We start from the raw sequence: 139,226 nt of genomic DNA on the forward strand, positions 1-139,226 counted from the left end.
ATCCTTGTCTATTTGGCACTCATTCGGGCCCTTCTAGCCAGTGTGCCCAGGTGTGTCATCCACCCCTCACACTCCTGTGCCAAGACAAGCTCAGTGGAGGGCCACCCAGGCCAGGGCTGGAGCACGTGTCCTGCAAGGACAGGCTGAGGGAGCTGAACTTGTCAGACCTGGAAGAACGGAGGGCTCGCCACCATGTGAGGGAGGATGAGCGAACAGGAGACGTTCAGCCTTTGGGTATAAGGAGACCGGTTCCACTGCGGCGAGCACCGAGGCAGAGCCCTCCCCGGCCTGAGGCGCAGGGGAAGCGCGCAGAGCTGCAGCAGGGGGAGCGCTGGGGCTGGGGTGAGGACCGAGGCTAGCAGCGGCCGAGACCCTTGCAGCCCCGGCCGGCGGGCGGAGCGATCTCCCTCCGGGCCGGGTTGGAGCAGCGGGCGGGAAGTGCCGCCGCCGCCGCCCGTGTCCTGCCTCGCTGCGGCTCTAGCGGGGCGCGGGGCTCGGCCCCACAGCTCGGAGGAAGAGGAAGTGGCCGCGGGGCCCGGGCGGCCTCGGCTGTGCTCGGCGCGGGGCTGCCCCTCGGTGTCACCGCCCCTGCCTGCGCCGCGCAAACTTTGTGCCGGGCAGCGGGGCCGGGCGGAGCTGCCCCGGCACCTCCCTGTCGCGGAGCCGGGCCGTTGGGGGGAAGAGCGGCCCCGGAGCGTGGCGGGCGGGCACGGGCGGCAGCCGGAGGAGGAGGCGGAGGAAGCGCTGTCAGCGGGGCCGGCCGTCCCCGCCCGCCGGGCATCCTTCAGTACCGCCGGGCTGAGCTTCGCCCGCCGCCTGTCTGAGGTACCGCCCGCCGGGCAAACTTGGCGAGGGGGCAGGAGGGGGTCCGGGGGTGCCCTGGGGAGGGTCGGGGCAGCAGAGCGGGGAAAGCCGCTCCTGGGCTCGGACTCGTACTGATCCGCCGGCTCCTGAAGTTGGGGGGGACCGGCCGGTCCCGTCCTGCCTTTCTCTAGGGGCCGTTAGGCCCGGGCCCGCGGCGGGAGGCGCGGTCCTGTCAGACGGTGAGGAGACCCCCGGGGGGCCGGAGGGGGCGCGGCCGAGACCCGCTTCCAGCCAGCGCGGTCGGTGCGGTCTGTCCACCGCCGCCGTGAGGCAGAGCCGGGCCGGGGCAGAGCTCCGGGAGCAGCCGGGTGGGTGCTCCTGCCCAGCCGCGCTCCGCTCCTCACACGGCGGGCACCTGGAAGCGGCGGTACCGCTACGTGCCATCGTGCGACTATCGGGGGTCTGTGGTTCTACAGCTGCTATTTTCAAAGGCTGCGCTGTATATTGCCTTTATAAGTCCGCGATACTGCTCCAGCACGTTTTGGTTCCAATGTGAGGAGAGGCGGCATGACCGTGGGTCAGCAGCTGTATATCTGGGCATGAAACCCATCTGCCTCCTCTCTGGTTTATCTAGATTCTTGTCAGAGCGGCAACTTTTCATAGCCTGTGTATTTCTGGAAAGGGGAATTTAGTTGGATGGACTTTCAGAGCGCTTCAGCGGTGCTTCCAACTCGGTCAGATAATTAATGGGAGACATTTGTTCTCCATTCCGAGGGAGCGTGCTTGGCTCCGGCTCGGACCAGCGGAACAAGCTGTGGCAGAGGCTGCTGTGTGGCAGGACGGGAGCAGTGCTGGAGCCGTCCCGTGGTCTTGGTGCAGGGGTGGCGGGTGTGCTAGAGCAGTTCTTGCGTGTATAATAACAACAATACAGGACAAAATGCTCCTCAGTGTTTTCAGCCAAAGTTTGGAAGCTGATTATATCCTGCTTCTGGTTTTATGCTGTAAAAAACAAATCATGTTTGGTTTCAATTATTATTATTTATCTGAATAAGTAACGTCAAGATGTAGCTGATCTTTAGTTTGTAAGGGGAAATCTTTCTATACATCTGCTTTTATATTTTATGTTTAATGAATCCAGTCCATTTCAGCTCCTGGTATTGAATAACATGCTACTGGCAGTAACCCTCTTTTTCACAATACTAGTGGTCACATTAGTGTATTTAATGTCGATTTTTTTTCTAAGAAAAAAAAAAGGCTCAGAATGAAGGGTTATTTTAAGAATCTAACTTAACCTCAAGTTAGTTACATTAGACAAGGGGCTTTCCACTGTTTGAATGCTGGCATTCCCCTGGTCTGAGATAGAGAATGTGGTACAAAATGAGTATATACAGCTGTGATTAAATACCTAGGGGAGTTCTGAGCTGTGGTGCTGGGAAATGCAGATACCATACCGGGTATAATGAGGTGTCCTTATAATCTGTGGTGAAAAAGCTGAAAAGCTGGAGCCACAGCCTTTGGAAGGACAAAAATCAAACTTAAAGTCTGTATTTAAAGTAAATAAAAAGTAAATCACGCAACTATTATTCCATTTCCCAACTTCATGTGAGATCCCACAGCTTCACATCTGGCTCTAGTGATCAAGTTTACCTTTTTGCCCCAAATTTGCTGGCCAGGGTTTTACTCCATAGCAAACTAACAACAGAGAGTAAGCATAGGGCTGTCAAGCCTGTCTAGCTTTGTGTTTTACCATGGTTTTACTCGCTGTCCTTGAAACTACTGTGCATACATTGCATCATGCATCTGTTTTCCATGTCTCCTTTCTGTGGGTTTAGAGTGGTATGGGATTAACTTTAAAGGAAGGCTGGATTCATATCTCACATTCCTTTGCATGCTTCTGTCGGGTCCAGTCAGTCTTTAATTTGCTAGACAAGTAAATGTTGGCTGTTACAGTTTCCCCTTAAGTTCTTGAGAGCAGCTCTCTACACCTTGTTAGCATCTCAGAAGTCTTGTGTCTTCATGTGGAGGCATCTTGCTTGAACATTTGCAGCTGCAATATTTCATGAGAAATTTCACCTGTGCTTTGTATACCTTGACCAGAAATAGCGTACTTGGTCTAGTGCAAGGTGTACCTGCTGGTGGCAGGGGGTTGGAACTAGGTGATCATCAAGGTCCCTTCCAACACAAACCCTTCTCTGATTCTATGAAATGTGTGGTACCATCTGAATCTTTAGCTGTACTGAAAGACAGCTTCATGGTATCATCAAGTATTGTATCTTTCGGATGAGCGTCACAGGGTAGGGTGGGTGGGTTGGTGGGGTAAGAAGCAAGGTTCTCCCACCAGCCTGCTGTTCCTCAGGGTGCTCCCGAACACCAGCACACTGGCCTTACTCCTCCACCAGTGCTCTCTTGATGCTGTTTGCTTTCCTTCCTCCCACACTCTCACCCCCACACACACATGCTCAGACCAGCTTTGTTTCCCTAGGGAGGATTGAGTGCAGCTGGTGGCAGCCACTGGTGATAGACCGGGAGCCTGCAGAGGTGGCCCACCTACCTGCAGGCACAGGACAGTGCAGAGGAAAGTTAAGTGTGTGTTATTCAGGGCAGCAGAGTTGAGCCCAGGCCTGGTGTTGTGAACACTGCAATAAAAACCATAGCACCTCATAATGTTTTGTTGAAATCACGTTATCACGGTGGCGTGTTATTTGACATGCTGCATGCTAGAGCTGTGCTTTCTTGTGACTTGTATATATAAGACCCATCAGGGTAGCCTGTTCTAATTCCACTGAACCCATATTGTATTCATCCATGTATTACTTTATTGTCTTCCTAAAGCTTAACAAACTCTTGACGTGAGACTAGCAATTGTCTTAATTGGCCATATTATGCTTTCCTCATTGTTTTGTGTAGGCGGTACATTTTCTTGTCTCCCGGGGAGATGGTACCAAGCCCGGTGCAATAGTTTGTCTTTAATTGTAGCAATCAGATCTGCAGTTCATCATGACAGGTCTTCCAGAGTGCTTGGTAGGAGTCCAAATTAGTCCTCCTGATTTGTGTTCTGCTTCCGTTTAGTTTTGGTATCTTTGGCCTCTCTAACCGGACTTGACTTCTGGCACATTTCACTTTATGCTGGTGTTTCTTGATCTGAGACAGTAGTTTCCTCTGCTGAGCCTTTTTTCCTGTCCCCTGAAATCTCTCTGCTTATTCTACCTTTCCTTCTTTATTAGGTAATTCATCTTGCTGTGTCTGGAAACCTTCGTATGAATTCTCTTGTCACTTCCTTGGGTTCCACATTCTGCAGATACTCATATTGTAGTTTAAACATGTTCCAGACCTCCCCTGTGCTCACATCCTCTGACTTTTCATTCCTGTTCATCTCACTAATGAGTTCCTGTAGTTTTTGAGATTTGCCTTTTGAAATTGAAAACCTTAATTGCAGATTTACTTGTGTTGCCCTGCCATTTAATCTAAACCAAATCAATCACATAGAATAAATCTGGGATTATTCTTTCACCAACCTTTCTATAAGATGAGATTAAGTTATCAGCTGCAATTCTAAAATCCTCATAGTGCTGGTCAGGATATGGTGAAAAAAACCTGTTCAGCTGTGACATCCAGCAAGAGGTAGGACTGATTTATGGTAATTCTTCTTTGTATTGCAAAATAAGTATTTCAGAATTTTTCACATAATTTGTTAAACATTAGATATTAAACCACCCATCCCTCCCCACAAAGAAAAATTAGTGTGGTGTTTATTTAATATAAGCTTACATAGTTACCTGTATGGTAATACATCTGAAAAGAGACCAAGTAGGTATCTCTTGATAAGGAATTTCCTTTCTGGTGGTGTAATCTCACAGAAAGCCTGTGCAGTGGTAAGTCTGGGATATATCAGGAGCATGGCTTTATTCTGGAACCCTGTAGAGGGTCTTGCTGTCATCCTAGCATAGTATTCCCATTTCTTCGTACACCCAGTTTGTCAGGTCTGGTGTTTTTAACGCTCTGCTTGGTTATGCTTCTGCGCCTGATGGTTTGTTGCTTTGTGGGTTTTGTTGTTGTTGTTTTTCCTCGTTATTCCTCCTCTGATTCATTGCTTTAACTATGCAAGGAAGGGGATGTGACCATAATTTGCAAGCTCTCTCAGGGTTTGTTTAGAGCTGAATGGGGAACTAAACACTGGTGTTTTGTAGAGTGGGAAGGATGCAAGGATTAAGTGACCACATGCCAGCAAGTGACTGAGCATGAACTGCTTTTTATTTTGAAAATGGAAAGGTCAGGATTGCAGGAGTGAGGGTTTAAGGAAATAAGTGTGTCTCATTACTGCACAACAAATGTGAAGTCCTGTCATTATTTGTAAAAGCCTTCTAGCATCCCTGTGAGGTAGCTAAGCATTACCCATGGGAGGAAGAACCAGGATGAAAGGACTTAACTAAAATCAAGAGAGAAAACCTATTAATACCTTGCAGTTATCTTGTTTCCCAGCTGCCACACTCCTCAGTCAGAGCATTGTGTTCCATAATTTTGTGAAAAGAACTTGAGCAGTAACTTATGATACTTAAAAAAACCATATTAATTCATGATAAAGCTTACAAAATGAAATTACTAGTTCTGGACAATAAACATCTTAAACGTGTTAATGCAAGCAACCTTGTTCTCACTGATTGAATTTAAAACCAAGCTGGTAATAGCATAATTTGGCTGTACAGCACATTGTCTTTGGATGCCATTGTAAATATTAGAATTACCTTGTTTCTGTTTCAGGTGTTAGTGTATTGTGCTTACACCTGTATTAGAATATTCAGTCTTATGCTATGTACTTAGCAGTTAATTCAAAAATTATAAATATTTAAAAGAACTGTTTAGGTATTCTTTTCAAATCATCCCAGTAAGTAGCCATTGGCATAATGCTTCCCATAATATTGATATAGCTAAAATAAACTGTTTAGCCAACAAATACTTAGTTGATAAATATTCCTTGAATTACTTATTCTGGTAATCTATTCAAGTTCCATTAGCCGTGTGGTTCTGTTATGTGTCAGTGTAATTTTCAGCATTACTTCTTGGAGATAAATTGTTGTGGAGTTCCATGAGGGGAGGGGGTGATAACAGAGAAAATTGGCTCAATTTCTTCTCCAAAAAAACCCAAACAGAAAAGCAGATAGAAGGCAAAGGTTTTGTTTTCTTCTCTTCATTGTGCTCTTTTCCTGCTGAAAAAGAATCCTGGGGACTGAACCACTATTAACAAGAAAATAAGTTGCTAGCCATGGTATTATTTTGTGCTTGTTGCTCTTTGCTAATTCTGACTCTTGTTGTATTTCACCTGTTTTGAACACAAGCTAGTAAATTGAGAAGGCAAACCCAGGCTGCAGAGGGTATTTTAACAAAGCTTAGGTTCAGACATAATGAGTTAAAAACTTGGCAGGTCTCTAAAAAAGTGACACAAATTCCTATATTCTATCCAAGATACACTTATTTTCCTGGGCTACAGAGGCGCTTCAAATGAGAAGTACTGTTTGATTGGGTTTTTCTTACCTCTTGCTGAGTACAATTTGTTGTAATTGTACAAACTTGCATTTGAGAAGGAGTGTTGAGGGACAGGTCATTTGCCATGCTGGGGTGGGTTTCTGTCCTGTTCCTTCAGACACACCCTAGAGCTCCTCTGTGCCTAAAATACACGACAAAGGACAGTAACAGGGATAAGGAGGTGGTAGCAACAGACTCATTCTCTGGCTTGCAAGTTGGACATTTGCTCGTGATGCACAAATCTCAGTTAAATTTTTTAACTCAGTTTTCAGAAGCAGGATGCTCATTTCCTAACCACTGGGAGCCTTTGCTTTCATTCACAAGACAAACTTGGGAATTAACAGACTATAGGCTTTGCTGTTGTTCTGCAACTCATCGTAGCTTCCATTTTTGATGTTTTGCAAAATTAATATGAGATCTAGACTAAAAAACCCACCCAGTTTGTTGTTAGATCTGGGTTTCAGTTCTAGTTGTATCAGCACATGGCTAAACACAAGAACAGTTTTGGATATTATCAAGATCATGCAGCATGTGTAAGATTAATTTGCAGTCTCAAGTGAGTTTGTGGACAGAATTAGTTTTCCGGCATGTGTAGTTGAAAGATCCCATAGCTAAATCTTAATTTTAATGGTTAATACACCTAATTAGATGTTAATTCTTCTCTCACTCAAGGTATTTCTTTTAAGTATGGAAGTAGTGAGTTGATAATTAATTTTTACATTAATGAAATGAACCTACTGCAGAGCAAAAAATATTTGAAAATTTGGCAGTGTTTTTGAAGGATTGTTTTTTTAATTTACTAAACCCTGACTGTTAGTGATAGTAAACACTGAGTAAAAAATGTAGGATTAACATGTACGTGTAAAAACCCAGATGTGTATGTAGTACACCTTAAGCATCCCTTATAGCAAAACAATATACCTGCTGAAAAAGGGGATTGAAGTGGGTTTAGATGACTTCAAATGCATCAGTGATGAATATTTCTTATAGCACTCTGATAGCTTCATTGTAGAAAACTAAGAAGGTGAATAATGTCCTGTTGACAGCTAGATTTGTAACTGAAAAGCAAGGAGTTATTTTCAGATGAGGGTGGAAAGACTGAACAGCACTAACTTTGCAGCAAAGGACAGGAAGGAAGAGGGTAATAACTGGTGTTAAAGGTCTCTGGAAGGTTATAAAGCAAGCTGTCCCAGTAGGAAGTTTGTGGGTTAACACTGAGGAGAATTTGGTGATTCAGTGATATACGAATCATAGAATAGTTAGAGTTGGAAAGGACCTTAAAATCATCTAGCTCCAACCCCCCTGCCATGGGCAGGGACACCTCACACTAAACCATGTCACCCAAGGCTCTGTCCAACCTGGCCTTGAACACTGCCAGGGATAGAGCATTCACAGCCTCCCTGGGAACCCATTCCAGTACCTCACCAGCCTAACAGTAAAGAATTTCTTCCTTATATCCAATCTAAACTTCCCCTGTTTAAGTTTTAACCTATTACCCCTTGTCCTGTCCCTAATGAATAGTCCCTCCCCAGCATCCCTGTAGCCCCCCTTCAGATACTGGAAGGCTGCTATGAGGTCTCCACGCAGCCTTCTCTTCTCCAGGCTGAACAGCCCCATCATTAGTATCTTTAAGACAACTTCAAGTATTCATATATCTCATATTCATAGTTCTCATTGTTTTTTTAGTACTTGGACTCCTGTATTAAAGTAGGAACATTATTTCTTAAAATTCATCTTTTATTGCTGCAGCACTTGCATCCTAATTACCATGGAAGAGTTGTGATGCTGTGAATAGTATTTTTTTTTCTACCGATCTCTCATTTTTATTCGAGTGAAAACATTCTTTGCTATATATGTGCTTTAGTAACATAAATATAATTGTCTATACTTAACAGAATGGGGGAAAGAGTTTCTCTTCAAAGATAAGAATTGAAGTTTTAGTCGAGCAGAAGGAAGGTGAAAATCAGTCTTGTGGTAAGCAATCACATACACAAAAGAAGTATGTTCCATTTCAGCCCCAGGTGGCAGGTATGTCCATGCTGAGTGACTTGTGGTTGGCACTCTTTGCAGAGATTGTTACTCGCATGGGCAGGGAGGATGTATTGTTTTTCTCAGAAGGGCCGAGGAAATGTTTGCTAGACAAGCACAGGAGAGCATCTGTGGCTGCTGCTGGAGGATCAGACTTCTATTTTCTGGTACTTTAACCCCAATTTAAGAAAGAATGCAAAACTCTGTGATGTGAAATACGGTGTCCCTAAGGCCTCCTTCTGCAGCCATCGCTGTCTGAAGAGTCCTGTGGATTTGAGACTCTTTGTGTAACTAAGGGTTGCAGGCATTGTGGCTTGATGACCTCTGAAATGGAATTCTTTTCCTTACGAAATGCTGTACTGTGTACTTATGAAGTGTAAGAATTACTGGGTCAGCACTGAAACAGGAAATTTGATACACTTTCTAGAACTTACTGCTATCTTAATTCCTTACTCTACAATGTATTAAATAAAGCACAGGCATACTGCTAGATGTGTTCCATTACAGTCCGTGGAAATGCACATCATATCTTGTTAGGCATGTTATTATACAATAGAGATCTATATATTAAAATGAGTAACATTTTAGACTTAAGTTAATCATATTGCACATGCAAAAGAAGGAAGCTGCTGCATATAAGAGAGAATAATCCTTTGCTTAATGTAGTAGTTGTCATTAAAAAAAGGCAGAAAGTGTAATTTTGAGAACAGAAAATGATCTGAGGATTTATAACCCTAAATGCCAAAAGAGAAAAAAAATCATCCCAAACTTTAGCTTTTGTTTATAGAAATTGTTAAAGTAGTCTTTACTTTTCTCTCAAAATAAGCAGGGCAGGTTGTTTTCAGTATTTGCTGGATTCACAGTTCAGTAACACACTGAATTTTGGTTGGGTTTTTTTTTCTGCTTCCAGTTACTGTGCAATCAGATATTTACCGTGGTGTTTTTGTAAGGTTTGATGTGTTGGTCAGTCCTATCTAATGTATTTATTAGTGACTTTGCAATAAGGTGTAGGCGTACCCTTACAGACTCTGCAGACAATGTGAAGGTGGGTAGCATTGCTGAGCCTAGAAAGATTTTCCAGCTCTTCCAGGGGTGAGATTATTAATGAGTGGTAGAAATGCAAAAGGATAGAGAAGAGTTATGGGGGATGAGTTGCAAACTTGTCAATTACCTGTGCTGGATAAAAACCAAAAGGAAATGGATTTGTCTTCTGGGAAGCTGACGGTAAACTGTGAATGTGATTCAGGCTGTGAATGATGATTTTAGGTGCAGTAGGCATGCTATTTGCAGTAGAGACATTGAAGCATCAAGTTATTTTAATAGCCCTTGTTAGGATTTCATTTGAGCATATGGTCACCTGTGTTCATATAGAGAAATGAAAACAGTAGTGATGCAAATGAGAGTGAGTGGGGTGTTGGAGGAAGCAGAGCTTCTGTCTTGTAAGCGACAGGAAAGGAACAGAGCACATTTATCCTAGCAAAGGGATTTGGTAAGTAATCATAAAAATGATTTCAGAAGGAAATATGAGGGAGAGACAAAAATGACAAAAGTTAAAGCACAATATATGTTAAACAAATTTCTGTGAATAGATCTTAAGTACATTGGGGCTGGAAATTTTACTCACTTTCTAACTATTTGGGGGGGATGTAGCTTACAGGGCATAAACTTACAAGAACCTCTTTGGAGGCAGGGAACCTGAACTGTTTTTTTATTCTCTGCTTTAGGTTTAATAACTCTTGAGATAAAGGCAGCCCTATTCTGTGGCTGAAGTTTTTCAGGTGCTTGCAGGGAGGCTGAAATGCAATCTTGGTGATGCTGAATGGATCCCATGCCTCTAAGTGTCCAGGTTGGAGTGTGGGAGCTCCTTTTTGTCACTGAGTGCATTTTCCTTACCATTCCCAAAGCATGAGTTTCTTCACGGTGGAGGAGGCAGGATGTTGAGGAAAAGCCTCAGGTGCTTGGCTGGTGTGTCTTCATCTTTTCATGATGGTGTGTTTTCATCTCTTCAACTCACTGCTGGTTGAATAGTTTGCCTCAGTCCGAGCAGCATCGTTGAAAAGGAGCGAGAGGATTTAATAGATTCATAGAATAATTTGGTCTGGAGAGGACCTTGTGATCATCCAGTTCCAACCTCCCTGCCATGAGCAGGGACACCTTCCAATAGTCCGGGTTGCTCAAAGCCCCATCCAACCTGGCCTTAAACACTGCCAGGGATGGATTTGTATGATTTCAGTATTTTCACCAACCGATTATTCCATTCTTTCATACTTAGATGAGCCATGATGTGCAGGATGCTGAGAAGCATTTACTGTGTAGCAGAAATGGCTGTCAGGAGTAATCCTTTAAGATGTTGTGGACTGGCAGCAGTTCTCTAAGAGAACTAGATTTGTCTAGTCCAATTCTGTGGCCATCTGCCTTTTCTGGTGTGAAGATGGCTTCTATAAAGTGCCATTATTTCCTGTGGTTTATCTGAGAAAATAAGATGGAAGGAAGTGAGGTAGTTTTTTTTAATGCTGGTAGTTCTCTTCAAACCTGTCTTTTCCACTGAATTACAGGTGTAGATACTCATTTGAATGTTACAGAGGTTTCTGTTAATACTGTCTGCTCTCATAGTCACTGCATACATAGAAATTGTTATTAATTTGTCAACCCTTATATTAGCAAGTTATTTTGCATTTTCAGCCACTTTTTATAATGGTGTATGCGTCTTCCAGAGTTTACTATTGAATACATGTGAAAGATGCAAAATACGTGCATTAAACTGTCAATTTTCCAATAAAATAATAGCATGCCTGAGGGTTGCTATGAGTAGTTTGTACTTCAGTTACTGTATGAGAATTCATTACTTCTACTATTTCATATAGTTTGTAATTTAGTTTTTTAGTTTGTATTTAAAACCTAAAAGTCCCCGTAATGTGCTAGTGTGGCGCATGGAACTGGAAAGAAAAAGCCTAAATTAATGATGTTTATGCATTTTTCCTTTTCCCTTTCCCTGCCTCAGGAGCTGCTGAAATGGGTTGTGGATTGAACAAACTAGAGAAGCATGATGAAAAACGACCTGGTAATATCTATTCAACTTTGAAGAGGCCCCAGGTAGAAACCAAGATAGATGTCTGCTATGAATATCGATTCCTGGACTTCACAACACTAAATGATAGTAAGTTCACAATATTTTTTTCTTTAAATTTTTTTTCCTACTCAAATGAGCACATTAACTCCATAATGTTTTTGAATAGTAGTTAAGTTTTTACAATGTTTTTGGTTTCTTTAAGTAAATGTCTTCAGTCATAATGCTGATGGGCAAAAATGTGATTGAGAATTTTCTGTATGTTTTTAACCATAGGGCTATTTATAGATTGTCAGATTTTAGGTTCTTTTAAACTCTTTCCTCTCCCTGCCCCCCTTTTTTAAATTTTGTTACTCTAATTTAGATGTTTGTTTCCTTAATTTGCATTTTATACAAGTTTCATATGGTAAAGCAATTCAGGTCTGCTAGGTTATGTACTTTACTGCTCTTTTTTATTCCTCCCCGTCTGCTCCCTCAGGAGTATTTTGGGACCTTGAAGTTAGTGTTTTCAGTTTTGCTAACTTATAAATAACTTATAAATAACTCTTATGTGGGTACAAATACAAATGCACCCGTGTATATAGAAATGAATATAGAAATGGGATAGTGAGAGACGCTGAAGGTGTAAAGCACCAAAAGGTTGAAGGTCCAGTTTCATGCAAGTTTTACCTTTACCTTCTTCTCCTGTCTGAAGTAGTCTTGTTTTAATCCACATGACAATCCACAGATACTCCATTTCTTTCCTTCCTGATTGACATCAAGCATCTCTGCCAGTATTGTTCACACCATCGCCTGTGCCCTCTTTCACTTCAAAATTAGCCTGTTCTACAAGCAATTACTCCTCACACCGTTTAGAAATCCGAAGCTTGAGCAGAAGGCTGGGACCTGCTTCTTGCTATATATATAAAACAACACAGCACCAAAATCTGTTACAGCTCGTTGGCAGGATGCCAGGTAGAGCCTCTATGCTTTTGCCCTGCAGTGTTCTGCTAGCTCTCTTGATTTTGCAAGTTGGGTCAAAGGAAAAGCCAAAGCAGTACGTCTCTCACTCTGTGAGACAGTGCTGCATATGACACCTCTAGTGCAGTTCAGTATGTTCAGCCCAGGGTAACAGGAATTGTTTTTTAAAACTTGCTGTGAGTGAACTTGGATCTGGAGCAAGGTGGAGGTTTGGAATAGGTGGTTGGACAGGAGCATGCTTTTGTAGGCAGTGTGGGAGCTGAGAAATCTGTCTTCACAGGCTTTGCCTATCTCCCACACTCATGGATTCTTGTGGGTTTTGTTACTCTAATGGGGGGTACTGCAGTTATTGAGAGCACCAAACAAATGGGAGAGGGTTTTTTTATGTTTATGTTTATGTATTGCAGTTGTTTCTTTGCTTATGTATTTATATTTCAAACTGAACTGTTCATGTCCTTTGATAGTTTGACAACTTTTACTGAGCTGTACTGTGCTTTGTGTCATTAGTGAAAATGAATTAATATTGAGAACATGTTTGTGTGGGCTTTTCTGAGATGCTCATCGCTGTTCTGATTGCTTCACAAGCTTCAGCATTCTCCTGATACCTCATGAAGTCTCATCTTTGTTACTGTATGGAGGAAGAATCAGTACAAGTGATAGCAATGTGACTTGCCTCAGGCACAGAGGATGTCTGGCACAAAGCAAAAAATGAAACCCAGACTTTCCAAGTCTGATTAAATGGATAGGTTTGTTGTAAAGCATACTTGTATGTTTTTCTTACTCATCAGAGATTGTTTTATTATGGTTTTAGGAGGCATGGTTTTAAAGAGACTATAAGTAGAAGTACTCCTGTCAAATGCTCACCAAAGCTATCAAGCCCCCATTGAATTGTGCTTTGGCATGTTGTATCCCCATCACTCCAGTCTCTGAAACATGGCAACGGACAAGCAAATGATGAGGGGTTGTAGCTGTTGTTCTTGCTCTTTTTCCTTAAGATCACCCGTAACTGTGTGCTCTCAGAATTGCCAGGGCAGCAGCCTGTGGTTATGCAGCTCCCTCCCTATTCATGTTGTTGGCTCAAGTCGCACTGTGTAGTGTTATAGCATTCCAGGTTTTTCTCAATGGTGACAGCATCACTGGTTCATTTATATTTTTACTCAGAAATAATCTTTGCAGATAAGAAGAGTTAATGATGAAAGGTTCACCCATGTCTATGTGGATTCAGGGCTTCTGAAAATGAAATGCTCACAGCTGTGTAAAAAGAACATTTGGATTGTGAAGTCTGTCTTCTGTGAACCTACTTTAGCCCTTTCACTGTGTGTATATATATACTGACATCATTTTTTCCACAGGTTTTCTGCTTCGTTAGGCTTTTAGAATAAGCCATGCTAAATTATGAGTGGCTGCGGAGTCTTTTATTACATCCTTATTCTAGCCCTTATTTAGAACACTGGTGAGGCTGGCTCTAAAGACAAGTACTCATTTTTCTCTGGGGTGTTTCTATAACATTTACTGCTCTGATAACTGTGTCTCTCACAGGCGTTTAATCTTGATGGTGAGAAGGATGTGATTATCTCCATGTTACAAGTGGGATCTAATACACAGATTAATGCCATAAGTTTTCCAAGTCCTTAGCATTTCTTCATGTGTTTAAAGCAGCTGTTGTTAAGCATAAGTTTTCTGCAGCTATGCATGGGGAGATACTGCTACCCTCTCTTGCCTCCTGTCAGCTCTGTGAATTGATTTAACTCATGGATCTGGCAGAAGGCTATGCAGTCTTTTTGTTTGGTTATCCTCTGCCAGATCAGCATCTTGTGGAAGGGTCTGAAGAATGCTGGAGCTGGTAGAAGTGGTGGGAGTAGGCAGTCAGGAAAAGAAACAGGACCTTCTTTGAGTCAGCTCACACTGTTACAAACTCATTCCCTTAGCATGGCTCTGTTGAAAACAGGGCTAAAATAATGTTCTGCTGGTCATTTCTCTATGTTAGCCAGAAACTTAACTTTGCTTGCTTGCTCCCTGGTTATTGTTTAGCTTCTGCCATACACAGCTGAAGGAACATAAGGAAATATGCTCCTTTATTATACTTTTAATTTTTTTTTTCAGACTTGAGCCTTGCTCAGCACTGATGCAGATGTCCAGTGGAAAATAGTGTTTGATCACTTACTTAAATACTGTATTAATAATGCATAGATGCAAAAGACACAATTAAGGTTGCAAGTGTAAACCTCATTCTGACATTTCCCAGTGTTACAAGATTGACATACTAGTGTCTAGAGAAAGATTTTCCAAGCTTTCAAGAAAAGCATGCTATGAAGAACCCATCAGTTTCCATTGTGTGCCACAACACTGATAATTTGCGTAGCTCTTCGGAATTAAATGGTTAGATTTGCCACTGTCCTTCTTGAGCAAGTGTAATGATTGATAGTAGCAAAAGGTTATCATCTAGTGTAGATTGGCACTTGAAGAAAAAAAGAGCACTTTGCTAAGGCATTTCAAAACCTTGAGGTGGGTATGCTTGTTTTGAGTTGTTGGCATTGTAATGCCTGCTTATGATCCTTACCTTTCTTACTACTGCAGAGGTGGCCTCTTCCAAGAAATCACTGTCTCTTTCATGTTGTCCCTTGACAACATCATCCTGTGATCTATTCTTTAGTCACTGTCTTTGGTACTGTCCAAAGTTTGTGGGCTGCCACTGTCCCTCAGGTGAAATCACATCAGCTTTCACCCAAATTAAATGGATAAATTTCATCACATATTTTACTCAGCAAGAAGCCATTAATAGGTTTGTAAAATGGATGGCTTATTGCTGGGTCAGCAAAATACTAGAGGAGGTTCTCCCTGTGGGCACCAGTGAGCTACTAGGCTCCTGTCTCTGTAACATGTAGCTTGGTGTGTTTTCCTGGTGTGCTTATCCAGCTCAACTTTACCCACCTCACTGTCATCTTGAAAGGCTCATTCCTTCAGAGTCAGGCTCATCCATCACTGTACAGTCTAGTCCTGTGTCATCTCCATGTTCAGCTGGTTTACCTGACAGCTTTCAACCCCCAGTCATTTATTCTGCTGTTTGTCCAAGTCATTCTATCCCAGAGACCCAACGCTCCCAAAGGTGGCATGCAAGGGTTGCAGGGTAATGCCTTGAAGAGGGTGTACACTACCTTTTTCTGCTATTTGAATGTTCTAGTTCTCTGCTGGCTAATCCTCACTTCAGAGTTCCTCAGTTTGTTGCCTTTTTATTGACTTTGAGACAATACTAATGCTAAGCAGGAATTATTGAATTTTATAACATTAAAAAAACTGAGGCAAGTCAAAGGTGGCAGCATTAGATTAATGTTCCAGCAAACCTTTTGGTACAAAGCTGCAAAAGGTTAATTATGGCCTTTACTGGAAGAAAACAACCCAAAAGATTATATCACCTGCCCCAAAGTAAACTGTTGTTTATTTTGCATCCCTCTTCGTATAAATGAAAAGAGCTGAATAATGATTTTACTGTAGCTTTTTATATCCAAGCTTTATTGGAAATTAGAAGCAAATAATGAGCGAACTTGAAGAAATGTGCTGACAAATGAAATCGCCGTTTAAAGCAACTCCATTTTCAGCAGTGACTCTGTGGGGCAAGCTGTTTTGTTTCATTGTTTTGCTTGAAAGAGAAGTATTTACATAATGTGCATTCCTTCCCTGCTCTTATCTGATGGACTTACTTTGGAAAAATTAACTGGCTGTGACAGGACGTACTGAAACTCTCCCTCTTCATCCTTTATTTCTTTACTTCCACCTCTTTTCAGTTATGATGACCTCCTGAGAGAAGCCAGGAATCTGATTGTTATTTATCTCTTCCCTTCTCCTCAGACTAGTGTAGAGCTTTTGGTATTTAGGGTTTGTTTTTTGTTGGGATTTTTTTTTTTTTCGTACTGATTTGATTGTATCTTTTTGCTTTGCTTTACATTCCTGTAATAATTCATTGGCCTGATGAGTTATGACAGGTTTTGCCCTTGAAAAGAGTTGGCATGAAACATATGCTGGCCATGTGATGAGAGTGAAATGAGGGTATAAATTTTTTTAAATGGGGAAAGGCTATACTCTGAACAAGCCATTTGTGCTCTAAAACCACTAAAATCCAGATGTTTTGACTGACAGAATGAAAAATAGCAATACTTCACATGTCCCAGAGAAGTTCCAAAGTTATAATGTGAATAAAAGGGAGTGTGGTTTCTGTGCTTATTGGCAAGAATCAGTGTCTTTAGCAAAAAGAAAAAAATCAGACCAAAGGAAATTATTTGAAAAGTTATTAGTTACATTCAAATGTTTCTATCCTACTTTTACTTGAGTGTTTTAAGTGTTATGGCCTAAGTACATATATTTTACAAGGACACTACTCCTAGTATTATAAGTTTACTACGCACATAAAACCTGTTTTGACCCATCTTCTATATACGTATGTGTATATATATATTTATATGCATGCATCTATGTATAAAATTTGAAAGTGTATCTATATTTCAAGTTCTGACAAGATTCTGGATACTACACAATAATGTTTTGGAACCAGTTCTACTGCTCAAAAATTATTTGTTACAGTCTTATAAGCGCTGTGGCTGGGCTTGTGATTGAATTTTATTGCTTTTTTCTAATACAAAACACAAATAATGTGTTAACCTTTATAAAAGACATTATATTATGATAAGTAGTTAAAGAAATACTTCCATATGCACATACTCTGAATTTTGGATTACATTTCAGTTGTATGTAGGCTTAAATGAAGAAAAAAACACCCCAGTTTTCCTCTCAAAGGGGGAAAAGAAGTCGTCTGATAGGAACTTGGAAGCATCATGCCCTGGAAAATGTCTGAGTTAAGGATAGAGAAGGCATTTTTCCTATAGCATATGTATGCATTTCTTTTAATCAGGAAATTCTGTTTGCTCCAGAACATATTTGTTGTTGACTTCAGTGATTACTGTCTCTTCCTATTGGTAATTTTTATATTTCATTAAGCAGTTATTTGTGCCTGGCTTCTGCTTTCTGTTTCTCTTCAGCATTCACTTATAAAACCCCACCATGAAAACCACACAGAACCCTTCCACTTCTCCAAGCAAGTGACTGTACAACTGAAAAAAGAAGAAACCCTGCATTTGCAGGTGTTATTATTTAAGACTATAAAAGCGGTTGTTTCCCCATTGGTGAAGTTATTTAATTTCCTGTTTTCATTTCTGCAAGCAAAAGAACATAAATGAAATTAACATTCCATTTTGTGTTTCAGGTTGACCAGGTCTATTACCACCATCTTGTCCTCAGGAGTGATGAAATAAAATTAGCACAGCCAAACATTGTTAGGGTATTAATTTGGTATGATAGCTTGAGCCAGACTCTGTATAGATTGTCTACAACAGACTAGAACATTGCTTCAGATGAGATTCGTGTGTAACAGGTTCAGTGTAACAGGTTCAGAGCAGTAAGATGATGAGCAGAAGAGGCCAGTGGCTTACTTCTGTGCAGCCTAGGTTCTGCTAATGCTTCCCCTTCATTTAAGCTTTGTCTGTGTGCATGTCCCATTCAACTTGGTTTGACTGTATGCACTTGATGAAAAGAATCAGCATAAAGAAGTTGCTGGATCTGGGCTTCAGCCCTCTCTATTAATGCAAACACGAAGAAATGAAATTTTTTGGCTTCTCTTGGTATTCTGTTTCAAATGAATTGCCTGTAGTAATACGTAACCCTTCAGGACTTGCCACTGGAAGTCACAGCAAAATGGAATGTTCATGTTATAGCAGTTTATAAGACTTATTTGTGTGTCTTGGGAAACTTGCAGTTTGACATAAAAGGAGCATTCCATATGTTAGTAGTTTAATAAATGCAGTAAATTACATCATAAATGTAATTGCTTTAAAGAATTGTTGGGAAATAATTTGAACTTCTTTACCATGGTTGCCTTTTTAGTAAGGCTGCATAACTCAAGTAGAATCTGTTGGAAATATTCTAGTTTCCAAATGCAAGCTTTGCTTGCCATAATTACAGTCTCTGGTTCATTGTTAATGGTACCCTGTATGCACACATTCTCTCTTTATATGAATAAGCATCTCTTTATCTGTACATCAGTAGTGTGTGTAATACACATGTATTGGATATACATTTCTATTATTGAGGGGGTATTCGCGAGGATATGAACATTCAATCTTTTCCATTTTGCTTTGTGGCTACACTTAACTGTACTGCAACAGAAAGTACAAAGAGCTTTAGATAAAGTCTTGTGGTGACTGTGACAGAAAAGGGAATAGGTCCCTGGAAGTCCAGTGCTCTGGCAGCTAGATCATGGCCTTTAAAGCACCCTTCTCACTTAATCTCAAGCAAGGGCTAGTCAATATTATGAATTAAATTTCCTAGCCATATTATAACAGTTATATACGTGTAAAAAGGCTGTACTTTTCACATACCTTCAGATGGAAAAAAAAGTAATTTTCTGGCATTGCCTGTCTCAAAATTCAGCTGAACTGTGGCATTGCTATTTTGTGTTGGAATGGTACATTATAGGCTAGATGAAGGCTTAGATACAAGATGCTATGTGTATTAGAAGTCTCAAATATGTTAAAGAGCATGCTTTTTCGCAATGTATTTTCAAACTGTGATTGGAAACATGGTTATATGGGGTTTCTTTTGATGCTTTTATGGACTCTCACCCCCAGTACATCTAGCAGTGGAACAGCCACTTTTCCCCATGGATTGTGCATGCATGTGTAGTTGGGCAATGGGTATGTGCCAATGAAAAATAGGTTATGGAAGGAAGGAACATCTGCAGGATGTTTTCTATTTATGCATGTTCCACATTGTGAAAAATATGGCTGCTGCAAAAGTCTCATTTGTGCTAACTTTCCTATTCTGTACCCATTCTTAGACTGATGAAGGGGTAGCTACAATACTCTGTTCTTACCCTGCAGTCTTTTATTGTATCTACTGTGTTAGCTGAAGCTTCTTCTTAATGTAGTTAGTTAATTATTACAAGAGATGCATACCATACATCACACTTACATGAATGTTGTAGTTCACTCACATCATGGAAAAATAGTTTTGGATCTGTCTGAAAAGATCTCTGAACTTCCATGTCTTTTTCTCAGGAACTGCTCATGATCCAAGTGGTCCTGTCTTTTCTTTTGCCTCTGGCTTTGTACATTTTTCTAATCTGCATGTGGTTTTCATTCTTGTGATGCTGTTCAAGAGCCAAGGACCTGGACTTGGCAGTCTGCAAGGCTGATAGACAGGCATTTCTGATGGAAGGGTGAGATTCTTCAAGTCACAGGGGCCCAATCCTGTTTTCCCAGAAACAAAACTTCCCCTTTGTGTAACTGGAACAGGAGATCACACAGTGGCTTGTAACTTTGAGTAATAAATGCCTTATGGTTTTATTATGGCAGAGAAGTGATTTGAAGCCATCTCTGTAGTAATCTGCTTAGCCTTTCCAGTACTTGTTACTACAGTTTCCTTGACATCAGCCAGATAAAAGATGATATATAAAATCTGTGGAATATTTTAATTTTTATGGAATTCTTAATAATTTACTTTGTCAATAAGTGTTGTTGTTTGGCTGAAATCTCATGCAAATGAAAGACATAGAATTGGTTAATCCTAAGTGGAGGATACCATACCCCCTTTGGGAGAAAATGGGAATTGCTGGTGTCAGCTGCTCTTGAAGAAGTGACAAGTCACTTTTGATTGTACTGAAAAGAAAATGCTGAGGAGATGTACCTAGATTGAGTGGGATTATTTCTGTTTGCATTTATTTTTCTGATCTTCGTTTATGAAGAATGAAGAGTCTCTATTGTGATGGAAACAGTGTGGACATCTAGCTATTTCACATAACCTATAACAGACTTTTGGTGTCAGACCCAAAGGCACTGGCTGGTATCAGGCTGTGTGCATCTCAAGCCAGCAGTGTGGTGCAAGAGGGATAGACAGCCAGCCTGGAGCAGTTGCTTCTGGGGAGTTCACACTGCATTGAATGTATTTTGAAGGTTTTACTTTGGACAGAATTTAGTGTTCTCCTGTATACTGAACATCCCACTGCACGTGCTTCAAAGCAGCCTGAGGGAAAGGTAGCTGAACCGTGTTTGGTTTCTGGCTTGCAAGCCCTTCTGGGAGCCACTCTAGGACGTGCTATTTTGTCCCAGTGTCTGTGTGACACAGATGACTACAGCTTGTCATTGCCTCTGCCAGTGACACTTGTCAAGAGATTTCACATGCAGAAGCAAGTCTGATTTACGTTCTACTTCTGCTCTGGGTTTGTTTTCTGTTCCTGATTTTCCCATACATGCTACCATTGCACATACTGCCTTATGACTTCTGACTTTTTTGTCAGTGGCAAAAATGATGAGCATCCTCCTACAGCTGTGGCAGCTGCTGTATGAGCACACTGCAGATGAGCTGACTCTCTCCTGCTCCCTCCCTGTTTTTGTCTGATAATGAAGACATGAACTGTCCTTTACTTTCTTGAGCTTTCACTCTTTGTGCTCTGCTCTACATCCACTGCAGGGTACCATGGATGTGTGACATAACGTTGGACTGGCTGGGCTAGTGTTTGCCTCTCTGTACTAATGATGGTGTGGTGGCTCAGAACTTGCTGCTGTTACAAGCTACTGACAGACTTTGCCGTTAGTCTTCAAAATTCTGGGAGTCCAAACCTGCTCTCACAGGTCTGGCTGTCATCCTATGGCATCCTGTGATTGCAGGACCTGTTGGTCAGTGGCTAACCAGTTTGGAGAGGGAGGGCAAATTGCAGTGCACAAAGTCATGATCAGGGTATGCAATCCCATCTTCCAAACAGTGTTTCAAACACTGCCCTTGCCAGAGAGGCATAGCAGAGCTGCGTGTCTAGAAGTGAAGAGGTTCACCCTTTTCCTGGTGGCATTTGACCATTTATCCCTTTCAGGTGGGCATAAATACCTTGTCTCTTCCCTGACTGTCAATGTGTGCTTTGACTTTTTCTTCCTGTTGGCAAATGCCTTTGTCTGCTGGCTTAGTGACCCTCAGGAAACGCAGTAGACTTGGGACAAGTTGTTTGCTAGGGAAAAGCACAGCCAAAAAGTAGCAGCAGCACAGCATGCAGGAAAAGGGAGGAGTGAGAGTGAATCCTGTGCCCTGCTCTTCTGGGAAGTGACAAAGGAAGGAGAACTGACAAAGGGAAGAGTGATAAAGTCTGTGCTGCTCCCCTGGCTCGGAGAGGAGAGACTTGTAAGGACAAGGGAGATAGTACAGGCTGATTAAGTCCTGCTGTGTGGAGATCAACTCTTCCCTGTTCTCCACAAGGAAACATGCATCTCTCCCTGGGAAGCATCCATTCCTTCCCTGCTTTCCTTTTAGCTTGCAGAGGAAATGGCCTGCCAGTCCTGTTCCTAGGCTTTTGGCTGAAGCACCCTGTTGAGAGCGTAGGACCGTGTCCTGTCAGCTGCTCTATAGGCTGTCAACACTCAGCTGACATGTCAGCTCATACGAAGCTCTGAAGGGTCTTCATAGCCAGAATCCTTCAATCCTAAATACTGCCTCTACGCTATTTCCCACCAAAAAAATGCAGCAATCAAGATGTCTGTCAGCTTTGTGATGAGCTGTAACATCCCTAGACCAGGCTCTCTGCCACAGCTTTCCTGCTGCTGAACCCCAGAAAATGTGTGCACTTCAGGCTTCTGTGCTGATAAAGTGGAAGGCACAGCTGCAGCTAAACAGCAATGGATCTGAAAAAGTTCGTGCAATGCTTTTGCCAGCTTTATTCCCTGAGAAGACCAGCGTGGCCCAAAAGGGAGTGAAATGCAAAGGAGCGAAAGAGACATCTGGAACTTCTGGAGCAGGGACAAAAATAGGGAAAAAAGGGTGATGGAGTGCTGATATGGCCCACACCAGAAACATTCCCCAGTGGACTAGCATGTCCAGAGATTAACTGGAACAAAATCTAAATGGCAGAGCCCAACTTGGGCATCTGCCACTGTGCTGACAGTCATGGGGAGAGCATGGGAGGTATGCGCCCTGTCTGCAAGCTGCATGCTGAAATCCTCTCGGTACAGGATCTCTCATTCAGCTGAGAGGAGTTCAGGAGCAGGACTGTTCTGCTGCTGCTGCTCCTCTAAGACAGTGTGTGACCAGGTGCAGAAGGGAAGGGCACCTATTGCTATGTCTTCCAGAGAGGCAGAACCACCCTGGCATGGACCCATGCTGTTGTAGGTCATGGGCATGAAGACCCCAAACAGTGTATAGTGCCATTGTTGCAGTGTTGGTCACTGTGTTCCCCTGTGTTTGGATAGGGAAGGGGTTTCACAGCAGCATCTCTCTGTGTCTGGAAGCCTGAGAGGACTGTGTTAGTGTGACACTCCATATGCTCTGCACACTTGGTTGCCAGGATAGATGTGGGCACTCATACATGGTGGGAAGAGAGAAAAGGTCTTCAGAAAGGAAGGGGTATTAAGAAATAGTAGAGCAGATAAAATAGGGAAAGAATATCAAGGGCCAGGAGGTGCTGAACATACAAACTGAAGAACCTTGGTAGTGATGGTAGATAGTAAAAATGGAGGGACATGTATCATTTGGGTTGTTAATAGGAAGAGAAGACATGGCATTACATGACTTTTTAGTATTTTGGGAGCTTTCTGGTGCCAGAGGGATGCATTTTTGTTGCGTTGATACCAATGAAGCCCAGCAGGGTCTGCGGCTGTCATTCTGACAAGATTTGCTGTTGAGTTCTTCCTGCATAAAACGCATGGTATCACACATGGGCAGGCACATGGTCTTGTACTGAAGAAGACAACTTACATTTCTGGGTTCAGATTGCTTTTGGGTCTTCCATGACAGCTTCTTTTGTTCTTTGAAACTGAACATGGCACGGAAAGCCTCTCCTGAGTGTGTTAGACTTTATTCATTACTGAACAGGGAGTGGCTACTTTAAACCTTAAATGCTGTCATTCCTAAGATCAACATCTGATTTAAATTTTATCTGAAGGATAACCTGAGAACATACAGGTAGTTTAAATCTATCATTTCTGTTGTGCATGGAAATCGCAGGCTTTCTTGTTTTCTTTGCCCAGTTCTGTAAATAGGTAGAATTGTTGCTTTAGCAACAAGCATAATTGTGACTGCAATTTAAATAAGATTATGAATATTGTGCTCAGCAAAGTAATGTAATTTGCAAACCCTAATGGTTGTGTATCAAATGCTAACTGTTCTTCAGGTTAGTTTTCTTACAGTATTTGCATGGGTTTTGTTGTGAATGCGTGACCTACTTTTTCTGTACCTTGACTTAGTCCTGAGAGAGGCATTGATCCTTTATCTGTGATACTGCATTATCGACATGAGACCTTTGTTTCTGTTTTTTTCAGTGCCTGTGTGTATGTGCACAGGTGATAGATAGCCTAACACGTGGTCTGTCTGTACAAGATGTAAATGTAGTGCCAAGCAAATATCTCATACTGGGCCTGGTGTAATGTGCTTTTTTGCATTAGGTTAGTTTAGGGCTGCTTTTCAGGTGCTTCTGACACCTGCCTTCTGGTTCATGGTCAATCTGCAGCAATTTCAGAACTCTGCAATGTGTGATTCCTTGGTGCAACACTGTTTGAACATCACTGTCTTACAGCTATTACATATTACAAAGCTGATAAAGATTGATCTGGGATTCCAGGTTGTGGCTTTCTCTTTAAGTGATGAGGCAGCCTGGAAAAATGTTCATGTGGAGGACAAGAACTTACTAGCATTTGCTGAGTACTGTGCTAGTTTTGCTTCCAGTTCCCAACCCAGCTCCTTTGGCACTCAGTCACATACCTTGGCAAAACCTTGACATGTGATGATTATTTTTGGCCTTTATCTTAAACACTAAACCAAGTTTCAGTGGCTTGGTTTCATCTTATTGCAGTCATACAAGTATGTGATATCCTGGACATAGTTACTGTATGAAATCGCAGCTTGCTTTCTGTGATATAACTTGCACATCCAGCAAGCTCTTGGTTTGTGTGCAGTTATGCTTTTGCAAGTGATTTCATACCTGTGACACACTGTGCTATATGATAAATTTAGGATGAGCAGCAAGTTAGGGGATTTCCCAGGTATGAAGTGGCATATGAGAAATTTCAGCTCTGTCTGATGCTTACTCAGGAGCTGTAGGTACTTGGTATGGCTCTTACTGGTAAATGATAACCCATGCATTGTGATAAGGTCTTGTACAGGAATTTCATGTTTAAGCTTTTCCAGCCAATTGTTTTTTTGCAAACCCTGCTTATTTCATACCAATGGAGCTCTGTTTAGTTGAAATTGTAAAGAAGTCTCTCCTTTCCTTCTCTGCCCAAATAATGTCCACTAAAGACTTGCAGTGATTAGCTATAGATCTTCTTGAAAGAAACAGCCTTTTCAAGGGGAAGCGAATCTCATTAAGCCTTTGCTGTGAGCTGCAGCTCTTGATCAACACACATAAGACAAGCTTGACAGTCATCAGGTGAGTTAAGAACTGGAAAAATATTACCTGTCTCTGTTAAACAGTCGTCAGTTGAAAGAGTTCATCTCAGTCTGAGAATACAGAGGCTTCTGCTACTATGTGTCACATGAAAAATTAAAGACATCAGGGATGTGAGAAGTCCTAAAGATGCCATGCATTTCCAAATGAATTGATAAAAGGCCTTAAATCTTAAAGAGAATGAGGTATGAGGTTTACAGGTAAATAGATGGAATTCTGAGAAAGTTAGACGTAAGCCAAGACATGGTTACTAGTGAAATATAAATAAACAGCAGTCTTACTGCCGTAGTTCACTAGTTGCTAAGCCCTGTATTGGTGTTCTTTCATTTTAACAATTGTTTCCTTGAATTTCTTAATAACAACTGATACAAGAATTGACAAATAGTGCTAAGTTGCATGGGTTAATTCACTAGCAATTACTGTACAGATTATTAGTAAGCAAAAGAAATGAGCATCTACTTTTATCTCAAATCACAAAACAAAAGAACGAAAAGAGAGTGACAGAATAAGTGGTCTTTTGTTAAGGTATTGTCTCAAAGTTTGGAACTGTGTCAGAATCACTTCTTTGTTTTGTTTTGGTTTGTTGTTTATTTACTTAGGAATGCTCAGCTCAAATGCAGCATCTGTCTTTCTCCTCAGTCCTTATTCTACTAGATTTTTCCAGCTGGGTTGAATGCCTTGATGAAGCCTTTCAAATGATCAAATAGATAAAATTGTACATATTCTGTGGGATTATTTTCATTGTTCTTCACCACATGTTCACTGAATAAAATACTTTATAATTGCAGGACTTTGTTTTCAAGCTGCACTCTTGCACTGCTTGTGGGCTTTATTGTTTGTTTAGTTTTTTCATTATAGTAAATTTTGGAGCAAAATTGGTTTGCTCATCAATATATACTTCCAGGGAGCCCTTCCAGAATGACTGGTGAAAACTCAGACTGTTTTATCACTGATATTTCTTTATGAGCTAGTAGCAGGTCTGGCTCTTCTTGACCTAAAAAGACGTAGAAATGATTCTCTGTTTTGCAGAATATTTAGGAATGGAGAGAAATGAAAGTGTCTTTAACATGGACTGTCATATGATTAGAAGTTAGAGCCACATGAGACTGCTTGTGACTTTCTCAGGCGTTATTAGGAACTCTGATAAAGCAGTGTTAGCCAAGGCATAGAGGCATTGTGCTTTGCACACATTCACAGGTTTGGTCCTGAGGTATTGTCTGTGTTAGCAGTGGCTGACTAGAACAATAGCAAACAGTTCTGCTATTGTATGCTGTCTCTGAATATGCATCCTCATGCACCACTGTGCCACCTAGAAGGATCATTTTCTATTCCTTGCAAAGCAGAGAAACTGACCTGTTTATTTGCTTCTGTATTTTATTATTTAATCAGTAAGAATGTGCACTTATGAAAGTAATTTTTTGATGTCACTAATCTGAAGGGGATCCTATCCAGGGGTAAGGAAAGTCTTAAATCTGAAGATCGTCTACATAATGCTTTTTAATTACCACCTTCTTACCATGAAGGAATTCTGTCCCTGTTGGACAGGACATCTGTTACATCTTTATTGCATATACTTATTACTTTGGGATTAGATTATAATAACTTCATTAACTCATTCTTTGGCAGCTTTGAAGATAAGGTATCTCTGCTGCTTATCTTCTAATTCACAATAAATGTTTTAGATGCAACACTTTTTCTGACACAACTACACTGAGTAATTAAGGTAAAATTATGCCTTCTCATAAACATTTGGAGAAATACTCTGTTACCTTTTGCAAACAATTGCAACAACATCCATTTTATTGCAAAATTTAAATATATATGTATATATTTTGTCTTTGGTTGTTCCATTCTAATGATGCTTGAATTTGTGGCTGTTTTCCCATGAGCCATATTAAACAATAGATTTGCTTGCTATCAGTATTACTGTGTGGGAATTCTTCACTGGAAAATAGAAACTGGACACATTTTTTTTGAAACAAGGGAGTAGGAGTTCAAATTCTGGCGAATGACAGGAAAATTTGCTCTGAGGAAAAAAAGCAGGGTTTTTTTGCCAAGGAAAACTTTTTTCTTTAGTAAATCCATCACCCATGCTCTAGCAGACTTGCTTAAAAAAACAAAGCAGTACTTTTGGGAAGTGCTTTGTTAACTTTTAACAGCCTTTTCCACTACTCTTTGGCTTTCTATCAAGTGTTCTTTCCAAGTTGAAGTGCTGTGGTGTGTTTGGCAGTGACATACTACTTTTAGGTGCCAGTGGTGAACTATTGCTTGCTAGTAGTTTTCAGTATTCTGTGAAAGCTTTATCACTGTTAAATACACCGTTAGAGGTGTTACAGAAGGCAATATCCCATAATACCTTTAGCAGGATTTTCTTTCCAGACCCTTATTTGTGAAGGGTATTTTTTCAGAGGGTTTGAGGGTGGTAGTGTGATGGCTTTTTCTGTTTTGTTTCTGAACCGGTTTCCTAGGGAAACGAGAGTTAAAAAAGGCTCACAGTCTGTCTGTCTCATTCCTCCAAATAATTATAACCACACAATTTCAAAGCAATTTGCTCAAAATTTTTCAGGATTAGGCTGCCCCTACTTTTGTGGAAGCTGTCTGTTGGGTAGAGGACAGACATCTGTATCGATAAGGGAAAGATGAGGAGAACCAAGCCATGCACGCTTGTCTTGGTGACAGCTCACTGGCCAGCAAGCAAGTGCATTGCTCCAGCAGAACCACAAATCACTGTTGCTCTTCAGCTGAGGAATCCAAGGGGTGGGAAGAAAGGAGGAGTGTGCGGCTGCAGTGAGGTTGGAGAACAAAAGCCTCTTCAGTGGGAATCACTCTTGATTAACTATGCTAATGAAAAAAACTTGAGGGGGGATTTGTATGATAGCACTGTATATAGTGACAAAGATAGGAAAAAGTGTTTAGTACTGGTTTTAATCAGATCATTAATCACCTTTGTGTACCAATAGAGTCAGCAAGTCCAATAAGTATTGACTGTAAAGTAGGTCCTCTTTGCTCTAGCTGTAACTCACCCTTACCTCATTTCGAAAGCACACCATTGCCTAATTTGTTGCAAAGTAACTGATTGATTTGGTGACTCTAGCTTTATACCTTCTATAATTAGTTTATGTGGTCATGCTAAAAATCGCAGATGGGGTAATATACGGCTCTTGCATATGCCAAATTAATTTGGGACCACTGGAGACATTACTTGATAGGGATTACTGCCACCTTGTATTTTCATACATTCACACACAAATCTTCACACATTGTGTCATTGGAGAGAGGGTTTCCTGTGACAGTTTTAAACAGTGAGGATTTGGATCACAAGTTCTTCCTCTTCAGGCCTGTTTTGCTGCGAATTCCAGAAAAGGCTGTAGTTCTAACTGGGTTGCTCCCTTTGATGTTATGGTGTAGCTGAGATCTCCAAGCTCCAAGTATGGCTCAGTGGTGTTACTGAGAGCAAGTCCTGTGAGGCTGATATGAGGTCTGCTGCAACAGTTAAATTTAAATCTCTGTCTGTACAAACACAGACTCTTCACATTAAATTCACATATGCTAACAGAGGTACTCTCACAATTTCCAGTGATGGGTGTATATTGTTATCAATACAGCTGAACAAAAAGTAGAGGTGTGGGCAGGAGGGCTGAGAGGAATGATAAATACTTTCTGGAGAATGTATTGCATTTGCCTTTTCATTGCAGTTCCCCATCATGCCTAACGACTGGAAATGAAGACAGATCTAATTTACTTTTTATTCCTTTTTAAAATTCGGAGTTTTCCTGGAAAGTTCAACAGATCAGTTTTTTTCTCTGTTCATAATCTAACAGCTGTTGTGTGTTCTGGGTCTTGTATAGGTGCCCACAGAAGTGTTTGTGTTAGAATCACTACAGGGTAAAGTGTTTAAAAACAATCCAAAAGTATTGTATCTCCCTTTCCTCTGAATTTAATTTACCTGCACCTGAATATCTTCTGTTTATACTGAATTTCATCATGTAGCATTCTCTTGCCCAACTTTCTTTTTCAAACATAACCAAACCTGGGGCCAGAATCTAATTGAGAATATAGTTTCAGGTAACACTGCTTGCTTAGTTATACAATGTATGTTACATTTTTGGCTGTGTTGACATTTATTCAGTTTTGCCAGTAAAGCTGAAAACAATTTAACAGATATTTGTGAAAAATTACAGGATTTCCCAAATAGGAGAATTTGATTTAAAGGAGCACCAAAAGAGCACTGAGAAGTTACATTTCATGTTATTTATCTTCCAAATGCAAAACATGCATAATTTGGACATGTCTTTTCTTTATCTAAAAAATAAAATATCTTGAGCCAGGAAAGAGATAAAAAGATGAAAGTCACTATGATACTTATTCCAATTTAAAATTTAAGTGCTTGGTGTGTACCACCGCCTTTTGAAGAAAAGGAATGTTGCTGGTTGATGTAGTCAAGAAATAAGAACATTTGAAATAGGGTAATATATAGACTTAAGTGACAGGATTGGAAAAAATCCATTTCTAGCTTTAAAATAAAAAACAAATCAAACAAACTTGGCACACAGTATCATCCTAAATAAGATTTTACAAGAAAGACTAAAAACACCTATTATAACAGAAGGGGAAAATGCATGTGAAACACGAGATTTGAAGTGGAGAGAAATAGAAACCAGCAGGTAACTTCTGAATAAAGCCTTAAAGAGTTTCTAAAGCTGTGTGTCCTTTTCTGTATATATAACGCAAAGTGTTATGTATAAAATGCATACAGGCATGACCTACCGAGAAGATTTTGGTTTCCCTGGAGACTATCAGTTCTCTGTTGCACAGGTTGGCTTGGAAATAAGAGCTATCTTGATAAATCCAAATGTTTCTTCCCAAGATTATGAGATATGTCAGTAAATTTAGATATTTGTGATGAATGCTGAATTTAAAGAATGCAGACTTTTAGATGTTCTTATTTCCATGTCCATATGATATTCAGCAATTATCTTGTGAGTTGGGGAAAACCACCATGCTTTATCATAATACTTTGATGGCAGTTTTATCTTCTTGTTTGTCTGAGTTGTGCCAAGTATTTGATTTTAATCTCGATGTTCAGTGTATCATGAAAAATGTGCATCCTATCATAGTGGATGTATTCAGCCACAGTAATTACTGATGACTTTTCTCCTCCCTTTTTCTTCAATGTTTTGATATTTTCTTGTCATTTGTCATTGTGGAAACTAGGTTTCAATCAGATTTACAGTTCTTAACTATCTCATGAGTATGGGAAAAAAATCCCTAATACAGTGCATGCAGTCTACTTTGTTCATCTGTGCTTGGTTAAAAATAAAACCAGTAATCTGGAGGTTGATCCCAGTTGTTTTGGATGGAAAAACGTAGATTGATATATGAACCTTCCTCCTTTTTAACTCCTTGAGGATTCAACACATGCAGCGTTCTATTGTCAATAGGATATAGTGATTTGGAAAGCTTAGGAAAACTTACAAATTCCATTTCAGAGGAGGTTTCTCTCACCTAGGAAAGTGTACTATAAAATGAATAAATTCTGCATAATTTGGAACTTAATGAAGTAGGTGTTTTTTTTGTACTCTTCTGAGGATATTATGTGTGCTTTTTACAGTTCTTTTACTACAATCTGAGTTTGGCCATTGTAAAATTTGCAAAGAATCCGCTGTTACTTCTTTGTCATATTCTGCAGTTCTAAAATCTGAAATGAAAATTTGCCAGAAATATGGAAAGAATATCAAAGTGAAGCATAAAACAGAGAAAAGAAGAAAGGGAAAAGAAGTGGGCCAGGAGGAAAAGGCATATATGCATTAAAAAGTATTGGAGGAGAGAATGAGAAGATTCTGTAGGATGTACTTTAGCTGTGAAACTCTCTAGCACTCATTAGTATTACTGCTAAGAAAACCAGTGGGCACATTAGCTGGAGAGTGGTCAAAGCAAAAAAGGTACATCAACCCCCCCCACCCAATTTTATAATGCCATCAACTTCTAAGATATCAGAAGATCTCTTCAGTGAGTTTTACTTTGTCTCCCCTTGAGTAGCTCCTCCTTCCCTCTGTTTTCAAGTGTTTGATTACTGTCTCATTGCTGTGAGAGGACATAACTTGCTGCACCATCAGTTCCACCTGAATTGTTGGTAAGTCCTGGCTCACTGCTTAAGCTGTTAAAATCAGTGGCATGCAGTGTTTGACTTTGACAGCTAAAGTATTGCCATCAGGAGATTAACATGGTGTCTAAAGGCTTTAGGACAAGGAACCAGTACTTTTTTTGGGGGTTGAAAAATAGATGTGAATTAACATGCTGGCCCTTCCTGTAGCTCAGAATTAACCCCTTCTCTCCTGTAATTCAGTGTAATTCTTGCATTTTTTGAGCCTAGGTAGATAACAAGTCTGTATGAATAAAATACTGCAACTTCGAACACTTCCTCTTTTTTGGTTAGACATAATTGGAGTTTTCTTGGATTTGTGAAATGTAAATGATCTGTCTATGTTGTCTCTGTGTTTGGTCTGCACCAATTTAGGAAAATGGAACCAAGCAGAGACAAGTAAAAAAATACCATTTCAAAATGCTGCTGAAGCACAGAAGGGATGGGACTTGGTTCTTTGTTCTATGCACAGTTTAAATGAGAAGTCATCCCTCCCCCCTCACTTTTTAATCATTTATTTTACTTTTTGCACAGTCATTAACCTTTCTTTTGTGTAGTAGGTGGTCTTAATTTTGTCAATTTTCCATAATGCTGCCACAAGCTAATGTGTGTAAGCTGTGAGTCATTTAAGAAGTGCTTGTCAGTTTATTTAAGTAACTAAACTTCTGTTTAGTATTGTTTTTTCACTTAGTGGAGGTGGTAGCCTGACTGTTTCCTTTTTCTAAAACACCAAAGATGAAATCATCTCATATATAACCACACAGTGTTTGTGGCAAATGTACCCAGTTCTTAAGATATTTATCTTCTGGTTGCAAGATACAGAAATGAAACTTGGCCTGGAGAACAAACAAGATAACTCACAGATACAATGCGATTAGACAACACAATTTATTAGACAAAGTTGCAGGCAATCTCATTGCATCTGTGAATTATCTGAGTACTTTCTCAATTTGACTAATGCATATATCTACCATTTCCTAAAGAAAAGGAAAGAATGTTGGCGTATGTCTGTATTTGTGTGTACATATACATGAATGCACAAATACATGCATACATATATATATGCACATATCTATGTAAATACATACTTTCAAAGGGCATGCATGTAGTTTCACGGTATTTCTTTGGTTTTCCCTCTATCTACCCTCTTAAGATACAGTGCTTTGCTTTTGAATATCTATAGGTTCCATTATTACATTTTCACTAAAAGTAAACAGTAGGAGCTTATTGAACAGTCATCCTTCATTTAAAGTCCTGATTCCTTCTGCATATTTATTCTTACTTTCTTTAATGAGGACATTTATTGTATTTGCCTTGAAGACTGAAAGAAAAATCACTGCTGTGTCATGTAGTGTAACTAAAAAAGCAAAATGATGCATTAACATCAGGTATCTTGCCTCTTCCAACAGCCTGAACACACAGTAGCACACTCAGACTGTGTGCCTTGACTTCAAAATTAAGGGATCTCTGTATACATTTCATGGAAGCTCAGGCTCTATCAGAAAAGAGACTGTAATATAGCTTGTATAGTTGTTACTCCAAAAGCTTGAGCTTTGAACTCATTAAATGCTACCATTAGTGTATTTCAGGTAATTAAAGCTGTGTGACCGTGTCAAAAGCACTATATATTTTCTGCTAGGTTTCTCATACTGCTTTAGCATTTGTTGGGTAGGTTTTAGTTCAGAATAATTATTTGGAGTTCCTCATGAAACTCACCAGATATCTTTTTATTGCTTTGTGTTCTTTAAGTTACATTATTAGTGGGTTTTCCTTTATTTTGTTTGGATGTACTCTGATTCTATGATAGATTTTTTGTTATTGTTGACAAGAAACTATTTGTGGGTTGAATGAGGAAAGAATAGTTACAGTTATGTAAAGTACAATGACTGTTGTTTTGCCATGCAAACAATTTGTGCTACATAAAAAAGAGTTCCATAGTGTTTGTAACAAAGAATGAAATTTTGCAATAGATGTTTTGAGATCAACACTGCTTGGAAATAACTCTGTTCTCCCAGGATCAATCAATCAGTGTTTTGATAATATTCAAGTAACAGTTTGCTTTCTGTTCTCTAGAGTAACAAATTGGCCTTCCCAAGTCTTAATAGTTGGAAAGGACGATGATCTTCATCTGTTCCCAACCAACTGCTAAATAACTCAGTGAAAAGCGCCTTAAAAACATTCTTATTTATAGTGCAGAGGAGGTCCTTTCCAATCTGTGCTGCATCCTTAGAAGAAAGCTCACAATAGATTCTTACCCTGCACCTTCCTCCAGGTGAATTCTGATGTTCACCCACCTCTCTGCAGGGAGCTGGGCTACCATTCAGCCCTCAGAGCCTGTATAGATAAATGTGAGGACTTTGGCAAACCAGAAAGAGACCTGACAGGATGGTCCTTCATTTAGCAGTCAGTGTTCAGCCTGTAGAAACAAGCTGCTCAGAGCGGCACTGGTTTGTTTGTGTATCCTAGATGTTGAGAGTATGCCCCTTTTGTCACTGCAGTTGTAACTTCCAACAAAAAAATCACATTTCCAGTGATACAGGTAATTCCATAATTTGAAGTGGAGTGGAAATTCACAGAACCACTGAAAAAGTGCTTTTCTAAACACTTTGATAATGCAAAACACCGATATATTACTTTTTAAAAAACTCACAAGTATTATCCAAATTAAAAACTATGCTGCATTTGGCATGTTCCTATGAAATGTTTTAATGTAGATGAAACTGTATCTTTTAACAGTAAACTTTCTAGTTAATTTTTTTTACTGACCTTACTGCAAAGACAATCTTTTGCTCTACTAGAACTTAGTCTGCTGTAGATTTGATTTATTTAAATTAAATTAAAGTTGCTGGAAATGAATTAATATTAAATTCAGAAACAGCAATTCTCATACTCAATAGAGGAAGTGTGCTTGCTTTCCTGTTCTGCAAAATCATCAGGGCTGGTATAAACAATCATAAACATGCTCGGGAAGGTCCTTGTGTGAAAGCATGGGAAATTTTGTGGACGTGGGCCAGATTTATGTGTCTGCTCACACACGTGCTTGGTGATATGCTCTCTTGCCACATTATTGTCTCCATTTGTTGTTGCTATTTAGTTTCCTGCCAGCGGACATGCAATTACAACCACCTTGGTGGGATATATGAGGCACAGCAGAGTGAGCTAATGCTGCTTTCCATGGGGTGGTCACTAAAGGCAGGAGGTAAATAGCCAGATCTATTATAAAGCCCTGCAGGGCATCAGTGGATGGTGTTGGGGTAATGACTGTATTACTGTATTACCATATGACCATAATTTTGCTTGTAGCTTGTTTTCATCTTACACGCCCATTGCTAGGTCTGTCAAGGACTGTGGACACTAATGCCTGGCACTACCCAGATTCTTTCATGTGGTCTCCTATGTGCTTTGCATGATGGAGGAGGAAGATTTAGCTGCTTTAGAAGGACAGCAGCAAAATAATCATGCTGGGCAGGGAGATGTGTGGAAGTAGTGAGTAGGAATGACTAAGTAGCGTGTCTGAATGTTTGCTCCCTTCTAGCTCACAGGCAGAGCCTTGCTCTGGGGTCGCTACCTGCCTTTGAGCCTGCAGGGGGGAGAGGAAGAGCTGCACTGCAGTTGCCCTTGTGGCCCTTCTGTCAGACACGTTCCTCTTCCGACAATTGCTCTGACATCTCCTGGGGAGGAGACACAAGGACATGGTCATTTCCATGAGTAACCTGGAGCAGCCATAGCTTTGCACAGGGGCCTGGAAGGTTTGTGGTGCTGGAAGGAAGAGGAGGTGTGAACAGGAGCACAAGTGACTCCATAGATTACTGGCTCTGGGTGCTTTGTGCTTTGAAGAGAAGTAGCTTGCAACAACTGTGGGATTGCGAAGAGCCTCATCCTGTGCTTTGAAAAAGAAAGGTTGTGACTGCATTACTTGAAGGGTCTGAGCCTGTTGATATGTGTTAGGCCTGATCAAATAACATAGCAAGTTTGCAGACAACACCAAGCTGAGTGGTGTGGTTGACACATGAGGGATGGGATGCTATCCAGAGGAACCTGGACAAGCTCAAGAAGTGGGCCCTTGTGAACCTCATGAGGTTCAACAAGGGCACGTGCAAGATCCTGCTCCTAGGTCAGGGCAATGCCCAGTATCAATAGGTGATACGGATTGAAAGCAGCCCTGCCAAAGAGAGCCCGGGGCTACTGGTGCGTGGAAGACTGGACATAAGCTGCCAGTGTGCTCTTACAGCACAGAAAGCCCACTGTATCCTGGCATGTGTCAAAAGAAGGGTGCCCAGCAGGTCAAAGGAGGTGATTCTGCCCCTCTGCTCTTCTCTCATGAGATCCCACCTGCAGTACTGCATCCAGCTCTGGGGTCCTCGACACAAGAGGGGTGTGGATTTGTTAGAGTGAGTCCAGAGAAGGGCCACAGAGATTATCAGAGTGCTGGAGCATCTCTCATATGAGGAAAAGCTGAGAGGGTTGAGAGGAGAAAGCTCTGGGGATACCTTATTGTGGCCTTCCAGTACTTAAAGAGAGCTTATAAGAGATGGACAAACTTTTTGGGAGGGCCTGTTGCAATAGGGTAAGGGGTAATAGTTTTAAACTAAAAGAGGGGAGATTAGACTGGGTAAAAGGAAGAAATGTTTTATGATGAGTGTGGTGAGACACTGGAGTGGGTTGTCAGAGAGGTGGTAGATGCCCCATCCCTGGAAACATTCAAAGTCCAGTTCGATGGGCCTCTGAGCAACCTGGTCTAGTTGAAGATGTCCCTGCTCGCTGCAGGGAGTGTGGGCTAGGTGACCTGTGAAGGTCCCTTCCAACCCAAACTGTTCTGTGGTTCAGTGAAGTAGGAGCATTGTGCTTGCAGTTACCAGGGAAGAGTTGCTGCATCACGTAATAATGTGGCTCTGTTGAGTTTGACAGTCTGATTTCTGTGTCAGACCCCCTTATATACCATGTGTGGGGCATGTATTGGTGCAGAGTGATTTCTCATGTACCCACTACAGACAGAGAATGTGTACGTGAGGGGAGAGGAGGGGCGGCCATGAAGGGACGTTGTGAGGGGAGAGGAGGGGTGCCTGTGAGGGGTGAGAGATCATGAGGGGAAAGAAGGGGTGGCCATGAGGGGAGATCATGAGGGGAAAGAAGGGGTGGCCATGAGGGGAGATCATGAGGGAAAAGAAGGGGTGGCCATGAGGGGAAATCATGACAGGAGAGAGGGGGTGGCCATGAGGAAAGATCGTGAGGGGAGAGAAGGGCTGGCCATGAGGGGAGATTGTGATGGGAAAGAAGGGGCAGCTGTGAGGGGAGATTGTGAGGGGAAAGAAGCGTCAGCCATGAGAGTAAGGAAAGATCATGACAGGAGAGGAGGGGCAGCGTGAGGGGAGATCATGAGGGGGAAGAAGGGGTGACCATGAGGGGAAAGTGTGAGGGGAAAGGATGGGCAGCCATTGAGGGGAGATGATGAGGAGAAAGGAGGGCAGCCATTAGGAGAGATCATGAATTGGGAGCAGGGGCAGCCATGAGGTCACGATGAGGGAAAAGTAGGGACAGCCTTGGGGTGTGAGAGGTGGCCATGAGGGGTAGGGGCAGCACCTATACAGTGTGGGCCACTCTGGGGAGCAGATGAGAGGTGGCTGTGAGTGGAGATTATGAGAGGCAGCCATGAGGGGAGATCTCAAGGGGAGATCAGTTTTCTCTTAGTGACATGGTTTAGGGCTGGGCTTAGCAATCATCGGGTAATGATTGGACTTGATGATCTTAAAGGTCTTTTTCAGCCTATTTGATTCTATAAACTGTGTACATATCAACTTGATCTTTGGTTGTTTTAATGCAAAAGGAAGAGACTTATTTAATGTTTCATAATAAAATGAGGAACATTAATTTGAAAATGCAGATGAACCTGAAAAAAGTAGAGGGGAACAGAAAGTAATTAAAAGGAATCCAGTATTTTTGTTGAGCATTTTCATGTGTAATGTGAACTGTCATTAAGGGCTTCATCAGTCTATAACAGCTGTGACTAGAATAAAAACATGAAAGCTTAATCAGGAAAGCATGTTAAAAAATTAAGACCAAAAAATTCTCAATACTTCGTTTGTTCCATTGGAGGAAGCAAGCTAAGTAAACACCTAACACAGGTAATAGAAATACAGAACAGTGTGCTTGTCCTTTTAAATGAAGTATTGAGGATAAGCCAAGAGAAACCAAGACCTAAACTGGACTCAGACTTCGACCATTTCAGTAATGAGAAATTAAGTAAATGCCATTTGGCATTGAACATACTATTTTTCCTTGAGCATAGTGATCATTTAAATAGAAAGAAATTAAAAACCAATAAAGTTTGGGTTAGCTTTGTTGTTATAAATGTAACTAGCAGGAAGGGAAAATTGCTGCTTATCAAATAGAGTTAAAAGCATCTGATGCTGTTGTACTGTAGTTGATGATTGCTGTTATTAAGCATGGGCTAATGGGTGAATCCATGCTTTATTTTACAAAGCATAATAATGCTTTTCTTATTTGAAAGTGTTGGGTTACAGGATCTGAAAGATACCCAAATCTATTGTTTTAATATAGAAAAAAATTACCCTACTTACTGTAAACAGTTGCTGTAGCTGTCTTTCCTCATAATGTTTGATCAGGATACATCTGCCTCTAGCATGGACCGTAGCACAGTTGTTGGATATCAGTTTGAAGCTGGTTGGTGGCTGATCTTTGTGGTAGCAGCCTTGGATAATCCACCAGGAGGAACAGAGTTGCTCCTTAACATAGGAGGAATGAGTTCTCCTCGATACCAGTCTCCCCAACCATTTTTTTCAGCCTGTTCTCAGTCTCTCAGGGTCCTTGTGGCAGACTGCATCACCTTCTTCTGTTTTCCGTAAATTGCTTCTTGGAGCTGCAGACATGACCCCTTTCAGATATACATGACTCAACCTGGAGTTTTTTATGTCAACTCAATCTTTTTATTGATTTTTCTGTGGCAAGATGGGGATAGTGTGAGTGTTTAGTCAGGTTTTTCCATTAGCAACAAAGAATGCATGAGTCCCTAGACCCAGGAAAGTCACCTTATGAGTATCAGTTGTGTAACACAAACTTTCTCTTCTTTCTGAAGGATCTCCGAGCTGTAGTGTTCTGTATGTATTCGGGCATTGCTGGACGTGCTTTCAGCTTCAATTATCAGTCAGGCAACAAACTAATTTGCCTGATAATCAATTCCAGAAACACCCAGCATTTCCATTTCCACTTTCAGTCTTAGGAAGATTGAAAAACACAACATTTGTCATTTGCAAGTTTCTTACACACTGGTGTAAATGTAGACAGAATAGACAAAGGAATCTTTTGAGGTCAGATTGTGAAGTGTAACAATAAATACAGAAATGTGGAGCAGAATACGAAATGTAGAGCTAACTGCATTTGAAGAGCAACATGAAGGCTGCTAAAAGAATTCAGCTTTATCTTTCGGCAAGTTAGAGTTTTTTCATTTGCTCTTTTACCTTACACAAGTCCCTGTTGTACACAATTTGGATTTTCCTTTTTCTTTCAAAAGTGGCATGATTACATATCTTTTTAGCAACTAAAAAGTTTTATTGAACTTTATTGAAAGTTGTATAAAGTTTTCTGAAAATATTAGCATTTTTCTAAGGTAAAGTAAGCTGGTTTCATAAATCAGGCATTTTCAAGTAAGTTAAACCTACAGATATGCACCTTAGAGGAATTATCTGAAGAAATAATTGAAATCTTGCCGTTTAAATTCAAAGACTGTTGAAGAATGAATGTGACTCTCCAGGAAACTGTGATGTCCTTTTTCAACCTCCTTTGAAAGAGGACTGTATGATTATTAGCCTAACTTAATGCTCAGAAAGATTCTGGAACAAATAACTTATACAATATCCAGAGCATAATGAGTGGCAGGGATTCTGGGGGAGGAATCTGCATCACATGAACCAGTCTGTCTGTGGGAGCACAGATCTGCAGACCCAGGAAACTCGTCTTGGCCTTCTGGGCATCAGTTGTGTAACAAGAGCTGTTGTCTTCTTTAAGGATCTCTAGTCCAAGGGTAGAGCAGTAGTTTAGCACCAAACCAATACATAAAGATGTATTACCTGTAAGGCTTAAATAGTTCTATCCAGAGTCTGTTAAAATTCATGACTTTCATTAACTATTCTAGCAAGAGACCACTGAGTATGTTTATTGAGGTTTGCCAATGTGAGAAGTGCTGTTCATGCTGTGGAGCTCAGAATCCAGAATGACTCTGGAACACTGAAAGAAAAAAGCCCTAAAAATCACTAAGGGCAGGGACATTTGGCCACTGTTAGTCATGGGGAAAAGAATTTCTTTTTTTTTTTTTTTTCCCAAATGATGTGAACTGATGTATAATCGTGAAAAAGGTTTTCCATTCCACAAAACCGTGAAGAGGCTTGTGCTGGGTCACTGTGGTGAGACGTAGGTACTATACTTGAAGAGAGATGTTGAACAATGGAAAGGGATCAGGAGAGAACCATCAAAGATTACTTAGAAATCTAGAAAACACAAGCAAACAGGAAACCTGGAAAGAACCGAGTTTGGACAGTCTAAAGAAGGTAAGGTTAAGGCATGGCAGGTAGTACGAATTATAAAATGCTGATGCAGAAGGCAAATACTCTAGCGAGGAAGTAGCAGTCTTGAATTTCAGAGAGGGAAATTTAGGCCACATACTAGGAAAAGGTTTTGAATAGTAGAAATAGAGAAGTACTGAAACATGACTTGTGGGGCTTGCGGAATCTCCATTACTAAAGGTTTTTAAAAATAGATGAGAAAAACTGTGATAAATAGCTAAACTAGAACTGATCCTGCCTCTAGGTAATAGGATGGACTAGCTGGATGATCCTTCACATTTTTATTTTCTATTACCTTTCTTTTTTGATCTCAAAGTGTATATCCCAAGGCTCCAATTACATGTTTTCACACTTTCCCTTAGTGTTTAGCTTTCAGGAAGAAGCAATGTTCTCCCATGTTAATGAGTAATCTTTCTATTAGTTTTACCAAGGCATCCTCCAAAGAATCCAGGTCCTAGGTACATATGCAAGGCAAGCATCAGTTTTCACAGATGCTGGTTAAAAATTGGAGCATCATTACCAGAATTAACATTACTGAATATGGGTTATTCATTCCATTGTGTTCATTTAAAACGCTCATTCAGAAAGGTATTCCAGCTTTCGTAGTCTTTAAATTAATTGCATTATTTGCAGGGTAGTCTACAGTTTTGTTGGAGTGTCTGACCCACAAGAGGGAAGAAGTGCTTCTAACATCTGGGTTTCCCCATTTTGATCCTCAGTAAAAAAAACCAAAAACAACAAAACCAGTTGATTTTATTATTTATTATGCATTATTCATCATTATTCATTCATGCCATCTCTTTTTATGACTGAAGTGATTTATTTGCTGTTGTAAAAGGTAGAGCCCTATTTTCTGTCAATGTACGCATTGCTTGGATTTCTCATTTTATTGGAAAAGATAATAAAAATTCTGCATCTTTGAGTTCTTGGTCAAAAAACTTCCGTTATCCTCTTCTGGAACATGGTCTTATATGAAGCAAAATCATACCAAGCACATCTATTATTATTTAAATTATTCTTCTGTATTATTGGTTTTGAATATTTATTAGGCTTTTGAGAACCTCTTTCATTATTCATAAAGGGTAGCCACGCAGTTTGATGAAAAAAGCAGTACAATGAAACCTTATTTTGCATTGCTGGTGTCTTTCATACAAACTGTTCTCCAGTGCTTTTTTTTAACGAAGGCCTGCAAGGTGCTGGGAACCTCTGTCATGTTTCTTGCAACATCTCCTCCCTGTTGGTTTCAGTGGGAGGGGAAGTCATCCAGCACCTTGCCACTCTATATAGCTAGGAATGAAATAAGAAATATCCCCCTAGAGAGATGGCAATGAAGGTACAAAGGTCATAAAGGAAGGATGTCTTTTCACATAAGATATGAAAAACATGAAGAATTACCAATGTAGAGAGAAAGAGAATGGAAGGTTGGTTTAGGTGATTTATGGAGTTTTCTTTTGAAGCCCACAAGACCCCAAAGAAATAAGGGCAGTTGCTTTACCAACTGTAGTATCTGTGTGTATGTTGCGTGTGACAAGAGTCAGCATTAAATGCTTCACAGGAAGGCATGAAACCCCACAGTAAGCAGATTGGGGAAAGATTATTTTCATGCACTAAGTCTCATCCTTATCTCTAATATGTATTGGTTTGCTTAAACCCTGAGGTATAAGGTTTAGTGTCTGTTTTAAAAGGTTTCTCATCACTACAGATATGCATTGCTCTTGTTATCAATATACCTATAAAGCTCTCTTTAGTCATATTTGTAGATATTTGATCTCAACAGCATTTTGTATCAGTGATCTCTTAGTCTGATAAAGCAGCTTCAGTGTAGATGGATGCTTCTGTTTATTGCTTTTGAATTTGTTGTATTCTACATTTTTTGACACCCCCTTTCTCTTACATTTTTGAGTCATGGCTCACTCTCCTCAAATTGCCTTACTATGATGACTACTAAAACTTAGAATATCTTTTGACTTGTTTTTTTTTAAATCCTCCACTTAATCTCTGCGAGACTATGTAGTGAATTTGGCATTTTAATGTATCTCACCTATTGTTTAATTGCACCAGTCTCTTGTGTGATGCAAGTCCTTTGCTAAGACAGCCTGCTTAAAATCTGAAATGCAAAATGGGTCTCAGGAAAGGTCAATTTTGTGTTAATATTGTAGATTAGTGTGAAGCTTGTTTGACTCTCAAGAGCCTGGATTTTAAAAACCAGGGTAGTCTGGTGAAGGATTATTGACCGATTTCTTTTTGTTTCCAGCTGAGCTGCCAGGATCATCTGCAATCAAGCTCTCCTCCTTGTGTGATCTCCCAGCTCAGCTGCAAGAATTGTACCAGCAGGGCTTTGTCTTGGCTGCTGTCCACCCTTTCGTGCAACCAACTGATGAAAAAGAGAAAACTCCCCAGGAACAAATCTTCAGGGCTGTGCTTATCAAGAAAACAGAAAGGTAAAGCACTTCCAGTGAACTGGGATAAAAATAGACAATGTGATTTCCTGCTGAGTTTTGACCTACATCAGGAAATTATAGCAGAGTTTACTGAGCAAGACTTGATTTTTTTAATATTTCCCCCCCCCCCTTTTTTTTTGGTGGGCTTGAATAGGCTTAACATGTTTTTCATGTTTACAATTCATTTGCAGTTTGGCAGATGACTTGGAGAATAGCAAGTTGAAATATGCTCTGTATTTTAGGATGTGTTGTCATGAGAGGCAAACAAACAAGCCCTATGCCTGACAATTTGTGAGGATGGTCCCGTTGATACCCTTTAAGAATGTATTAGATTAAATTGAGGCAGAAGAAATGTTTGCTTAGGAAAGGCTTGTTTTGCATTTAGACAGTTACAGTTAATGCAGTTAATTGGAGAACTGCAGTACTAATGCATACTTTTAAAATTTATTTGGCTACTTCAGGCCCTTCTTTTCTCTAAACAGCACAAGTTCTTGTAATTTTTCAGTCAGTGCAGGCTCCTTAAATAAAAAGATTATTCTCCTGCTTTGTTCAGTCCCTTCAAATGCATTAAGAATATTTTACATAATCAAAGTCTGAAGATGAATAAACAAACAGGAATATTGTTCTTTTATGGTTTACTCTGATATAAATAATCACTACAATGTGGTGTTAAATAGAAGAAAATTAAAATATGACTATTTATAAGCGCATATTTATAATTTTTAATGATTTAAAACATAATATGACCTTATCTGGCCACCTACAACTCTGCAGCTACCTGGGTCGTTGCAGCAATTCTGTTACACTTTTCCTAGGTTATTTGCATTCCTCAGTCCACCCCTTCTGAAAGCGACCAGTACTGAAGGTTGGGGGATATTTAAACCAACATTTGGCTATCCTAGTCCCTCTCTTTGTGCTGATACTTGCAGGAAAGGATGTAGCTGCTTTAGACACCTCTTTAAAAAACTAAAGTAAAACCACCATTCAGTTTGCTACAGCCTGGTAATCAATCGGTAACAGTTACAGATGGGGTCAAGTAGGAAAAAGATTTGCATTTCAGTAGGGAATAAATGTAGGCATTAGATGTCAAAGGCACTTGTAGCTTCTAAAATAGCCCTCAATTTACCTTGACTTGCTTTTACTTTTATTACTACAGAACTTCATGCTGGCTTTGTCCAGTAGTATTGTTTAAAGGCTTTCCAGTTTTATGGTCAAAACATAAAATATTTGGCTAAACAGTGGACTTCATGAGTAATATTGGGTTGAGCTTGCCTAGTTTTGGAGCCTTGCTTCCCCTACTTACAAAATACCCTGCTGCAAATAATGGAAGTACTTACATACATGAATTTGCAATATTAAGTAAGCACTTAATCACTTTTGATGGATTGGGGTCCAAGGGTTCAGCATCTTTCAGGAATGAACTGCAAAGACATGTCAGGGAAAAGCAGCATCCTTCCCAGTGCAGAGGTGCCATCTTCAAGACAGAGCACTCAGTGTGTCACTGCTGTCTTGTGCCATATCCAGTAGTTTACATCTGTGAAGAATGATTGTCCAAGAGTACAAAATCTTAATTGCCTACTCACTCACTTGGGTGCCAGTGTTTCACACACTTGAGACAGCTGTAAATGACTACAAAATTGAAGACAGTAGAGAGTCTTGAACCAATTATATTTCTTTTTTACATTCACAATCTACTTCTTTGCATTCTCTTATCTGTCATTTCTGACTGCATGGGGAAGCAGAAGAGACTTGGGGCAGTGGGCAAAAACAGACAAGCACCAGAAAGGGATGTTACATGAGTTTGGTGTTTCATGTAGTTTAAATGTTCCTGAGTTTGGCAGAGAGTATGGGAGAAGAGTGTGGGTACAACAAATGCATTACCAAGTGCAAGGGAGAGCTGGGTGTTGCACAGATTTTGCATGACTGTGGCCTGCATAGAGACCAGCTATATTGGAACTGTTGAGTTTATCCCATTCTTGGTTAGGAAATAAAAGCCATACTGTTAATCTTTTAAAATAAACCTTTCTTACTACGCTGCTGCTGAAGAATAAATTATGCTTTTTGTTACTGAAGGCTCTCAGGTGTCTGGCATCTGTAGACTGTCTCTGTATAAAACAGTTGAACTCTTGGGCAGAAGTTAAGGCCTGCTTAGGATATTTGTTGATCAGGTGAATGCTTATTTCTGTCATAAGATTTTAAAAGTACAAATGGACTGGCTACAGTTGTAGGATCACTAGTAACGTCATTTATGCTCTGAACTACAAAGTGGTCTTCATCTGCTTTGTGATGCCAGGTGTTCATGGGGAGCCAAGGAGCCACAGAAAGCTCTGTACATTGGGGTGGGGCCCACCCTTGAGCTTCCCAGGAACCTTCCGCAAAACACCTGAGGCTGTAGTTCCTATCTTACTGCAGATGCTTCAGCACAGGTGTCTCCAGTGCTATACAAATACAACTCAAATACTACATGTGGATTTTCACCTTGCTATTTTTGTTGCCTGAATGGAACAAAAATCAAGTAGTTGTATTTTAGTGCCTTTTTGGTACCGTATACACAGTCAGTTCTGTGTATGCAGAGAGAGCTGAACACTTGGACTAGTCTTTAATCAGTGTTGCACCTTTTTATGTCAGTTTTGCATTTTAAAATGGATACTATTGACTCACCGTTTGAGAACACAGTTTTATAGCACTGACTCTCCAAAGCTAGGAAGAGTCTGTACTAGCTGCAGCAGATGATGCAGATCAAGAACTGTGTGCTGCTGCTATCACTGAGATTTGTTAAAAGATAAAATGGAAAAGATAGTCCCTAGCTATGCATTAGTGTTATGCACTAAAACTTGAGGGAAAAGTACCTGTTACTATTATTTCTCCTATTTTGCTGTTGTCCTGGAGTTTTGAAAACCCAGTGTGAAATTGCAACATCATTGTACATTTGAGTTTTAGAGCCATTACGATAGCTTTGTGTTTAATCTCTCCTGGTGTTTCTGTGGCTTCATTATCTTAGCTGTGTAATAATTTCTGGTAAATAAGGAAGTAGGAGGCATTCCTGCTGTAGGACATTTGGGGAAACATATCCCTAACATAGATAGAAGCTATAAAAGTTGAAAAGGAAGGTTTGTCCCTTGGAATATTAGGGAGAATATGAAAGTAAAGGACAGATTTACTTTTTTTTAAATCAACAATACAGTTGTTTGCACTGCAAAAAGTGTCATGTTCAATTAAAGTAAATGAAGTAAATAAGTGTTTAATTCTTTAGCAGCAGCACTGGGCATGAAGGTACCCTGCCACATAGCTGAAGGACTCTGCCATTGCCCTCATTAAATTTAATGTAATAAATTGAATATTTCTCTAGCACCTAATTGCTCTGTGCACCCTAACCAGTGATTAGAAGGCAAATTGATTAGTGTCAGACAACTTCAGTGCTGCTGTGAACACTTTTTCTCTCTTGAAATTTCAATTGACTTCTTCACTCAAAAGCAGCTGACTGTTTTACTGTCTGTGCTGAGTTCTGGGATACTTGGGTTTCTCAGAGAAGGCATCTTGTAAAAGAAAAAATAGACAAAGAAAAATCTTCAAGCTCAGCTTTGTACAGGTTTTTTTTTGCTGAATGTAGGGAAGATTCTGGGTGTCAAGAGAGTCCTGGCCTGCGGGTTCACGTTGATTCACACTTGAGAAAAGTTGATTTGCGCTGATTTACACTTCAAGACAAGAATCTCAGGGAAAGGGAAACCCTGGAAAGTGTGAAGGTGTGACAGTGAATCTCTCCTGGAGGAAGGGACGGGGGAAGGTCTATTCATTTGGGAGGTTCTGGCTGACTCAGGTAAGGAGAGTAGCACACATGTCACTTATATTCCCTCTGAGTAACAGAGATAGTTCTTTGTGTGTGTAATGATCTTTCTGTCTTTGCCCATTTATTTCCATGCTCAATATTTTTTAATATAACAGTCTCTGTTAGGAAGAGGCATGGAATGGGGCTTAGAACTGTCTGCTTACAATAGTTTTGATGTGTTTGCAGATGCTCCATTTCACCACAGCAGAGTGAAGCATGGGATGTACATCAAATTCAGAGAGGTCTTTCTCTTCGCTGTTCTATGTCTTAGGACATGCCCTTCTACAGATTTTGTCTCCAATCAATAGAGCATTCAGCCTGAAAATATTGCCATGCAGAAGTAAACGAAGTAGTATAATTTAAGAATAATTTTTATTTTAGAGTAAACTTCTATGTTTACCTCAAACAGCATTGCAGATGATTTCCCTTTCTGTAAAATACTGAGGTGTCAGGTGTTCAGTGATTCACTTGATGAAATGATTCTGATTCTATTATGATAATTTCCCTATATCCATTAATCCTGATGGAATGCAAACTTTTCATCACTCGTCCAAAAATAAGTCTTATTTATCTGCAAAGGAATTTGATGGACTGAGTTCAAACATTTAATAGCAAAACAGGATATTTATGTTTTTTTTTTTTTTTCCCCATTAATTCCAAGTGGTTTCAATTAGTGGCATCCTCTGAGATATACCTATTTTTTTGTCTTCTGTGTCATTTAAAGTCTGGATTTCGGGGGTTGGACTAGATGATCTTTTGAGGTCCCTTCCAACCCTTGGGATTCTGTGATTCTGTAATTGAAGATTATTATAGATAGATTCACCATTGGTTACAATGATGGAAATAACTGATTTACAGAAAATGTGGAAAATGGATTTATAGAAAATGTAAAGTAGCTTTTATACTCTGTATTTTTCCAGTCAAACTAAGCTCCCCATTTAATAGTAGTGAACTGCCCACCCCATGAAAGAAGGGAGAACTGTATTATGCCAAGAAACTGATGAAGTGCAAAAAGACATAATTATGTTGGGAAGAAGCAGGAACCCCCAGAAGATATTCTGCAGAAAGTAGGAACTCCGATTGAAGGCGTTCCACTATGATACAGTCTGACAAAGAAACTCCAGTGATCTCCAATGCTGATGTGCTTGCTTGAGTTGGTGGAAGTAGACACTTTGCATTGGTACAATATAATTTTAATTTCAGCATGATTACATGTGTATCTGTTTAGTTTTTGTGTAGGATTTAGGCTTGAAGATGGCAAATGTCCGACTTTGTCTTCATTAGGATCAACTGTGTTTTGTGTGCAAATGCAGTATGTGTTGTTGCTCTCAGCAGGCTGATTTCAGCTTGGCGGGAAAGATAATATTTATTCCATATTCAGAGGTCAACAGATACCTTCCTTTAGCTCAGGGGACAATGGCTTGAGTTTTTAAAGTTTGCTATTTGTTTCAACTTCAAAGAAATACATATTTCCTCACAACTTTTAACATTGACCCAAAATAAATGTTCTTTCATCCGTGTTCTCAAAATGATAAACACTGCACATTAAAGATGTGCATGTATGCATACATGCCTCAACTTTTCTCAAGAAACTATATATGCTGTCATTAAAAAAGTTTATACAAAAGCCTATGGGTTTGTAATTGCTGCCACCTTGGTTTTCAAATACTCTAGTTTTGCTAGATTTTTAACCCAGAGTTCTACAGATACCAACTGCTCATGTTAATCACCCTGATGTGGTTTTAATAATTTTGTAATGTAGATCAGTTTGTTATAAATGTACAGTTATATTTTGAACTGTGGAACTATCCCTATGCAGTCAAAAGATTTCAAAACTGCACTTACATTCCTAGCATCATCTTCATTAAATAGCAATTTTAGTGTCTGTGCAGCTTACAAGTGTGTCAGATTGCTTACAAGTGGCTTGCCAAATTTATGGGCATGGAGAACTAAAGGGGGATGAGGACCAAATATTGGGTTGCTTGTTTCCTACTTGTGTCTGAAGAGGACTGGAAATCCAGTTTGTAACAGACACTGAGTGGTCAGCTTTAATAGTCACTGTGTAAGTTACTGGTACTCTACAGCTGGTTGTGGTTTATCTACCATGAAATGGTGCTTAACTCCAAACAGCTGTGCAGGAAATGGCAGCCTACTGAAACAACCATCATGAAATAGTTTTGCCCAGTGAACTCCCAATTATAGCTGAAAATCTTTTTATTCTATGTATTTCTTCTTTAGTGGCACTAGAGGTCCTATTTAGGATTCAAGATGACACTCTTCTTAAATCTGTGAGCCTTAGCCTTTTCGGCATCAATGACACTTGTGGGTAACCTCTATGAGTGCTGTCCCTCTGCACAGCACCAGTAGCCTGAAATTCCGTCAGCTCATTGCCACCCCATGTTTAAGTTTGTCCATGGTCGTCACCGAGGTTACCCATAGTGACAGAAAAATCCCTTCTTAGGGAAAATAGATAAACAAGCAGGGAGATACATAACGAAGGAAGAAAAACAAATAAAAGCCTAGGGTGTACAAGACAGTGGAATTTTCTGGCCGTCTTCATGATTAACCAGTGGTTGTTCTCTCTTGGGGTGGTGCCAGGAGACTGCCCTTCCCTGCTGCAGACGAAGTGTTGGTGTTGTTTGTACTGTCCCTTCTGTTCCCTCTCAGGTATCACAAAATACCACACTCATTATAGAGAGTACTAATTAGTAATGTAATGAGTCGGGGTGTACCAGCTTCTCCAGTTTATCTTAGCTGCCAACAAGAGTACAGCACTACTGTATCAGGATGTGCTTCTTTCAGGGTTATTTCTCAGATGACTGACATCAGTCCTTCTTCAGAAGAGAACAGGGGGGTGTACTCCCCAGGACAAGACTAAAGTCTGGAGGCTTGAGCTCTGCTTTTGACTTTTCCTCTGACTTCTGTGATGTTGGTGGATGCGCTTATTTTGGGGCTCCTAATTCATAGTCTAATGAAAGTGATCCTAAAAGTAGTCCCATTACATTAATAAAACTGAAAGTATAATAATTACGGTTCAGTACAAGATTTACCTGTCCTATATTTAGCTACTGCTCTATGGCTATACTAATAATATTCAAAGAGCATAATGAGAGTCTTTTTTGATAGTTATTGAGTACTTTGTGATTCCTAGAAGAAATGCATTGTTTATTTTAAAAAGGCTGGGAAGAATTTCTTGCCCACCTGGATTTGCTCAGGAAATTATTTCTGTGGTCTGTGAAAGCCACAGCTATTTATTATTTTCATGTAAGAAACTATGGCTTTTGTTTTGTTTGTCTATGACAGAATAATAGGTTTGTAAATTTTGCCTGAGAAGTTACAGTCAAAGACTCACTTTTAACATCTATGCACATACTTTACTTGAAAGCATGGAAAAATGCTTGTTGGTAGCATAGAGTATTTCTGTTGGAAGATTTTAACTAAAGATTTTATGGCCTTCAGTAAGTTCTGTTATGTGTGTTCTGTAAAATAATGTTCCTAACAGAGTGCAGTGGTATTTGATACAGTTTCTTTCATGAGTCTTAGAGCAGAGACAGCCCCCAGACTGTTAGAGGAAGAATTCACTGCCTCCTGTTCACTTAAATATTTACAAGCAGCAAATGTATTTCAAAATAAGTGCTTGTTAAAGTGGGAAAAATAAGCGGGTCATTTTAAGCAGTAAGAATCACTATATTTTTATGGATATAATCTGCATCTCAGATAACACATACTCTTTTCAAAGAACTTGGAAGTAGGTCGTCCAGAAACTGCACAAAATCAGAGTCCAGGGAGCTGTTGAGGGGGATGAGAGGAAATAGGCAAGGGTGGTTCAAGAGTGAACTTCTCTCCTCCTTATACCTGTGTATAAACCTCACCAGTATAGGTTGAAAATAATTTGTTTTACAGATAGCCAGTGGTTTAAACATTATAACTCCTCATTCTTTTGGCACAATTGGAATTGTGAGTTTTCACATTTGTCACAGCAAGCATCACTGTTACAGCAGTGCCACAGTTTGCATGGAGACCTGATCACAGTGTAAGGAACAGGCTTTGGGAAAAACAGTGGACACAGAAGTAGCATGGCACATACTTAATTTCTAGGGTTTGATAACTTAGCTTTGAATTTGAGCTGTATGGCTTCCTCAGCTGGGCTGGAAGTGGGCTGTGATGAGTGCAATGGGTTGTCCCAGCAAGTGAAATGGGGGAGGCATTTGGTCCTCATGTTTGTAGAGGTTTGGTGTTGTTCCCCCTAGTTGGGATTGGTTGTCTAAAAAGGGCTTAGTTCATTGCTGCCTGTACCTGGTAACCCACTTCTGGTTTGGAATTATACAACCACTAAAGCACTGGAGAATTTGATGTTGTATGGACTTCGCATTACAATATCCAGTGGCAGTTTTGATGTTGTATTGACTGCTAGAGCATTAGAGAGCCCCAGTTCATACTTCTTTCTTTCTGTCTTTCCATCATTCTATCGTGGCTAGATAACATCGGGGCGACATTTCCAGTTGGTCATATGCAGATTTTAGAAAAAAATGTAGGTAGAGCAGTAAGTACTTTATCAGGGAGACTTTGAAATATATTATTATGTTCTTGAATTCATGGGGTTCATCTGTGGCAGAAAATCTGCACAGAATAAATTATCTAGACTTACCTAGTCTTGTTCTAGACTATCTAGAACAGCAAAAATGGTTGTCTGCAGTTCATGTGTTCCCCTCACAAAAGTTGGGGATTTTTTTGTTGTTTTGTATGTTTGCTTTCTTGACAAAGTTGTTCTTTGCTGCTTCAATTAATTTTTCTATGGGTGTTTCAGAGGAGTAGTGATGGAAAACTTTCAAGTCCCCCTGTAATGATTTTTGTAAATCCTTTGAAGATGTTTTGAGAGTTTTCATGGATGTCCTGGTTTGAGCAGTAGCAGTAATTTTTCTCCTTCTTGGTAGCTGGTGCAGTGCTGTGTTTTGACTTTCGGGCTGAGAACAGTTGCTGATAGCAAGTATGTTTTGAGTTACTGCTCAAATGTTTGGTTTGTTCAAGGCCTTTTTCTGAGCTCATGCTCTGCCAGGGAGGAAGGGAAGCTGGGAGGAAGGAGAGACAGGACACCTGACCCAGGCTAGCCACAGAGGTATTCCATACCATAGCACATCATACCCAGATGTGACTGGGAGAGACCCGGAAGGGCTGGAGCTCTGGGGGGATGGAGGAGGTATCGGTCGGTGCTCAGTCGGGCAGGGTGGGGTGTGTTATGGGTCGGTGGCTGGTGAGGTGTTGTATTCTCTTCACTTGTTATTGGCTTTATCATTATTATTTGTAGTAGTAATGGCAGTAGTGATTTGTGTTGTGCCTTAGCTATTAAACCGTTCTTATCTCAATCCGTGGGGGCTACATTCTTTGGATTCTCCTTCCTAACTCTCCGGGAGTTGGGGGAGCGAAGGGGGGGAGTGAATGAACGAGCTGTGTGTGGACTTAATTTAAACCACGACAACGGACAACAGTGTTTTGTTATATTTTCTGTCAAGAATCAAGAGCAGAACAGGACCACAAGCTGTGAGAACCACTCCTCATGAGGAAGGAGGGAAAAAACAAATAGGGAAAAGACTTGAGTGTTCCCAAACAATTCACAGTCTGGTACTGCCTGTCCTATGTGTAAGTGAGATAAGAGAAGGGAAGTGAGAGTGCAGCCCGTGTGAAAGTGGGAGGATCAAGTACAAAATACCATATCATGTGGTATGTCAGAAAGTTTCTGCAGCATTGCCTAGGAAACACCCTGCCAGTTTGCATTCAGCAGCCTACGCATCTTGTGGCTCTGAGGAACTGTTAGCATCTCAGGAAAGCCCCTGGGACCATCTGTAGCTGAAGCATGCTTTACGTGTCACCCAGTCTCAATCCCCAGAACAGGGCTTCTACACAGACTTGCTTTTGCTAGCATGGCAAGGCTGCAAAGCCCTTTTGTTATTTTAGGAAGCCTTGCTTCCTCAACACTCTTGGCTCAAGCTTCTGCACCTTTCTTCCTGTCCAGTAGGTACCCAGTGCATCACATGAGTGCTGGCCAGGATTGGTTCTGTCCTTCAAACTAGATCTTTGGATTCTCCATATGGGATGTTAAGATAACTACTTTGTAGCTAATCTCAATAATTATATGCTAGCTTTTATTTTTGTACATTCCTCCATGTGTTCTCCTAAAGAACTGATAAAACAAATGATTTCTCTAGATTTCCTCTGTTGATCAAGGCATGTAAGTTTTCTTTCAAAAAATATGAGATAAAGGAGATAAAAACTGCCTTCAGTAGCACTGCCTTACAGTACATGCCTATGGACAGTTTCTTAAGATCATTCAGGATAACTTCCAAACTTCCACTTGGCATATTTTGACTGATACCATATTTTCACAGTACTGCTTTGTTCTGCACTGTCTATCCCTATATATGTATCTATTCTGCATTGTATATCTGTATATATGTATATACAATTGCAAATTGTATATTGCAGATGCCATACACTTTGAATTATTTTAGGAGTTAGTGTCTTCTGAAAGAGACATAGCTTTACCTTTGTCAACAACAAAGTGTAAGGTATGACTGAAGAATAGATTACTTTGATTAGCTGATGGTTTTTAAATGTTGACTTGGAATAGTGGCAGATAAGAGCAGGGATTCCTTTAATTACTGTCTGTGAAACACATCCTACATCAGGTTGCCCTGTGGGGTCCAGAGCATCTGTCAGCCTGTTGCATTGAAGCCTGCTTTCTGACTATCCTGAGTTACCTCACCTGGACATTTCCTTGGCATTGGCCATAGATGCCAGGCTGACAAGAGTGTTTCTTGGACAGATTAAGAAACTTGGAAGTCCCCAAGGCATTCCACCATCCACAGTTACTAGCATGATTTCCTTCCCTAGCAAGCAGATGAGATGCTGTAGCTGCCACTTGTCAGAACTGTGTGGAGCTGAATGGAGTGAATGAATTGGAACTGAAGTTTTGTCTGAAGGTTAGCTCTCCATAAGAAATACTTAAAAAGGGAATGTCTGGGTGTCCGATCCTTACAACAGAAACTGATTCTTTTTTTTCTATCTGCCTCTCTAGGTCTTCAAAAGGTGACATCCATAGTGAAGGATATATCCTGGAGGTGGAGTGCTGCTCTACTTTAAACCAGCTTGCAGACAAAAAGGAGATTCCTGATTTTATTAAGAAAGTGAGTAAAAAAAAAAACAACAAATGGGGGGAGAGAGGAGGAAGAGGGGCGACCCCTAAACCAGAGTATCTTTCTATTTGCAATGTAATTACTGCTGCTAGTTCTGTCAGTTTGACAAGAGGAGTATGTGTCCACTTTGTGCAGTGGTTTGTAATTTTAAGTATCTTAAGGGTAATTATACTTACTGAGAGAAACAAGTCTGATTGTTATGAGAAAATGATTTGTAGTAGGACAGTGACCTCTCACAGATATCAGCTAAGACAGTAGAAGATAGTCCTATAATGGATAACATTTTAAGTAGAAACAATATATATTATTTCTATTTTAGTGTAAAAATATCCTGTTGGATGGTACTGTAGCTAAAAGGCCTGTTAACACCTAAAATCCCCCCGATTAGTTTTGTTTCAGTGTCACATGCTGTTAGCAGTCAGAGATGGTAACTTAGATCCCTTTGTCATCCCTTTGTTGTTTTCAAGAAACTTTTGTGTATACTGGAGAGTTTGAAGAGAACCCTGCAATTCTTTATTTGGTTCCTTCTTTTTACAATTATTTTTAATGCTATGATATTCTGCCAGACTGGAAATTAGCAGGTTATGTCCATTTTACTGAAGACAGATTCATTGGGCATCTTTCAAATACTGCAGCATCTGTTGTGTCTTTTTGCATGTTACAAAAACTATCATTAAATACCATATTTACTTAGCCATGTAGTGTAAGAATACTGTGAGTAGGCATACTCCCCTGGCTTTAATCCGTCTTGCAGTGATAACTAATAGTTAAGAAAATTTTGTAGAACAAATTGCAGCACAGGCTGTATGAGCTTGAGAGGGACTCAGCTTGACAGACTACACTCCTGTTCAGTGTTTTGTTTTTACTATGAATCGTAAACAATGGATTAAAAATAATGCAGCTATGACTATCTGATCATTGTCATCATAAGTAAAGATACATGGATTTTGGTATCAGAACAAACTGAAGTTTTCTGAACACTTAATAATATGTAGAAGTTTGAGTCTGAATTTAATTTCAGGATTCATTCATGTGTTCTTGCACTACTAATCTGATGTGATCTTGGATTATTTCTGTGTATTCACATTTAGGCAAGACTGGTGTAGTTATTGTGTATCATTTCCAACATGTTTGGTTTTGTTCTTCAGTTCTTTGAGTGAGACTATTAATGTAGGCTTATCTGTCACAACTGGTAGCAAAATTCTACATCACTGCAACAGAAAATTTCTTTGCACTTGTAACTTCAGAAAGAGTGTGCCTAGCAAGAAAACAAAATGACAATCCAGGAGTCATCTTATTTCCATAAATATCCAATTCTGAGGCTTTTTAGAATGCTTTTCTAGACATGGAAATGTTTCTGTTGGTCGGAGCCATTTGATTATGGTGTTATGAAGATGCCTTTTTGAAAGATAATAATTTAAATTTTAATAGCTAAAATGTATATTTACTGTTTCTCTGTAGGCTGAGTATGTCGCTCATCCTCAGATGTTATTTGATGTAGAGGAATTTGAAGGTCTTTGAAGTTGTTGCTGTCAAGTGTCTGTTGTGTCACTGTCTATATCTGATTAAACACATTGTGAAAGTCTCAACACTTTTATGTAAATCTAACTCAGAAAACAGGACTTGTTTCAGAGTAGGAATTAATTGTCATATTAACTAATTTGAGCAACAAAAATGTCCATTGCTTTTGACAGCATATAAACCAGATGTTTGCAAACAAAAGAAATTAAAAATAAAGGATGTTTTTCACAGAAAGTAGTAACAGAAAGCTGTTAGAGGGGGCAATTGCTCTCTTTCAAAAAAGAGCAACCCTCTAATTCTTCTCAAACTGTGGAGTACAATTGAAGTTAATAGAGTGTTGTAATTGAACAGGCAAATCTGTGATCACAGAGCTTTTCATAGCAGAGGTGTTTAGCACAGGTTTATTGTCCTTCTGCATTGCAAATTACTATACTTAAAAAATAGATATCAAATAGAATAGCCAGAGTTTCAAAACAAAATTTCAAGTCAAAATTATCTCCAACTGTGAATTTACTAGAAAAAAAATTCGTCCACCCTGAGAAAATTAATTGCATTTTTTATTATGCACTGCTGAGCAAGTATTGTTTACATGGAGTTCGAACAGTGTGCAATTTTAGTAACTTCTCTATTGACTTTCTGTTGCATTGAAAATGTATATCATATTGAAAATTAACTGCTTGTTCCTGGCAAACACAAATTTTTCAGTGACATAAAGTGTAGGTAATGTATTTTTTCTTGTTCTGTAATGCCATATAAATGTTTAAGAGTAATGAATTAGAAATTAGGAAGTTATTTCACCTGGAGAATGGTTCTTGCTCACTGAAGCTAAGTGTCTCAGTACAATGTTGACCATAAAACACTGAAGAAATGCCAAAGATTCTCTGGGAAAACCTATGTTTTATTGCTGAGGTCCCTCTGCGCTTTGAGGTACTGATCTCATTCTATACTTTCTTCTGTATGTTCTGCCACTACTGGAGTTTCTGACCATGGTAAGAGCCAGGAGACAAATACTGGGGACATAGTGTTGCATAGGTACCAAAAATCATATTGACATCACCACATTCTCTTTGTTTTCTCATATGAATGTGGATCTAGTGCAGTTCCACCTGTCTTAAAGAGCTCTAACAGGCCTGTGGTGTCTTTATCATGTAATTCCTGGGCAATGAAAGAAGTAGCTGTTGTGTATGTACTGCTGTATTAGCACTCCTATCTTTAGCTCTCAGGCAAAACAGAGATTAAATATTTTCTCATCTGCTTTTTAATGTGCAAAGCTAACTTCTGAAATTCTGATCGCTGTGGCTCAGATCATTCTGAAGTTGTTGCAAATCAGAGATGTTACTGTTAAGGTACGATATTTTGTAGTAATTTGACTTGTCTTGTAAAATGGGGTTTGCTTTAATTACTTCCTTAGTTTTTCTTCTGTGTATCCTGTTCCTGTTTTTTTCATCTGCTCAGACAAGGGAAGAAGCTAGGCTGACATCCCAAGAAAAGGGTTATTTTGGATACACAGTCATATATGAATGCTGAGTGTGTTTCTCATGACCTTTCTTTTCCACATTAGCCTGAGTTACGTGCTCTAGAAGAACTGTAACAGCAGAAGTTTGTACGCCAGTGTTCATATCTTGGTGGTGTTGATGAAAGGTTAGGAAATAGAAGATAATTCCTCTACCATTTCTTCCTATTTCTGACTTCTTAAAATTTAGGAAGCATGTCTTTGTATCCTTGGTTGCCTGCTTAACAATGTCTATTAACAATGTCAGTGTCTATTAACAATGTTCCCTGTCAGAAGGAAACTTTTATGTTAACTCTTTTTCCAGTTTGACCCATTGCAGAGTTCATATTCCTTGCCCCTGTGGATGTCATACATCCCTTGGGGATGTATGATAAGCACGGGAAAACACAGTTTAAAAATGCTGCAGCTTAACTGGAACCCAAACACAGGCAATCCTTCTGTGATTTTGACTAGACAAGGACCTCTCCCTGCTGCTGTGTCCTCGCTTGACTCAGAAATGAGTCTAATTTCTTGCAACAAACCTTAGGCTATACAGATGAATAATTGGTTTTGCATTTTCAGAAGCAGAACTGTTCTGCTTGAAACGTGACTGTTATCTTGAAACACCTGTGTCACACTTATCTTTAGATGGAATCTGCCATATGAGATTGTCAGATCTGCTCATTGCTATTCCCTCTGTTTATAGTCTTGATGAAGTTCAGTGAGCATACAGATGCTATCACCAGCACTAGCTCAAAAGCTGCCAGTAACTTAAGTGATACTCTGAGCAACTGTAGTCCAAAGTACCCTAGAAATAATCTTGACTCCCACAGTAGTGACTTTGCCTGTAAGTTTGTTAACCTTTGTTTTCTAGTAATAGCATTGGTAGGCCAAGGAAGTGATGATACCTCTTAGACTTAAGCAAGTGGGACCCCAGGGAGGAATACGCCAAAAAAAAGTTTCCAGGGACACTGCTACCTATGTAGTTGTTCTAGAGTTGGAATCTGAGCCAGTGACCACCAGTTTTCCCTGGTACAAAGGCAAGTTGCACAGGGAATTGGACTGTTTTGAAAGGCAAGCTATACAGTACTAACACTTGTATGAAGAGCCCACATCCTATATTGTTGGAAGGATCTACTATATTTGAGCCCTCCTGCTGGTTTTGTGGAATATATGGTATTAACTGGTATTTACTGGAATTTTTCTGGATGTCTCTTAAAAAAAGAAAATGTTCTCAGGAATAGAATTAGCACAAGAATTAGAATGTTTCAAGTGTTTGTTTGTGGACTGAAAATTAATACACATTACTACCAATAAGTTTAAACTGTAGTTGAACTTGCTTAGTGCACTCCTGAAAGGCGAGACATTCTTGAATGGGTTCAATCCTCATGCATCTCAGTATCTCCATCCTTCATCTGCCCTCCCTCCTTTGAAAGGAGTGGCACGCAGGAGACAGGCTGAGTGGATGGGTAAGAAACTGCTACACACCCCAGACAACCATAGGTCAGTCTCACGGCAGATTTCTCCATACTGATGTTTTCATCAAACTACTGAGATACTTCCTTTCCTACTTTCTTGTTTTTCCTCTCCATTCATCTGTAGCTGGTTTGATACTATCAAGGTAACTGCCATCTTAGTTCATGCACATCATTTTCTGGAGGGTAATGTTATGTCTGTAATTAGTGAAGAATTTTTATATTAGTACTGCTGTCAAAAGGTTAATTCTCCTGCTTCTTTTAAGCTGCTAGGTAGAAACAGAGTTGGAATATTTACGAGGACTCCTGTTTCTCCTATAAGATAAAAGCTGAATCTCTATATGAATTCTCAAGAGGTTTTAAAATCTTTTCTGTAGATGTTCATAGTCAAGGGAGTGATTCAGCCCAGACTTGGTGCTTTGTTTACTTCCGACAAATTGGCTCACATCAGAATGAACCTTTGTTTTACATGATCAAAACAAAGGACTTCATATAGCCATATATTGTGTGAAAGCAATATTAAATGATTTTGAGCTCTCAGTTTCTGAGTTTTAAAACTCTCTTCAGCATCTAACTATGAAATGGCAAAGAGATGTGGAAGATAAAAAATGTGTCATAAGACAAATTTGTCCATAATAATATGTACTTTATATAATTGTGTTTGTAATAGTCTGACGAGTAAATGAGAAAAAAAAAGTCCAAAATATTCTAGGTAAAATTAATGTGAAAATTGCTAATCTTGTATTTTTTTTACTTCTATTTCTAATCACTAAGAAAAATACCGTGTTTTTATACAGCTGTTCCAGTATTTCTCACATTCTTGTCTCCTTTTGTTCATCATTTTTTATTCTTCAACTCTTAATCTTGGCCCTGAGATTTCTTTTTTAGAAGGAACAAAGAGATGCAGCTTAACGTGTTCTGAGGAGCACTAGGCTCCTGACTGTTGCTACAGTCTTACAAGGATCTCTTCTGTGAAGTCTCTGATTGCTCTGTTGATGCCAGGGTTCCTTAGGTGGTTACTGTAATCCTAAACATTATTTTAGATATGTTTTAGCTGGCCTATTCAGAAATTTCCTGCAGGGTATACAGTCAGAGCAGGTGGCAGTAAAAGATAGAAGAGGGAGAAAATTGAGTCTTTAATATTGCTCAGAGGATCATTCTTCAAATGAATAAGCAGTTCAAATTTACTTCTGTGGCTAAAAAATGACCCCTCCAGAGTACTGTTTATTACCTGGGATTACTTATCTACACGTGATCTCAGCCTCCTCTAAAATAATTTTCATCCTTAAAACAAACCCCAAAAATCCCACATGAAAACTTTCACTCTCCAGGGTATTTGCAAAAGAACAATACAACATTTATTTCTTTAGCACATTGTAATGAAAACCGTTGCAGAGCACTTAGCTGACTGCTTTGTTTTCTACATGTTTTCATTGCAAACAGAGCCCCTATTTTATTTGTAAGTATTTGGATCTTAGAAGTAGATACGGTCATGAAGCAGAAGTTGAGACTAACATCAGTGGTTCGGCTGTTTGTGACCTGCTGTGATAATATTTATTAAAGTGTATTTTGTTAACGTTTTGTAAGTGGATATATAACAAGAGATGGCAAAAAATAGCATATACTGTATTTTAAACAGCCTGGTGTGAAGGGAAACATCTGTTCCTGGTTAAGCTTCTTTCAACTTGTGTTCGTTTGACTAAGCCCTGTAAGAGTGGTGTTGATATATATCTTCGACGAACATTGCAAAACTATTTTCAGGACTCTCCCAGGAGCCTGGTTGTGCTTTTCTAATCCTTTGCCCCCAGCAGCTTTTGACCAGGATAAAAATAGATATTATAAAGTATGTAGATGTTTTTAATGATCCCACTTCTGTCTGGTGGGAAATATATCTATTTAAAATAACAATAAATAATAGAATATTTTATACAGTACTAAAATAAAATGTGGGCAAATTGTTCAAGTTGCAGTTTTGGCTATGAGTAGCAGATGGCTTGATGAAACAATGTGATTTTAAAGAAACACACTTGGGTTGATATAAAAGATAAAAGAAAGTGTTCCCTGCAAATTAAATGCAAAGTCTGTAAGTTTGAGACTGAAATCTTAATTTTAAAACTATTTCTGTTGTCCTGAACCTTTTGGGGGTTTTTTTTGTTTACATTGCTTAGGACAGAGATGGACTAAACCAGTGTCCCAGTTTTGAATCACGTTAGTGCTGGTTGATCACAAATAAATGTTTTCTTGTGTTCTACAAAGAATACTGAATTGTGTTCATCCAGCTAAACCAGTTGTTACATACAACACTCAACCATCCACCTCTATAAAGCTTTATTTTTCCCCTTGCTTATGTTCACTATGTTGCTTAGTGTAGGAGTTTCTGTCATAAGATTCATGCACAAGACATGGTCTGTATGTTGAAAATATTTGTTCTCTACAGCAAGTGCTTGGGACAGAGTTTCTACACCTGTATTTAGGTTGAGTGAGCATAGCTGGCTGTTTCATAGAAGTCTATTCCAGGTCAAACTCACTTTTTAGGGAATAAATCTTAAATGATGTGGGTAAATTCAGGATTTGTTTTTACAGTTTAGCTTTTGGGCAGGTATCACAGTCACTGAATCTTTGTAGTCTGTGTCCAACAATGTCTACCCTTTGCCAGTTCTGTGAAGGAACAGATGCCAAAATAAGTTAATAATTTGAGAAGAATCGTTCCACTCAGGACCACAGAGGATGAGACATTATGGTTTCAAGAGCTGTCGTCTAGTGAGGTATGCTGAAAGGAACAAATGTACTTACACCATGCTGCACTACATGTTTACTATAACGATATTGTTCTCAGGAATAAATGTACAGCTAACACAAGCTGAAGAGGAATTTCAAGTTGTTACTCTGATCCCTGCCTTGGCTCCAGTGGCAGGAGACGTATAGCTTGCTGTAACTTTATAGCTGTTGGCAGCACTGTCTCAAGAGCCTGTCTTCTGTTTTATTCAGCATAGCAGTAAGTTGCAGTAGCTGCTTGCTTTACTCCATTTCCCCCTGTTCTGTTTGTAGCTTTTGGTTCCCTTTTGCTGCTACCATTGAGCATGCTGTACAACTGTAAAGCTTTCTTTCTTGTCATTTTCAGTGCCTTGTTATGCTCTACCACAAATGCAACAGGAGCTTAAAATGTCAAGTCAATGGTTCCGTTGAATGGGTTGTGTACTGTAGAGACAGAAAAGTAGCATACATCTCTTTCTTCAAGAAACTAGTTTTTAGCTTCTGGGTTTGGTTTTGAACTCTGTTATCTTATCTTGAGTCTGTCAACTTCAATCTAAGAGTCTTATCTAAAGTTCCTAAACAGTAATACTGAGGTCAAGGTTTCATTGGAAGTATCAACATAAACACTGTCACCAAAGCTGCTTAAAAGGTGACACTGTGGTTTGGGATTATGGTAACATTTCTCAAGGCATCCCTCCAGTCTTTCATCCCTGATGGCTTATTTTGATGTAATTGATAGTGAAAATACTTGATAATTTGAGAGCCGGAATGCAGATCGGGATTTGACTTTCTAAAAGCTACATTTATATCTACTTATATGAACATGCACTATCTATCTCAAATTCAAATTGCCAAGTATAACCTGGAAAAGGTTAAAAATACATGGGAAGTACAGGCTTAAATGACAGAACATCCTAGTCAGAAAGGCTTGGAAATCTGCAAGTAGTGAAGCAGAGTCAGAGTAACAACAGAGAAATGTTTTGCAGTTGCTGTTTTGCTGTTTGATTAATAGAGTTATCTTTTTTGTGACATAGTATTAGAGATGCAAAAATGCCAAAGTTGCAGAAGTTTTGAGTTGTTAAGAAAGAGCTAAACCTCTCCTTCGGAACATTAGCTAAGCTTAGTTGGTTTCAAAATAAACAGTAACTGTTGATGACTGTTCTTTCTTCTCATGTGAGACCTACAGAAAATAGAGGCAGACTAAAAGCCTGTCTTCATTTTAAACATCTGTTTTCATAAATGAACAAACTAGAAGGGAGATGTGCAGTTATTTATTATGAAACATGTACTACTATATACTAATGACTGCGGTCCTGAACATTGTTTTCCGGTTCCAGCTCCTGGCGTGCAAGTACATAGCATTCTCCTCAAACCACAAGATCATGTTCTTTGCATGCAGATCCCTGGTGCAGTGTCATAAGAGATTTTCTTGAATCCTAAAAATAAGGTAGAAAAATACAGTGATCTTTTTTTCTGGTGCACATTATGAGATCTAATGCCTCTAACATTGTTCTTTTAAAAACAACAACCAAATAACACACAGACAGACAAGCATTTTTTTATTGGCTAAGACAGTTCATGTTTGGTTTGAATAGCTCTGAGCAAATTAAACAGCTAGTGTTTCAAAGGCCACATGTTTGGCCATCAGTAAGACTAAGTAGCAGTCTTTCTTCCCTTAGTTCACTGCAGAGCTAACTAAATTCATCTGACCACGTGGAAAATCAGTTCATTGCTCCTAGAGAATGTTGTCTTTTCTCAAAGCACATTTTGGCTATATGTGCGTTTTGTAATTGTTTCTGTTATTTGGTTTTATATTAATAGCAGTCCTTTCTGGGTTGCTAAAACATTCTTTCAGTATCTTGTTATATCACGAACCATACAGCAAACTTATTAATGAAAGGTTCAGTCCTGGTGCCTAGGTTTTGAAGGTCTTTTTTTTCCAGGTGATCGGGAATCACAGAATCACAGAATCCCAAGTGTAAGCCTTGAGAGTATTTAGAACTACTGTAAACTGGAGTACCCTGATAACATAAACTGGTAAAACTGTTTTTCTTCTAGATACATCCCAAAAAATGTCCAGTTCCTGGAGTACAGGAGTTAAAAGAAATTCCTTAAACTTGTTTTATTAAATCATTTGTTTGAAAATTCCTATCCAAGGGAGAGATCCTCGTTATTAAATTGCTCTGCGTTATTTCCTGTGTTTATTGATGTGAGTGGAATACTATCCCGAGCTTGTGGGAAGTGTTTTGATTTGCTGTGTGACATCCCATGGGAGAAATGTACAGTATCACCCTGTAAGCAATTGCCAAAGCTGACAAAAGTATATCATTCTGTTCAGCATGGGATCTATATCCTTGAGCTTCTATATTTATAAGTAAGAACATCATGCTCACCATGAATAGGAGATTATTACGGAGCTGATGATAGAGCAAGAACTGTAGAACCACAAACAGTATGTGAACCATACACTGAAGTTGCCAAGTGTCTTTATTCTAAATAGACTTGAAATGAAAACCTGTATGTGTCTGTTCAAAATAAGCTTCAGCCTGGAATTTCAGCACTTCTTTCGTGGCTGGGAGGCCTATAGTTTAAAAGCAGGTAGTTTCCAGAGAAGAGGATTTCATCATTTAGCCATACTGTTGCCAGGTGTGTTTTTACAGATCTTTAAATTAGGCTGTCAGCCATTTTCTAATTAGGTAGGGAGCCTTCTCCTGTGCCAGAAGTATTTGAAAAGATGGAACATAAATTTGCTACATCAACATATTTAGTGACACTGCTTTATGCTGCTTAACGTTCCTTTTTTGCAAATGCAGTATAAAAATAGGGGTCACTCAGTTCTGAAATAAACACTTAACACTTCACAAATGGTAAGAATGTTAACACAAGTGCCCCAGCTAAAATTCAGTTAAGGTAGTCACATCGGGGGTGGTGCTGGTGCTTGTTCCTATTCCTGCTAGAGTCAGTGGGAGATTTGAAATTTATTCCACAGATAGCAAAGGCTAAATCTGTCTTTTTTTTTTCCCCCTCAAGGAAAATGCCAGGTTTCTAATCAAGCAAATTACAGGGATGACATTAAATTCTTTAAGTGCCTCAGCCCTCTGTACACTTGAAATTTCACCCCTTTTTTAAGCAGATTCTATTTTTAAACTGGCATAAATCTAATTCGTGGCAAGATGGTTATAAACAAATTTGGATGTACCCACTTGGGGATTTAATGGGTTAAATGAGTTATGTTCTGCTTCTGTTGTTGAACAATAACATCTTTTGTGATGGAGACCTGTTCTTGTGTTTGTGGTTAATATCATCCAGCCAGAACTCAATCAGACAGTAAAAATGTTTCTGTTCCTATCTGGGGAAAGAACCAAAGAAATTTTTTTCCCTTTTTTTTTGGTTGGAATTTCCCTTTTAAAAATTTCCCAGGATGTAAAGAGCAAGTCTATATCATGTTTAAAATACAAAAACAGTCAGCAAACAAATTTGAATTAGTGTGGATCACCTAATGTAAGGGCATTTTTAATCCGGCTTTTTTTCTGGTACGGTGAGTGATGAAGATGCAGTTGGTCTGCTTTTTATGCTTTTTCCTCTCAGTCATACGAGGTAGGATGATAAAGACCTTGATTAGTCTTCTAAATTGGCACATATAGACAACTGAAAGTGCTTGCCTGCACTGCATTACAGTGCTTATCTGGTCTGGAATATGTTCTGGATGACCATGCCACAGTAGCATCATGTTCTTCTCATTCAATTCAGCTTTGCCCCTGCTTTGTGCCATGTGTTGCCCTCTTTCTTACCTCTGCTAAGATATTTTCCCAAAAGGGTGGAATAGACATATCTGTGTGAACCAGTGCAGGATGCCTCAAAGGGTGCAAAACCCATAGGTGGCTGGTAGAAACAGCCCTTCTGACATGTGTAGCTCTGGGGTATGACCTGTCCAGGTACTGAGGTTTGGGCTTGTTTAAGTCTGGGTTTTGATTTAGGGTTTGGTTCTGGTTTTCTGGTTTGTGTGTTGGTGTTTGTTGTTTTTTTTTTAATATTGATATTAAGTATTTCACATCCAGGAAACAGGAAATGTGAATGTATAGTGGATGGCATAATTTGGTGTGGATGTAAAGGCATCTACAATTTGGTACTATTTAAGTCTCAACAGGATGCTGGAGAATCAAATGGATTTTTTAGTTTGGAAATGTTCAGGCTTTGTACTTTATTTATGATGAGAGTTAGCCTCTCCATGGTCTTGTGGTCTTTTTCCCCCTCTACTCTGACTTGGTGAGGCCGCATCTGGAATATTGTGTCCAGTTCTGGGCCCCTCAGTTCAAGAAGGACAGGGAATTGCTTGAAAGAGTCCAGTGCAGAGCCACAAAGATGATGAAGGGAGTGGAACACCTCCCTTATGAGGAGAGGCTGAGGGAACTGGGTCTCTTTAGCTTGGAGGAGACTGAGGGGTGACCTCATCAGTGTTTACAAATATGTAAAGGGTGGGTGCCAGGATAATGGAGCTAGGCTTTTTTCAGTGATATCCAGTGGTAGGACAAGGGGCAATGGGTGTAAACTGGAGCATAGGAGGTTCCACGTTAACATCAGGAAGAACTTCTTTACTGTAAGAGTGACAGAGCACTGGAACAGGTTGCCCAGGGGGGTTGTGGAGTTTCCTACGTTGGAGATATTCAAGGCCCGCCTGGACAAGTTCCTGTGTGATGTACTCTAGGGTACCCTGCTCTTGCAGGGGGGTTGGACTAGATGATCATTCGAAGTCCCTTCCAACCTTTGGGATTCTGTGATTCTGCGGAAAGTTGGAAGGAAAGACTGTTCATGTCTGCTGATACATAACTTTGCTGTTCTGCAGCTTACATTGTCCTGTTGATGCAACATTTCCTGCTAAATCGGCTTTATTGAAAATAATGAGATGCTTGGTTTCCCCTCATGTAATTGGGAAAATTTGAAATATAGTTTTTTCTGTATTCTGTAAGGGCATAGCCTTGAAGACAGAGTCTCTTTTCCCGGTCTTTCTGCTAAACTGTTAGGCCAATACAGTTTAATCTATCACTTGTTCCTTTGTTCCTCCTATTCTGAGAACAGGAGCCTCAGAAGAAAAACCTCAGCATCAGGTATTCCTTAGAACAAACTTTTTTTTTTTTTTGAGTGAGCCAAGATTGTAAAACATTGCTACAATAGCTGTGAAAGCTGTTCTCATCCAAATCACAGCATGGGAGAGTCTGCTGTAGATTGACAAGCAGTCTTTATTGACCAGGAGCAATAAAATTGCTACATATGTACTATCCTCAAACTCTTAGCAGTTGTATACTGGTTATAGTTCTATAATTAGCTGCCCTGCAACCTACTAAACAACTGTAGTGGTATGTCTATAGATCAGGGATAAGAGACGGACTGAATTTCTAACTCTATCCTTGACTGTATAAAAAAGTATTTGTATAGTTACAACAGGGAGTCAGGACCATTAAGCATATTATGAATACGTCTGTCATTATCATTCACTTCAGTCTCTCTGAGCAAGCTAGTTACATGTTAACATCCTGTATACACAGGTATTTGATCAGGATACTGCTAGTAGTGTTTTTATTTGGAGGTTATTGCCCTCTTTAGCAGTGAGGTTTAGGTAGGTCAACATCCCATGTTCGCCAGGCCAAACACCTGGGAAGCCTATTGCCTTGTTTCCTGGAGAGTTCTGTTTAAGTTCCTGTGGTCACAAAATCTTGTTAATTTAACATGGAAAATACAGTAGTGGTGAAACAGGAAGTTCTTGTCGATCAGGTGTCATCTGTGGGTTTGTGTGTTCAGAACAGTAACACATTGCCAGGAAGCAGATGATTCATTATAAAAAAAAAAAATAATTCTGGGTAGAGAAGATGGAGAAATAACCTTCCTCCTAAGTTAAAAAGAAAAAGTCTGAACTGTTTCTGAACTGCTTCACTTAAGTTTCTACTAAATTGAGCTTCAGAGAGTGATCAATACACTTTAACTCTCTGGAATTGCATGGTATCCAGAGAAAGTGGAATTATTTCTCCATTCTCAAGGCATTTTGTTAAGTGTGTTTACATTTGTTATGTGAAGAATATACCTTACCTGGAAACCTTTCCTTTTTGGTGGGGGATTCTGATAGATGAATCAGCAGACATAGGTTTTCACAGAAGTCTGGCTCTCACCGCAGCTTCTTCTAGGTTTGAGGAGTGTAAGGCCAGTGACTCAAATGGATGGTGCATCTGTAGTGCTGAGTCTGCCTAGAAAAGATTTCCTCCTGCTTCACCTCAAACTTTCCTTTGTTAATTCCAACTTTATCTAATTGTCATTACCACTAGCCCAGTATTTTTTTTTCTTAGAATCTTTCGTGGTTGGATTCCTTCATTTTCCTCTTCTACCTAAAGTGTAAAGGATTAATAATAGCACCCCTTAGTTTACATTTTTCTGCTTAGTTCTGCTAGTTCATCTCACAGTACCTTTTTCTGTTCTGAGTTCTGTAATTTCCCAAAAATGATATATTAAAATAGCTTTGCTTTCAGGTAGTTGTTATGTGAATGTTTACCATTTGTGTCTCAATCCAAAACAGGACAAACAACAACTGTTGTTATAATGGTGCATTTAACAGCAAGAATTAGTAATTTTTGCCTTGCATAGATGTCATAATCATACACCTAATACAGCAGAAGATGAAATATTAAGTCCCAAACTTAAACTTTTTGCAAGTAATACCACTTCTGATAGTTTAGCATAAATAAACTTTTCAAACACACTTTATCCCTTCTGAAGAAATATGTGGGTATTTCTCTTTTTTTTCCCCTTTCTTTTCTCCACTCTCACATTATTTTGGATTGTTTAGGGAACTTCTCATCCTGCTTCTATAAAATGTAACTTTTTGTGTAAATGTAACATGGCAGTTTCTTATGGTAGTGGACAAAAGTAGCCAAGTGACATGCTAACTGCCTTGAAAGGTGTTATTTTCTGTGTTTCAATTTAGCTAAGACAGTTTGACAGTTAAAAATATAATCTTCTTCAACTTGTAGATTCAAGATGCTGCAAGTCAAGGCTTGAAATTTGTTGGAATTATACCTCAGTACCATTCCCAAAAGAACTGTCTTGTCAGCGCCTCCTTGACACCCACCAGTAACAACTCTGTGCAATCAAGAGATAACAAAAATGTTTCAAATTACCCCGAGGATCACGCTTCACCTGATGGCGAGAAAATAGATGGCATTAATGGATGCAGTACACCAGCACCGAGTGAGGAAAGTGCTGACCAATATGCCCCATCCAGGGAGGACTGGAGGGGTGAAGGACAGGCTGCTGAAGAGGTGAATCTCAGGTCTGCAAAGGGAAACGAAGAACAATTTCAACATGCAAACCCAAGTGTAAGAGAAGCAGCAGACAAGCCAAATGGACTTGCAGAGAATGAAACACCAGCACGATGCTTAAAACCACTTACTGGCAGTAAGTATTGCAGTGATCTCTCATACATAAAAGCCATGTTAAAATTGCCTCCATTATGTTCCCAGCTCCTTTGGGGGGTGGGGATGATGGGACTACCTTACCGCTGCAGTAGCGAAGAAAAGGTGCACCAGATGAGCCTCTTAACCTGATTTCAACATGGTTACACGGTTCACAACAACTGAGCAGAAGTCACATGGCAAATGACGAGGTGACATAAGCAAGTGCCACTTTGTTATGGCCTGTTTGTGTGCCTGAGTGTAAAGACTTATTTTTATCTGCTGTTCAGCTGAATTGGTTTATTTCTGTATTTGTTGAGATACCCTGAGAGCTCTTGATCTTTGTATCCTTTTTGTCTGTTTGAATAAAAAGCTCTGCTAATCTGCCTGATAAGGTTTTGCAGCAAGAGAAGGAATAAGTCACAAAGCCTTATCGCAGCTAGCCCCTTTGTAGCAGGTGAACAGATAGCCGAAATTAAACCACATCAGGAACAGCAGGAATGTATGTGATCTGTACTCTGAAATATCCTAGTATCCTGAAGACAGGCTGGGGTCAGTGCTACAGTAAGAATTGTAACTGCTGGAAAACAGCAGTTATTTTTATTAATGGCTCATGTTTGCTAATTCATAACAAAGGTCCTCTTTGTAATGGTGCTCCTAATAATTTGTCTTGCAGTTCTCATTTTTTGGTAAGATTATTCTTCATATACCAGTTTTCTTTCTTTCATTTCTTTGACATATTTCTCTTCAGGTGTGCCTTCCCCTTTTAAATGTCATTATATGCCATCAAAACCCAAAAGTCTCAGCTGAGATCTCAAAATACCCTCTTTAAGGTGTTTGTTGCGTAGAGGTTACTTGATTAACAGGAATTGTAGTTCAAAATAAGATATAGACAAGAGTAATTTAGAAAATGAGAAGTTATAAGTACATAATTCTTGCCCCATTTCCAGTTTAAACCTCAAAATATTTTTGTTTCCTATATTTGCTTAGATCCTACGAAACTCTGTACACTTATTTCTTTTACCAGTTTGCTGTTTTCCTTACAAGCTACAAATGTACGTAAGAGGAATGTAGATAGAATTTCTTCAGCTGGTACTGTCCTTGACTTAAATTTGTCCCTATTCTTTATGTCTTACATAGATTCAGTCAAACAATCCTACCCCTTTGGGGTTTTTTTTTTATATAGGACCAAGAATGACTTTGCATTGTACCCTCTTTGGACTATTGTCTTGGTTTCCGTTGCATTGTGGTATAATTGTCTTTTTTCATGAGATTTGGATCACACTCTAGTAACATGTCACCATACTTTCCTCAATTTTTACTCTGTAAAAAAGCAAATTAATAATGTTCTGGTTTACACTGGAATCTTACACATTATAAAGCCCCACTTAGTGTTATAGTTCTAAATTATTTATCTCCAAGTCTCATCAGACCAGTTACTTCTCTTTTTATATACACTGTCTTTGAGAGAGTTAACCTACCAAGTTAATAATCTTTTTGATGCTCTTCTCCATACTGAACACAACAAATATTTTGTTGTAAGTAACCATGTTCTTAATATTTATGCATAATGTGAAGCTGGTCATCTCCAGTTTTCCCAGCTTCTATCTGTCTGTAACACTCCAGGATTTTATTGCAGCTGCTGATTTGCCATATGAGAGGTTATTTTAGAAATGCATTTAGTTTCCTTATTTCTCTTTGTTTCTCTGAGTTCCTTTTGGCTTCATTTATTTCTCATTCTATTTTTAATTGGTGAATTATGCAATTACTTTCAAGTCTGAGAAGGCAGTTCTGTGTGACAGCTAACCTACAGTAGGATCTCTTGCCTGTATAGTGTTGCTGATTTCCTTATTACTCTTGTATGAATTTTTGTTATTACAGCACTCCCTTTTCCTCCCATGGAAAATGTATTTCAGTCTTTGGCACCAGTTCTCCATCCTTCCTTGGGAACATGAAGAGAGAAAGCATTGGGTGTTGTTTTGTGTGGGGTTTGGGTTTGTTTTTTTTTTCCCCGCTTAGCCTACATATTCCATAGGAAGTTACCACTCTTCAAACTCCTTCTTCCATACATAAAACCTCAGGAAAAAAAAAAAGTATATTTCTTCCTATTTGTGGAATCTTCATCTTATCTTTTAACTTTTATACTATTAAACTGTTATTTTTATGCTTCTTTTATATATATATATATTTTGTAGTGCTCATACACTTTCCCTTTTGTTAAAGGGCTGTTCAAAGGAGTCTGGAGAATGATTTGCCTATGAGCAAGGCACAGATATTTCAATAGCATGTCCAGAAGTGCTGTGTTACCTAGAACCAAACTGAAGGTGTCTTCGTCCATGCTTGAGCAGTCAAGCTTGCTGGTGAAAACTGTTGTCAGTTGTTACTTGAATAGTGGTTAGGACTGGTGTAATATACAGTTAGTAATGATGACAAACCATGTCAGCCACTGATAGACTCCCACACGTCTTAAATGCATGTTGTCAACAGCCCAGTGTAAAATACAAATTATCATTTCCCTATGGATTTTCAGTTCCGTGTTTTGCTATTGTTAGTGTAATGTCTTAATACACACCAGAAAGATCTCCATTTCCAACATGATTTTATTTTGGATGTCAGAATCAAAATTATCATAGAAGTTTTTTGTGTATGCTCTTCTGAGTTAGGATTGGTCTCTTTTTCATGTTTGCTTATATTACGAGCTTCCTGCTCTCTGCTTCAAGTGCTGCCAGCCTGACTCTGAGCATCTCTCTTCTAGTATCTTTTTCAACTTACACACTACTTGCTCAGGGACATTTGTTAGAGAGCAATCTTAACATTTCTCTTGACATCTTTTTCTTTGATACTTGAGGTTAGAATATAATACCTTGGAAACAAGAGGAGCTTCTTGAATGAAAGAATTTAATATTGTGTCTTTACTTTTAATATTAATTTATTTTGGGAGAATTCTTGGTATTTGAAAATCAATAGAAATGTTACCGTTCATTTCCATGTCATTTAATAAGTAAAATCTAATGTAAAAAAAAAAAAAGTTATTTTATTGATAGCTGTATCCTTCTGAGAATTTGAAGGTTGTACCTGCACTTCAACCTGCTTCCAATTTTAGGCTGTGAAAGCTGAGCTTTGCTGTCAGCAATGACTTTTTGTGATGGTAAGTCTACATCAACTGCTCCTACGATATCCTGGAGAAGATGTGGAGCAGACTCTAGAAAACATTCTTATTTGTAAGACCCTTCACAATTTCACTTTCAAAATTCATTTGCAGATGTGTTTATGTCTCACCTTGGCTTAGACACAGGGAAAATCAACAAATCAGCTAGCATGGTCTCTATGCTACATTAAAGATTCATTGTATTTTCTTTAGATAAGACTATTGCATGCTGGTTATATGCTGTTCTGTTATCAAAACCAAGTTACTTTCTGCTTTAGCTTAATGGCCATGAGCTACAGAATGCATTTCCTCCTAAATTTGCAGTAAGATTTCGTATTTGAGCTGTCCTCAGTGTCACAGCTCTTTTAACAGTTCGGTAGAAAAGTAAAGTATTCTGTGCATTGATTTTTAGTGATTCGTTGACTGCTACAGTACATAAAGCTGTTTGTGGAGCATGTCTTCCTATCTTGGCTTACACTGGTAACTCCAGTAGGGGTGTTGTGCATTAGTCTTTAAATGTTCTGTTATCAACAGTGAATCCATTATTAGTAACAATTATTGTAACAACACTTAGAATATCATATGGGTTTTTGAGACCCTGGCGTGTTAGACACTGCAGAAATGTATTAAGGGGTTAACCACATCCCAAAGTATTTTTTGCAGTTACACATTGTAATCAGGCAAGGACAAATGGCGGGTTATACATTGTTTTAGCTCAAATATTATGATATGAGTTGTTGCATTACTCCATTTTTTCTTTTTGGTAGAAACAGAGATCTTCGCTCTTTTCAACAAGCCTAAAACCCCACAAAGATGCAGCCAATATTATACAGTGACTATCCCTATGAGGATCTCCAGGAATGGGCAGACTGTCAACAGCTTAGAAGCAAATTGGCTGGAGCACATGACAGATCATTTCAGGAAAGGAGGCTCCTTGGTAAATGCCATCTTCAGCCTTGGAACAGTAAATGGTATGGAAATTACAGAAAGCATTACGCTGTGATTATTTTCCTTTCTCCTCTAATAGAGGTCATTATCTTTGAAGAGAAGGCATTTGGGATGTGCTTTAATGCAGGCTTGGGGCAGATTTGTTTTAGATCAGCCTATTTTAGTGAAACGGAATGAAAGCACAGGAAATATTTTGGCATTTGAATAAGGAAAACAGATCATGTATTGTATTTTATAAACATACTAGAGATGGTCCTGTTATTGCTGAAATATACAGAGTTAATAAACAGTACCAAGTAAAATGAACTAAATTAATAAGACTGTACAGCAGATGACATACATAGAAGAGTGGCTTTCCTCTTAGCTGTCCAGGTACACACTAATTACAGGTCAGTGTAAGGACCCTCGAATTTCATCTGGTCAAGATGTACTTAGTTACTTCCAGTTTCTGTAGAGACCAACCCTTTCCAGTTTAATGTCACAGTGTTTTGCAAAACTGTCTTCTATGTTTGTTTCATCCTAGCTAATGTGTTCTTATGAGTGATGGATAAATGATGGTCTTAATTTAAGAAAAGAAAAAATTCAAAACTAGATTTTTTCATGTTGTGAAAGTGTGGCACTGAGTCCAGCTTAATACTGTAGCCAACCTATACTACACTCGTGGCCACCATGGCTTTGAAGACAAGCTTGCTGTACAAGGAAAGACTTTGGTGCAGAGTAGGAATCTGAGAGACATGACCAAAGGGACCCTGAGAATAAACCAGTGCAAGTAATTGACCATAAAAATGTTGGTTGCAACCAGATTAATTTTACTGGAAAATTACATGACTAATATATTTCATGGTTAAAGTGCTTATGGCTGAATCTTTCACTTAATTTTGGTTTGTTTTGCATTCTTCAGAAGGAATGTGGTTACCCATAGACTGGGCACTGCTACTAAGATTAGTGGGTTTGTGCTCGAATTATAGGGGAACTGCTTCCAGAGCATCTTCTTCCCATTTTGCTGCTGGTCAGAATTCCAGGACCCATGATGAAACACAGTAATATGAGTAAGTTCTGGAAAAAGTCAATCAGAAAATTAACAGGCAGTCCTAATTTTTCATTTTGTAAGTAAGTAGCAAGAAAGGAAGGTCTAAAGTTCAGCTGATGGAATGCTTTCACACAGCTTCCTGGAAAGCCTTGTAATTGCTAGTTAACTTGCTTAAAAACAAATGGTCATTTACTTTATGTGTATAAATTGCAACTCATAGAGGCAAACCTAATTAGCTCTATCAGGCTCAGTGTTTTCTTTAATAAAAAACTGCTTATCAGTGTACTCTAAAATGCTTTAAACACAGCATTTTTCTGTTAAACTTATAAAGTTCATTTACATAACAGAGGCCTGGGGGAAGTTCATGTACTTGGATGCCAGAGTGATGAGTGCTGGATAACTGCCTGCAGACATAGATAAAGTAGGCTTGAATGATGACACTAAAGTCTCTGCAAACAGAACAACAAATCATGTAAAAGTGGACAGATTCAGGATTAAACTAGAGTAAAGATTGAAAATGAACTATTAATAAGCATTGTTATTAGCATTTTACAGTTTCAGGAAGAGCAGGTTTAGAAGTTAAAAAGCTCAGAGCTAAGGTTTCTAAAAGTGTATTAATTAGAACACTTATGTTAAACCGCCATGAACATGCCCATGCTATTAGAAGAATATTTTCTAAGAATGTCTGCAAGTTGCTTTCAGTTGCAGTTAAACGTTTACTGTTTAAATCCTAAAATCTTCTTGTGCTGCAGAGAAACTAACAGCTTTTCACTCATATGCCAACCAGTATGAAACAGCCCAGGGTAGAGAGGAGGGAAGAAAGAGGGGGCTGACAGCTTCTTAGCTACTTACTTTTTTCTTTTATAAAAGCCTAACCATCTCTTCATAGCAGGTCTCCTTACTCACTGATTAATCCTCTTCCAAATTAAGGTAATATTAGCATACTTTCTTTAATTGGTTATATTACATTTCTTTGTTCTGGGGGCTGGTTTTCTCTTTCTCTTAAAGTATTAATTCATAGGATTATTAGGGGTTATTATCTTCTTTTCCTCCTTGTCCTTGGAATGCCCAATGACGTGAAAATTTCCAGATTGTCAGTAGTCATAAATCTGTTTCTTCCTTCTGCCAACAGTTTAATAGTCTTAAAAGTAGTTTTAAAGTTCACTGATAACAATTGTTTCTTTTTGCTTATTGTACCAGATAATTATAAACAGAAATATAACACAGTTGCAAATTACAATATGTAAACCACACAGAGTCACACCGTATATTAAATATATTCAGATTTTGCTAGTAAGTTAGTAACAGCAGCTTGCTTGTTCCTTGAAGGTTCTTATGTTGTCAAGTAACATAATTAGGTTTGGAGTTCAGTTGCTGGCTGGTGGTTTTGATCCAGCTCACGTCATTGCTAGTTCTGCCTGTAGTCCCAAGCATGAACTGATCCTCCCTAATGATCTAAAGTGATCATAGGACTTTACCTTTCACTTTTCTAGTAAGAAGTAGAGACTACAGTAATAAGCTACGGATTAAGACCATTGAATGGAAAGGATATAACAAGAAAGGTCATCTTCTTTCCTATAACAGCAGGTCTCCAATCAGCAATATGAGAAAATGAGAGTGGTAATGGAAGAAGAGTCAAAACTAAGGTTATGTTTTGATGCTTTAACAGTATGATCACAAGCCTGCTCATCTTTACTTGTTTTGAACTGCGGGTCTTTAAATGCCTGGCATTCTTGTATTGGTTTTGCCATTCTGTCTGGGAATTTCCTGCCTCTCAAACTTAGAAAAAACCAGACAACCAACTAGACAACATTGACAGTACTTAAGGACAAGGCAAATGAAACAAAATGCAAGTTGCTTGTAAAAGGAAAGCAGTTGGGTTTTTAGAGGGCCAGATTGATTATACTGGTTACATTCTCATTGCCTCAGACAGAGACGAAGCAGTGATGCATTTGGCCAATTATAGTCACCTTAGCCACTGGGGCTGGGGCTGGGATTTTTATCATCCATATAGAATTATTTTCTCTGTGTGTACTGAAGGTGAAAAGATTCAGAAGGAGAGAGGAATACAAATATGAAGCAAATGCCAGCATTCAGGTCATGTGCCACATAAAGCCACATATAGCTAGTTTTCCTCATTGAGAGCAACGTCACCCTAAAGGTTACATTCCTGGGTAAGGGTGATTTGTATTTCAAAGACAACAAGGGGAAAATTGTTGCCCACTAGGTAAGCTGTCATGGTAAAATAAAAAGTCTTTTCCCATATACCTCTTTTAAATGAGAAGCAAGAACTTCAAAATAGCTTTTAGTCAACTGAGCTACATCAAATATTTATACAACCCAGTGAAAATAGCCTTTTGTGCACAGTAGGATACCTTAATGAAAAATGCAGTGGTAATGGAATGTTTTCAGAGAGAGGACAGTGATTGTAACCTTTACATTCAGAGCCTTTTCTTTAGGAAATAGTGGAGTTATGTCAATTCAAGAGTAGAGATTGGGCAAGGATATCACAAACAGCAAAGTCAGAACGGTTTGGCTTATTGACAGTCTTTACTGCCTGATTGCAAATGAACTAATGTTTGGAATTACAAAAGACCTGTTTAATGTAGGTCAAGTTCCAGGAGCTAAATCTTGTTAAACAAGAGATTACTAAAAGCGAATACAACTGCATCAGAATCAGGAAATACCTTGCATGAGAAACAGTGGAAACTGGAGCAACTCGGTATCAAAAGCTTGAAATGGCTGGTCTTTGCAGATAAATAGATTCAGCTGAATAAATGTAGTAAGCCTTCTTGAAACATATTTCTGGACACATAAAGTTGGAGGAAGTGATTCGGAACAGTCAGCCTGGGTTGAAAGAATAAAATGACTGGATTTGTAGATGAAGAGAAAGCAGTAGATGTCATTTTGGGTGTATTTATCAAGGAAGTTTGACAGTGGCTTCCACAATATTTTTGTATCCAAGTTAGGACTCTGCAGCCTATATGGGACAACTAGAAGGGGTAAAAACTGGTTGCATGGCTAGGCTCAGAGGATCATGGTTAATAGGTCACACTTTAGCTGGAGTGACGAATACCACAGCGATCTGTCCCAGGACCTATTGTGTTTCTTTGTCAGCGATGTAGAGTAGTCAGCAGGGATTGCTTTGTCGAATTTGCAGATGATCCCATATTCAGGGGTGCAGCTGATGTGGTTCAGAACTGGGCTTCTGTCCAGAAGGACCTGGACAGGCTGGAAGAATGTACTAGCAGGAGCTTTTTGAAATTCCATGAGGACAAATACCACAGAATCACAGGATCATTAGGGTTGGAAGGGACGTCTAGAAATCATCTAGTGCAGCCCCCTGCCAAGGCAGGGCCACCTGCAGCAGGTTACACAGGAGTGTGTCCAAGCCTTTGTGAAGGGAGAGGCCTTTGCACTAATTCAGGCTGGGGACTGCCTGGCCGGGTAGTAGCTCTGTTGAAAAGGTCTTGAGGGGGATATTACTAGGCAGCAAGCTGAAAGGGAACCAGCAGGATGCCCTGGCAGGAGAGAAGGTTGTAACATACCAGGCTGTAATGACAAGAATATAGCCAATAGATAAAGGACAGTGATTATCATCTTCTACTTGATGCTCATTAGATTGCATGTAGATCACATAATGTGTCTAGTTTTTGTCCCTCCCCCGAAGGGAGCAAGAAGGATGTCAACAAACTGGAGCTAGTTTAGCACAGGGCCGAAAAATAGTCAATGGCTGGAGCTCTATGAGGAAAGACTGAGGAGCTGGTTGGTTTAGGCTGGAGAAGAGAGAGCTTTGGGGGATGTAATAGTGCCTGGCAGTGCCTGTTGAGGAGACTATAAAAAAGATGGATCCAGATTCTTGATTCAGATGTATGGTAGGAGAATGAGAAAAATGTGTATAAATTGAAATAAGAGAGGTCCTGGTTGTTTATAAAAAAAAGCTTTCTCACCATGAAACAATCACACTGTGGAAGAGGCTTCCCAGGAACTTGTTCAGTCTTCATCCTTGAAGATTTTCAAGATGCAGCTACATAAGGCTCTGAGCAGTGTGGTCTGCACTATGCTAAACCTGCTTTGAGCAGTTCATCTGAATGATTCTGTGATTCTATGAACTGGGTCCTGAAAGAAACAATGGTTATTTCTCTCCATGAATTGTGAAGAGAACCTTAGATAACTAGTGCAGCTGTAGACCTCTGTATCATAAATATCTAATGTTAGGTTATGTAAATCTCACTTAGTGGGTCAGCTGTAGAATGTGACTGTAGATTTAAGATGCTCTTAGACCTAGAGCATTTGTGTGATAAAGATACTGCAGGTGGCCTCGGTGCATGTGTCCATGTCCATGCCCTTTCACACCTCTGTGTAAGAGTTTCCCTGAAATTCCTGCTAATCCTGATGCCATAGCATGGGTTATGTGTGCCTTTTCTCCAAAATATGACCCTGTTAGCTCTCTTTCTGCTGCTTTCTTCTTTTCCCTAATTATTCTCAGCTTCCCAAATGCTTCACATGTAAAGGAATTAATGATCCAATTATTCTTTCTTTTACTTCCCCCTTTTCTCTGGAAGGGTAGTAGATGACCAGTGAAAGGGAAGATATACAGCCAAGGTGTGAGAATTGGCAGATATGCATTCATGGCATCAAAGTTTAAAAGCTGTGGCATACAGGTAGAGAGAAGGTTAGTTACGGTTAAGAAGGAAAATTTTAATGAGCATCATCAACCAGTTTCTCTTATGGAGTTTTTCACCAGCATCCCTCTGTTGATCAGACACCAGTGTGCTGCAGCTGCCTCTCCCTCATCACTTTTCCCCTTCCAGATTTCTCATTTTCAATAGGTTTCTTTCCGGGCCAAGAAATTAATGGATCTTAGGACTGACTGGATGTAGCATTCAGCAGTAATCATTGTACCTCCAACAAGGAAGCAGTCATATAATTGTAGGATCATTTAGGTTGGAAAAGACCTCTAAGATCATTGAGTCCATCTGTAAACCTAACACTGCCAAGTTTATCTGCTGCCTGTAGGGCCTCACAAGCTCAGCTATTAGTTTCTAAAACATTACATATGTGCCGTAATGCTCACATATGTGGAAGCCGTGAACTGGATGAGTGGAAAGCGCAGCAGAGTGAAACATAAAGGATGATATACAAGTGAGTGTAAACACACGCACGCTGATTGTATTTTGATCGCTTAGTAATGAGCTGTCAAGTGTGTGGGGCAAGCTCAAGCTGCAGTGGTGCCTACAGCACAACACTAGATTTCACTGAGAGAATTCAGGATACTGGAGCAGCGTACCAGTGCTGTATAAAGCCGCCCTGGCAAGATCTGCGTGTCTGTGTCTAATACGGATCTACAGGATTCTGCTTTCAACCTTGGGTGCTCTCCTGTCACCCATGCTTTGGAAAATTAAAGGGTTATTTGTACATTATGCATCCTAATATAGATTGGGGTATGGGTTAAGGTGTTGGAACATGATACATCAGACAGAAGCTGAGGTGATTCTTGCTTTGAAATGTAGGGTCTAATAAAGTGCCATTCCTGGATTAAATATAATTAAATCTTGTACTCATTGGTATGTGGCAGGTTTGTTCTCCCTGTGTTTTCTAACCTGTAACCCAGCTACTTACTGATCTGGCCTATTATTTCACAACAAAAATGTCTGTTCTTCTCACTTGGATGAGAAATCTATCAAGATGACAGGAGTTTCTGCTTTGCAGTCCAGCTCATCCTCTTTGGAGCAATGCAGCAATGTATTATACTGGCTTGCTCTAGTGGTGAGGAGTTGTCTTCTCTCTTTATTCTAAATGGAGTTACAGGTGACCTGCCTGGGGAGACAGTATGAAAATGGACAGTGTATTTTTGTACTTCTTTGAGTCTCCCAACAGAATCCCAAGGAGAATCCCTATTAAGTGATTTACAGATATTTTCCTGCACAACTAAGTAAAAATAAAAAATACACTTTGTTAGTTTAGATACAAGTATTTGCATCTGCTCACTTACAACTTCATGACTTGATTGAAACTGCAGCAAGAGAGGATAGTGGAATGTGCAGATAGAAACATGGGGGTGTGCAGATGCTTGACACTTGCACCAACAACCTTCTACAGTGTGTTTGTAGACATAAGCCTCCAACTGTAGAAGTCTGGTTTGTTGTTCACTTTACCCACAAAAAAAAATTGTTTCCAGATAGTAAATTAAATTTAGATCATATAATGACATTGGAAGGTGTTGACTGAGATTGTGTCTGCAAGAGGTAAGAAGCTTCTTAATTCTTTTCACTGCCTCCTTTGTGAAAATTGGTTATGAGTTTGATACATTTTTTCCCATGGAGGCAGCAGTACCTTCTTGCTGGCATGTCTTGACCTTGTAATATCCACCAGGGGAAGCAGGAGAACCTGATGGAACAGCTAAGCAGACTTACTCAGAAGACTCTCCTGTCAGTTCAGAGATCTGTTGGTTTGGCATGTGTGGTTGCATTTCAGAAGCATGTAACATACCAGTGCAAGGGATATAGTTTTCATAAAAATGCAAAGAAAGGCAAAAGGTGTAATTTTTTTATAAGGCAAAACATAACACTTGGAGAGAGTATGAGCAAGGTCTTTATAATCAGTCATACACAGTAATTGTATTCTTTAAACTAGAAAGACTGAAAAACATTCTTTGTGTCAATGGAAGAGGAGTTTTCTCTGTTCATAAAGAGTATAGTATGGCTTATTTACAGTTTTTCGAAATGTAATTCTATTGCTTCCTCTTTCTATTTAGTTTATTTTAGCAAAGAAAGGTAAGGCTTGGGCTTTTTTCAGTTTTCATGTTTCTGTTGTGTCATGGACCTGACAAAACTTCAGTTCTTCCATATGGGAGAGATTGCTGATTATAGTATACATGGCTAAATTGAAGGAAAAAGTGCTGCTTATGTAACTTTAATAGTATGTGTTGTCTGGAAAAAGGCTGAACGTGCTGAGAATGCAAATGAGAATAGAGAGGCACTAAACCAGATGGTCAAAATGCCTTCATAAATTTATTAAATAGTTATGAATGTACCTTTTCTTTAACACTGTTCTGATATGCCAGATCATCCTTAGTCCATGTAGATCAGTGTAACTGCAATGGCTGATCCTTACGTGGAGTTCTGAGTTGTGTGAATGAATGGGTATAGTCATTGGTATAAGTGTACTTCCAAAAGTCCTTACAAAGCTGGCATAATACATGTTTTTTAGCCCTCAAAATGTGTGTACAACTTCAAGTAGGTGAGCAGTACTCCTGAATGAGGACTGAACTAATTGTGCCTGCTCAAAATGGGAGAGCTGTGTGTTTTAAGGATGAACTCTGGAGTAGCACAGTGGATAGTGAGGTTTGCTGTTAGAGAGTAGGATTGCTCTTAAAAACTGCTAGAGTTTTTAGTAGCTAGTAGTCTTATTTAATAGAGCTGGACTATAAGAGGAAGGTCTATGCACTTTTTTATGAACATCCTTGGAAGAATTTATTATTAATAAATTCAAATGCCTTACTACACATGGAGTGCCTTCCATAAAGCTTACAGATAATCCTGTGTTTTCACAGATTCTTTACATGGGACAATGGATGGAATATTTCTCTTTGAAGATGTTTCTGTGGAAGACAGTAAAAACATACAGGGCTATGATGCAATTGTTGTAGAACAGTGGACTGTTCTGAAGGTATGTGTGCAGATTTTCTTCTTTGATTTTTTTGTAAATCAGAGCACTCCAAGACTGTGAAGCAAACTCTGACATACTGATATGTGCTGCAACAGTACCAGACAGGCAACTGGGGTAAAGGGATGCAGCATAACAATAGCACCAGTTAAGCACACTCTGGGTTTGTACAGTGCACTTTTGATTTTGATAATCCCCATGCTTTATTGCAGTAGGGAGGAAATGCAAGTGATGGTGAGCAGTGATCTCTCCCAAAAGTACATATATGTGCTAGATTAACTGTAAAGAGGATCTCCATTGGTTGTCAGGGCAACATGATCACACAAGTCACTGTAGCATTGCAGTTCTAAAGAAAGAGGCCCTTTAGGTAGGCTTAGCTGCAGTAGAATTGCACAGATAACTGCATTTGCCTTTATCTGACTTCCTTCATATGCTGAAAGAACCATATATTCCAGAAAGTTCCTTATAAACAAACTACGTGTATCTAAAATTGGCCTTTTACTGATCCAAGTGCACACTGAGATCAGTAGAAATGCCGTTAGATCAGTCGGTACTGATCTTCAACAGCAAATTTAATACAAGGTATTTGAAAAGCTGGGCTTGCAGTTCTTTGTGTCTTGGAGCAAAAAGATCATGGAGGAAAAGAAGATACTGCTGCATAACTCTCTGAAGGTCTTTTTTTGTTATTTTATTTGATTACATGTCTGCCAGAAATAGATGTTACATATCATCTATAAAGGCAATACCTGATCTTTTCACTTGGAATATATTGTAAATGGTATAAAATCCTAAGAAAGACAAGCAAGGCACACACATGCCAAAAGGATGGATTAAGGGAAAATGGGACAGATGTTAGACTAAATGTGTAAAATTTGTGGAGACTAGGACCAAGAGTTTTGTTATTAGATGATGACTGAAGTGTAGCAAGAAATGGACATACAATAATGGCTAGAAACTTCTTGAAGAACGGTGTAATGCATTAATGGCAGGTTTTCTTGTGCTAACATGCATCTGAACAAACAATTCCTACATTACATTTAATGTTATTACAGACTTGACTGTAAGTTCTTATTCATTTTTAGGATCAAATTATGCTGTTGCCACTTAGGAGCAAGGTTTTAGGATAACAACAGATGGTTCCATGTGTGCATTAGGTCAGTGCTGATCAAGAAGGCAAATGTTTAAGAAGCATTAATGTCAACCATATGTTAAAAATTGTTAGGGAAGGAGTAGAGGGTGAAACAGTAAGCATATACTACTACATCCTATTCTATAGCCATGGTTTGACAGCAGCTTATTCAAAAGGTTATATTAGCACTGTAATTGTTGAGAGAAGAGCAGTGAGGATCATCAGTGATACAGACAGCTTCTGTGTTAGGAAGATTGCATGGTGTGTCCTTTCAGCCTGGAAAAGAGTTGCAGGGAGTGAAATAGGTACAGGTCTCCTAAACTGCTTGAGGCATGTATGTTTACCATATTTTCCAGTATAAGAACTTTTTCCAGTATAAGGACTGTCAAATGTGACTGGTTGTGGCCAGGTTCAGAGCAAACAAAAAGGAGGTAATTCAGGTAATTCTTTACACAGGAGTCTGTGGAACTCCTTTCTGGAGAATGCTGTGGGTTCAAGAAGTTTAGGTGGATTCAGGTGGAAGTGATGTTCTTTTTCCTTGACCTCTGTTTATACAAGCATTTTAATTCAGATCAGGAGTGCGTTTGAAGTGAACCCCCTGATCCTCCTCACTTAAATGCTTCACCTCACATCATAGAGTAGTCTCATGTTGCACAAACTGGATTACTTCCAATGGAAACTAAACCAGATGTGCTGAGAGGAAATGTGCAAAATATTTGGGGCAGGTATCTCACATGTGTTGCCCTGATATATATTACTCTTCCTTAGCTGTCGCTTATAGCCATGTTTGAGACAGCTTTCTGAGTTACATGAATTCTTAGTCTGAATCAGTGTGGCTTTTAGACAACCAGTGAAAGGTTCTTTGTCTCAGTAGGATAATGCAACAAAGTTATTATGGCCCCCATGCACCTCTTAGTTCACTCTGTGTGGACACCAGAAAGTTTGTCTCAAGCTACATGGCAAGGACAGTATCTGATAATGTGGATCCAGTGGTGGCAGAGTGGTGACCAAAGCACTAAGACACAGCAGAAGAGTAACTCCTATCAGGGCCCCTTGAAGCATTAGAGCCCGGGTAGGTTGGAGTATCATTTGCTTTTAATTCTGTCAATTCCATGGTGGAGACACAACTGGTCAACAGATCAAGGAATCAACCCCCCAGTGCCATGTAGTGTGTCAAAAGATGCTGTATTGCTGCACACCATGTCTGTATGAGGACTGACATGGAGAATCTCTTATTCTAGACATAAAATTCGGTATGTGCAGTTTTAGAAACTGTTAGCGTATACACAGCTTGTTGGTATGATCAGATTATTCTCAACTGTAATTTAAAATTTGGATGTTGGGTGTTCCCTGGCAATTTTGCTCTTCTGAGATCAACTGCCCATCTTCTGGGGACATTATGAATGTGTTACCCACCAACACAAAAGTGGAAGACTATGGAGAAGAAAAAGCTTGCTGAGGGAAGGAGGTGAAGATATTGGCAAGCTCTTGCAAAGGTCTTACTCATTTAGAGGAAGAGAAGAGCTGACCACTTCTGGGTTTTTATTCCTGATGTTTAAATAACTGCCTGGATATCTTGTGTCTCATTCATGCTTTCTGAGACAGCAAAGGCATAGGTAGGTAAAGTCATCAAATGAATGAAAGAAAAACTGGAAGCCAGGGAATCTTTAGGGACTTGCCCAGTGTTGTACCCAGAAGATCAAGTCACCTCTCTGTTAAGCCCAGTTGGAATTCACATTTATTTATCATAAATGTGGAATAATGTAGTGGTAGGGGAAAGGGCTATAAAATGGGAGATGTAGAGAGTGGGAGATGGAGTTCAGTAGTGACTGGTAGTAGTAGATGTTCAAAAGCCAGTAAAGGCTTTATTTCTGAGTACTTCAAAGTGTAATTACACAGAGATAGTTGCGGAGCAGTGGAATCACTCATTTATGTAGGCATTCTTTTTTTTTTAATAGGTTCAGGTCTGATCCAAATTAATCTTTTTCATTTGTCATTTTTGTTTGTATCAAGGCCGTGGAAGAAGCCGTGATGGGCAACATGACATAAATGTGTATAATGGATTCTTATTTTAAATTTGTATCAGATTTGATTATCTGGGTGAGCTATGGACTTGTTCAAAGGTGGTCTGAATTGAACATTAATTGGTTGTGCCACAACAAAAGAAGGCTGCTTGAAAAAGGAAGACATGTAGGATGTATCGATGCTCGTAGTAATAAACCGAGAACCTGTCTGAATTAAAAGGTGAAGTTTTGCTGTTTAACCATAAAGGCAAAAGAGAGGGGTTGGCACACCTCTTGGCAGAGAAAGTGCTGCCTTTTTAATTGCTAAGGCTAATAGAGAAAACAAGCTGAACAGTGTGATGCACTCAGTATGTGTGTAAAATGTCAGTTTGTAGAGGATGTAAAGCTAGCAGCTGTCACAGTATGTGGTCCCGCCAAGCTGCAGACAGGATGTAATAGCTCTGAGTAATTTAACTCTTTCTTCTCTAAGTAGAGCTGTGGCATCCTCTGCAAATGACCACAGAACTTATAATGACAAAATGCTGCTCTCATCATTTATCACTTCAACTCTCAAAATGTCAGGGTGTATTATTTCCACCGCAGCCTCTGAGATCTAACCCTAAAACTTGTTTGATGGTTTTAATTCTGCTTGTGTAGGCAAATGTGGGTAGACAGTTCTGATTAATCAGAGCCTGCATGATTTCCCTCTTCCCAACTCTAATCTGTCACCTCTTCCCCATTACCCAAGACAAAAATCTAATACTGTCTTTCAAATTGAGTGCTATAACATTTATTTTAGATATCTGCATTGATCTGCTTCTGAATCCTTGTTAATTTTGAAAATATTGGCCTTAACTTCCAGGTATTTTCTAATTGAACATCTTCAGCTGGTGATTCATCACTTTTATTTTCTGCTATACTGTATCTTTAGTGTGCTAACATGAATTAAAATCTCAAATACATCATGGTGTTGCCATTGCCCTGGCAGAACTGAATGGGGTCAGCATCTGCTGTAGACATAGTAAACCTTTTAAAGTGGGATGTATCAAAGACTTAATTTTTATCTCTGCTGAACCTACGCTGCAAGTTGCCTTAATGTAAGCCTTGGAACAAATTCTCTGGAAATGAGGATTTGATTTGTCTGTAAATCTGATTTAGGTCATATGGCAGCTAAGCTATGTTCTGCAGTCTCTGACTGTGGGAGAAAGGCATGACTAGGTCAGGAAAGGAACTGAGGGTGATGGGCATGAAAAGCAGTTGTGTGTGTGACCCTCTTTACCACCCAGAGAACATCTAGGTTGCCTGGGCAGAGCATTTCATCATCATGCCCCTTGTTGCTTTTTAAGAAAAGCTGAACAAAACTGTTCAGGAGCCTGTTCTTTTCAAAAGGTTTTCATCATTCTTGTTTCGTTCTTTTTATGTAAGAAATGAAAGCAGCATAGATACATATGTATTTGTCTACTGAACTTAGTTAGATACATGCTTTAGATGGAATTAAAATCCACAGGCTAATCTTTCTTTGTTTTTGTTGATAAATTTAGTAATGAAATCTAGCAATATGAACTTGAAACTTTCCTGATGCTTTCTTGTGGCAGGGGCAGTATTGAACATCTAGCAAGGTGAATGCTTCTTTGAAGTGAATAAAGGACATTTGAAGTAAACAGGCAGAGAAGTATAGGATTTATAACTGCATGAATAAAAAAAATCACATCCTATCTGTCACAGTTTGCTTAGGTTTCTGACAAGAGCAGAGATAAGAATTAGTTCTCTACTTACACGTAATACCTTTCTGGAATAAGTGAGCATACAAGATCTGTTTTCCATTTTAAAACCAGCTGAGACAAAGCATTCCAGTCCTCTTTTATGCTTTATAAAAAACCACACAGGGCACAAGTCACGTTTCTTTTCCCCAACAGGTCACCTTTACCCAAGCAGTAGTGCCTTGCCTAATGCACCTGTTTGACCCTGTGCTGCTGCCAGGCAGGTTTGAGAGGAGCCTCAGCAATTTGAGGGGCACAGGAGGCAGGTGCTGGGACCCTATCAATCGCATACACAGCCTGCATATATGTGAAGGGCAGTGCCAAGGTTTGCTCTCCTGCTGCCTGGAGCAATAGCAGTAGAGAGGGTCTGTGCTTCGGCTGTGTTTCTTTCATGGAAATAGGTTATTAGCTCTATAATTGAGTGAGGCACATGGCATGTGTGCAAAAGCCAAAATTTGTTTGAGAAAAAAATTATAACCAAAGGAAATAATGGAAGCTGTATGGAGATGAAGTTCAGGTTAGATAAAAGGAAGAAGTTCTTTACTGTGAGGGTGGTGAGATGCTGGAACAGGTTGCCCAGAGAAGTGGTAAATGCTCCATCACTGTCAGTATTCAAGGCCAGGTTGGACAGACTCTTGGATGACATGGTCTAGTGCAAGGTGTCCCTGTCCATGGCAGGGGTGTTGGAACTAGATGATTTTAAAGTCCTTTCCAACCCTAACCATTCTGTGATTCTGTGATTAGGCTGTGTGTATTAAGGCACCCAAGAGTATGCAAGTTCTCAGGTAGCATTTTTCTGTCTTGTTTTTTTCCACAAAACAGTTGATGGAGAAATGGTAGCATCGGCACACACCTTAAGATACAGTATGCACAAGTGTTGCAGGAATTGTGAAACTAAAAGTGCCAGAGTTATTTAAGAAAATTTACTGATGTATTGATAATCACATTTAGTTCTTGTGCTTTCTGGCCAGCTATTTGGAGTTGTCCTACCTATCATATGTATGTTACCTGTGCAATGGTAAGTTTAACTCATTTCATAAGATGCTTCTGTGCTTCCTTTGTGAAGAACCCTCCATGTCAACTTTGTGAAGCTTTTGCTACCTATCCTATGCTTCTGTAGATGCAAAGTGTGTTGCCGTGCACGTGTTCCTGTGTTGCAGGTGCAGGCAGTATCAGGAGCACTCAGACCTTTTTGTGAGTTTATACATACACTAGCAAGTCAGATTTGCATCTGCAGAAGCCACTGAGAGAAGTGGTCTTTGTGAGCACAGGAGGGCTTTTGGTCATTTTTTATTTTATACTAGACATGGAAACAGATGTGAATGCTGCTCAGCAGCCTGTGTGTATATGGAAATTGTGACTGGATACATCTGAATCACAGAAAAGCTGTCTTAACAGGATGCTACCCCATATAGTGTTACAGCTTTATATTCTCAAAAATATTTCACAGTGCATGAATTCACATATATTAACTAATCATAAATAACTCTGCATTACATATGCCCAGAATAATGTGCAAAAAGCTTGTCTGTGGACTTACTTTTTCCCTTTTTTTCTATAAACTTCCCATTGGGGTCCCAATTTGCATCTAGGCTGTGTTGGTCAGTGACCTGTCTGCTGCCAAAAGCTGCTAGTGGTTTCTACATTCCACACTCCTCTGCTATACAGCTAATAGATGGGTAGCAAGTGTCTGCTATCAAGGTGCTGTCATGTATTACATGTGGAAATTTAGGAGCAGCTCAATACTAGAGGAGCTCAGTCCAACTTTTATTGCTGAAACACTTGTGAAACTTCTCTTTTGCTTCCAATGAACATTTTTAATAGATCAGTAATGTTATATTGTTAGCAGAAATTACCTTTTGGTAGAAGTCTGAAAGGAAAAAGACAAATAATTCACAGATTTAAAGCTCAGATTTAGACCACTTGTCAGCTATGTTACTGCAAACATAAAACATTTGCAGCATGCTTTTACCAGGTCATTCTTGCAGCCCATATATTCCATTTCTCTCATTTTCCTTCTTTTCCACTAAGGTGCAAGTCCTGCCTTCACCACTTTCTCTTCCTCCCTTTGGTGCCCTAGGCGAGAAAGCACTGACTTTGGCAGTGCTGGGGGCTGGTGAGCAGCCCTGGCCAGGGTGCACGTTGTCTCCCTCGTGGGCTCTCCCCTCTTATTTCTCAGAGCTGTGTTTGAACGCACTGTCTGTTTTCCCCAACAGTAGGTTACACTTCCGAAGCGACTCATGTTTTTTGCTTCCCATCCTCTTTGCCATCTGTTTGTAGATCTTAGTACACAGTCTGTTAGGATTTGCTGATAAAGGTTTTATTAAGATTTATTTAATGGGATTTTCAATCTTCCCCTCTTTAATCCATGCTGGAAAAAATATTCAATAGTGGAAATCCACAGCTGCCTTGTAACTAAATCACATTCACTCAACCTGGGGAAGAATGATTTCTAAAGAACTTCTGTCTCGCAAGAGCTTAGTAGTTGTTTTGTTTATAATCTTGATGTGGTTAAAATTGCTGCAGTAGGGGGGGAAAGGGAAGAAAAATGGTTAATGCAGTTGTTTGTGTGGCTTGCCCTAGATATTATTGTTACCAGTTTTTAATCTTTTCCTTTATTCTTTTCTTCTTTTTTTCTAATGAGCAAAAGCAACTGTGAAAGGAGAAATTGCTGAAAACAAACAGTACAACTATAAATAAAATGAATTCTTTTCATCTGATGCAAGTCAAGGGAAAAACCTAGCTCAATATGCTCTGGCTTCTTGACACTCAAGGTGTGATCAGAGATTACTTATCATCCACAGGAGAGTGGAAGCAAGTTAATTAAAATTTTCCACCCTTTCACTGAATGAAATGTCTCCCAGTTTGAGATGCATTATTTGAACAATTCTTTTTCAGTAGAGTGTACTTTCTACTTCTTCTAGTGTTCAAATCCAATATTTGCTACCTAGAAAGAGCATTACAATTTCATCTTATGGAATTCTATGTTTGACATTTTATTTCTATTGTCTCAAATAATAGTAGATAGAATAGTTTTAATTATTGTATTTAATATAAATTCAGCAAGACTCTTTTCTTCTCTACCCGTCCCCCCAGTGCATTTTTTGTTTAGAAGCATTTTTGCTTTGGAAAGCATTTAATATGACACCAATTAAAGGTCTGTGTGACCGTGACTCCTGCTGGCACACAAATTCCAGTCGTGGGATAGGATTACAGATGATGATTCAGGAGGGGGAGAGAGAAGTAATTTCTTGTCTTAAAGAAAGCTTCAATTATCTGTATTTGCAAGTAAGGAGCTTGAAGCTCCTATGAATTACACCTGTTTATTCAGGAATGACTCCTTTCTCTTGTCTATCATCTTCAAATGCAGCCAATTATGAGAACTAGCTTATTCCTCAGGGACCTGGGGAAGAGGTGCGGTGTCTGACTCCAGTGCAGTGTCCTGTGGAGTCAGAGAGAGCTCATTAAGGAGCATGTGGAGCTCAGAGGAGGTGTGCACCTCTGCATTCATTACATTTCCTTTCCTCCAAGCAGCTGAGCATGCAGATTGTTGGGTACCAGCACATAGGAAAATCAAATCACCTTTTTTGTAACAGTTGTACAACACTCATTCCCCAGAGATTTTTACATTTCCAGATTTTAAAAAAGAAAAATCTATAAGCTTGACTTTAATTTAATCTTGGATTTATTTTCTGAAAACCTTACCCTCCTGAATGTGCTTACCTGCTCTTTTCCTTTCTGCACCATTGGGATTGTGAAATACAGCATCATCTGCTGCAGATGATGCTTAACTCTGACAAGTCAGACAGGTCCAAAGCCAGTCTTGTCTCGCTACTCAGAGCCTGCAGGGACAGTGGGGCTGTGGCAGGAGTGATGGTGCGTCCCTGAAACAGTTTGGCTTCTGCAGCAGCCAGATGAGCTCTGCGTGGTATTGATGTCCTTCCTCATTGCCTAATCTCCCTCTGATTTGTGATGTTTGTTGCACATCCTGATGCAAGGAGAAGGTTCTCCTTGCTAATCACCAACCTTAGGCAATGAATTCAAAATAGAAATCCTCTTTGCCACATATGATGTTGCTTGGGGCACAAACAAGGTTTGCTGTGCCAGTCTTTCCTGACCTGCTAGTCCTCCACCCCCTAAATGAGTGAGCTCATTGTGTTTTTTCCTCCAAACACTGTTTGATGGAAGAATGTTTTGGTCAGGTCCTTTTATGCATTCTTCCAAGGACCTCATGGCAGGCTTGTGATGGTGGATGCTCTGACCTCATTCTTAATGCTTACATTGCATATTTTTGTCTTTGTTTTTGGAAGGCATTGACCAGACTTATGATTCTTACATGTTGTTGTTGCATTTTCTTAAGACATTAGCTCTTAAAGGCATCTAGATATGTCAGACTTTCTGCATTACTTTTGGATGTTCTATTTTAGAAACCAGAAAGAGGGGAAAATATGTATCTTACAGGGAGAAATGGAAGTTTGAGGAGATGCTAAATCTACCATGATCACAGCTGTAGTGTAAGCCCCTATAGCTTCAGAGGACATCAGTGGTATTGCTCCCCTCTTGCAGGGCATCTCTTTCCTCTCCTAGAGTTAGCAGTTCTGGTCTGTACATAGTGATGTTGTACAGCAGCAGTGTCTCTGTCAGTCTCTGAAAGCCTCTGTACAGAAATTAGACGTGCTTGTACTATCTGGAGTAGAGTTTTTAAATATTTGCCTTTATAAACAGGGGTGATACAGATTATTCAGCTATTTGCATTTGTAGTCATGATCAGTTTTTTAACAGGTATAGTCAAACAGTCACTCAGTTATAAAGATACCAAGTGACCTAAATTACATTTGTTAGAAGAAAGGAATAGCTGAGATTGGAATTCACTAAAATATCTTAAAATAACTACAGAAGGATTTGGATTAGTTCTGATCAAATGACTATTTTATTACTGCAGAATAAATGCATTTTTTTTGGAGCTTCAGAACTATTGTGCCTTACCCGATACTGAGAACTGGCAGTTAAAACTCCTTGCATGCACATGAAACAGTGTGAAGTGCCTGAGCTTTTTGGCAAATGTAATTGTTATTTCAATGCAATATAGTTATATTTGTAGAGACTGGTAATTACCATCTCCCTGATTTGTGTTTATTAAAATTAAAAACTAGTAAACGTGCTCTAGCATCTATTTGTTAAATTACTGGACGTCAAGTAGACATCTCACTGGAGCAGTCTTTGTTGAAAGCACCAGTGCTTCTCTCTGTGCGAATTACAGGGCCTGCCATTCAGCAGAAGGAGAATTAGCAAGGCTCGGCTGGGTTGATTGCGGCTGGAGCCAGACTTTGCACTAAAAGGCAATGCTTTTGGTCTCGCCCACGGATTTCCTGATTCAAAATAACAAGGAAGCAAAGCGTCTTTGTGGGTGATAAAAGCAATAGACCTGTACTTAGGTTTTATTTTTGTTGTTGCTGGCTATTTTGCTTTTGATCCATTACGGTAGAGTAACCTGACAGATTTTGGTACAGATCTTTAGGATTTACTGTAGCCTAGACAAGAACAGAATCTGAGCAAAGCAGTGTTGTCATTTTTTAACTACTTGAATGTCTTTTTGCCTAGGAGGAGATAATTGATAACATACAAGATCTGGAGTCATCTGAAGCTAGATGGATGACTCAGGCAGTGTGAAAACAAGATCACAGATGTTTACTGTTTCAAACAAACTCATTTAACAGTTGGGATGTACGGACGAATGGTCCCATGTCTCATGGTTTTGATCGTTTTCCTTCCTGCCAAGCTGAACATACAAAGTGACCCACTTCACTATAGAAAGCCTTTCTCCCTCCCAGAAAACACACATGTTTTTTCTTAAGTGTTTTTTTTTCATGTCAAACTGAATGTCACACTCTAAGTGATGATGCTAACTGTTGATTTTTCTTTCCTAGGGAGTTGAAGTGCAGACAGATTACGTTCCGCTGCTGAATTCACTTGCCATGTACGGCTGGCAGCTGACATGTGTGCTTCCTACTCCCATTGTGAAGACAAACAGGTAGGGAGGGGTGGGCACTGCCTTTCAGCCAGGGCAATTGCTGTTGGAGTACTGCAGTTTGTGCAGTCAGTATGGCTTCTCCTGCATGTCCACGGTAACTGCCTGTGCAGACCCTGCTGTAGCTCTTCTATGGGCTTTCTGAGCCTCACAAGACACATGTGGCACGAAACACATGTCCAGGGTGGTCAGAACACTTCAAGGTGGTAGTGCGGTTTCTGCGTAAGTTTTCTGGGTATTGAATCTCTGTAAATTCCTTGACAGTAAAATTTGTGCTCTGGATCTCCCAGTAACTCCTCTTAGAGTAAAGACAAAACGTGTGGTAACATTTGGAGTGAGATGCTGCCTACCTGAAGAAAAGTAATTTTACTTGTGATCGATGTCTGTCTAATGCTGCTGATACACACAATCTAGCTGAGCAGGGCCATGTGAGACTGGTGTTTCATTACTCTAGTAGCCTTGTTTGCATACATAATCATTGTGCTGTCTACTTCGCTATTATTAATAGTCTGGAGTTTTAAATAAAAATGCAAGTAATTTAAAAATACTCCTCATAACTGTGGTGAAAAACAATTATCCCAGTTGTTAATCATGAAGATGGCGCTTTCTGAGCTTTCACTGGTCAGGAATATATTTATATATATACACCAATATAATCAGTTATGATTTTTCTAATCTTAAAAGAGTAAAAATATGCCCAGTGCTTGAGGAGATCTAGATGGAGACTACTCCTACACATAAACCCCTAAAAAGTAAAGGCCATCTGTGCTGGGGGAAAAACAGTATTTAAGCTTTTCATATATATTTAAATATAGGAATGAAAAGAAAATCACAATTATGATTTGGAGGCCCTGTCTCTTAAAGGTATATCTGGTTTTCTTTCTCTTCTAGCTTTCTGAATCTCATTTATAACTTCAGTAACAGAGGTCAGGTTGGCAGTGCAGAAGGGCACCCACCCAGGCTAACCACTGCTGGCATTTGGCTGTGCCTCCTGCCATGCTGCAGACCTCTAGGGAGCACCCAGCCCCATTCCAGATTAGTGCCTTGTGGGGGAGGGAGCACTCTGGTGTCCTTGAGACACTGGCACTGGAGCACTTGGGTTTCTTGCTTATTATTCCAAACAGTTTATTCTGTGCTTATACACTAATGCTAAAACATTCAGCAAAAGTATGTCACAGGCTGACAGGCTGTATCAGGTTGAACAGTTGCTCTTTTTTTTTGCCCCAAAATACCAGGCTGCTCAAAGACACTGGGGACAGGCAGTGTTTAGGTCATTCTTCATTTTGTTCTTCTTTGACCTGCAGAAATAAATGACTGAGATGGATTTTCACTTTGAACGATGCTGGATGTGAATTTAATTCATTCTCAGGAGTGTGCATTTGTTTCTTTTCAGGGAGGGAAATTTATCTACAAAGCAAATTGTATTTCTTCAGAGACCTTCCTTGCCCCAGAAAGCAAAGAAGAAAGAATCTAAGGTAAACAACCTTCAGTTTCTGGTTTCTTTGTCTTTTACTTGATGGTACTTTAATATTGTAATTTATTTCCTATGGAAGTAAAAATGGCCTGTTCAACATTGATACAGTAGCAAGACATAAGGAATCAAACTGTTCATATGAAAGAAACAAAAAATGCTCAACTGCTGTGAAAGCTCTTATATTTCATTCTCTGCTGAACAAATGGCAGCAAAAGAGATGTAGATTTCTCTTCACATAAACTGGTCATAAACCTCCATGTGACCTAAAATTCTCTGCCCATGTTCACTGCAAGGTGAAGCCAATACTATTTTCTCTGACCCACTGCCTGTCTTTTCTGTTTAAACTGCTCTTTCTTTCTTGCTATGTGTTTTGGTAGAGCTTAGCACAATGTAGGCCTGATCTTGGCTGGTGTTTCTGTGTATTGTGTGAATGTTAATGAATTCTACTCGAAAAGAAAAAAAGCCTGAATCCAACTAAATTATCTGAGAACATAGCTGACAGCTAACGGTGTATGTATGTGGATACACACATGTATTCCCATTTCCACTTTTAATGTGTATCTGTGGGAACCCTGCCCTGGACTTCAAAAGAGCAGACTTTGGCGTCTTCAGGAACCTGCTTAGTAAGGTTCCATGGGATATAGCCCTAGAAGGCAGAGGGGCCCAAGACTCTTGGTTGATACTCAAGGATCACTTGCTACAGGCTCAGGAGTGCTGCATTGTGACTAGAAGGAAGTGCAGCAGGAGGGCCAGGAGACCCCCTTGGATGGATAAGGAGCTGCTGAGGAAAATTCAAAGGAAAAAAGAGGCTTATAAAAGGTGGAAACAAGGACAGGTGGCCTGGGAAAAATACAGGGATGTTGTCTGGGAAACTAGGGACCAGGTTGGGAAAGCTAAGGCCCAGTTAGAATTAAAGTTGGCTGGGGATGTGAAAGATAGCAGGAAGGGATTCTATAGGTATGTAGCGAATAAAAGACACACTAGGGACAGTGTGGGCCCCCTCCGGAAGCTATCAGGAGAACTGGCTACCCTGGATTTGGTGAAGGCTGAGGTTCTGAATGACTTCTTTGCCTCAGTCTTCACTGGCAAATGCTCTGACCACAACACCCAAGTCTTGGAAGGCAGACACAGGGACTGTGAGAATGAAGACCTTGGGCCACTGTAGGAGAAGATCTGGTTCGAGACCATCTTAAGAACCTGACCGTACACAAGTCCATGGGACCTGATGAAATCCATCCACGGGTCCTGAAGGAGCTGGCGAATGAAGTTGCTAAGCCACTGGCCATCATATCTGAAAAATCATGGCAGACAGGTGAAATTCCCAACGACTGGAAAAAGGGAAATATAACCCCAATTTTCAAGAAGGGGAAAATGGATGACCCAGGGAATTACAGACCAGTCAGTCTCACCTCTGTGCCTGGGAAAATCTGAGAGCAGATTCCCCTGGAAGGCATGCTAGGGCACATGAAAAACAACAAGGTGCTTGGTGACAGCCAGCATGGCTTCAACTAAGGGGAAATCCTGCCTGGCCAATTTGGTGGCCTTCTATGATGGGGCTACAGAACTGATGGACAGGGGTAGAGCAGCTGATGTCATCTACTTGGAATTGTGCAAAGCGTTCGACACTGTCCCACATGACATCCTTGTATCTAAATTGGAGAGACATCAATTTGATAAGTGGACCACTTGGTTGATAAAGAACTGGTTGGATGGCTGCATGCAAAGAGTTGTAGTCAATGGCTCAGTGTCCAGCTGGAGACCAGTACCAAGTGGTGTCCCTCAGGGATTGGTGTGGGGACCAGATTTGTTCAACATTTTTGTGGGTGACATGGACAGTGGGATTGAGTGCACCCTCAGCAAGTTTGCCAATGACACCAAGCTGTGTGGTTCGGTTGATACGCTGGAGGGAAGGAATGCCATCCAGAGGGACCTTGCCACACTTGTGAGGTGGGCTGATGCCAACCTCATGAAGTTTAACCATGACAAGTGCAAGGTCCTGCACCTGGGTCAGAGCAATCCCAGGCACAGCTACAGGTTGGGCAGAGAAGAGATTCAGAGCAGCCCTGTGGAGAAGGACTTGTGGGTGTTGGTGGATGAGAAAATGAACATGAGCTGCATTCAGTGTGCGCTTACAGCCCAGAAAGCCAATTGTATCCTGGGCTGCATCAAAAGGAGCATGACCAGCAGATCGAAGGAGGTGATCCTGCCCCTCTACTCTGCTCTTGTGAGACCTCACTTGGAGTATTGTGTGCAGTTCTGACATCCTCAACATAAAAGGACATGGAACTGTTGGAACAAGTCCGGAGGAGGGCTACAAGGATGATCAGGGGACTGGAGCACCTCCCATATGAAGACAGGCTGAGAAAGTTGGGGCTGTTCAGCCTGGAGAAGAGAAGGCTGTGTGGAGACCTCATAGCAGCCTTCCAGTATCTGAAGGGGACCTATAAGGGTGCTGGGAATGGGCTCTTCATTAGGAACTGTAGTGGCAGGACAAGGGGTAATGGGTTCAAACTTAAACAGGGGAAGTTTAGATTAGATATAAGGAAGAAATTCTTTACTGTAAGGGTGGTGAGGCACTGGAATGGGTTGTCCAGGGAGGTTGTGAATGCTCCATCGCTGGCAGGGTGCCAGGCCAGGTTGGATGAAGCCTTGGGTGACATGGTTTAGTGTGAGGTGTTCCTGCCCCTGGCAGGGGGGTTGGAACTGGATGATCTTAAGGTCCTTTCCAACTATAGCTATTCTTGATTCTATGAAACCCTGCCCAAACCTCTCACACTATTACCCCTGAGAAGGACATAGAAGGACTGGAAACGGGAAGTGCTGACCTTCCTACCATGCTTGAGTTTTCCTTGCCCTTTCAGTACGTAGAGGGTCAGGAAAGCCAGTTGAAATATGGAAGAGACCTCTGGAGCCACGTGATGAAAAGGTTGCTAATGGATCCAGCCTTATTGTTACCTTAGGTCTATGTGCTTTGGCGAATGATGGCTAGTCCAGTGTCACTGTGAAGAGAAGTGAGCTCACGGCCTGCAGAAGCTGATGGGGAATGCTAAGCAGAGCTGAGCACTAGGAGCATTTTATCCAGCATTTCAGATAATGACAGGTTTCATCTATAAAGCCCTCACTGTTTAGGAGCGTGGTTCTTTGAAAGTCATTTTTTTAAAGACAGTGGAGATCAGGAGAGTGTTTGAACTGGATGAAGTAGGGGAGAACTACTGGGAGCATGACACCATGATTTAGGATTTACCCTCTCTCATTAGCAGAGCTGGAGCCCGGAGTATTCTGTGAACATGTTACTAAGTCCATCTTCCTTGGTTTTCTCTTTGTTTTCATGTGATTAAAGGGGTCTTGGGATAAAGGTTGGAATGCCTGCATTTGGTCAGGCCACTCACAGTGTGGGTTTAATGGAAGGGGGGGAGCCTGTACATGATTGTATGTCTTCAAATAGAGAAATCAGTCTGACACTGATTTCTTGTGTTACAATAACAAATACATACCATCCAGATGACTCAAAGCTTTGTTTAAATTTTTTCATTTGGGGATATAAAAACTTATTTAACAATGTCTGGTTGACAAAACAAAGGATTTATTCGTTGGCAGTATTAAATATACAGACATATTTGAGGGCAGAATCACTACAGCACATTTTCATACTGAAGGTCAAGGAAAAATGGGGTATGTGGATTATAGTTATATAAAGAAATGTAAGACTGGTTCTACATCTGTACATGATTGTTGCCAGTCACATCAAAGATGCCAAACCTAGCATTTGGTTAAGTTGCTGAATATTTTGCACATACAGTGTCACAGACTCTCAGGAGGTTTTTTTAACTTGTGACATGGCACGTCTGAAATGTTTACAGATAACCCCTCAGAGGGGAAGATTGTCTGATAAAATTAAAAGGATGTAGCAGTCTTGGCAACTGACCCATCCTTTCCATGCACACCAACCACCTGCTGTTCAGTTTAGCCAGAGGAACAGAAAAGGAAACATGCAAGGAGTGGTACAACTTATTTTTCTCTTCAGTAAGACAGAAGTACTCATAATAGAGCAATATCCAGTCAGTAATGAGATCATCGTGTTCATTCACTTTGTACAAAAGTGAAGCTTATGTTTGCATGTTTGTGAAATACAATATAAATACCTAAGTATACATACATTTGCACATGCACACAGTCTCCTACAGTTTGTTCTTTATCACATTTAGGGCCCTGACCTTCCACTCAAGAGAGCTTTGAGTTAAAGGGGAGTTGTGGGTGCCCAGCACTTCTGCGAGTCAAAGAGGAAAACACTGTGGTATCTCTGAATTTGAAACAGTTGAGCTCTAGAACTGAGATATTATCTTTCCTCTTCCTCTAAGTTGTGATGATATTTAAGTGAAAGATTGCTCCCTCTAAGTAAAACCAAGAAAATCTGCTGAACGCAAGTTTCTACTTTTTTCCCCTTTTCTTTTTACATTAAGTTCTGGCTAGCAGAAGGAAAGATCATTGCTTCAGCTTCATGATCTAATAAACTTAATAGCTTTTGAATGGCTTTTTGATTAAGGAATAAATAGCTAGATCAAACATTTATGAACTTGAGACCTTCCTTGGACTGACTTCAGCACAGACATGGCTGCAGTGGAGGAAACAGCTTTTGGACCACAGCAAAATTTGCTGAATGTCTTGATGAGAGTATTTATGCCACCCAAACATCACCTCCTAACCCAGCCCCGGGTTCCCATCAGCTTGGACACTGCTGACACAATGGTTGTGCACATTCATGTGTACTTACTTAGCAAACTTGTGCAGGCTGGCACAGAGGAGGCTAGAACATGGTCTGGCTTTCCTTGGAAGGACCATTTATTTGTTGACAAATGAAGCAGATCTATTAGTGGCATGTTAGCCTTTCTACATGTTATACCTGTCAAATCAGTATTTCAAGGTACTGCTAGTTCCCTTTTTTAATAGTTAAAACAGTTCTTCTGAAGGGGCAGCTGTGATGAGTCTTGTGGCAAGTGCTACAGAGGCAGCTTCATGCTTCCTTATCCAAAAAAATTCCTACAAGTGGTGCAGAATATTTTAGTGTTTGGGTATAGTCTTGCGTATGGTGTTAGTTCTGCTGCTAACCTGGTGACAAATGTTGGAATAAAATCATAAGGTTGCTTCCTCTGTAGGCTTCAGTGGTGACATAGCATGTGGAGTGCTACACACTAGGCCTATGAAAGAGCAGAAGCAGAATGCATCACTGTCTCATTTCTCTGTAATAGATATATCTGTGTAGACACAAATGATGATAAGCTGACCAATTTAGTCATGCAATCTTTTTTTATCTTAGGTCTTTTTGGTCAAACTAGTCTTTGAGTTAAAACTAAATAATGAAAGCTCTTCTACTCAGATGTCCATGTCCATGTCAGTCTCAATAATGGTCTCTTAACATTTGTGTCTCTTACCTGTAGTTTCACTGGAGATTCTCCAAAGAAGACGTGCACAACAAACAAATGAAGAATTCCACAAAAGCTAAACTAAGTACTAGGGAGAAGCAAAAAGCAGCAGAGAGGCAGGAGTTTGAAGTCACAGAGAACACAAGAAACTTAGAAGCACAAATCTCAACAGCAGACAAGCCAGATCCAGAAGAGCAGCTAGATGATGTCATTGACTCAGGCGATGCAGTAGCTGGGACCAACAACAGAGGTACCCATCACAACGGGGTGTCAGAAGAAACATGTCCTGCCGGTTGTGGTACTGGTGACAGTGATGCCCAGGTCTGCCTCAGCCAGAGCACAGCTGGCTGCTGTGTGGAGCAGGTCACAGAGCAGGGACACTGTGCTCCAGTGTCAGACGTCTGCAGCGGCGGGGACATGTACAGCTCCTGTGAATAAGACCCACACTTGGAGAATCCTGTGAGTTGCTGATACTTTGCCAAGAGAAAAGAACAGATTTTGCTTATCACCATTGCTCACGCCATTGCTCAATTCAGCATTTCTTTGGCATTGTACTTCCTTTGCTCTTTAGCACACCAATATCTTGATGTTTTAAGTAGCTCCAGGGCCTGGGTTTTCTAACCCACATAAATTAATTGCAAGATTCCATCTGCTCTACAGAGTGGGAAATGCCCTACACCATCTCCTAGAGCTACACTTGAAATTAAAAAGCAAGGTCAGAAAACATACTTGGGTTTTTCTGTGAGTGACCTTGGCAAAATAGGTTTCCATCTAGATCAGGGCAAACGTTCCACTCAGATCTTACTCTGTAATACTTTCTTGACCATGTATCTTTGCTGGAGAAGTTATTGTGCCATATGTTATTTTGTCATTAAGCTTGTAGTGTCATGGAAATGGTATTTGGACTTAAACAGGCTGAAATGGGAAAGCATAGATAAGATGGCTGTTATCTATATTTATCTCAAATAGCATACTTACTGATGAGTTTTACTATTCCGAGTTTTTATTAACTCCTGCAGATCTTTAAGCAATGAGCAAATTGTGTACCTATTTTAGGCACTCAAGGTAAACAAACCCCAGGGTACCTTTGTGTGAGGCAGACAATTCCAATATAAAATGCAGTTTGCTATCTGCTCACGTTTCTGTTCTCTTTGCCAGTTCATCAATAGTGTGGGGGCTTCAGAAGACAGAAAAACAGGACACAAAAAAAGCAGGTAAAATGTGCTGCTTTCTGTAGCTCTCATTGCTAAAATTGGAATGAGATGTTACCTCCTACTCCTTCCAGGTGGTCATGCACCACTTCCTCACTCTTACAGGAACTGAAATTGTACACGTGGGTCAATGTCCAACAAATGTCACTAGATGACCTTACACATACCTTAATAAAGGGGGTTTTATACAAGTAGCCGTATTTTTGGACTGATACCTACCAGAATTCTGTAAAATTACCAACATTTTTATGTTTGGAGCTACATTAAAATATTTACAAGTGAATGTACATGTGTAATATAGTTTCTGTGCCAATGTTCTCCAAGTACTTCAGTATTCCTAAAAACGTAGGAAATAGTGGTTTCTCTTTTCTTATTTGCCTCCATCCCGGTTTAGAAGTGGTCAAGTAATTTGGTAATAAAGTGAGAAATACATTCTGAATTCTCCTGCTTTTCTTGTTTCTAAAGCAAGAGCTCAGTAAGCATTTTGCTGGTTTTCCCTTGGCTGATTTGTGCCTGATAATTTCCCTCAGTCTTCAAATCAAAATGCTGTATATACAAAGAACCATGTTCTCTATCAGGTGCACACCTGGAGTAGCTGAAAAGCATTTTCCACACCTCAAAATTATACAATTGGTAGAACTTTGCAGAGAAGGGAAAAATCACACCACTTTGAATATTCATCTGATCAGGCCAGTAGCACTCAAGTTGAAACCACTGGATTTCACATACGCAAAGCACGATGGTGGGGGGGGGGGTTTCCATTGATGAAAGAGTTTTTCTATTTTTAATTCAGTGTTTTAACCATGGGACTGGAAGTAACTTCAGTTTCTAGTGGTATTTTTCAATTCTTTCGTTCTGCTTCTTGAGATAGACTGGAGTTCCAGTAGCTTCAAAAATAGGTTGTTTCAGTTGTTCTACTTAGACACAAGGTCTCTGCTCTGTACAGTTTTAAGTACTTGTTTGCAGATTTTATTAGTGTAAGATCCTTCTACTGGTGGTTGCTATTTCAAGGACTTGCTTTGTATTACTGTCGTTTTAAAATTCATTATATTTAATGGACATTTTACTGGTAGAAAGTGTTGCAGTAGAGCCAACACTCTAAAGTATTTGGAATAGAAAGTGTTTCTTGGATTGCAGTTTGACCTTGTATGACTGGATCCCAGCTGCTTACAAAACTGGAGAGAAATAAAGCTCATGAGGAGATTTCTTACTTGTGGTACTAGCGCAACTGCCAATAATTTGTCCCCAAGAGGAACTGGGCATGTTTAAGTGGTGGTGAACAGAAGCTCCTTATTACCAAATAGCAGTAGTTACTAGTGCTAGAGAACTGGCTACTTGGTTTTCTGTCTGACAGAGTATGTCAGGGGCTCTAGGAAAGTTGCACTTAAGTGAAAGCTCAGTTTAAACCTTTGTTCCCATAAATGCCAGAGTGGCTTTTAAGATTGGGGAGATTTGAACTTTTGTGTGGTTTCAGTTTAAAAAGGGCAAATGGTTTTGGTTTTATAGTCACATAATCAGTTCTGACTTGTGAATCATGGCTCTGCGGCTGCTCTGTGCATCTTATCTCAGCTGCCTTTGCCACTGGGGGCTTGAAAGAGCAAGACCACCAGAGTTGTGGAGGAAGTGAAGGCAAGCAGTCATGCCTTTATCTACAGTAAGAATGGAGAAGAGAAAGGGCTGGCCCAGGGCCTAACTCCTGTGTCTGGAAACCTGACCAGTGCTGGGAAATACAGCCACAGTGGTGAGTGTGTGTGGCCGCAGTGGTACAGCCTTAACCTTCAACTGGTGGTGGGGGTCAGGGCTCCATGCTGACTTCTCACTCAGAGAAGCCACAGTTACGCTGAGCCACTATCTCCACAGTGGCCTTTGTCACCCTAGCAGAAGGTGAAGAGAGAAGCCAGGCCCTTTCTTTTCCCACAGAGAGCCACCATTTTAAGCCTAGCCTGTTTTTCCCCACAAAGCTAGGCTGAATCTCCCAGTAAGGATGCAAACTAACTACTGTGCCTCTTTTGAAGGGAAGAAGGCTCCAGTGGGTGTTGCTGGCAGGCCTGGGGAAGGAACGGATGGGTTGTGTTACCAACAATTATGCCGGCTGGTGGCAGAGAAGCATGACAACTCACACAAATGTCATGCTGGTGTATTTTAACCTGAATGTTTCATTTGTTAGACCAACAAGATTCAGGTGTATAGGTCCATCTTTGAAGGAGGAGAAATTATGCATGCCATTGTTCAGAGCAAGTGTTTATCTGGACAGGGGTGAAATGGGATGAGTTCAGTGGAGAAAATCCAGCTTGGACAATGAAGAAATGCCAGCAGGTGAATGAAGATGCCAAAGAGGGGTGAGTGGCTGAGTTGAATGAAGGACGGAAAAGGAGGTTTGCACTGAAGCAGCGGGGGGATGGGGGGGGGCAGAACTGTGGTGGGGAGAAGTCCAAAACGTTGAAGCATCATCAGGAAAACAGTGTCTGTAGAGTTTAGGAGGCATTAAATGCACAAACAATTTGACTGGCACTTCCTCATGCATATTTTCATTATTGGATCTGTACACTTGCAAACAGCATAATAGAAATAGCTCAAAGGAGTTTTAACATACGCATGGAAATGAAGCGAAGTATAAAACAATGTACTTGTATTTTTTACTAATTTGGCTCCTCTTTCAGCCGCAGTTTCTGAGGTGAGCAGAGGAAGGGCTCTGCATTAAGAGACCCATCTTTTTCACTGTACTTTTACCTCAGAGAGCCAATTATGGGGCAGTGTCGTGGCTTTAAACTCTGTTGGCAAGTCAGCCAATTCTCCTCCCATGCCTGTGAGGGGGGGAGGGGGGAGGCTAGACTGCGTGGCTGACTTGCCAACAGAGTTTAAACCACGACAGGCAGAAATAAAGCACCATCAACTATTCATGAGGCATTTCATCCTCTCATAGTGAAGGGGTATAGGAAGAGCAGATACTAATTTCTTGCTGATAAATGCTTCTCAAAAGCAGGAGGAATGCTGGCTGACAGCACCAGTGCAGCTATGAATTGAGAGCTGTAGATGCAACTTGTGTCTCTCCCAGCCTGTCAGTGGAGCTGTACCTCTGGCTGTAAAAGGTGACCCTTGCCAAGCCTCTGCTGGCTGAGGGTGCCTGTGATGCCACATGTTGCAGCTGACTCTAATCAGGACCTTACCTGGACGCTGAAGGGGGGAGAAAGGCTTTTCCGTTCAATTGCTTTCTGTTATTCACTCTAAAAGCTCCTAAAATGAGGTAATGATGACTGAATAGCCACTCTGCTTCCAGTTAATGAATGCAGATCCTATAGGAATACTTCATATTCATTGTACCAAATGAGCACGCAGTGAACTGGTAAAGTGTGTGTCACGGGAAGGAGAGACAGATTCAGTCTAATAAGGCTGTAACACAAGGTAACTACGATCTATCTCACTAAGTTTAAATGTGTAGATGGAAATATGTTGCATGCCTTATTTTATTGGAAAAAAAAATCTTGTAGAGATATCTTCATGTATAGGAGAATTGTATTTCTTCTTTAATTATTTATTTACTTTTCCCCTTTCCCTGTCTTCAATCACAGAATCACAGGATGGTTTGGAACGGACATTAAAGCTCATCCAGTTCCAAACCCCTGCCATGGGCAGGGACATCTTTCACTAGACCAGGTTGCTCCAAGCCCCTGTGTCCAGCCTGGCCTAGAGCACTGCCAGGGATGGAGCAGACACAGCTTCTCTGGGCAACGTGTGCCAGGGCCTCACCACCTTCACAGAATCACAGAATCCATGTTAATTCCTGATATTTAATTATGATGGAGTCAAGATCCAATAACATAGTTTAAGGTGAAACTGATGTTTTGCCACAAGACCATTAGACTCTAGGCTAAAGATGAGTCTTCTGAAATATCCTTAAGTGTCAACAGGAACAGGCTATGGAGAAAAAGGGATGTTAACACCTTCCCTGGCTTCCTGCCTCAGAAATGGCATTTACTCCTGTTACAAGCATGATGGCAAGGAGTTCAGTGCCCGTTGGCAGGATTACCGTGTGAGGTAAGAATGAACTTAGAGCTGAGGTTCCTGCTATTTGAGGTGGGGGAGGTAAGGAATTGTTTTCTTCCTCCATCTTTCAGTGCTCTGTGTGTGTGCTTAATGCTGCTCCTCAAGCGGGTGAGCCCATACAATGAGCGAGATGTGTCCTTGCCCCACAGCACTGGTCTGAGTATAACAGGGGATGACAGAAAGAGGTTAGAGGGAAAAGAGGAGGATTGCAGAAGCAAGGGGGTTTGAAATGCCTTTTGTTAAATGGACATATTGGCACAAGGCTGAGGAGTGGTTTGTGAACGAGATGTCATTTGGGCTGAAGAAAGTCTGTGCATTAAGGGGAGAGAAAAGGGTAAACCAGTTCATTATGCATGTAATGATTTAAAAATCATATGAAAAACAGCATTTAAAGGCTTCTTGGAATCCCCTTGTCATTACACCGATAAACATGCAGAAGCCTCGTGCATGACTTTTATTGTAGAGCACCAGGACTTTCCAATAGCTATTAGTGCATGTTTCTAGAAAAACACCCAGCCTGCTTCCTCCAAGCATCAAGCTCTGACATGTCAGTTGCCATCCCTGAGAACACAAACCACCGTGGTTTTCTTTTCTGTGACGAGCACGCTGTCCTATTTACATTCCAGAGTGAACAAACAAGGAAACATCCCCAAAACAGGGGGACTTGAAAATAATCTTCCACATTTGTGAGGGAGGGAACGTGATGAGACATCCTCCCTGGGGCTGCAGCCACAGCTCATTTTGGCTGCCTGTAGTGCTGCACACTACAGAGAAACAAACCGCAGTGGATGAGGCTGCAGACACCAGAAGGTGAAAACTCACAGGCACTCTCTCATCATGGCACCCTCTTTGACTCCCAGGAAGCACTAGCACATTTCAGTTGTTCACTCAGCTTCTGCAACAACTGCAGCTGTATTCCCGTGCTGCAGACAAAAAAGGGGGTGCAGTTTCCCAGCGAGGCTATTGCTGAGGCTTGAGGTTAATGTAGATGTGGCAGAAGGTATAAGCTTTAAAACCTATCAGAGACTCAAGTAAAAAGAGGTTGAGGTTCAAGGCTAAACCCAGGATCCAGAGCTGAAATGACTCTGGAAGGACTAGAGCTGGGCTGCAGGCTGTTTTAGCCAGGCACTGGAAGTTATGCTTGAAATATATAAAGTGCTGTACACCAACAGTACTGCTGCAGCCTGGAAATTGGGTGATGGGATCGGTATCTTTGCAACCTCTGCTGAAGGCAGAGCAGAGGGATGCTGAGAGCAAGAAACTTGCTGTGTTACCTATTTGACTGTTGTCTGAAACAGGTAACTCAAGGAAAGGAGGCACTAACAAAGAGAAGGCCTTACATCTTTACCATTTTTAATAATTCAGTAATACTTTAAGCTTTTTAATAATGTAAATGTTCCGTATTGAGGTCTTCAAATGTACAGTAGGAATCTCTATCACTTAAGGACTTGAACTGTCTACAACGGTATTTAACAAACTCATTATAGCTTTTTGTTAGTCTCATCATTGCTAGGATGAGTTTTTCTACAAGTCAGGGGAAGAAGCTTTATTCAGGAAGGGACCTGGTGTCAGTCACTGCACCCACAGGTACACTCCTACCCTGAAAGTGCAAACTCTTCAGAGACTCTTTTCCAAACAGAACAGGTATCTCCTGGAGACTGCTAAAACTCAGTACTGCAGCAGGATTATGGAGGTGCCCTGGTCCAGCTGCTTTAGAGGACACAGCCTGCACAAGCTCAAGCTGGTGGACACTCACAGCACCAAAAGAGAAGCAGGCTCCTGTGAGTAACTCCCATCCAGCTCCATCAGGGGCTAACACTCAACACTCCTAGCTCAGGTCTGATTATGAAAACATGCCTTCTACTGTCAGCACAGTTGCCTTATTTAAATAAACCACATAAAAGGCAGGGGGGGTTTCTTTTAAGAAGATGTGGCAAGAGGGAAGTCACAGCAACTTGACTTCTATAAAATATAAATGAAGGATGCAAACCTGAGGAAAGCAGTATGTTGTCATTAGCACAACAGCTTGGAGCAAAGTCAGAAGTTGTGGCCTGAATTATTATTTGCTATAAACTGACCTGGCCCTTCTGCACAACTAATTCTGTGTAACTGCTGAATCAGGCGCTCCACGGCTTCCAAGAAGCTGACTAACAAACAAGTGCATAAAGTGAAAATAATGCTGCTACCCATAAGAAGTTAAGCAGCCCATCAAAAAACAGAAGAGTTGATGTCTTTAATATAAAATCATTTTTTTCCACAAAAGCAGCAGCAGCATTACAGTTGTATTATGGTTACATTAAAGGAACATTCTCGTGATTGAGGACATCTTCCTGTGTGAAACAGAATCTTCCAAATTATTCATAGTCCATTTCTGTATATTTTAGCTTATCAAAATACACTAGAAAAAAAACCAACAGTATCATCTTCTCTGTTCAGCAGGTGTCGCTACCACCATTTCTCAAAGAAAATACAGTTTCTAGGGACACCAATGTCAGACAGCAGTTTGGATATGGATTCTATCATCGGAGGTGGACCGCAGATGTACCATAGAGTATCCTCGGACACATGTTTTTCTAGATCCTTTTGAGATATTCTTCCCTCTGACAAAAAAAAAGTAGGAAACGAGAACACACATATTAATCAAGAAGTAATTTCAAAAATGACTGGTTTGAGGTATTTTAAGCTCTCATCTCTTAAAAATGCCTGGCCTGTTGAAGGATAATCGCTACCGAGATTGGAGGCTTCTAAACCCATTTGCTCTTCAGGGGATTTCAGTACTTCCGGTTCGAAGGCACAGGGCATTAGTCACTGAAGAGGAACATGGTTTACGTATGACTAAAAATCCCACTTTCAGATGAAGAAAAAATAGGTATCTCTAACACAAATGCAACAGAAAGGGAAACGTGAAGTGTCTCTTAGAAGCAGTTTGCTTCTCCTTCATCAATCCCACCTTCAGCAAAGTAAACACTTTGGAAATTCTTGTATAAAGTTTGGAATTAATAGAGGAGGGCTTTTAGAAATGAAAACAAAACCTGGAAAGGTAAACTACTTCTCCAAAGCACAAGACATACAGTGAAATTATTTAGGTTTAACTCGCATCTCATTTTGAATCTTTACATGTAAAATACTATTATGCATATAGCTAAATTATGCATTTAACTTCATCCTCTAGTATGTAATCAAACTTAGATTGTAGATATCATGGCTGTACCTTGCCATGATCTTTACCTGTAACATGTGGCCGAAGCTCTTCGCAGATGGGTGAGCTCTGCTGGGTGACGTGGAAATGACACATGATCTTTCCAGGAAATGCATTCATCAAACCAAGAATGTTTTTCTGTAATGTTAAACACACTTGCTTACACCACAGGCCAGTAAATCAGAGCAGATGTCTGCCCACGGTCCCACAACACTGGTGATTATTACCCAGCACCAAGACTATTGCATTTCAGCACCGAGACCTCAATGGACCTGACTTCACAGCACTGACCTACACACGTACACAAAACTTCCGTAACTGGAATGTGAATACACCACCAACTGTGTTCTCAGTGCTTCTCTCCTATTTTACACTAGGTTACAATTTGTAAGATTTGGACCCAAGAACCATTTATGTCTTTTCCTGACTTTCTCCACATACAAATTCTCATTATTTCCATCCTTCCACATCCATGGGTTTTCCATTTAAAAACCAAAACTCTGCAGTGTGCATTTGCCGCTTGCTAGGAGCTTTTTGAGTCTCGCCTGCTTTATCTGGTAAGATTACTGGACCCTTTACTCTTTCTCTCATATTCTCCAATGAAAACCAACAACAGTGTAATGCTAATGCTATTTTTACCAGAACAGAAACTGTAATTTTCAGTTCCTTAAGTCACAACTGTGATAGTTCCCACCAAAACCCCAGCGGCTGCAGTTCAAATCACAGTAAAAAAATAAATCTGTCAGTCAGATGCTGCACTTAAGTTCTAAACCCAAGATGCAGTTACTGCCCAGACTCTGCGCTAGTTGGGATTTTCACTGCAGGAATGGACACTGGAAATTCTTTCTTAAAATATCCTGAAATAAAAAATAATAGCTAATTTACCTGTTCACAGAGTAGACAATTTTGTTATGTGTTTGCTTACTCACTAGTTACTACAGTGGACAGTCTGCTATAGGTTGCTTAACACAACCCCCCAGACAGATTCTATTTTACAGACAAATCTAGTTTCTGATTCCCTAAGAAGCCACAGCGTGACAAGCAGCACAGACAGACAGTGCCCTTCACTGTTCCACCAGCACCTGCTTTCACTGTTCTGGAGGTGACTCTAAACTTCAGTCTCCTTCACATGGAAAAATGTGGAATTTGATATCACCTTTGGAACTAAGCACATGCTCTTGATTTAAAGTCCTAGCACTAGGCCACAAAGCATGCCTAAGGTAGGACTTAACGTGCTTAAATAATCCTGCAGTCACTCACAACACCTCTTAGTAACCCATCACACTCTAATTCAGTGACATGGACACAAAGTGGCAAATATACATGATACCAATCACCAAAGTACCATTTTCTAGTATCCTAAGGCAAGAGACAGGCTCTCTAACTGAATGAAGGAGAATTTCAACAGCTCATCAGCTCTTTGCAGCCTGGTGATTTAGTGTACAAAATGGAGCTGACCACTAAGAGAATTCCCTGAGGAAAAAGGCCTAGCCCCAGTATCCCAGCCACAATAAGGAAACACAGGTCACATTCAGTCCATGTGAAATCAGGAAAGCCCAGCTAACTGCCATCTCACAGTAGCAAAGTTAGGATGCCATCTCTTGTCATTCTAACACTGTAAGCTTCTGCCATTGTAAATAATGGGATTTCCAGAAGCACACACAGTGCCTCTGCCTGTGAAATGACAGCACAGCCAACATGGGAATTAAACCAACTACATCAGCATTGCCCTCTGTCCCTGTCAGCCTACACACAGCTGCTTCTGCATGGAACTGGTCCTTCAAACCGTTAGTGACAACCAAGCAGTTCCTCCTGGAGGGTTGTGCAGATGTATCTCACAACAGCATAAAACTCGAGGGATCCTCAATCCCCTGCACAGGAGATATTCCATATACATGTTCTGGACTTGAGGGGAAGGATGTATTTTAAGCACTGTGACATCATTGTGCTCTCTTCTGTCCCAGAAGCATTAACACAAAAGCTCTGCTGTCATAACACTGCTGAAATGACACTCAGGAAATGGTAGCTCCTGTACTGAAACAAATTCAGTGTATGCTTAGAACAGGCTGGGAGATCACTAGCTGGCCAAACAGAAGAGTAGATAGATTCCAGTTTATCGTTCTGCTTCTAACAACAAACGTGATTTTCTGAAGAAAGCATTCAATCACCTTTGTATCCAGAAATCTAGAAATACAGCCAATACAGAAGAAAAAGTAATGATGGATCCTACACACGATTTCTGGAAGCATGGTAAATTTTCACCTCTTCCTTACAATCAAAATATTTAAATACTTCAAAAGAAACTTCAGTCATTAGGGATGATTTACAGAAGCTGTGCTAATTTGACCCTACAATGTTACTGGTGACCCTTAATGGCTGAGTGTGACAACTGATCTTTCACTGCTAAGTAAATGTTACTGACACACTGTATGAGCAATTTTACAATTAAGTATAAATCCTTCATTCATATACTAGTACCCAATAACTAAACTAATGCATTATCAATAAAGCTCCCCTATTATATTGGGAACTATCTCCTTTGGCTATAGTTGCTCTTGCTAGTCTTTAAGTTCAATACAATCTATACTGAGACTATGTGATTAAAGTGTTTTAGCATACAGCATTATGCATACTATTAGTGTGTGTATATATATATTATATACAATCTTTCATACACTATAATGCTTTTATGACATGATAGTAAAGTGCAACTGACTTAGTGCAGTCAATGAGACCAGGTATGCCCAGTAACACGTTTCATTTGTCCACTGGCATAAGTAACAAAACACACATGGGGTTTGAAGCAGAAAGTGAATTTTGAATGTGTTTGTGCAGTGTCTTCCACTGAGGGGCTCTCTGGAATGTGGCAACAGGATGATACACACACTAATAGCTGAGTATCTGAGATCTACATTTAAAAACACCCCAACTTTTAATTTACCTTAAATAAGAGTTGACTTGAATTTTTTGCACTGTAGTACAGCTTCACTGTTCCCATTTTGTATCCATTTCCTTTACCATCTTGGTATCCATGCAGATCTGCTATATGCAGCAGTATAGAAAACAATGGGTTAATTCCAACACCCCCTGCTATCAGCACTAGTTTTACAGGGGAGTCACCAGGCTGAGGATCAAAGAAGAAATCACCTCCCACTCGCAGGGCAACTTCTGAGTCAAGAGTACACTAGGATGGAAAAGAAGACATTTACTTTCAAAACTTGAAGCAAAAGCTGAAATACACTTCCTCCTGCACCACAGTCTCAAGACTCTCTGGGCTGGGATTTTTATTGACCAGTTAGGGAAAGCTGAAATGCTTCAGATAACTGAAAACCATGTTTGTTTTAATCTGCTTCAGTGTCTCTAGGGATCTAGTTCTCCTATCAAAAGTTTCACTCTTCTGATAAGGCAGGATGGTGACTCCCCCTTCTCCCCCCCATAAGAGCTGGGACAGGAGTGATTCATGCAAGAGTTTTTCCATGGCAGGACACAGTTGTGAAAACCCGAGGTTAACATGTGAGATCACACCTCTACCCAAACCCAGCCTCATGTCAAAAGAGGACTTGCTATGAGGTCAGAGAAGGAAGCCAGAATGAGTGGCACAGATGCAGAAGGTTTTTCCATCCTCATTCCTAAAAAATAAAAACCACCCAAAGTGAAGCAAGCATCCATGAGAATATTCCTGCAGAACCCCTTCGGTATTTCCAACTTCAGAGTTGCAGAAGAATTAAAATCAGGGGAAAAATCACCTCTTCTCCTCTCCACTTGTACATAACAAATTCTTTCTTAGAGAAATTTGCCAAAGGGTGTGATTTTGTTACATGGAAAACTAAAGCTGCAACAAAAAATCCCCATTTGGGTCAGTATATTCTTGGTAAACCAGCACTGCATCCCGGAAGGAAGGGTGAAACTACAGTACAGAGAAGTCAGGCGAGTCCTCCCACCTCACTGCAAGCTGACAGAACAAATAGGAGCTGAAAACAGAATTCATTTCAGGCTATATACTGGGTTTAAAAAAACAAAATAAGGAGCAGAGGAAACCAAAGAAGGTGGGAAAGGAGGAGAAGCAATAAGAAAACAAGGAAAGCTACAAGAACTACTGAAAACCTGTAATGAATCACTTACAGAACAAAAACACTGCCTCCAAAAACCTCTGCTGATGCTGGGAAGCGGTAATTGAACAAAAGGACTTTCATTAATGACAAGTGTACAGTAAGCAGAGGTCTAAACACATAACAATTCTACCAGGAAGAGGGAGGAGGCTTTTGGACACAGGTACTGCACACAACACAGAGGTTCCTGAAGTGAGCATGGCCAGTAAAAAGAAGTTTTCTGCCTTTCTTAATTATTGCATAAAGTATTTGCTCTCAGTGAGAGTGTAAGACAATCAGCATTCATTAGCTGAAACTAATTTATCTTCCCCTTTCCAAGGTATACTACCAAGCTTTCCCATGTTCGATTCTGGTTCAGAGATGCATGAGCCCAGAAGTGTTCCAAATTCCTGTGGCAGGAGTACATAGAACATGGTACCCTTTATGGAAACAGACATTTTTAGGGAGAATCAATCTCATTGTCTCATCTGCCTCCTTAACCAGCCAGAACTCATCAAGACTGGACATAGGACACAAGAAGAATCTGTCTTAATCAGGAGTCTCCTACATACTTCAGTGCTTTGGCCATGGCAATGGTAACAGTAAGTCAATATTCAAGAAAAAAACCCAAACAATAAGACTCTGGAGTAATATGGTGAGAAAGTGTCCTTTTGCCCAGTCTGTACATAGAGCATTGAAACAGTTTATGCAGAGAACTGAAGCAATCAACACATTACATGTACATTTTTCTAAAGAAAAGACTATGAATCCCTTCAGCGATAAAGTACACTGTGCTAAAAGTTATGGTTTTATATATAGTAGTATTAAAAATTAAATACCCCTAAAAACCCAGATACAGTGAGTAAATGAGCACTATTTCCATATCTTTTACCCTGAGGTACCTTCTTTTAGAACTAACTTTTAAACAATTAAGTACCAGACTTTTCTCATCACATATACAGCCTTCTAAACTCTAGGTTGCTATTTTCTTCTTCTTTCCTAAGGAAAAGCATTCACTTTTGTTAAGCTAGGAGAGTCCGTATGTACCCTGGAGGTTTCTCCACAGGATTATCAGGTTTGACTTCAGCTTACCAGCTAACTAAAGATTTTCCTATGAATCCATCCAGAAAACTCAGCAATAGCAAAGTGATTTACAGCATCAAAAATCCCAGAAGAGTCTTCAGAGACTGGGAATGATGAAGTTAGGCTTTCATATTCTCTAAGGAGCAGTATCAAAACCCAGACAAACCTCTTAGGCATTACAGGGTCTGCTGGCATGTGCACTCCAAGTCCTGCACAACATCACACAAAGATTATTCTGTTTATGTTCCAGTGGAGATAACTTGATATGACACCAGTTAAAATTTGCCATGTGGATGGTCACATGCTCACTACTAGATTAGCACCACTCTGCATGTTCTCAATTCTAGTAAATTTGCATCAATGTTTATTATAAGTGTTGGCCACTGAACAAAACTGCAGCATTTGTAAGCTGACGAGAATCTGCCAATTTAAACTTTGCAGCCACACTTAAGAAATATAAATGCCAGGCTGGGAACAGTAAATAGGACAGATCACATGTGGTTGTGAAAAGAACAAGAGCTGATAGGACAGATCACTTATGAAATATGATCAGCAACAGAAATAGGACTCTTCTGATTACAACTAAATGGGGTAAATGGACAAACGAGAGACTGCAAGAGGCCAAAGTGTCAGACTTTACTTTTAATACAGCAAAAGTCAAGCCTTGGGTTACGCCAGTATTACAACAATATTGCATGTTTAAATGAATACTATAGAAAATCTGAAGTATTCTGCTGGTTTATCATTTCAAAAAAACTGATCTAAATATCTCCCTTTGCTCCCCCTTAATATTCTCTATTTGTATTCATCTGACAATGATCCCAGTTTGTATTTGTTGAAATAGGCAGGAGCCATGGCAAGTTACCAGCTGTAACTCTGCAATGTGTAACACAGCCTGCTCTCAGGGACACAAATTAGAACAGAGGTTTTTCATCCAATTTAACATCTAATTTCAGTCCTTTACTAAACAAAAGATTGTAAGATTTACATTGTATTAAAAATGGTTGAATAATTTAACGGGAGGTTTGCAGTTAATAGCAAAATGTGATCTGAAATCACACACACCAGTCCCTCCATATTCCCCCTCCCCCAGAAAATAAAGAAAGATAAAAAAGCCAGATCTCATAGTTAATCTTATTTACCTCAGTGTGAATCCAGTGGGCAGGAGGATGATCAGTGTGCTTTACTGCCAGCTCTAATATTCCTTCTCGTTTCAAAAGGCCAGGGCTTGAACACATTGAGAATCCCCCAACTACAGACAGTCCAGGAATAAAGAAATCAACCCTAAAAATACACCAGAAACAAAAGTCTAAAAAAACATAAAAAGCCAACAGCCTCAAACATGGAAAACAATAACCACAATCACATGGCTGCCCTTGCTTCAGTCACCCTTCCTGTACAAAACCATCTTCATTTCCATAACACAGCTTTTCCAAAGGACTTAATCTTGACTAACACCATTTCCTTAGAATTATTTTCAACTAGAAACATGCCACCACCTTTGCTAAACTAACAGGTTTTTAAAACATTCTGATTTTAGCATTAGATGCCACATCTTACAACAGACTGGAATGCTAAGTGTTTAAATAAATTATTTGCATATTAAACCAAAACCACAATATGGTCTGACAGAGTGGCTTAAATCCCACTCCTTTTGGTCCCTTTGATGGGCTCTTCAATTTTCCAGCATAAGAAGACTGGGTAACTAATTTTAGGGAAATGACCTTAGATTAAACACTTTCTTTTTCAAGAAATATGAAATAACCTGAAGCAACACCTCAGTCTGTACAGAATCCCTCCTGTGAGAACGCAGTGCCTAGCAGCAGCAGCATCGCTTCACCTGCGGTGCCCTCTGGTGGCAGCCATCTCTTGCGAGGAATTGGAATAAATTACTCCAAGTTTTTTACAGTTGAAGTAAACCAGACATGGGTTTCTACAGATTAGAAGGTAAGACATGGCTAAGCTTTTGCATCACCGGCAGTCAGACAGTAGGGAGGGCAAGCCACTAACACATATGAGCTATAATTTATCTTCATAAAAGTAAGGCTTTCATATTTCAAATAGCATCAGGAAAAGTTAGAAGCTGGTTTATGATCTAACATTTAAATGCCTCTGTATTTCGTACGTCTTTAAAGACTTTGGTTTTCTACAGTACACGACAAACTTCCTGTATTTCAAAAGAAAACTAATGTTTAAAACTAATTGTGCTGTTCCACTTAGGAGCCAACTAGACTGGTAAGTAAGCAATGCCACGTACTACAGAATCGTTATGCAATCCAAGCCCAAGTTAGGCTGGTTCAGTATTAGTTAAATGAGAATACAGCAAGAAATAAGATTGCCTTCCACAGCACAAATATCTCCTTTAAACAGCAAGGCTGTATTCCTAATGGTGACCACAAATTCCTTAGGGAGGAGTAAAGCCTTTTGAACAGTTCACTGCTTTTAAAGGAAGAATCTTGTCTGCTTACTCTCCACAAAGCTTCACCCTTCGACGAAAGAGATCCTCTCTTTCTCTTGAAGCATGTACAGGGATATACACAATATTGCAGTGATATCACTTTTAAATTTATGCTTGATGGTGTATAAATGTATCTGACCATAAATGAAGGGTCAGTAACAAAAACAATTGAGAACGCTTCTGCAGCCCCACTGACCATGGGCTCAGCTTTCTGGGTAATAAGGATCTAAGAGATTAGAAAGGACTCTTGAATTGCAGCATTTATTGTATCAAGGAACACTTCAAGATGCTACTAAAGCTCTTTACTACCCTCTGGTGGAAAATAATCTTACTACTTACATTAATGGAAAGGAAAAAGGAAATTACATTTATGCTGTAAAGTAACAGCTTACATTTAAGTCAAAATGTTCTGCTTGAATATAAGTGAAATATTATTTGTGCCTGCTGAGGAAACATACATACAAAACAAAACACTGCTGTAAAACCCAACTCAAATGTACTTTTTGCCTTTCTAAAGTACTAATGTAGGTGTATGTTTCTTTTTATATTAGTATTTCTTTCCCAGTTACATAATTATATGAAATTTTGGGGCATGGTATACCCTATTATAATGGACTGGCTTCTATTTCTGATGGCCTGCCTCATCTTAGCTGTGTATAGGAAAGAGGACTCCTAAAGAAATGCTATCTGTGACAGCTGAAGCAAGAAGAGCAGTGGGAGTGGGGAGGGAGAAAACAAAAAACCAAACTATATAAACCCAAAACAAATTGAGGTCTGAAAGATGTAAAATAGATTTGTGTTTTTTCATTTCCTTCCTTTTAAGGGAAAAGCCAAATCTCTGAGAAACAAACAATAATCAGCAACTGTTTGATCAGAAACATTAAAACCATAACACTACTTCTTCAAATTTATAACACACATATACCTCAATACATGTTTTAGTAAATCAAAATGGGCAACAGCAACAAGTCTCTTTGTCATTACTTGAAGCCAGATCAAGACCACTGTCTCGCAGCATGCTTACAAAACAAATTCACTCTTGCTTCTGAAAAACTTGGTAATTACAACAATTTCAAGAAACATACACATTTTAGTGACAATCTTTGTAACATCTTACTATAGCAAATTCTAACAAGTTGGCCTTTTCTACTCAGGAAATTGTGGCCTCACGCTTTGCAGTGCTCATCAAAAAATGCAACCACAGTTTATAGCTACAAGTATAGAAAAGTTGCTGTATACCTTACAATAGCATTAGAATACTTTCAAGGAAGAAGAAAATGAAAAAGAGTAATTATAATTAAAGCTTTCCCTTTTCAACATGATCATTTCTACAACATTTTTGGAGGGTAAATGCACTTTCCAAGTACTGGCAAGCAAGAATTTAATATGAGTCACTGCACATGTGCAAAAACTGCAGCAAATCACTCCACAAACAAATTATTGCAATCAACATCTTGTGTTCTGGTTCTAAATTTAAAAGCCAGCATATTAACACTACATGAGTAACATATGCTGTTAATACCCTAGCAGCTATACTTTGATTCCAGCAAAACCACTTTCAGATGGCCTAAGCCAATAAAAAGTTCAGAAACCTTTAAATGCCCAATGCCAGAAGCAACTACTCCTAGTTTTAAATTAATTTCTAAGAGGAAAAAAAAAAGTGATAGAGTGGGAGTATTTTAACAAGGAATGAAGACAAACATGAAAATCTACTATTCCCCTAGGAAAAAAAAACCATTAAGGTTGCTTAACCAAACAGCTCATTATTCCAAAGGCTTAATAATTCCAGGGGTTTTTATTTTCAGGTTTGCCTATCTATATTTATCTATTAATTTGACCTAACAGGCTTAATTTTCTGTGTGGAAACTTCTAGGGCAAAAAATAAAAGTTAACAGGCAATTTTGATTTAATTATAAACCCAAACTAAGTTAACTTGCGAATCAGCAGTCTCAGCTCCACCATATAACTAACTAGTAAATAAAGACAGTAAAGACAGCCTGCAGAATGAAATGCAGTGCACTTCAAAGCACTCTTGAAGAAACAATGTAATATGCATAAACCAGAGGAAAATGCCAATCAAACTGAACATTTAAAGAATTAGCAGGGTTTGCTCTTTTTAAAATTACTATTAGCATATTTAATAATGGCTGGTTTAAAATTATGCCAAGTATCAGCTGGTTGACAGAGTACCCAGTAAGAAGACATTGTATTATATCAATTAAGGATTTTTTCCAAGGCTCAGGTATCAGAGACCTTTTACCATTCTATTACAGTGCACTTCTGCTAGTAATTTTCCTTTCAAATACTGCAAGATCTTACCACTGTCCTGCTTTGAAAGTAAAATCTTTATTTGTGATAGCCAAACGAAGCCTTTTGACTGTCTCCGATTCATTGCTGATTCCACACACTTTTGCTTGTGAAATTGCCTAACAAAAGAAAATAAGACCTTGTGTTACATAGAGATCATTTGCAGCAAAAGCACTCCAGAAATCTGTGTATGAGATAACATGTGAAATGATGGGTATCTGTGGCACGTCAGTAGCTAAAGCACCAGTCTTTTTTCACTGAGGTAGAGAAACAAAAATGGATTCACTTACACAGTCACTGAATGGAGAAACAGTTTTCTACTTACAGTCCACCATGGCTGTCATTTTTGTGAGAGTTATTCAAAGACTGTACACAAACTTATTTCAGTTGAAGAGAATGTAGCAATAAAGAGAAGCAATTGCTAGTTATCACTTCTCAGATTCTTTTGACATCTGTACAAGCAACCACTCCTGTATCTTCCAGCAACAAAGTAAAAGGATCTCTGATATAAAGACTGGCAAAGGAAACTTGTACAAGATCAGCTGCTACTGAAGAATTTCAGATCTGTACCTAGTTTTAAGTAATTAAATGCATTACTGAAAGATTATGCATTAATACATAGAAAATTAAGGAAAAAAACCCCACCAACAAAACACACCAACCAACAAACCAACAACTCTTGTGTTACTGCATTTACACACATACCCATTTGACCACGTGTATGAAGACAAGAAAACTGTAACACAAGCATTCATTGCTAGTTAACAGAACAATTTCTGTTTGGCAGCCAGATAGGGGAGGATGCAAGAGCCAGACCTGACACCACTTTTAAACAGTTTAAATAAGAATTAAGAGAAATATAATGCTTTTCTAAATGAAAAACAGATTTTGCAATAGGACTGTTCACAGGGAGAACCCCACTTCAGAACTCTTTGATGCCTAACAGTACAACATGGATTTTCATCCCCTCCATGACCTTCATTTTCAGGTATTTTTGAGTTATAGTTATTAACCTTCTTCCTCTATAAAGAAACCAATACCTTAAGTATTTTCTACAGAGGGTAATATACAGATTTTGCTTTGTTAACAAATGCTGGTGTCATTTACCACACCAGGAAACACTAATACTACCCCCACAACTCCACCACTTCTCATTTGTATAAGATCAAACAGATGAAAAAAACCAAACCCCAAAACTTTAAGCAACTATGCTCTAATCTAAAACACATGGCAGGAAATTAATTTATTCGTAAGGCAACATCTGAACACGTCCACTGTCCCATTAAACAGCAGGACACGTGCCAATTTAAAATGAAGTAGCATACATTTTTTTTCCACTTTAGCAGACAGTATTAAATGGGGACTGCAATCACTCTAAGCTAATGAGAAATGTCAGACCCATAACTTACATGCTTGTTCTGAGGGAGGAAACCATAAGTGCAGGAAATGGACATTAAGTTTGGATCTTCTTCATTCCCTTTTGTACTCCTCAGCACACTCCCTAATTTGTTCTTTGGCTGGTAGATCTAACAGAGCACTGGAAATTTAATTCTTCATCAGTATAAAGTTATTACAAAAATGAAATTTGAGCCAGGGTGATCGAAGACATTCAACCACTACTTTGGATCATCACAAGAGTATCCAACTGGCCCAAACCAAGGCTGCAGAGAGAAGGAGGAGGACATAGGAATCCAGACTTTGTATTTCAAGAAAGCATTAAGCACTTTTTCCTTGCCCTGGTCCTTCACATCACCACTCCTCAACGGGAACGATGTGTAGCATGTACACTAATGCAACACAGATCTATGTTTTTTTCATCTCTCTATGGGACCGAAATGGCCAAATAAGGCAATACAGACTGAGGGAAGCCAACTGATGATTACACGGAATTCAAAACCAAGCAGAGTATTTAACATAAATGGATTTTAAAGTGGTCACAAATGAAGTAACAAAAATAAATCAAGCATTAAAAAAAAAAAAAGGAAACAGCGCAATCCTCCCATATGTGGAAAATTTGTGGTAGCAAGAACTGATCCCTGCTCTTTCATCTGTCCCATACAGCTTCCTTCTCTTCCTACAACCTTACAGTTCCCATTCCCTGTTCAACCTCAGGGCTTCCAACACCTCATAAGGATCCATTTTCCATACATTTTCCAGGCACCTACTTTTTCTGCTCAGCATAAATGCTAAGCAACCCAAGCAGTCAGAAATACACAAAATAAACATGGCTGCAAAACTCAAGTGTAATCACTTTTTCCATGTCAGAAGCAAAGAATGTGCATCTACCTCTACCTGACTACACTCATTTTCTCCATGTACTGAAGTAATTTGGCATAAACTGGATTCTCCTGAGTAGGTGTAAGTCCACATGCAATGCTAGTTTGTACTCAAGAGCTGACATTAGGTGTGAGTAGCTCAGGCACAGCTCTGAGACACATAGCTCCTAAAGCTGGCTCACACCTTGACAGCTCTGGTAATAGGCAGCACAAGGCTGCATTTGTCTCATCCATCTGCAGCCTGTAACAAGTTCTGAATGTTCAGGTTTGGGGGGGTTACCTACATATCCCCTCCACCCAGCTTCCTTTTGAGAAGGGAATTCACTGTGACTTACTCTCAACTATAGTTAGGGAAAAATCCAGCAGAGAGAAGGACTAAATTATGTACAAGAATGCACATTAACATCTATGTAGTGTGAGAACAGACTGCCCTGCTGCATGACACATGCAATACTGGCCTGTCATGTCTCCAGCTATTCAAGACAGAGAAGCTAACTAAATAATGGAGAAAAATTTGGCACTGTTTCCCAGCTCCTGGGAATTAAAGATGGGATTTTTTTCAGTGAAAAAAGTGCCCTAGTAACCCTGAAAAGTCTAAGAAAAATGCAGAATTGTTTTGCTATTGAAACATTTTTGAGAATTGAAGTCATATTCTCCCAGTATTAAAGATTTCTAAACATCTACTTCAGCTAATTACAGGAAGGAAATACCTGCATGAAATACAAGACTGTGTTCACCTCTGAATGTTATGAAAATGATTGCTTACTGCACAAAACCAAGATCCAGAATAATCACTTCTGGATTTTGGTGGAGAATAATGATCTACCTTTCTTGTATGTGAATTAAATTACATACAAACTAAAGATCCTTTTTATAAGTGTCTATCATCTCTCCCTTCAAAATGTCGACACTTTTTTAATCTTACCTCCTATATTATAAAAGGATATTTTCCACAGTCTTTAGTTTCAAATTTGAACCAGAATTGTAGAGATCCATAAAAATCTGGGAAGTTTGTGTAGAGATCATGGGTATCCATGTGCTTTTGTAACTTACCAGAATCCAAAAACTTTACCAAAATTCTATCAGATATCTTGTCCAACATAAATTAAACATCACCCACAGTTTTTATAACTCATTACATTCCACCCACTGACTACAAAATACACTTCTTTTTATAACAGTATCAAATACAAAAAATGAGGAGAAAAAGAAGTAAAACAGACTCCAGCAGAAAACAATATGAAACCAAATGTAATTACCCAGTTTCTTTACGCATGCAAAACAATTACTTACATCGTAAAGAACAGAACACTAACCTCCTGGCGAAAATTGTTTGCTGTCCTCTCTAGATGATCCATTTTCCTTTTTGATTTTATTGTGCTGCAACAAAAAGCCAACAAAGATAATTGTCATTCTGACAGCTGTGCTACTGTCCCTTACTGATACAAATTTCTATTAACATAACAATTTACCAGTGTAATCTGGACTACAGATGACATAAATCTAAGTAAGAATTAAGTAAAAATATATAATTGAGAGTTAAGTATTTGTAGGTCTGTAATAATTTGTCAGCTTCATTTTGACAGTGTTACCATGACATTCTCTTTGGGTGAAAAAAGAAAAAGAAGTTTTTGTCTGTAGATAACCCACCTGTTCACTGTGCAGTAACAAAAAGCAGAGTGCCTCAACACCACCAATGCAGAATGAGTTGGAAGAATTCTGCTGGCACCTCTCAGTAACTGAGGAACAGTCAAACCCACATGAATAGTAGCACAAGCCATGATGACTGGGCCAGAATCACCTGCTCCTGAAAAATACACACAAATATATGTTAACTGAAATACTCACTGTTTCACATGGCTTGTTTTCACCCTTTTACATTCTTTAAATCAGAAAGGCCAAAGCTCACCTGGAGCTAAAACTAGCGATAGACAGAGAGGGTAACAAAAAGGAATCTGAAAAGTACAAAAGTATCATAAAAAACTGATGTGAAAATGTGCATCCATCAATTGAAGGGGAAGACAACCTTGTCACAGATGATGTAGAAAAGAATGAAATACTCAGCACCTTTTCTGCCTCAGTCTTCATGGACAAAGCCTGCACCTAGACCAGCAGTGTTTGGGGAGGAGAGGAATAAGCAGGAGTGAGGCCAGCAACTGCTTAGAGAAGCTGGATGTATTCAAATGCAGAGCCAGATGGGTTACACTCAAAGGTTGCCAAGACACACAGCTGACATGCTTGTGAGGCAATTGTCTGTTACCTATGAAAAACAGTTATCAGAGAAAGTCTGCAGTGGACTGGAAAACGACCAATGTGGGGTCATTTTTAAGAGAGGCAAGAGGCATTGCCTATGTCCAGTTAACACCATCTCAGCCACTGGTGTGGGACATGCTCAAAGCTTGTCCCTTTAGCTGTGTGAAAGCATAGAAAGTAATCAAAGAGATGCAACACAGATTTACCAACACCAAATTATATTTGGTAGATCTGAGCACCTATTGTGATGAAATGTGGTCACACAGCTAAGGGGACAGCAATGGATACAGTACACCTTGACTGACCTACAAGGCTTTTGACACCATCTTCCATGGCATACACATTAGGTAACTGAGGCCAGACAGACAGCTGGAATGGCTGAAAACTGCCTAGGCAGTCAGAATTGAAGACTTGGTGGCTTCAAGTTGCTCCAGTTGCTGGCTAGTAACAGTAAGAGTACCTCAGAGTTGATAGAGTTCAATTAATTTACCAATAATTTGGATAATGAGACAGAATGTACCATCAGAAAACTTGTGGATGATACTAAATTAGAGGGATGGTTGACATGCTGAATGGTAGAGCTTCACTTCAAAGGGGCACTGAGAAGCTGCAGGACTGGAAAACAGAAACTTCATGAAGCTGAAGTAGTACAAAAGTCTATACATGAGATTGGCTTAATCCAGTGCTATCAACTGTACCGCTCCAAGCAAGAGCTCTGACTATCTGAGACACTGAGACAGAGAAGTTGTGGCTGCCCCATCCCTGGCAGTGTTCAAGGCCAGGTTGGATGGGTCTTGGAGCAACCTGGTCTAGTGGAAGATGCCTTTGTGTGTGGCAGGGGGTTGGAAGTGGATGAGCTTTAAGATCCCTTCCAACTCAAACATTCTGTAATTCTACTATTCTATGACACTCAAAAGTCCCTTCCAGCCAACATATCTGTTATTTTAAACACTCAAACAAGATTTATGTTTGAAAACATTGGATATGCATTCCCTTTCTGCTGGTAAAGAAAGGGTTCTGGTTGGAAATTTTTACAAACATTAAATAAAACTTTTTGTTTACAGGCTTATTTAGAAACATGTCAATCCCTCATTCTTCCAAATATCCTACAAAATACTTAGACCTCTAACCAGTTAAGCAAGTGGCAGAGACTTACATGCACTGCAATGGACACACGGTGTGAAGCTTCAAAACTGCATACTCAAATACATCTCTGACAAAGAAACTGACGCATATAATATCCAAACTAAGTTAGAAACACCCCTCATTTACCAAGTGTAGGAATTGGTTCGTAGTGAGCCAAGAGATACTTCTCATTGCTTGTAAATCTGCCTTTGTTTTTCCTGAAGGGGATTAGCATGATTCTCTATCATATTATCACCACCTATCAAATTCTATTACTTCTATGATGCAGTCCTCCTGCTTCTTTAAAGCACTCTTAATCTTTTACTTCCAGTTACACATCCTTTTCCACATTGCTTTAAAGTATGTAATTTATTCTCAAAATGTTTTTGTTTTTCATCTTGAATCCTTTGAAATGGCAACCATCCAGCTTGTTTAACTAATCAGGCCTATACTCTCTGGGCTTTCACTAACAGCTGCATTGGCTGGTCACTCAGTAATTTGTCTGTTTGTAATCATGTACAAATGGGAGGCAGAGCTTTCACAAATCAGGCTGCTCAGAAATGGAATACATTTACTGTAAGTGCTCAAAATGCCCACTTTCAAGCATAAGTACTTCCTGCAGCTTTTAACTGCCCATAATTTTTAATAGCTTTTTAGCATTTAATGCCACAGCAGCTCACAACTTTTCAAAGCAGAAGTATTTAAAATTATTCTACCACCAGTGAGCAAAATTACTTGTTTTATTTTTCCCCACAGCATACAGAGTGCTCTGTTTAAACAAAATACTTTAGCATTTTCTACACACAGATAAGCAGAAGCTATTGATATGAAAGTATTAACAATCTTAAAATATTTTAGCAAGGAAAAGTACACATCTAGTGAAGAAACTGCATTCCTCTATCTCAGCATGTTCAGTCTGTAAATCCAGAGCACTCAAACATCACTGAGTTACTTAAATTCATGAGATCATCTTATGACCAGGTAGCACATCTTGGTTATATCCATCTACATAATCCTTTTTTAGGCTTCTCACTTTTGAGTTGGGATTTCAAGCTTTTCACTCTACCACATTAATTCAAAGTAAAAATGAACCAGATTTGAAAGTGTCCGTTCTTATGTAAGTTGTTTACACCAAGAGCCACGACTCTAATTAAATCACCACAACATTAAAATGAACCACATAATGCCTGATGCTTTAAAGCTTTGGAGGCAAAAGAATGAGATTTACTTATTTATTTCTTTTAAAATCCTTCAAAACCCTTTCCAGTCAGTTACTACTAAGTGCAGCGACATCTGCTGGTAAATTAAGTGGCCTAACTTTAAAATCCCGCACAAAAGCTCTTGTGTATTTTACCCATTCCGTTTAATGCTGCTGCCAAAGTTGACAGTCACTTAAGGCCGGCCTCATTTTCATTTCCCCTGCTACCACTTGAGGAAGCAAGTATGTTTTCACCACATGAAAATGCAAAAAAAACCCAAACAAAAGTTCAATATCAATACATAACACTGAAAACAAAATGTCAGCCTTGTTTTACTGTAGCAGCTACAACTCCGAAGTCAAAGCTGAAAGATCCTATTGATACAGACTATTTTAAGAGTGAGACTCTATCATAAATTAAAATAACTCTATAACAGTAGTTCAAGATACTTGCTCCATTTACATTATCATCAATTATGCTCCAATCCTGAAAGTCACAATAAAAATCAGCTGTAATTTTTCCTCTTGTAATAAATCCTGGTTCTCCTTTACCATACACAAATACGAGTCATGCCTTTACAGAACGTGAACTGCCTCACCCCCGTATCACCTCTGTAACCTCCTTCACTCGTCCAGCCCTTCAGCACTTCCCTGCCCTTCAAGCACAGTGCTTCAGCCTCCCAAACTCCTGTCCAGAGGGATGTTCTCCCTTTAATTTTTATTCTCTTCTTCCCCAAGTCCTTACAGAAACAGCCACTCTAATACTCCCTTTCTTCCTTTCCTCCACAGACAGAAACGGGTGCTGCGTTTATATGACTCTTCTCACTTAAAAATCAACCAGTTCACTCATTCACCTTATCCTCTGACCCACTGACCCTGGGTTAATATCGTTTTGAGATCTAGAGCTGCATGTCTTCTTTTGGTCAGTCCTACGTCAGTATTATCTAAAGGGAGAAAGCTATTTCTAGTTAACCTGTACCACACCAAGAGAAAATCACTACATAAACTACAGCCAAGTGAGTACTGAGGGGGAAACAAGCATACTTAAGCAAGCAGGATAGGCAATCTTTCACGAGGAGCACGCACATAGACCGGTAAGGGACACCCCTCTGGCCAAACTGTCCCTCCTGCAGGTCACCACCGAGAGCTCTTCCCCTTGACAAGGTCGCGGCTGCCCTGACACGGAGTGCTGCCGCCCCGCCTCAGCCACCACAGAACCCTGCTCCGCGCCTCCCGGCCGAGGAGCCGGCAAGGCCGTGCAGGGGAGGGCACCGGTCGGAAAGGGCGGCTGCACCGGTCGGGAAATGGCTGCACCGCTTCCAGAGGCCGCACAGTGTCCGGCCGTGGGGCCCGAACAGACCGAAAAGGGCCCCACAACCCACACCGCCCTCACCTCACCCGACCCCAACGGACCCCAAGGCTGCGCCGCACGGCCCCTACCCACCGCCGCATCACGTGACACCGGTCTCTCGCCCCGTCCCCTCCTCGTCATGCGCGCAGCCTCGCCGCTTCCGGCGCCTTTCAGTGCTGCCGCCATGTCGGTGTTTCACGATGAGGTGGAGATTGAGGACTTCGAGTACGATGAGGAGACCGAGACCTACAGCTACCCGTGCCCCTGCGGGGACCGCTTCCTCATCACGCGGGTAACGGCGGCCGCGTAGGGACGAGGCGGCGGGGGAGGGAATGGAGCAGCGTTAGGCCGCATTCCCGCCGGCCGCGGTGGCTGTGGGTCTGTGGGGAGGCGGCGGGTCGGTGACTGCTGTCCCGGGATTTTACAGGAGGACCTGGAGAACGGAGAGGATGTGGCCACTTGCCCCAGCTGCTCCCTCATCCTGCGCGTCATTTACGACCAGGTGGGTGCGGGACGAGGGTTGCCGGGCGCGGTGCGGCCTGCTTCCGTGGCGCCGGGCCTGCCAAGCTGGGTTCCGGCTCGTAGTCCCCTGAAGAAAGCAGGGTTTAGAAGTGCTGGGTACATACTGGGTAGGGTTCTGTGAACTAGTGGGGCGTTTGCTTGTGACTGTGGTTTCTTCTTTTACCTCTTTTTCTGGTTTCCTCCTCCTGCTGTGTTTGAGCATTAAAGCATGCTTGCTTGGGTGAGCATGGTGTAGAAAACAGGCAAAACAATCTCTGCGACTCTTTAAGATCTATGGGTGACCCTAGTACAGATGTATTTATGACCCTGTCATGTAGCCTTGTACTTGTGGACCAGTCAGATTGCTTTTCATACCTAGTGGGCATATTGTGGCTTTCATGTTTTGGGAGATGGATTCATGGCAGTTATACCCAAGCTGGAAAGCAAAATCAGTGTCTGGGATTTTCTGGGGATTCAGAAATAATTCAGAAATAATGAAAATCAGCTAAAACTCTACTTGCTGTCTTTAGGAGCAGTTCATGCGTGGTGAAGTAATTGCGGAACCTCTGCCAAACAAGGAATTGATAAAGTGCTGATGAACACATCATGAACTGTTACCGATTTAGCATAAGAAAGTATCGGGATGGCAACTGCAGAAAGAGACATGGTTTTCCTCGTGGAAGTGCTCGCTGCTGTGAGATACAAGTGCAATAACTGTCTGTCTTCATAATTTGAATAAGAATTTGTTGGGACATCAAGCACGTGAATGGCTTTTGTTCAAAGGGGTTTTACATTTAAAAAATACATGAGGTGCCATATGTATTCCAGGAGACTTGAGGATTACGATTGAATTATGTCAGCAAGCCAATACATAGAAGTGTGTGGGGCTGTGAAATTACGACATTTGTCTAGCAGTGGCTTCTTAGCCTGTGCAGGAAAGAGGGCTTTTTGTGGGCATGTGACACTGAAATGGCACAGAGAGCTGAAGTTCTGGGAAACAAGATTTAGAAGTCCAGAGGATATGATGCCATACAGAATTACCACTTTGATGTAGTGTGGCATCACCCAGGATGTGGGCTGATACTTGAACTCAGAGTGGACAGAAATTAACCCATGTTTTCTCAACAACTTTGTGATTTGACTTGCTGCGAATATAAACTGGGCTTCAGTTCTCTGTGCCATTTGTAGTAGTGCATTTACTGAATTCCTCATCCTTCCTTTGTGAGGTTCTGTGAATTCCTGGGTAGGAGATGCATGCATTTCACTTAAGTGATAGAAAGGAATTTTTTAGGGTAGAAAGGAGTTGGAAGTATATACTCAAAAGTACATTAACACCGAGACTACTTCAAGCCACTGCACTTAAGTATTTATTTAAAATTGTGATCATTCGTGTGTTTTAGTAGGATTTGACATCTGTGAAGTTAAATTTGGGGAAAAATACTTGTGCAGCATTCATACAGTTATTTTTGCTCCAGGCACTAAGGTTAAGCAAATCTTACTAGTTTCTTGTGTTTAACTATTTTGTTCTTCCAACTTTCTGTGAATGTTGAAGATAAACAGTCAAAAAAAAATTTTTTTTTTTTGAGTTCGGGGGAAAGAAAATAAAGAGAAAAATAAAACTACACCCCTCAGGTAGAAGTGCACAACCCAAAGTGTTTTCATGCTTAAACCAGCAGGTGGCACTCGTGTTACTTTGATATCTGTGCTTCTGAAAACCCCAAACAACTGTGGTACTTTGGTTAGCTATCTTTTATCAAATATTTATTTTATCTATTTAAATAAAGATATTTAAGACTACACCAGTGGTTATCATGGGCCATTGCTTATTCTGTTTGTGCACCAGCCACAGTGATTTCCAGAGGTGTTGAGTTGCTGCTGTGGTAATGATTCATAGATTCTATGAGTCTGTGATACTATAATTTCTTCAGCTTAGTTAATAGTGTTTCAGTCTATTAAGAGATGCTTCACAGCAAATTTACATGAATCCTATTTAATCTCTATTCAAATTTCTGTTGCATGAATATATTAAGGACTTTTGTGCAAGTATTTTACATAAAACTGAGTAAGTTTCAAATGGGACATCAGGGAATGTCTGCTCCACCAAATAGATTGCAAGGTATAGTATCTCTAAAGTTGCATGGATTTTATGGAAGTAATTTGGCCCAATTTAATATTTATAATGAAGGTTAAGGCACTGTCATAAAGATTCTTAGGAAACTTACAAAGAGATTTATTTATATTCCATAAGGTTGAATTCCTGCCTGCATGTAAAAAGTGTTTTTTCAATTGAATTTTGTTTGGCATGTGCTAATGAAAGCTCTGACGTGATTCTCTGTAGTGTTCCCCACTCATCTAAAATACAGGTAATGACTTTTTTTAAAGAGTAATTTTGGCAAAATTAATTATTTCAGATCATCAGTTGGGACTGTCAGTGCTGAAGGTTTCATGGTAAGCATACTCTTACAAAGTAGGAGTAGGATCCAAGTTGTATAATGCAATTTATATGTACATTAAAATTATTTAGTTACATAGTATATATTAATGCTTTAATAAGTGTGATTATGTTTGCTTTTCTGGAGCTTTTTTACAGTGTAACAACAGTAAAGTATTGTGGCTGATGCTGCTAGGAAAGAATATAGCCACATCTGCTCACATAAATTGCTCCCAACTCAGTCTCATTGCAGCATCTTGAGAATCTTAAGAAGTAGTTGCTGTCCCCCACAGGAAAGGAGGCAAAACAAGGATGGATGTCATGTGTCTCTCTTGTTGTCTTTGGGAATCCGAGAGAGATGTTTAAAAACTGTTAAGCTGCTTTGTTGCTTTCCCTTCTGCTCTGCAGAAAGGAGTGGAATTCAGTAGCAACAGAGTTCATGAGAGCTCAGTGGTGCTAAAGCCAAAGAGCTGCTTGCTTTTGTCTTTTGTTAACTTGTGAGAAGCTTTTGACTCCAGTGATTGCAGCCAGCTTTAAAAAAAATTCCATACTGTATAATTCCAAAACAGCAGTCAGGGCATTCCAGGGAACTCATCGAAATGTTCCTCTTCTGGAATTCAGTCACAAGGTTTCTTCACAGCACCACAGGGAGCATTCAGGCCCCTTGTGCGTTACTGATGTATTGCATGTTCTTACAGACCAATGGTTCACTTGTTTTCTAAAAAGGCAATTGTGCAGGACACAAAGAAGTCTTTTGCTTGCTGTTTGTATCTGACAAGCAGGTTGATTGATTATGCATTTGATTAGGTCCTTGACTCTGCCCGGAGGAGTGCAGTGTGATGAAAACAGTATCACATGAACGTTAATGGAGTAAGTTGTATTTACTAAAGATTAGAGAGGGTAGAACAACTTATTATCAATTTCAGATACTTAGGTTCTAAAATTGCCCATGCTATTAAAGAACACTAAACTCCTGCGTAATTTTGAAAAACAAGTAATATACTGTGGCAACGATTTCATGGGAAGAAATTAAATTTGCTCTTTATTAAACTAAAGAGGCTCTGCTTCTCTAAGCAGTCAGATCCTTTGCATTTCAAAGACACTTGCTGGGAAGGTCATGTACTTTTGGCTCATTGTGCCTGTATGTCAGTGGCATACATGATTAGTCTTGAATAGTTGCTCTATAAGTCATGACAGAGACTCTGAACCCCCAAGAGCTGAGGTCATAAGGCTTCAGATGTGGCACTTGTTCCATTTGTCTGTACACTGGGGAAATCGTGATGTCCTGAAGGACCCTGATATAAACACCTCAACAGTTCTTCCCTCCAGCATGATGTTTAATTTTGATCCTCAGCATCAATAAAAAAAAAGTCCTTTATAGAGCATATAATATGTTATAGAACATCTAATATGATCTGTATTACATATAGAACATGTAATACAGATCATTGCATACATTATTAGTCTGCTTACCAAGAAGCAGATACTGATTAATTTCAGAATTTCAGTGAAGAAAGTGAACTGACAACTATGTATTGTCACTAAGCAAAACAGTTTTCATATACCCCATTTATCTGTACTCCAGCTTAATGTTCAGAACACTCTAAATATAAATATATATATAAATATATATAAATATAAATAAATACCTGTAGGGACAGGTATTTATTACACTGAGAACTTCCTAAAATGTTTTTACACAGAGGATTTAAAATATTTAACATAGTAACAAATGTTTGCTGTGATTTTCTCCTACTCTAGTTCCTTGTGAATTGCTTTCTCTTTATAGTTAGTTAGGACATAGCTTTGATTCTTCTTCATAGTAACTTAAAATGCTGATTTCTTAGTGTCTCTCCGTAGTAGCTGTGGCATGGAGGAGACAGAGGTTTCCTGTGTAACACTGAAGGTGGTGGGCTCCTCAGCTCTGAAACTTGTCAAACTTTATGAGTGACAGAGGCAACAACTGACAGCTGCTGTGCCGAGCTGGAAAACAGCTGTCAATGTCACCTGCAGCCAGAGAGGAAGTGGGTCAAAAGGGACTAGCTGAAAGGGTAGAAGCTTAAGTGACCTGTCATTACTATTTCCTACCCCTTGCTTTCACCATTTCACTCTGTTTGCATACCAGATCACCTCTCCAGATTTTTTGGCAGCTCATCTGTCCCTGTAGGCTTCCTGCCACGTGGGATATCACTGCCTTGCTGCTTACTCTGTGGCTGTGCACAGTGACCTGGGAGAACCTTGTTCTGAAGGCTCAGGGTGCTCCAAGGTCAGCAGCAGAGCTGCCCCAGCCAGCAGTGCCATTGTTCAGCCAAGCAGGCAGTCACCATAGCTACTGTAAGTGTCTTTCTAAAACAACCCAACTGAACAACAGATTGGTAGTTTCCACATTAGGTTATGTGCTGCAACATGCAGATCTGGCACTTTCACCAGGTGAAGCAGAGAGTGGGGCTCTCAGAGTTCTTTTGTGCTCTCCCTCTGGGTTTTGTGGGTTTTTTCTTGAGGCAAAAGCTTTATCACAGTGCCCACCAACATGGTCTGAGGCAGAAATAGGCCTCTAAGCCCTTTTTCTTCATTTTCAATGCCTGCCTCCATTTTTGGTTTTCTCTGGGGAGGGGAAGAGCTGTGCTGGTGTATGGTGATCTAAGGGAATAATTTGAAATATGTGTGTCATTGCTGTTGGCAGCTGTGTAATTGAGAAGGAAATTTTTGAGACCCCCAGATAATAGATCATGCTGTGAAATATTTCCGAAGGAAGCAGCTAAACTAACTCATGAGGATTACCATCTTATGCCCACTCTCTTTCTTCTAGTGAAAAGTGATTTAATTTGCATTCAAGGAGTAGTAATAACTTAATGAATACTTGCCCCATATATATGTAGTTACCTAAGCATCTTCTCCGTTTGCTCTCTTCAGTATTTTCAGTTGTTGTGATTAATGCAGATATTTTTCCCACAGTCACTTCCCGGACAGATTTTCAGTCAGCTTGCTGAAATCAAGCTTTCAAAATGGATGAGCTGGGCCCCTGAAGATCCCAAGTCTGTCTTAAAATAGTAGTGTTTAAAAAGTATTTTAAATTAATTATTTCATACTGAAGCTCTTAGGGATTGTGGTTTTGTTTTGCTACCAAGATTTTCTTTTCTGTTATGTGGTGGTCATTTTTTACTTTTAAGTCAAAGCCAAGATCCTTATTGTGTTGTTTGAATGCTAAAGCTGTTGCTCTAGGAAAAGATCCAACTATCATAAGACTCAGGGTAAAACCATCAGGAGCTGGCAATACACTTAGGCATAAGTCACTCCTTCAGTGCCCTGTTTGTGCTGTTTCTGCTCCATAGTAAATGTTTTCCAACTACAACTAAGACCAAAGTAAAAATTTGACACATTTGTTATTTCAAGTAAAAGTTATTCCAGTTCACCTGAACATTAAATAGATGAAATGTTTTTGAGCATGATCTTTTGTGTGTAGTCCTATGGTATTTACAAAATATGAGTTTCTGGTATAATTTTAGGAAGAGTAAGGATTTTGCATCCCCTAGGAAAAATCAGATTTTTTCAACGGAGGTTTCTTTTGGGTTTTATTTAGTATTTAATACATTGAGATAGGTACTGCTCAATAGTTCTTGTTTCTGCCTGTGTCTGATCATAGGTCCATTGTTGCTTCTTTCTCTGGAAATCAGGACCTATGCAAAGCCAATGTAAATATTGACTGGTATTTATCCTATCTTTCAGACAATAGCAAGACTGATGATCTCTAGTAGAGCTTGTGTATTGCAGCATGAATGTATCATCTTGTATCACACCATGACAGAGGACTGGTTTGTAGTTTGTAACAGATTTTAAGATTATAAAAATATAGAAAGTAGTAGGTAAAATATGACCCCTACATTATCCTACCTTTTCTCTCATTGTGGTAGAATACATTTATTTGACTACTGTTATGCAGAGGCTTCTGTGACCCCCAGTGCAGTGCATAGCAGAGGTGGGCCCCTCAGTTCAAGGACGGGGAATTGCTTGAAAGAGTCCAGCGCAGAGCCATAAAGATGATGAAGGGAGTGGAACATCTCCCTTATGAGGAGAGGCTGAGGGAGCTGGGTCTCTTTAGCTTGGAGAAGAGGAGACTGAGGGGTGACCTCATCAGTGTTTACAAATATGTAAAGGGTGGGTGTCAGGATGATGGAGCTAGGCTTTTTTCAGTGATATCCAGTGATAGGACAAGGGGCAATGGGTGTAAACTGGAGCATAGGAGGTTCCATGTGAACATCAGGAAGAACTTCTTTACTGTAAGAGTGACAGAGCACTGGAACAGGTTGCCCAGGGAGGTTGTGGAGTCTCCTACGTTGGAGATATTCAAGGCCCGCCTGGACAAGTTCCTGTGTGATGTACTCTAGGTTACCCTGCTCTTGCAGGGGGGTTGGACTAGATGATCTTTCGAGGTCCCTTCCAACCTTTGGGATTCTGTGATTCTGTGATTAATGTGTTCGTGGATTCTGTTTTACATCTCTTAGCTTGATAAGGAGAACCAGACTTTGAATTTAGGTATGGAAACAGGAGGCAGAGATACAGACAAACCAACTGTCAGAGTGCCATTTCAGAGTTAGTAAAGAAAGCTGCTCTTCTAGAGGCTGAGATGAACTGTAGCAGCACAACAGGTAAGTTCATCAGAGCAAAACTGACTGTCCCAGGACAGAACAAGGGTCTCCTTGGTTCCATTCCATCCCCAGTGCTGCCCTGCAGCTAATGGATAGATTTTTCTAATATTGGCCTGGGTAAGGGTAGGAGGGCAAAGTCTTAACCCTGAAGAAATCATGGGTGGTGAATGTGCTAGAGTGAAGAACTTTTCCTTTTGAAGAAGGGGTTAATTGTAACTCACAATTTCTCTTCTCATGCAGAGCTGCTCAAGATAAAGCTATTTCTTGGAAGAATACCCTTAGGAAGTCAGTGACCTAGAATGAGCTTGGCATAGAATTGCCTTTTAGCCTTAACTGTGATATTCACTGCTGCGCTCTCCATACACAAATGGTTTTTGACAGGCTTTGCAAACAGCCTGGGGTCATAGCCTTCGAGCTTTCCTCTGGCAAGTAAAAGCTGTGGAGGCAGGAACTTAATCCATTTCTTGTTGAGACAAGCAGCAGAATTCCCAAACTCTGGGATGATGCACAGTGGGACACTGATGGGCAAATGCAACCCCTCATCAGACTGAAAGGGACATGGCATGATCCCTGCCAGGGATGGCTCATGAAGTTTAAGCAGTCCTTTGAACTGGAACCAAGACTGTTTTTAATATCCCTTGACAAGAGGCCATGGGGAGAGCAGGTGATGGTACACCAAACTGACATCCTGCCTTGGGCATCAAAATATGTTTCTGTGGCCACTGCTCCACTGCAAGCTGCACAGTAAGGTAGGGATGTGGTTTTGCTGTGGAAGTGAGGTGAGCAGCAGAGGCCTTTCCTATAGGGTTTGCTGTGTATGTACACTGAGAGCACATGGTGGTGGGGCAGCCTGGGAGTGTGCTGGTTCACGGCCCACCTCTTCCTGCTTCTGAGAGAAAGGGCTTTCTCCCCACCCCAGCTCTCTGGTCAGGCATTAATCTGAGAACTTGTTTCTTGCTCAGTAAACCTAGCAAGTAACCTAGTGGTTAGGGCTGCATGGGACGATGTATGGAAGATGCACCCTGAAGAAGTTAACGTAGTCCCTACAAAACACTCTGATCCTTGCAAATCCTTTTTGGTTTTTTTTTCCCTTGATAGTTTTTTCAAGTCTGGGATTTTTATAACTGAAGAATTCAAATAAATCAGCAACCGGAGAAAATGCCAAACAACCGCAGTCAGGCTTTGTCAGTGTTTGAAACTAGCAGACCCTCTTCTCAAGATATTATGCCTAACAGGATCTGATTGCACTTTCTCAGCCAGAGAATTTCTGTCAGTACCTCTGCCAAATGCACGCTCTCATAGAGGGAGGATTTGATAGCGATCCAGGTTAAGGCAGCCTCTTCATTCAGAGACAGTGACTGCCAGCCCCACACAGGCTGCAGCAGGGCCACCCAAATGTCGAGTTTCCACTGAGGAAGGCCAAGTTCCCCATACTCTTTATTTTTGCAACCCTAACAGGGCCGTGTCCTTGGTTTCTTTCCATGCCAAATAAAGCGTCTGCACATTCTGTCTAGTTCAGTTTTGTACCGTTGAGGCCTTTATACCAGGAGCACCTGCAAAAATAGAGGTCTGAAGAGAGAGATGCATTTCTGACAGGTTAATCAATCCAAGCAGTGAGAAATTATTGTGCTAGATCTGTAAACACATTTGCAGGTTGCCTTGCAAAGGCAGCCTGGGAAGATAAAATTGGCTGGGGATGCTCTGAGCCCTAGGCACAGAGTACCCGGGGAGATGTGGCTAATATAAAATGCTCCAAGCTAGATCCTGCCATCCAGCACAGCCGTGTAAATCTGGAGTAACTCAGGCTGCTTTGGGGATTTTACTTAAGATCCACTTCACCCAACAGAAGGGCAGAATTTAAATGAATTACCCATGAACAGAGAATAAAGACCGTAATAGATTTCTGGTGTTCCTGCCCTTCATGACTCTCTCTCATAAATATTTCAGACTGATTGCTGCTTCACTGTGTCAGCCAAAAGATCAGACTGGGCAAGTGCATTTTGGTGTCATTCACATCGGAGGCTCAAGGTGAGGCAGAACCACAGACAAAACCCTGATTTCTTAAGAGCTTGATGCTGTCCTCACCAGAGCTGTATTTGAAGTGCCAAGGGTACATTCTGTAACTGCTCTTGGTTACTCTCTCACTGAACTGAAAAATAGGTGGAGAAAGGGGAAGCAATTTTAAATGACTAGAAATCGATTTGGTACAAAAGCATCAGCTGAAGCATGTCAGTATTTATGAGATTATTAATTTCATTCTGAAGAAGTCAATGTAAGATATCACAGTATTTCTCACCCTGCACCATCCTTCCATGCAGGCTGGTGCTTGGCACCAATCTGTGAGTAGGTTTTGTTCATCCAAAACTTAATTTGTCAGGGGGTAATGAGTCTGATTTCTCTTCTTGTACATTACTGCTGGGTTCTTTCTGTTCACTGATTTTGTTCAGCAGCAATACAATCTCTTATTAAAACACCCTTCAGAGACTTGATAAGACGGAACCTCTATCACTGTAGCTTGCTTCATGAGGTCAGGCTGTTGGACCTGAACATATCCCTACTGTGTTACACTCTTGATGGTCCTAGCCAGCTGTCCAACACTGAGAAGCAAAATGCTGCAGTGAGATTAGAAGAGCTACATCCATGCCTGGAGGTACAATGACTGTTAAAAAATAGCATTTCTAGAAAATGTGAAACCACTCACTTTGAATATTCTGCTTTCTTATTGAATTGACTGTTGTATTTTAAACCTGTCAGATGGGTTTTATCAATGTGAAATATTGTTTACTTTTGCTCATTCTTGCACTATCCAGATCTTTACCATGCAGATGCTTTCCAGTATTTTCCCTGAGATTTAGCATATTGTAATTGATTGCTCATGACTGCCATGAAATGACAATCCCAAGATTGTCCATAGTTCACAATATAGATGGTTTGCTGGTTGAAATTCCACCATTTTTTTCATGATAGCCAGTCCAGCAGAAAGCTCTGTGAGATGAGTATCTCAAATAGGGCAGGGAGAAGACCTCAAGGATAGATTTGTGTGTATTTGTGACATGCCCAGCCAGAAAAAGAGAAATCTTCGTCTCAGTAGATCAAATGACCACCTGTACATTCTCACAGTCTGAGAAATAACCTCTGTCCTGCCGCTTATGCTGTTTGTTACTTGCTCTCCTGTGTTTTCCATTAGGATTGTCATTCTATTGCCAAAAAGAAGGGAAAAGGATCCATCTCTCCTGTGTTCTTGCTGGCTGAATAAGCCATTGTCCATATCTAGGGACATTTTTGATTAATTTTACTATTTATTTTTCAGGTGTGCTTTAAACATTCTTAATAATATAATTGCACTAATGAGACCTATAAAGGAGCATGTATAAATTGCTCTTGCCCTTTTTGCAGCCTAATAATTCTCCTTGATTCAGAGGGGGAAATTGATGGCTGGTCAGAACTAGATCCACACAGGGTGTGTGTGGGTTAATGGTACTGGCTCTGCTGGAATGATCTGGCTAAGGGCTGCAGGTAAAAAACAACCATTTTTTGTTGTAAAGGATCAGAATGAGGGTTATCTGGAGGGACTGAGTTTCATGGTCTGCAGTACATTTCCAATGTTCATCATGCCAAGAGTATTCCTATTGAGAAACAGAAAATTAGGGGTTAAACCTTCATCTACAGAGTCACCTTGAAACCCCATAATGGGAGATCAGTAATTGAGGATAGCTGTTTGCTAAAAAGATTACTGACGGGCATAAAACAGTAGCTATAAGTATATTTTATGTCTTGGATATTTTCCTGGCAGACTTAAGCCTTTCATTGAGTTATGCAGTAGCAGCCCTGGATTTGGACAACTTGTGCTCAGAATAATAGTAGGGTGGTTTTTGGGGTGCAAGAGGGGAGAAGGGATAGCGCTTTTTTAAGTCAGTGCACCACAGTTTTCCTTGCTTAGCATAAAAGGATTCTGCACTCCACAAATGGAGAGGCCTGTTTCAGTTTATTCTTTTGCAGTATTCTGCACAAGAGGGAAGAAGATGAGATAACTCTTCCTGGATAATATCCAAGTTGTTAATTAAAGAAATAGCACTTCAACATTCATTCCTTACTGGCTGGAGTTCATGGCCATACTGGTATTTCATGTCTTGCTTTCACGCTAAGATCTTTTCAAGATGATCTTTCATAAAAACACCTTTCTTGTTCTGCCACCAGAGGTCCTAAAGATAATAAGAAAAGGAGGCACAAAAAACAATAAGGAAAAGAGGCACAACATACCTATGTATTTGGCACTGGAGAATTCTTGCAAGGTGGACCTGAGTATCAGGTCACTGAACCCTCCCATTAGGTAGCTGACAGCATGGGTTAGTGCTAGGCAAACTGGAAGAACAGCATCTGCTTGTTGGCCCCAAAAGATTGTCTCTAATCCAGAGTGATTTTCATGTGTTCCTGCCATGCCCTAGAGGAGTGGGAGATAGGCTTTGCTTACACTTGGGCGATACTCAGCAAATTTGTCATGCCACCCAAGTTAGAACAAGGAGGGGTGAGCTATAGATGATGGCTTTGAGGTTGCTTGGATCTACCTGACAAGTGAAATGCGAGGGTCAACCAAGAATTTATCAAATGCCATGATACTAAACAGCAGGGCAGCTGCTGAAGCAGCTTCGAGGACTTGCTTCTGGTTCCTTAACCCTCAGTCTCCTGCTTTGTTCTTTCCCCTCCAGAGCTTGCTTTTGTACATAGGGAGAGATGAAAAATCACCCCAGGTGCCAAGGAGAGCAAAGAGAAAGCAAATGGCCTGAATGCATGAAAGTTTAGAGAAAAGCTTTCCCTGCCAGGCATGCCATTAGGAGCCAGTACTTGCAATGTAAACTTGGGGCTGCTGTTACTATTGTAGCCCTGTTGCCTTGCTGTACAGTGCTTCAGTGCTGTAGAAAGAAGTGGGTGGACATACCAGGGAACTGAAATTAAATCCAGCTTTTCCCATTTGCCACTTTTCTCTGTTCTTTCCCTCTGTTAAAATTTGAATATTGATTTTTCTCATTCTGCTGAGTCTGCAGTCTTTGATAGCATGTAATTGTTCTAAACACGTTCACTAAAGAATAATACAATCCGCTGGCAAAGAAAATTCCAGCAAAACAACTTCTTATCAAAATCTGCCAGCTTGTTGAAAGCAATGCATCAGGTACCCCAAAGGAAAACATTCCTTCTTATGATGGGATGGCAAGGAAGAAGAGCCCATCACCTTGCCATGGGCAGCCTGGCCTGGGGACCTCTCTCATCATGACTCTAATGAGCATTCTAAGTCTGTTTCAGAAAATAAAGGAAACATTTGGTCTTGTTCCATACTGAAACAAAACTGAACTCAAAAACCCTGGAAATTCTGCAAAATGGAATTACCACTTTCTGCCAAGCTTGAGCATCATGTTACAGTGCCTAATGTTGAATGAAACCTTAGAAAATACTGTATTTTTCTGAAAAGATGGAAATTTCTTGTAATTAGCAAATTGTGGCCTCTTTGTACTTACTCTGCTTATCAAGTTACTTCACGGTGTCAAGACCTATTTTGTTCCAGCCATCCCTCGCATCACTGATTTAAGAGTTGTTCTTGGCACTAGGAATCCTTTGGGGTGCTGTCCTGGGCTGCACGCAGGAGGTTGTTCCAACAGCAGGAACTGGAGCTGAAACTGCTCATTGTTTATGTAAAACTACAAGTTATTTCCTCAGCGCCAGCACCAGGCTCTGTTCCTGAGGCTGTACGTGCATGTATCTGCACAGGCACCACAGCCTGAGCACGGTGTGTTGCACTAGGAAATTAATGTTTCCTTTGCTTCTGCAGATAAAGGCATCCACAGCACACTGCCCTGAAGAAGCAGCTCTTGCCACCATTGGGGAGCTGATGGTGATCCATCAGCTGAACCACATGAACTCAGGAAGCATTTGTGCCTCAGTCACACTGAGGGGTCTTCCAGGCTATAAGATTTGTAAGTAACAGCAGCTCTTGGCAGCCCAGGTGATGTTTTTGATGTTTATGACACATACACCAATTAGAGAAGATGACAAAAAGCCAGTGTTTTAGATAGAAAACTTGGCCGATGAGAACTGCAAGGCTTGTTTGTAATTGGTGTGATGAGTTTTATGTCTGCCCGCTTGAAATACTGTGATTATCAAACTGTCTCTTTTTTCACCACTTGGCTTTTGACTTCTAAGCAGGCAAAGCAGGCAGTGTATACTATAAAATGGAAAGAAAAAGAAGATCCTAATGCACTGAACTGTCTTCTCTGTAGGACTGTTTGGCATCAAACATTTTAGTTTAGTTACAGCTTTTGACCCCTTTTCATTCTTTCAATCCCAAACCATATGCATAAGTGGTGATTGACAGAATGCTCTGTGTTTGAAGCAGCCTCAGTACAATGAGCTTGTATTCAGATACAAACATCTGATGTTCCAAATCTTGAGAGGTAAACTCCTGATGTATCAAAGTACCAGCTGATTTTCTTTCATATCTGCAATTAAATTCTTCATGTAAATGTCACATTACATGATGAAAAAGAGACTGTAAAACCCCCAGTTTTCACCTAGTAGCATATTAAGCTCAGAAGTTGAGAAAAAAATGCTGTGAAAAACATTATACTAAAGGATGTAATCCTTTAAAGGTTGTTTATGCCTATGACAATCTAAATTATATTATTAGATTATTTTTATCAGTGTGTAACACTGAGAGACTAACAGATACATGGCAAAGAAGAGAGATTTGTGGTAGGAAT

At 40.1% G+C, this 139,226-nt stretch overlaps 3 protein-coding genes across 8 annotated transcripts; 2 read left to right on the forward strand and 1 right to left on the reverse strand.

The window, feature by feature from the left end:
- Positions 1-272: 272 nt before the first annotated feature.
- RFTN1 (raftlin, lipid raft linker 1) lies at positions 273-99,800 on the forward strand. Of its 2 annotated transcripts, none has more exons than XM_034068338.1 (10): positions 273-342; positions 11,354-11,509; positions 41,818-42,004; positions 52,903-53,011; positions 67,279-67,702; positions 71,614-71,817; positions 80,380-80,495; positions 91,312-91,415; positions 92,806-92,887; positions 98,322-99,800. In XM_034068338.1, the coding sequence occupies exons 2-10, from the start codon at positions 11,365-11,367 to the stop codon at positions 98,742-98,744; spliced, it is 1,794 nt and encodes a 597-aa protein (XP_033924229.1). In that variant the 5' UTR covers positions 273-342; positions 11,354-11,364; the 3' UTR covers positions 98,745-99,800. The 2 variants fall into 2 exon arrangements, with proteins under 2 accessions (XP_033924229.1, XP_005144522.2); XM_005144465.3 differs by lacking the exon at positions 273-342 and adding an exon at positions 455-825.
- A 5,974-nt stretch (positions 99,801-105,774) lies between these two features.
- On the reverse strand, positions 105,775-125,030 carry OXNAD1 (oxidoreductase NAD binding domain containing 1). 5 transcript variants are annotated; one of them, XM_031044984.2, is made up of 8 exons: positions 124,993-125,030; positions 120,623-120,779; positions 120,289-120,352; positions 116,709-116,815; positions 113,074-113,215; positions 109,702-109,944; positions 106,790-106,898; positions 105,775-106,161 (listed from the first exon to the last, which is right to left on the reverse strand). In XM_031044984.2, exons 2-8 carry the CDS (start codon positions 120,751-120,753, stop codon positions 106,007-106,009), a joined length of 951 nt encoding a protein of 316 aa, XP_030900844.2. In that variant the 5' UTR covers positions 120,754-120,779; positions 124,993-125,030; the 3' UTR covers positions 105,775-106,006. The 5 variants fall into 5 exon arrangements, with proteins under 5 accessions (XP_030900844.2, XP_012983306.2, XP_030900848.2 ...); XM_013127852.3 differs by having other exon boundaries at positions 124,962-125,009; XM_031044988.2 differs by having other exon boundaries at positions 124,989-125,000.
- Positions 125,027-127,199, forward strand: DPH3 (diphthamide biosynthesis 3). Its single transcript, XM_005144445.3, has 3 exons — positions 125,027-125,191; positions 125,327-125,401; positions 125,931-127,199. Exons 1-3 carry the CDS (start codon positions 125,039-125,041, stop codon positions 125,994-125,996), a joined length of 294 nt encoding a protein of 97 aa, XP_005144502.3. The 5' UTR covers positions 125,027-125,038; the 3' UTR covers positions 125,997-127,199.
- Positions 127,200-139,226: the final 12,027 nt, after the last annotated feature.

Source organism: Melopsittacus undulatus, chromosome 1 (genome assembly GCF_012275295.1).
Source record: "Melopsittacus undulatus isolate bMelUnd1 chromosome 1, bMelUnd1.mat.Z, whole genome shotgun sequence".
NCBI lineage: Eukaryota > Metazoa > Chordata > Aves > Psittaciformes > Psittaculidae > Melopsittacus > Melopsittacus undulatus.

What these genes read in the sequence shown, in the direction of transcription:
- RFTN1 (XM_034068338.1), top strand. Translation starts at nt 11,365, where the DNA reads ATGGGTTGTGGATTGAACAAACTAGAGAAGCATGATGAAAAACGACCT. An exon ending in CCCATTGTGAAGACAAACAG is followed by an intron (nt 91,416 to 92,805) that starts GTAGGGAGGGGT and finishes GTTTCTTTTCAG; the next exon opens with GGAGGGAAATTTATCTACAA. An exon ending in CAAAGAAGAAAGAATCTAAG is followed by an intron (nt 92,888 to 98,321) that starts GTAAACAACCTT and finishes TCTTACCTGTAG; the next exon opens with TTTCACTGGAGATTCTCCAA.
- OXNAD1 (XM_031044984.2), bottom strand. Translation starts at nt 120,753, where the DNA reads ATGGCTTGTGCTACTATTCATGTGGGTTTGACTGTTCCTCAGTTACTG. An exon ending in CAAACAATTTTCGCCAGGAG is followed by an intron (nt 116,816 to 120,288) that starts GTTAGTGTTCTG and finishes TTCTTTTGTTAG; the next exon opens with GCAATTTCACAAGCAAAAGT. An exon ending in CAAGTCAACTCTTATTTAAG is followed by an intron (nt 106,899 to 109,701) that starts GTAAATTAAAAG and finishes TTAACATTACAG; the next exon opens with AAAAACATTCTTGGTTTGAT.
- DPH3 (XM_005144445.3), top strand. Translation starts at nt 125,039, where the DNA reads ATGCGCGCAGCCTCGCCGCTTCCGGCGCCTTTCAGTGCTGCCGCCATG. An exon ending in ACCGCTTCCTCATCACGCGG is followed by an intron (nt 125,192 to 125,326) that starts GTAACGGCGGCC and finishes GGGATTTTACAG; the next exon opens with GAGGACCTGGAGAACGGAGA. An exon ending in TGCGCGTCATTTACGACCAG is followed by an intron (nt 125,402 to 125,930) that starts GTGGGTGCGGGA and finishes TGCTGTCTTTAG; the next exon opens with GAGCAGTTCATGCGTGGTGA.